This window comes from Anas platyrhynchos, chromosome Z, assembly GCF_047663525.1.
Source record: "Anas platyrhynchos isolate ZD024472 breed Pekin duck chromosome Z, IASCAAS_PekinDuck_T2T, whole genome shotgun sequence".
In the NCBI taxonomy this organism is placed as follows: Eukaryota; Metazoa; Chordata; class Aves; order Anseriformes; family Anatidae; genus Anas; species Anas platyrhynchos.
In genome coordinates this window covers 17,289,599-17,433,777 of record NC_092621.1, presented here as the reverse complement: position 1 = coordinate 17,433,777, position 144,179 = coordinate 17,289,599, and the positions used below count along the sequence as shown (strand labels likewise).

Below are 144,179 nucleotides of genomic sequence, written 5' to 3'. Positions count from 1 at the left end.
TTAATTTGTCATCTGAACATGAGGATATTTGTAACACATTCCAAAACTCTCTTCTGCTTTGTGTCTTGTATGGGGCACACAGCCCATCAAGGGTGACGTGGGTGGATTTGCATGCAGAAAACAAAACAAAACAAAACAAACAAACGACAACAACAACAACAACAAACATATATGTCTTTCATAGGAATCTAAATGAATCACTACTAGTTTAAGGAAGTTCTGTCTTAAGGAGTCTTATGAATCTAACTGCCAGAAGTTGAAGTGTTATTTTGAAAACAAACTCTTGAAATGAAAAATGACAAATACTCAACCATGAATTTTATAAAATATTGCTTATGGATTTCAGATTATTTCTTTGAATTGCTTGGATTGACAAGATAAATATTCACTGTGGTGCACATTTTGGAGAAGGAATTTAGGGCAGAGTTTAAGATATTCAGAATAGAATTTATGGATGCTATACAAGTCACATTAACAGGAATTGCATAAAAATAATGTTAATAAATGCATACACAAATTTTGTAATGTCAAGTGGGAATTCTATAATGACTATTATTGAAAGGGAAAATGAAGCTTTTGTAGAGAAAAAAAAATATCCTACACAAACCTCCTAGACTGACTAGGTCTGATTATAAAGTAAAAACAAATGAATAACTTTCTACAATGTACTGATGAACTCATGTAGTTCTTGTCTCATGATCTCAAAACAATGTGGTAAATCCAGAAAATGTCACAATGAAGGATGACTAGACTATAAGAGGTAAGTGGTAACTTCTAGATGTGGAAATGTAAGACTCTTCAAACTGGGAAAAATCAGGACTGAGTGATGATAGGACAGAGATTTATAGAATGAAAGAAGGTGATCTGAGAATAATTAAATTATATTTTCCATTCTGGGTAAACAGGGATGCCTATTGAAATTGCCATGCAAACAGGTTAAAAACAAATTAAAAGAAAATTTTTTCATACTCCGAAAATTCGAATCACAGAACTTATTGACATAGATTGCATTGCATACCAGAAGTTTCTATAAATGAATATAAAAGGTAAATGGACAAGGTAACAGATGAACGGTACATGAAAACTTGATAAATGTGATGATAGAGATTCTTTCTCTGTTGGAAGAAGCTGGGATGGTAATAAAATTCAGAATCACAGAATATCAGAATCATAGAATTGTAGGAGTTGGAAGGGACCTCGAAAGTTCATTGGGTCCAACCCCCCTGACAAAGCAGGTTCCTCAGAACAGACTGCCCAGATAGGTGTCCAGGCAGGCCTTAAATATCTCCAGAGACAGAGACTCCACAACCTCCCTAGGCAGCCTGTTCCAGTGCTCCATCACCCTCACTGCGAAGAAGTTCTTTTGTATGTTGGTGTGGAACTTCCTGTGCTCTATCTTGTGGTCATTACCCCTTGTCCTATAGCCACAAACCACTGAAAAGAGGTTGGCCAAATCCCTCTGTCTCCCACATTTCAGATATTTATAAACATTGGTAAGATCCTCTCTCTCATTCTTCCTTTCTCCAGACTGAACAGACCTAGGTCTCTCAGCCTTTCCTCATAGGAATGCTCTGGGTCCCATGTCATCTTTGTGGCCGTCAGCTGGATTCTTTCCAGGAGATCCCTGGCTTTTTTTTGTACCAGGGAGCCCAGAACTGGACACAATACTCCAGGTGAGGCCTGACCGGAGCAGAGTAGAGGGGGAGGATCACCTCCCTTGACCTGCTGGCCATGCTCCTTTTAATGCATGCCAGGATCCCATTGGCCTTCTTGGCCACCAGGGAACACTGCTGGCTCATGGTCAACATGTCATCTACCAGGACCCCCAGGTCCTTCTCCTCAGAGCTCGTCTCCAGCAGGTCGTCCCCCAGCCTGTACTGATACGTGTGGTTGTTCCTTCCCAGGTGCAGGACTCTACACATGCTCTCATTTTGTTTCTTCCTGCCCATCTCTCCAGCCAATCCAGGTCTCACTGAATGGCAGCACGGCCTTCTGGCATGTCAGCCACTCCTCCCAGCTTTGTGTCATCAGCATACTTGCTGAGGGTGGACACTATTCCCTCATCAAGGTTGTCGATGAAGATGTTGAACAGGACTGGACCCAGCAGTCGTAGAAAGAAGATTTTTGTTATTTGCTTGCCCTGTTATTATTTATTTTTTCAGTATCCTCCACTGGTCATGACCTGTAGAAGACTCAGGGAGACCAACCTTAATTTCAGGTGCTTCTGCATGTTTCTGCACATGGCTGTATAATAATACATCCTTGAATATAGCCCCAATCTTCATTTCTTTAACTAAAAAACAGCATGTCAATTTGTTCCTTCCAAATCTCTGAATTACTTTAGATATGTTTTTTGATGTTATCTGTGGTATAGGAACTTGCACTCTCCTGATGGTTACTCCTATTAATATTTTAATGTTTAGCGACACAATCATCTTATCTGTCAAATAATTCTTGCTCACTCTTATACTATTCTTTTCTTCTCTTAGTCCACCTTATGGAGTAACAGGAATAAATTACTACAAGACTAGACATTTTTAAACCCTTTTATCAGATCATGTCACTCGAGCACTTACTATGCAAACAATCTATGTCTTAAATGCATTACTTCATGAAAAATATATGTATATTTTTCTAACAATAGCATGAATTATGAAGAGTCAAAGTGGATAAAACTTTTCACTTTAACTATTTCATCATTATGTAGATATCAGTGTTAACATTAAGATGTTTTAATGTAGCACTGTAAGAAGAAAAATATCTGATGAGAACAATTTTTTCCATACAAATTGTCATAAGAATACACTTCAGGTGGAAAGGGTATTTCCCCTCTCCCTCTCCCCTTCCCGCCTCCCCCTTCTCTCCCTCCCTTTGCCCCCCCCCCCCTCCCTCCCTTCTCTTCCCTCCCCTCTTTACATAGTTGTTGTGGGATATACCCATCTTTTGAATGAAATAGGCAAGATGACAAATATTTCTTTAGAAGGCCACTCTAATGTTATCTACATAAGTGACCATAAACCATGAATTATTTTTGTATTGTCTTTCAATACAAAAGACCTTTCAAACTTTCTTTTTCCTTCCAGAGTTGTCTAAGACCAAATCAGTATATCTTCAGGACTTTATCATTTCCAAAAATGTAGCTGACATTCCAAGACCATTTAAAATACATTTTATAAACACAGATTAGTAAAAGTTAATAGAAAAATCAGCATTTGTACCACATAAAATATGTAAGCAATTCATGCAAATAACAAAAACAGTATGTTATGGATTGTAATTCAATTGTACTTTCTACTTTTGTTTTTGTTGTATATTACTTTTGCAGTATTTTCTTTACAGCTTTTAGACAAACATTTAATTGATTCAACTTGTTTTCTGATTTTTACTTGTTTATAAAAGGAGGAAATAAACCAACATGAAATGATCCCAAGACATTTATTGGAAAGAAAATGTTAACTAAACTTGATATAACCTTTATTGAAAAATAGAGATAAGAGAGAACAGTCCATATGAATGACATCTTCCAGGATACATTTGGCTATCTATAAACACTTGGTATCTTTACCTTCAATGTTTATTTCTATTAAATTGTATGTATGGCTTCCCATCATCAGTCTGTGCTCCTACAATCAAATCAAACATATTTAGTCAATGGACTTCTGAAGGAAAAACCTACACCATCTGTAGGTTAAAGCTTGAAATGAAAGAATTTATTTTAATAACATTTGAAAGATTGTTAGTTTTGCTAGGAAAGAAAAGCTTCATCCTATCTAATCCTGAATTATTACATGATTTCTCTGTCTTTCCTCAGTATTATATCAGACTTCCCAAGGCTTTGAAAGAGCTTCAGGTTTTGTTTATGTCTTCCTGACAGAACTCTCATCTTTCTTTAGATGGCCAGTACATGGACTTTGTCGAGTTAAGCTGATGACATGACCTCACTGGCCAGAAATCCATCACTAAAGAAAAGGAAATGTTTTCACCTTGAAATACTCTCACCTGGAGCAGATCAGGGTCCAATCTCAGAAAATTCAGTTAAATTACTGATAGCAGAATTATCAAATAATTATTCAATTATTATTCAATTATCAATTATTATAGAATTACCAAAGTAGAAATCTTCTTCATAGATGTTATAGTACCTATCCATTAAGGGAGCCTTTTGGCTCTATTTATACATTGAACAGCTATCTCCTAGCTCCAAACTCATTTGCACTTAGAAAAATGTATGCTTATTTTAATGTCTTTTTTTTTTTTTTTTTTAATTATTATTTTTTTCTTTCCCTTGGATGAATTCTAACAGCATATGTCTAGAGGAGTGGTGTTCCAAATGGTAAGGACAAAAATCAAATATCAAAATCAAAAGTAGAAAACAGAGGTTTTCTGCTTTTAAGATGATATTACTTATTGCAGTCAAATCTTTATTTTAAACCAACCAAAAATGTTGCTTGCATATCATTTAGGTGAAAGGAGTTGTGTCTCCATGTTCCCTTCTTCCTTTATTTTCCACGTGACCTTTACCTCTGCTTTTTTAAGTTGGTCCCATTACTTTGGTGACATATCACCACAGCAAATGTATGTAGCTTTTGCAGGGATTGATTTCCATCGCTGGTTTGTTATTGGTAGTCATCAGAAGATTCTTCATTTAAGCACCATCTTTGATCAGAAGTTGCATTCCACATGTTCTGAAACACAGATCTTAGGTGTAAGAAATCTTGAAATAGAAGGGATAGTGATTTTAAATGGGACCTATAAGGGATAGTGATTTTAAATGGGACCTATTTAAATGGCACCTATTTCTAAAGGTGCTATCATCTTTTCTGCTAGTATATGAGCATTTCAGTTATTTATCCAAGACACTTCAAACCTCTGAAGTGTCTTGATATAAGTAAGGGTACAAGTTTTCTCCCTGAAAGACAGACAGAAAACTTTTCTGAACACTAAGGATTCAAATCTTTTCTGACCCTGTTTTTTTTCAATATGACTTATTGTCTTTATTTCTCTACTTGATATACAAGGTGTTTTGCCCCCGGAAGTATTAGTCCATCATGATGCAAGCAAGAAAGACATTGAGGCTTTGTAAAGTAGTATTTAAAAATGTATTTATTAGAGCTAACATTGTAAGATAAGAATAACACAGATAACCGTAAACACCTTTAGATGGTGGGAGCCTCAGGTAGTGTAGCATCAAACCACATTCCAACCTATGTACAGTATAGTATGCAGATATTGTCCACAGCACGGATTCCATTTACATCTCACAACCTATTATATGATTTTCTTATGTGGAAAGAGAGGTTTGACAACAGTCAAAGAGAAATGATGGCCACATAAGAACTTTGTGTACTGTTGGATAAAGGCAAGGTGGTGTAATTGCTGTTAGCTTCTCCATTTCACGTAGCTGACTAAGATTATCCTGCAGCCAAGAGATTTCTGTAACACAAGACAGCCTGGACCTGTTCCAGTCGAGTATTTTATGGACTAGTGACTCCTTGAGGTATGGTGTTTTCCTGTCAAGATCATTGCACAAGGTCAGGGCAGCACAAACAGCCACTGATTCTCCTTGCATTCAGCAAGAAAGGGATTATCCTGGTTGTTTACCTGAATGAATATTCTTATATTTCACAGTCTGAAATATGCAGACTATAAATAATAAATCAGGAAAGGATCCCAAATGGGCATAGATTAGCATATATAAAATAATAAACATTTAATTGACTATGGAAGAGAATGAAAAACCTGAGAAGGTGCAAAAAAAAAACTTTTCTAGTTCTGATACTGAATGACTGTGAGTAAGCTGATCGTGTTTATCTTAGATTTAAAATGAGAAAGGCTAAGGCCAATAAATAGGTAGCTGAGAGGAAAAAAGTAGCAATACACATGAAAGCTTAAAGGAGATAAGTTAGTTATTCTTTCTGCATTTATTCAGGCTTTTGAGAGGTAATTATGTTATTTAAGGAATGACAGAAGATTTGGTTATGGTAATCATTTCTAGTATGAATTGCTTTGTCTAGAGTAACCTAGAGAAATTACTTTGCCTAGGAAAAAAGAGAGGGGGGGGGGGGGAGGAAGGGGAAGGAGTTGCTGCAGAATTACCCATATTCAATATTTGCAGCATTGGTTTTTATTTCTCTGTAATGTTTGGTAATACCACTGTTATACTGATCACAGTATATGAGTCAGCAGTGTGCTCAGGTGGCCAAGAAGGCCAACAGCATCCTGGCTTGTATAAGAAGCAGTGTGGCCAGCAGGGCTACGGAAGTGGTCGTCCCCCTGTACTCAGCTCTGGTGAGGCTGCACCTTGAGTACTGTGTTCAGTTTTGAGCCCCTTGCTACAAGAAGGACATGGAGGTGCTTGAGAGAGTCCAGAGAAGGATGACCAAGCTGGTGAGGGTTCTGGAGAACAAGTCTTATGAGGAGTGGCTGAAGGAGCTGGGCTTGTTCAGCCTGGAGAAGAGGAGGCTCAGGGGTGACCTTATTGCTCTTTACAGATACCTTAAAGGAGGCTGTAGTGAGGTGGGGGTTGGTCTGTTCTCCCATGTGCCTGGTGACAGGACAAGGGGGAATGGGCTAAAGTTGCGCCAGGGGAGTTTTAGGTTGGATGTTAGGAAGAACTTCTTTACCGAAAGGGTTGTTAGGCATTGGAATGGGCTGCCCAGGGAAGTGGTTGAGTCACCATCCCTGGAGGTCTTTAAAAGACGTTTAGATGTAGAGCTTAGTGACATGGTTTAGTGGAGGACTTGTTAGTGTTAGGTTAGAGGTTGGACTCGATGATCTTGAGGTCTCTTCCAACCTAGAAATTCTGTGATTCTGTTATATTACAGAATTTAAAACAGTATTACAGTTAATTAATTCTTGCTTTAGGTTCCTTTATTTATTTATTTTTTTCTTATTTAAAGAAGAAGCAAAATAACCGGAGAGAAGCCATTGGCTAATTTAATATGCTGGATTGGAAGACAGCATTTGCTTACCTATTTTTGATTACTAATTTTTGTCTTTCTTGGAAATATCTGTGTTATCAGCCTCATTTAAAATATAGGTTTATATTTTGAAAGTCTATCTGAATGACCTCAACTGAATCATAAGCTACATCTGTATCTTTTTATCTGTTAACTAAGCTTTGGTTTAAAAGTTTCATGGTAGCACACAATGAGAAATATGGGAGAGCAAGAAATCTCCAATTTAGTACTGGCTTGTTTTTCCTAGATGGTAGTCATATACAAAGAGGTATTCACCTTGGACAGGAGGCCACATTTCTCCCTCCCAGAGGGTTCTTATCTCTTTGATTACCCTTACAGAACCATCATAAACATGTTTTCCTGGGATGCTGTGTTAGTCTGCTTAAATACAGGAAGTACAAGAAAAAGATATACTTTCAATATGTTTCACTTAGATGAGTACCTATTGCATTGTGATCTCTTTTGTCTTTGAAAATAAGATGGCCTTCTTGATAAGCTTCAGATGGGAGACTGTCATGGTTTGAGAACTAAATGGTGGTGTACTACTAAATCAACTTGAATGTCAAAGCACAACAAAGCAAAGTCATGAATATATTTGATGTTAAAGAGCCACATGACCCTGCTCCATGGAAGACATGGCAAAGCCAAGGAGACAAGGTCAGGGATCAATATGGTAGTCCCAGCAAGTAGACTGCGGGGTTAGCCCCTCCACTAGCTCCCACATATCCCAACAACCCTCACAGGTCCAGAAGATACAGCACTTATGGGGCTGGGCAGAGATATCCAGTTCTGATAAACTAAAATCCTACAGTCCCTGCCACATTGCTGTTGTATGAACAAACACAACCCGGCCTTCTGGAAAATTCTCTGTAGGTGAAGACACCTGCACTAGGTCACACCAATTCAGCTACAGACAGTTTGAATGGAAAACATCAGCCATCTTCCTCTTCTTCATCTAGGCAGGGGCCTAGTATTAGTGGTACATCAGAATATACATGCAGCTTTAACATCTATAACCTTTGCTGGGAAACCTATTGAAAAGGAATAGTGGATGCTGCTGTTATGACTTATTATATCTTCCACGCTGAGCACACCACAGAGTGTTATAACTAGTCCTGAAATTAAACCACAATACACGGAGGAAAAGGTTACACTCCAAGATACAAGGTAGTTTTAAAATATTCTTGAGGAATCTACAGTCTACTGCGGATTTTTAAAATGGGAAAAACAAATTAGAGATTGATGAGGAGATAATGATTATTGGTTGTTTGTATAATCTGGTTTTGAAGATCATTGTCTTATTGATAATTGATGCCAGCAATGCAATTGAGATAATTATTAGAAAACAGTTTTGGAAGATAATCACCCTTCATAAATTTTGCTTTTTTTTTATAAGAGAGAAAAATTATAAAATGTAGCAGTTATTTTGTTGCACTTTCATGATTTCCACTCTTTTTTTTTTTTTTTTTATTTTGTGTGTGTGTGTGTGTGTGTGTCAAAGAAAAGACAGTAGAAGAAATGTTTGATTTGCTGTCTGGCCAAACTTACAGCAAATATTACTCTCATATATGTTGACAGATATTTTCTACTTTTAGGCTTACAGCTAAATTATCTATCTTTTGCGTCCCTTGGATGTTTCTCCTTTGAAGCTTCTGTCTGAAGGTGCACTAATCACACTATAGTAGGATGTCAAAGTTGCCTAAACAGAGTTAATGTTCTCCAGAATACATACACAGTGTTTTCATGTTTTGAATGCTTAGAAATGAACATTGTGCTTGTAACGGAATATATTTGAGGTGTTCTTTTCTGCCCTTTTCATGAAGAATAATCTTTACCTTCCAAAAGACGAAAGCAGATGACAAACATCGTTATCAAAGTGGCACCTAAGACAGCAGCAATACCCTAAGTCTTTGATCAATCTGGATTATTAACAAAAAGCCTTGTTACAGCAGTACCCTTGGTACTGCCAAACAGAAAGAAGGAAAAATGGTAGGATGAGCTCCTGGAAATAAATGGAGGAAAAAACAGTACAAGATGTAGTGAGATGAGACAGCATTGTTAATAGGAAGATGAATTTCAATCTCATACTTCAATGGCTCAAACACAGAAGTAGCATAAATGATGACAACAAAAAGTGTTCAAAGTTTAACAACTTTCTAGTGCACAAAAAGGATGCTATATTGGTGAATCGTTACCTGAAAATTAAGTCCTGGGTAGTTTCACTGGAAGTATCAAGACACTGTCCATAATGCATAAGACTTTTAATTCTATGTGAAACTCTTGTTCTAAAGATTTATTGTCTGTGGGACTCACCTCTCATCTGCATTTGGTTCTCCTTATGTATAAGATTACTTGTGAAACAATTGCCTAATCTATTGCAGTCAGGGATATATGGGTAGTGCAATCAATGAAGCTCAGTGGTGTCCCATTTTTCATGAAGTGAGAATGGAAGATAATTGTGTATACTACATGTGAGACATGGACTCATTATGATTGTGGAGTCTGACATGTAGGAAAATAGCTTAGGAGAACTAAAAAGGCCAGACAAAAGTAAGTTTCAGTCTGAGAGACATTGTGATACATTGTGCAGTGTTGTGCTCTTCATCCAAATCAATCAGCATGACATATTAGCTTTACTTCAGCTCGAACTACGTGGCTCCTGAAATGAAGTTTTTTAGAGTCGATCTTTGCACAACCTTCCATGTTCTTCTGCTGCTGAGCGTTGTATAGGAAAAGCAAAATAATATGTCTGCACTTTCACAAGTAGACATGGTTAAGTAGATGTTAATATTATGTTAATAGGTTATTAATCTGTTCCTCTCTCACATGATCTTTGTGTCATAAAACAAAAGTGGCTTGCTGAACTTCACAGAGCAAAGGAATTGCAAGAAAATTGTTGAGACTATAGATTATTTCCTTCTTGATGCAGCCAACAGATAGTTTCCAAGTCTTTAAATTACCGAGACATCTTAAAGCACACTCATATCAGTTGTTCAAGAGTGCTATTTGGAGAAAGGCATTAAAAGAGCCTGCATCTTTAGCTCCTTTGTGCTTCATTTCTTTCTTGTCTCCCTCTTTGTAGGAGAAAACAACATGATTAAGCAAGTGTAACTGCCTCCAAACCACTGGCTTTGTTCAATATGTTTGATTGTCCTGTAGTAGCTGGTATATTACTGCTAGGGCTCGTTTCACACAACAGATTTCTAAAACTAAGAACAGGTGGGCATCACTGAAGACTATAAAGTTATTACTCTATCACTATACTCAAAGTCTTTCAAAGAGCAAGGAAAAAAGATCAAAGGCAGAGAAGGAGAGTAATGTGAAGTATAAATGAAAAATGTTTTTTGTTTGTTTATTTCTTGGGGGGAAGAGGATGGTAGAGAGATGGAAGGGACTATCATCATTCATACTGCCCCCTAAGAAAACTGTTTAAGTGATATCATCATCAGCAGCAATGCTGATAAAACCCAGAACCTTTACATTACATGCAACTAAACATATTTCAAAATATCTAAATCTTAGAAATTACCTTCTTCTTCTTCTACATATAACAGTGTAACAGAACTGACTGTAATGATCCTGTTTCTGCAGAATGCAGATGCCCTTGATGCCCTTTTTCACTTTAAAGTAAGTTGTTCCTCCATCTTCCCCAGATATCATAAGGAATATGCAAAACAATAAATGTTTTCACTATGCAAATTTACCTCTTCATGAAAACATATAATGTGTAACCATAACACTATTTTCCATTATTATTTTCATTTATATGTAAAATCATATCAGTTTACACTTATCCTGCCTCAAGTTTCTTGGGGAAGATTTTTGGAAAAACAGATGGCAGATAAAGGATAAAAAATAAAACCAGTTGCTGAGACCTTGGGAAAAGCTTGTACCAAGTAACTTTTCCCTGAGAGATCCCTTTTATATCTTTAAAATTGTAAGTGGGCAAGAAGTACAGTCCTAAAGTACGGACAACAACTAGCGTCTTTGAGCTGGTAAGCTATGTTCAGTTTATGATTTATCGTAAATATTAATGACAGTCATTTCTCTTTCTGAATACCTTCACCATAATATCTCATTATTGGTAATATCAACATCAATTTTGTCATTATTTTCTTAGGAAATAAACCCTTTCATTTCTTTTTCATTGTAGACCCTATCAATTCTCTTCCAATATTGAAGGTTTTGTTCAAGTTATGAAAACTGTACTGGAGTACTCAGAAGAGCAATTGCTACTCAAAGTTTTGAGATCTAAAATATATTAATTGGTTTTAGAATTATGTAATTCCTGATAAGTTTGGGGAATTCATTAGAAATCATTCAATATTTCTGTGCTCAGGGATTTTTCTTAAAGTTCTGTGTTTGAGAATATCAGGTTTCATTAAAATAAAATAAAAATAAAATAAAAGAATCAGGTTTAAAGCTCTCATGTTTGCAAACAAAACTTGAAAACCAACCCTAAACATTATCAACCTCCAAAACAAATAAACAAACAAACAAAACAACAACAACAATGAAAGAATACTAAAAGACAATGAAAATCTATTTTAGAATACCCAGATTTTTACTCAATTATGTGAATTTGTGATCCAAACTCTTAGCATGTACAACCTGGGTCTAACTACATATACTGAGTCATACACAGCCTTCAGGAAGTTTGGTGGGTTAGCTCTTTTTAAGGTGGTTAAGGAAAAGATGCTTGAAACTCTCTCTCTCTCTTTATATGTATATTTAAAATATATATATATATATTTTATTTTTTTTGCACAGTAATTTTTATTTAGCAGGATTTTAAATTATTGCTCTTAGTAACATTTTTTTTCCTATTTTTAGAACTAAACTTCATTGTAAGACTGTGTGACTTCTTTGACAAATATACCCCAGTCAGCAATAAATCTACTTTTAACTCTTGCAGAATTAAATAAATTAACAATATTTGAGAAGAAAAATATTCACCCAAGATGACTATCTTTAAAGAGAAGAGTTTTTGACAGAACAATATTGTGAAAATAGAAAGAAATTTATTTATTTATTTATTTGTCCATGCCCTAAGATGTAAGAAAAGCACTATTATTCATAGTAGAAAAAATCCCAATGCATTGGGATGTTGGGCAGTGCATTACTGTGATTTTTAAAGGATATTTATCCATTACAACTTTGTCATCAAATATTGCCTGTGGCCTATGGTTATCGTCACTGTGCATTTACATTTCAATTGGAAAAAAAGCCACTTTCTTTTTGTCTTCTCTGATTAACATTTTCAAGCTCTGTAATTTTCTTGCTGCTCAGAGAAACAAAGCACCCTGGCTTACAGAGAAAACCCATTCAACAAGATATAAATATTTGCTATTCAGAAAATCTCAATGAGGGTTTAGTTATTTTAAACTAAAAAAAGAAAATTACTAATAATGATTGGTTTCAGCTAATGAAATGCTTTTATGCAAATATGTGAACCCTAAATATGACCTGGAAACAAAAGACTGCTTAACAGTTACTATTAAGCAATACATTAGGAGATCAATTAAACAGAACTCTTTCTAATGAATAAGCTTTACAAGAGTTGCTATGGAAACCTGGAAAGAGAAAGCCTTAGAATGCTAATTTGCAATTTTAAGAACATAAAGTATTAGAGATCTGTTAGTTAGAGTCATATACCAAAGTTAAAGAGAAAAAGTGTGTCACAAACATTTTCTCTCTCTCTAAAAAAAAAAAGGCGGGGTGGAAGGTGGGGGGAGGAACGGAGCAATAACATTTATAACCAAGACTGACATATGAAAAAAAATAATAATACAAGTAGAATATTGTCTCTGAATGCGAAGTTAGAATTCTATCTTTCCAATGTTTACCATCAGAGGGAGCCAGAAATTGCAGTTTCTCCTTGGAAAGTAATCAATAAGGTCCAGGGAACAGTAAGAGTTATTAGATACTTCCTCCTGAATGGAAGGTCAGAGACAAAACTGCTGAAGAAGTCTATAAATACTCAGGTTCTTCAACATACTTGTGACAATTCTCCATCTTTAAAAGATAATATTCTGGACAGTCATAAGATAATAGGTTAAGAAAGGTCATTGGTAGTATCAACTTTAAACAAAAGTGCAAAAAAGATGCTGTTGCAACAGATACAAATTCCTCAATTTAAGTCTAGACTATCCTTTCAGCATGGAGCATTTCAGCTCTAAAAAATGTATACACTATATGCTTCTCCAGCACTTCTTTTGTACCTAAATGAACAAAATCACTTAAAAGGTTGAGATGGGAGAACATGAGGTACAAGTAAATTTATTCAGAAAATAGGTTTTATTTATTTTTATTTATTTCTATTTTTTTTAAATCAATTACTTTTATTTTAAAACATGAAGAAAAAAATTCCAAATATCAGATAAAGTTTTTTTTTTTTATTATTTTCTTTTTTTTTTTCAAATTATGTCAGTTACTACAGTGTTCCCTGAGTGTATGTGCTGAGTAGAAATTAAGATTATGATTTTCTTAAGACAGACCATGCACCAGAGAAAAGAGTTTAATTTTTCCCCTTGGCCATAGTGACAAGATAATGAAACTTTTCCACACCAGATTTATGATTTGAATAATACATGTGTTTTGTGAGACAAGTACAGATTAAAATGTTAAATTTGAAACTCAGAACCTTTTATTTCTAGTCTTGTCTTGGAGGACATGGCTGCATTTTATTTCTGGAGGCAGAAGTAGTCTGTGTTGATGTCTACGTTGAGTCGGAACAGAAACGTGGGAAAAAAATGGTCCTACCATACTCTAGAACTCCAGAGCTAAAATTAGATCAGATTATATCAAATTAGATCTTATCTGCTCTTCCTACTTCACTTCAAAATCTGAATAATCACTTTGTGGTTGGGAAGGCCATGCCACATCTAACTCCAAAATACGCACCTTCCCATGTATGCACACAAAATGACTGCAAGATCATTCTAATCATGCCAATGTTTCTTTCTGCAAAAACAAAATTTATGAACGGTATCAGCATTAGAATACAAAACAGAATAAGTCACAACTACTCTGCAAACAATGATATGGATCTTGCTGAGACATGTCTGCCTACTTAGAGATAATCATAAGGCTCCTAGGTAATCTGCTCCAGGTGGTCATGATTGAGCAGGGAGCTTGAGTTTCTTCTAGACGTCTCTTCCATCTTCAACCATTCTGAGATTCTCTGGTTCTATGGTACTGGTCCAGCCAAGAGAAGAAAGAGACTGACCGCATTTCTGTTATGACCCTGATTTGTCAGTGGAAAACTGAAATACAAATATACCCATGTCTCACAAGTGATTAGATCAATTATAGTGAATTAAAGAGCTGAGGATGAATTTAGCCTCTCCTTCATTTTTCAGTACCAGACTAAGGGAGACAAAACTACAGTCCATTTCATAAAGACTTTGTGAAATGTAGAAAGTTATTTGTTCTACTACCCAAAGATTAGCAAAACTTTTCTTAACCATTTCTACGAACTACTTCAAAAGGTGCATTGCTAATCCTACTGGTCAGTGACTGCATTTTTATTATCAAAGTTTTGTAGTATCTTTAAAAGTAGACTTAAATAGTGTCTTCACCAGTTTAGCACTGCAACCTAGGTACTATAATGTCCTAGGTAATGTAATGCATCTCTAGTACAATAGCAGTAATGATTGCACATGGCGTTTTATTTAGCTCATAGGATTTGGATTATTTGCTGTTAAATATTTGCTTTTTCAAATGATTACGTCTATTTTTGTTCAGAATCCAGAAGTTTAGCATATACCATAGCCCAGTCTTCAGATATGCGAAAGTGTCATATTGACCAAAAACTTCAGATTCATATTATATTCTTCTACAGTTTACTTTTTTTTAAGGTAATTCAAGGAAATAACATAAGGTTTCTATCTAAACAATGTTTGTCTATACTTAATTTAAAAATGTATATAATGGAAAAGAAAAATATTGTTATCAGGATTTCTAAGGACTGGATGATTTATACAAAACTTTTAGGAGAGATATGTTATTCAGTAGATTATAATGGTTGCATTTATTCCTGTCCCTTCACATGTCTGAAGATCACACAATACATAATCTCAGAGAAAGCAGTGTTTACAATGACATACATTCTCTTCCTGAACTTCTTTCATACTGCACTGACAATTTATCCTTTCAACAGAATAGATTTCTTCATGTCTACAGCCACTGGAATTACTCTCTGATATTATGATAAATGTTATATTTATTGTAGTTGAGTGTTTACTAGTACAGAAGTCCCTCTACAGAGGTAGTAAAATAGATTATCAGACAGTATATGGAAAAAAAATTCATAGACAATTCAGATTTTCCCAAGTGCAGAAGGTTGAAATCAGGCATTCAAATAAGTAAAATTTGGCTAAATGTCATAGTAAATTGCAGAGGAAGCTTATAATATATTGGATACGCTTTGGCTTCTTTCTGAATAGAAATATACAAGAGTTTCTTCTGTTTGTAACTTTATGGGGAATTTTCTACTCAGATTGCAGAAGACAACTTATTATTTTTTTTTATCTTTTTTGTTTTTTTCATGAGATGATGAAGAACACCTATGGTGTTGAGTAGAAACGGAATGCAGATATGAATGTACATCTGGTCACAATACAAGTTTTAGAAAAACAAAACAAAAAAAAAGGCACAACAATAAATTAATGCTCAAGTTGAATTCCTAGTAAAGTTAGGATGTACTTTCAGCTACACCTGACATAAACTCAAATAATTGCAATGGTGTACGTGATGGTTCATGGCTGCCTGTAAAATGTAATTACTTGCCAATATTATGTTTGCTCTGTGATGTTGCTAAGAATGCCTTGGAACATGTGCCAAAAGATGTCACTAGATATTAGTAGTGGCAGGACTCAGTAATATGTGGGGAAAAAGAAGTCCCCACAAACACAGTTATGTTATGTGTTCCTAACCAATCTGTATAGCTCAGGATAAAAGTAGGGGCTTATTCTGTTCTCTTCCTTTTCAGAAGCATCATGAAGTGGGAGCAGTCCATGACAAATGCCTGCAGAGAGATACACACCTCAGGGTTTACATAGCACTTCAGTTCCTTACTGGATCCTCCCTCTGGGCTAGAAGAGAGCACAGGACATTGATCCCTAAATTTGCAGCACTGCAGAAGCAATGAGGAAATCCTGCTCTCTTAGGCACCCTTAATCCACCTTGGGCAATCTTTCTGCAATTTCTAACCTCCAGCTCAGATCTGTGATCTTGGCTTTCAAAGTAGTCACTTTTTCTTGAATTAGAAGTCTGCTTCTTTTACTACTACTGCTTTTTAAAACATACAGGAGTGAATGAAACATAACATTTGTGTTAGTAAGGCCAGGGAAGCATTGTGTGGAGAAAAGGCCACAGCTATGTACCCCAACACCTCACAAAGGCATGTCTACTTGGTGGAGCAGCTCATGCTACCCTCAGAGGATCACAGCAGGAAGCTTTATGGAGGGAACTGAATTCAGTCATTTGCAGCAGTGTCAGTGACAGAACTGACAAGGAATTTTTCAGTGAAACATCTTTAGTTAGTTAGTCAGTTTATTATTTAAAAAAAATCAACTTATCAAAACAGCAAAATAATTATTTGAGAGATTTCTGAAGTTAAAATGAAAGACAAAATCTCCTTGATATTGAATAGTGTTTTCTAAGCAATTTTTTTTTTGAAAATGTTAAAAGGAACTTTAGAATAACTAGTGACTCTCAAGTATTGATAAAAATGATTAAGAAAGACAACGACAGCAACAACAACAAAAAAAAGATTAATACATTTTTGACATATAGCCTGGTTTTCAAAAATCATAAAGATTTTACAAGGGTAGAAAAGACCTTTCAATTCCAGTTTTAGTGAATACAGTCATTTCCTAGCTGTCTCTCTGTCTCTTCTGAAGAGACTCTGAGAATTCAAAAGGTTTTGTAGACACTGTTTCTGGACACACACACACACAAAAAAAAAAAAAAATGTGGTTAGCATAATTTCTTCTCTTTTGTGGAGTTTTCATTAGTGAAGAACTTGGCCTCTAGTCCTGGCCCTACGCTATTATAAAAGGAAGAGCAGCATTCACATGTAAGCATCCAAATTTCTGAGGACTAATTTATTATTGAAATTAAACAGGGATTTAGTTGTCTAAACAAAGTTACCTGACCCTGATCAATCTAAGCTCAGATCCTGATCAACCATATAAATCATTACTTCCACTGGTATTCAACTCAAGGTTTTCTTTCCAGGTATTAATCAAACAACAATGATTTAAAAAAAAATACTAAAAGTGTCATGATTTAAAGTCCAACAGAAAGAGTTGCAATGGTTGTGAGCTAGGGACAGTACCTCTAGTAAATTCTATTATTTCCTAATTTTTTTCAAATTATTATACTCCACCTTCCCATCAGCTATATGTGCTCAAAACGTGTAATATGAATAGATCTTTAAGAATAGATTTATGATTAATATATGTTGCTTTACCTAGTAAATCTCATGTCTTTTTCACTTGAGCCAACTTGTAGTAAATGATTTATTTAAGCACTATATCTTTGGTGACTGTAGGGTGACATATACGGGTTAAAATAATAATAATAATAAAAGGTAAAAGTAAAAGAGAGAGGATTGATTAGTGGTTCATAAAACAGAAAAAAAAGGAAAAGAAAAAAAAAAGAATGCTTTGCTTTGCTTTTTTTTTTTTTTTTTTTTTTTTTTTTTTACAAATATTTTAAAGCCACTAATGAAAGTTAGGTATTTCCTATTTGCTGAAAATTATTCCTTCGGAGACCCAAGCTGTCAGTCATTAATGATTTCTGTTTAGCAGAGGCAGTACACTGCAGTAGGTGAACATTATAGCTTGACATTTTTTTCCAAATGTGGAAATGTCATATTTAATGACACAACAAAGTCAGAAATTGTGAATGAGTTGAAATAAAAATGAAGCATTCACTTGATTAATTAAAGGGTAGTCTAAATGTGTCTATACAAAATCATACCTTTTTATGGATCTGTCTTCTGTACACAGGATGTGTGCAATCCTGCACACAGGATTGCATGTGTGTGCTTTGTCTGAGAGAAGAAAATAATGAAAAGGATGTATTGTTTACTGTTATGGTAAACTCAATTTTTTTTATGGTCCATTTTTCCTATTAGTTTATTTCTTCCCAGTGTTAGCAGCTCAGAGTGCCAATTCAGTATTCACTGGTGTTTTCAAACAGCGTCTTAGTGTCATTTAATTAAAACCAGGCAATCTTTTACCCTTCTTTGCCTCTATTTACCTCAATTTATTTCTTAGACATAGCAGCCTCCTATAAGGGAAAAAAAGTATGAAATATGTTTGATGCCTATAAAAGACAGAAAGCTTGCCAAGGAGATGTTGTGTGTGCTTGCTGGAATTTTTGTTGATTTGGGAGGAAAAAATGTAACCCAACCAAGGGTAAACACAATAATGATAACAGTTTTGCTGCAGCTGTGGCACTAAGGTATCGATTCTGTAATACCAGGACTGTTTGAAGTTACCTATGAGCATTTAGGAAGGAAAGAAACAACAGTTACTGACAGCTTTCACCAAGTGTAGAATGCATGATGGCAAAGACATGAAGAAGTGGCTTTCCTGTGTTATTTGGGTGTCAGACAGTAACCTGACACAGGAGCCAGTACAGCTGCCTTCATTTAATGTCCCTTGAATTTCATGAAATGTGATAAATAATTGAGGATCTGTTTTAGCCTAGAAAAATAAATAAATAAATAAATAACCCTTTCCATGCACATTTCCATTGTCTTTTCCAATTTTAACTTCTGTCTAACTGCATTACACCAAACACTATGTTAATCAGGAGAAGTTTTACAAACAATTCTAATGTCCTCCGAGAGAAAGTATTGCTCAAAAAGATGTTGACAGGGGTATCTCTTAATGCTAAATTACATGCAAGATAACTTTCTTGTCCGGAGTTCATCATATTGAGAAGCTTAGTAGTTCTGAAGGGGATTAGGATACTTGAGTTGTTTATGTTAATAAAGGTTCTTTTTACTGCTTGTTGTATAAATTTTACTGTCAAGCATGCACCTATAATTTTACATTTCTCAGAAAATGTTTTGTCAGGAGAGCTTGAAAATTTATTTATGAACTACTTTCCACAGAGGAGTTAAATCTAACTGATATGCCCTGCCTCTCAGGATGCCATTAACTTCGTGACACTTCACAGCCTTTGTTAATCAAAATTGCTTTAGCTGACTTTTAGTTAAACAGACCCAAATATAGCTTTCTTTGTTAGTAAAAGCTTAAGGTACATAGATTTACACTTTCTTGTGTGGTAGCTGATTTAGTAACTTCTTGTCTTTAGAAATGCCATATCTTCAAATTTGCACTCAACTTAATTTTCACTGTCTTCTTGTTCTATGCTATTTCTGACATAGTAGCACTCAAAACAATAACCAATCTCTATGTAATATGAAAATATAGGAATTAATTTAAACTTCCTGCTCTGGATGTAAAAGCTGGCTACTGTGGAAAATGTTACATTACTACCATGCTTTTCCCAACTGTCAATTTTCTGCTTCTCAAAAGCCTTTTCACCATTGTCCAGACACCTAAATTGCATTCTGACAACAATCACATCTCTGTTCGAAACCAGACAAAGTCCCCAGAGAGAATATCTTTCACTAGGCAACCATATATTAGAAAGATCTTCTGTGCACTGCTTTGACATTTTATATTCCAATAACTAAACTAAAATTAAATTGTTCCCAAAATTAAAAGTCTCTATTTGTTTAATTACATGTAAATACATGTAGTTACTAAACAAGAAAGGCAATTCAATATGGTTCAAGACTAGGTTCCTCACAGAGCTTGTTCCTGACTTCAGTTGATTCTTGTGTTGGAGAATAAGCTAAGAAAGAATCAGTTAAGTACTTTGCTATTTAATTGGCAAAATTAAGTAGCAAACAACTTGACAACTTGACAACATTTACAAGTTGTCAAGAAAAGGAATTTCATTCATCCCATAAATGTTCAGATATTTTTCAAAGCTAGACTTAGTCTGACTTTTAAATCTACATTCAAATATTCACATTTTTTTTTCCAAATTGTATTTAGCCAAGGTTCTTGGACTATATAGCCTATCTATATCTGTAAACATTAAAGCTTACAAATTAGTTTACAGTCACTCTGAGTCAACACTACAGACACTAGCTAAACAAAATTAAAGGGATAAAAAAAAGTTCATAATTACTAAGGGAAAATTTTATATATTTTTTAAAAATAAAAGTAAATAAATTGCTCAAAATGCTAGTGGTCAGTCTGGGAAGGGAATGGAAAGAGGAACCTTCTACTTTTCTCTTCTGTGAGAAGTCAATTACAGGCTTTTAGATCCCACTGAGATCCCTCTTGTTATCTGTCATCTCACCTGCATCACTTTTTGTTTCCCTTCAATCCAAATGTACTGCAGTTCCAGCTGTCAGGCTCTCCTCCCTGCAACGTTATTTGTCAGGAGGCAGTCTTGTTGAGCCTCCTAACTTGGGTCTCAGATCCCTGTTTTGGAGGTCTCCTTTTCAAAGTCATAGGTAAGGAAAGAGGCATTCATTGTCTGTCAGATAAGTCCAGCAATGGACTATTTTACTCTATTGTGTAAATCAGGAATATAGGTGTGTTTTGTTTGTTTGCTTGCTTGCTTGTTTTCTCCTCCAATCTCAAACAAGGAGTAACAAACGAGATAGATAAATATTTAAATAAGTGTAAAGAAATGAGTTACTTATTCCAGTGCAAAAAACTTACTTCTAATCAGAGAAAAAAATGCATGTTTCAGCAGTTCCTGCTCCGGCAGTGTCATGTGTTGCTGGCCTTTGCTGCTGCCAGCCCTGGGTGGCTCCTTTGCACCTCACTGTCCTGAAGAGCTGTGGAGACTTTTCTCCAGTCTCCAGTCTCAATAGTCTGGGGTTCTGCCTTCCCAAGTGCAGGGCTTAGTGCTTCTTTGGACTGAACTGCATAACAGGTATTTATCCAGTTTGCCCAGCTCTGTCTGGATGGGAGCTCTGCTCTTAAGCACATTGACTACCCCCCACCCCCTCTATTTGGTGTCACCTGCTAGGCTAAGGAGAAAGTACTCCACTACCTTCTCCTAGTCATTTGGAAAGATGATAAACACCAATCATGGTATAGACCCCTATGAGCTGCAGTTTTTTAGACAGAGTACAACCCATTTACCTCAATTCCCTGAGCCCAACCAACCAGGTTTTTGCTTGCCTAGTTGGCCTTCCATCCAGATTCTTGCATCCCAGCTTGTAGAAAATATTGTGGAAAATAAATGTCACAAGCCTTGCTAAAATCAAGGTAAATGGTACCCACTACTCTCTCCTTGTCCTCAAATCTAGTCATTTCATCAGAGAAAGTAATCAGTTTATTTAGGCAAGACTTAGGTTTGTTAAATTCATGGTAACCACTCACAATCACTTCCTTCTTCCTCATGTACCCAGAAATGTGTCTATGGTGTTCCTCTTCCATGTGCCTTGTACATAGTCTGCTCTTACAGTAGGTGCTAAATTCTGTCAAGATTAGTCTCTAAGCCAGCATGACTGCATACATTCTGAATTCTTCTTGTAAAAGGAATGGTTGCACAGAGATTAATGACAACCTTTCATTGGGAGTTACAGGTTCTTGTCACTTTTTAAAATCTGAGTCATAAGTGGCTTTTTCTGTGTCCATGCATACATGAACCAGACAAGCTGGGAATGAAGCCAAGATCTCTTAAACTTTCCTATTCTCCAGTATAGGACAGTTATTTCTCTATGCAGCATAATGCAAAGTGGACTTGTGTGTTACAACTATTTGCCAAAATGCTTATGCTTCCAGGTGGAACAATGAGGGGTAAGGAACCAATGAACATGCTCAGTATCACAAATCAAACTAAAAATTATGTCAATAAACTCAAATTGGAGGACATCTATATGAATGAATTTACATAATAAAAGTATAGCCAGAGCTAACTCCCTTGACAGGATAATTAACCAAGAACCATCTATGCTGAATAGTTTGTATGGAGACTTTCCTGAGTATTCTGCCTTCTGCATGTCAGAACTGATATCCTCTGGATCATGATCTGCTATCAGTCATAGGACCCCAGTTCTTCTCACCACCATCCGGGCACCAAAAGCTTACTTACATTTGCTGCTGCCAGTATGACATCCAGAAATGTAGTTTGGCTTTCTTCCATAACGTCAACCATGATACCGGCTACCATTTATTATTGGAAGAACAGTTATGAGATATTAAGAATGCATTGCTGCCATCTCTCATTGCCCTTATGGTGAACATTATGCTATGTGGCATTTTTCTGAGAGCATCTGCTGCTGAATGCAGACCCAAAAAAAATCAAATTTTACTTCAGAGAAATATTTTAGCATTTAGAATTATGAAGAAATTAGAACATGACCTGTTAAAGGAGACATTCTCTGAAATGTCATTCAAAATTCAGATTTCTGCCATATGTAAACCTTCCAAACAGATATATAAAGTAATTCCCTAAACTGCCAGACTCTAGAAGCAGTAAAAAAAAAAAAAAGTTGGACTTTGATAATATTGGTTTTATCAGAGACAATACAGTTACCAGCACTAAATATAAATCCTTATACTTCAGAGAACAAGCTTTGCACTAACTGAAAAAAGTAAGGAAGAAATTTTTGTGAGCTTGTTGACATAATTTTACTGTAGCAAGGATTTTTTTCAAAGATGTGTGAAACATCTGCTACTAAATTGTATCAAAGATATGAGTTTATATTATTAAATTAACATCCACAGAGACAATTCTTAATTCCTGTAACAATCTCATTGTGTTGGCATATTGACTAAACATTAACTTGCCAGATAGTATTGGCATTTGTGAAACACTATGTTAAACAGTGTTGCAAAAGTAGAGAAAAACTATATATCTAGATGTAAAACATAGTTATTTTAAGACTTGCCAGTACAGTCACACACTAATTTATAAGTAAACTCTGTAAAGAAGCAGGGACATGGCTGTACAGTAAAAATAGCATTCAGTACTCTGCAGGGCAGAGCAAGAAAGGCGGCACTGCATCAAGAAAACTGTTTATCACAACATTGAATCAAGCATGCTGGGTGAGTCAGGGACTGGAAAGACAGGAGGCAAAAAAGGAGACAGGACAGTACGAGTGCTGGCTAATGAGCATCTGACAATTACTTAATGCTTCAGAATAGATATTCACAGATCTGAGAAACAAAGCAGTTTTAACAAAAGTGGTTAGAAAGAAAATAAACTGAAAATACTAATACAAAATAAACTGAAAACACAACTGCACATTGTGATGATTTCTAAAATAGACAATTAAAATGTATATACTGGACCTATGCTATTAACTTGCTGTGCTATAAAACACAACAGTAAATGGTACAGATTACAAGTGATAATCTGGAAAAACAGAACCATACAGAAATCTCCTGACTGTGATTTTTTTTTCCATTGTTTGTTTGTTTGTTTGTTTTTACACAATCTTTGGAAACAAATGCACTTTTTATGCCTGGGTTCTATACTAGCATAGTCCATATCATCAACAAAGTCAATTACTTTGGTAAATGTAGGACAAATTTATTCATAGTGGTTGCACAATTGCCTTCGTATAAGGTAGATGAGGGAGTGAAATAAAGATGTTAAGACAATAGCCAAGAGAAAAAATAAATTATAAATAAATTATGAAAAATAAATTGTATTCAGAATTTTTTTTTCCCAACTCAGGTTTCTGACTTTTCTTTGGAAACTAGCATCTACATTAGTAGTGTATTTATTGATTTATATTGATTTTTATTAGTTCTCACAGTAAACTTTTCTGATTCATGCTTCATTTCTCAGAAGCTTTCCAACTTTCAGCAACTCTCTTTATGCATGAAAAGCCTATTGATGGCTTTGTGTTTGCATGAAAATGAACAATTTACATATTTATTGCTTGTGATTTGTGTGCTAGTTGAACCATCAGCAATGTTCATAGAATGCTATGTGAGCCGGAAGGGGAATGATTCATATGGCTGCGAATGGGACCAAAAGGGCAAAGAACAAGTACAAGTATAAAGAGATTAGCAACTGAATATTTTTCTGAATAGGAAAAAATGATCATATATGTGGAAAGATTATCAGGAAAACAGTGTATTGCAAAGGCTATCTATCATATCTCTGAGGCGCTTATCACAATGTCACCTGATTACCATACATATCTGATCATTTATCTCTCTGGATTTCATCTCTTCATGATTCTAAATTTTGTCTTCATCTACAGTTCCTAAAAAGAACAGAAACTGTTTAATTTGTATAGATATTTATAATATTAACATCCTCTTTTTATCACCAGTTTTTCTTGTATTAGTTATAAAAGGAGATACAATCCCAAATAAACAGAAATAATTATCTGTTGCATTATATACATATTTTTACTTGTGTAGTCATATTTGCATAAGTAACCTATTTACTCTGATGGAAAGAATTTGAGATTACTATACTTTTATAGAACTCAATCTACAGATACAATAGAACCTAATTTTTTTGTACTCTTCAAATCATCTAATAGGATCACAGAATGGTTTGGGTTGGAAGAGACCCCAAAATCATCCAATTCCAACCCTACTACAATGGGCAGAGACACATCCCACTAGACCAGGTTGCTCAGAGCTGCATTCAGTCTGTCCTTAAACACTTCCAGGGATGGGGCATTCACAACTTCTGTGGGCAACCAGTTCCAGTGCCTCACCACCCTCATACAAAAGAATTTCTTCCAAATGTCTAAACTAAATCTACCCTCTTTTAGTTTAAATCCATATTCCTTGTTCATTGTGTAGTGTTTCACTGCAGTCCTTGAATGTAGTGAAAAATACTTTGGAACAGTCCAGTAAATGAACTTCAGTGCATGATCTAAGGTAACTTGAAGCTACTGTTGGTGTTTAACATAGTAGAGTATAAATGTGATATAATACCAGGGCTTTGAATTGAGTGTGTAAGAGGGTGTGACAATATTATTATTATTTTTTAGTTTTTTTTTTTTTTTTTCTGTATATCTTGTTTGTAAAATAGTTATTCGTAGCCTGTTTTCTGTAGCAGAATTCTTTAATTTCCTTTAGAGCATTTGCATTCCAGTCCCTGCTGGAGTCAGAAGACCGGGTTAGGTATACTTCAGATCATATACCATATGTTCTGGTTTGCAACAAAAATAATTTTTCAGTACTACAATTGAAATAATAAGAAGTAATACACTGTAAAATTATTGAAAATAAGTTTTATATAGAGTAAAATTACATAATGGAAATTATTGCTATTAAATGTTGCAGACCAACATCTACATTTCTAAATGTAGAGGATTAATGGAATCTCTTTTCTTATCCATCTCAAAGAGACTTTTTATAATGATTTTCCTATTTCTTAATGTTTGGGATATTTTTCTGAAGGTTTATTATTTTATTTTATTTTATTTTATTTTATTTTATTTTATTTTATTTTATTTTATTTTATTTTATTTTATTTTCCATTTTGTTTTCACTGCAAACAGTCTTGTGACACCAAATATAATGACAGTTGTGCCATTCATTTTGATGAAAAGGGACTGAACTTTCTTCTGAACACAAATGACCAGAGGTAGTTTAAAAGCCAACCATTCATGCAATGATCTAAGAATCATATCCAGGGCAAAGAACAAAAGCAGAAATTTCATCAGGATAAAAATGCAAGTCATCCAATGTAAAGATAGAAGATGGTGGCAGCCCAGACATCAGTCTCTCCATTTTTAAACTTCCTCAACTGCCAGCGTACACGTGGACCATAAGCACTTACATCTATGAAGCTCATTTGTCCTGTATATTACACATAATGCAATCAACACATCATAAATGTTACAACCCTGTGTGATAACTGCATTATATATTTACTGACTCCTATTCCTCCCTTACAGGAGGAAAGGAGGGATGTATTTCAGATAACTCACCTTTGTACCATGTGTAGAAATGACAAAGTGAGTACATAGTGTGCATGGTGGTTTCTTGTTGAAAGTTCATTCATTCTTCCAGATTGATAATGATTGTATTTTATCAGTTGGCACAAAAGACTTGTATTTAAAAAGCGTATTAGCTTACTGGGCACTCATTTATAAAAAATTACATTGTTAGTCATTCTGCTGGTGACGTCACTGCGACAGACTCCTTTGAAGTGCAGACTTTCTTTTAGAATGTTTGCACTTTTAAATGTTCATATCACCAAGCTATGCTTACATTTTGCTTCGCGTATCTCCAGGGGTCGGTAGTCATTGTGGTAAATGCTGGCACTAAAAAGCTGGCAGGCTCCAGATCTGTGTGTGTATCTATGTGTGTGTATGTGTTTGTGTATGTACGTTGGTGTGTGGGGAGGGCAGTACTGTTTGATAGTTTTTTTATCTGTTTTTTTGTTGGTTTTTTTTTTTTTTTTAGGGCTAAATTCTGCTATCTCTGCTGCCATGGATTAGTGATCTATAACTTGATCACTTGACCAGCACTCTAAAATTATTGAAAAACTTCACACACAGAGATAATACTCATCTGGAGTAATGACAGGTTGCAAGTTTGACTCAGACAGATGTTTTTGTTCTAGAAAATTTTTCAGTGTTGTTAAAGAATATCAGGTGTGAATTATTTATAATGGCTAAATTCTTCATACTTTTAATAGGATCTCAAAAATGTAGTAATATGTTAAGCTGCTTACCTGTCTCTCATTAACAGTGTCTGAACACATTTCAGGCATTTCTAGAAAGTATTATTAAACTGTCTTCACAAATGGAATGTCTGGGTAGCAGGAAGAAAATCACTACGTTTTTAAACATCTGGAGCATGTCTGCTTCAACCAGTGGGCCACAGTGCAGAGACCCTAAGGTACTTGAACACAAAAAAGTAGTTTCACAGGAATGAAGAAGTTTCATCTTTCCAGATCCAGAAAAAAATAAAATAAAATTAAATTAAAAAAAATCATATGAATGTTCATCTAGTAAGCTGTTCATGTTATGCCTGAACAAACATCCTTGAAGAAGAGGAGTTATTACCTTGACTGAAGCACTTCATGAGCATGCCTTCACTGCTTCTACACATGAGCTGCTCAGGGGCAGCTAAATCAGGTGTTTCTGAGACACTCTCCAGTAATTCCAATTCTAGAATTAGCCTAATGAAATTTTATCATGCATTGTAGAAATTCTGAATGTCTTTAAGCTCTGTATCTCAGACCTTAAAGAAACAAACAGACACTAACCATCTTTATGTTTAACTGTTTATATTTGAAAATGTGGTGCTATGTCACGTTCAAAAGGTCAAATAAGAGGTAGAAAGAGAAACATAAACTCAAATCTCTTAAGGATACTTACTAGGATGCTAACTACCACTATCAACTAGGATACTGCCACCACTACTCTTTGTTTGTAGATGTAATAAATTAATTAAGTGATATTCAGATATTAGCTGAACACTGAAAATATTTTCATTCATTTTCTGGGATATACTCTCATTCTGGAGAGACATATAATTATATCGTCACCCAGTACAGTTCTGTTTGGATCCTCTTTCAATCAGTTGGAAGAAGGTTAATTACTTAATAAGAATTTTATGTGGGAAGAAGTGATACACATAAAATACATAAAATAACCCTACATTCTTATTAGCTTAACATTACTTTATGATCTTTCCTTAGCAGAATATTTTTCTCCAGTCCTAGCTATGTCTTTATTACTTGTGTCATACATTTTTAATTTACAAAGATGAAGTGGTGGAGGTTTTTAAGAAAACAAAATCAAAATTTTCCAGTGGAAAAAAATAAATAAAATTGAAGCAGATGGTCAAAAATTCTGAAAATAAATTATAGGGGAATAAACATTATAGAGACAGTGGAATGCAACACTCCTTTCAAAAGTTCTCTAAGAAGACAGAATAAAATATTAAGAATAAGAGCAAGCATGACATGAAAAAAACACACTGATGTACAAAAAAACCAAAAAACATATTAGAGGTGGACACTATAATTTTCTGGAATGTTCATTTTGCTCATCCACTGTATTCTGAATGTCTGTTGAATGTGTTGGGTTTTGGTTGGTTGGTTGGTTGGTTTTACGGACAAAACTAATTGAAGGTTCCCATTAATAATGTAATAATACCTTTGTACTTCAGCTTTATCTTTCAGATTTCATAGATACTGAAGTGGTTAGGATATTTACAAATGTTGGAAACAAATGAAGCAAATATGCCCCTAGATGAGTACAAATCCATCCCATACATCTAGATTGACCATTAAGAGAAAGATGGAGATAGTCTAGTCCTATATTTTCATTACTTTGTACACCTAACATCATCCATCAACTAAATAATTTGAGCATGAAAAGTCAAATCAATAAATGAGTGATCTCAGCTTTTTTGATTCACATTCTTAGATTACATCATCTATAAAACCTCTCTTAGTACCACTTGTAGTACTGATGTCTGAATCTGAAGAAATTGAGGAGAATATCTGTTGAAGTGATAAACAGCTATTGGTCCATATATCTGCATTAAGTGATCTTGATAAGTAAGCTTTCCAAATGGACTAGTACAATCATGTAGCACCACAGAGTGAGTGCATTACCTCATCAAATCTTTTGGCTTGTCAGAATATCATGTTAACTTAGATTCAAGACCTTTCTGCATTCCATGTCTGATTTTTCTTGCATGCCTCCTCTACTCTTGTTTCGTAAAAAGGGTTATATAGGTTCTTAGAAACAAAAGTCAAGGTCAGACTGATTTCACAGCTACATTGTATGTGTGTGTATATATATATATATATATATATAAAAAAAAAAAATTCTATGGATTTATATTTGGCTTAGCCCAAAGGAAGAAGAAACTGCATGGAAGTCAGAAAAAATATAGCTGCAGTAATGTGTAAAAGGAAATAACACATTTTTCTATTTTTCTAGATTTTTAGTATAGATTTCAGAACCATATTATACTACAATATAAACCTAAAACCACAGAACCAGATGTATTACCTTGTTAATAACTGATATACATATCTAGTCTATTTTGGAGCTTAAAATGTCATCTATTTAGCAGATGTCTATGTGCTTGCAAGAAGAAGTTCCATGACAACATCTAATTGTTATGTAATTAAATCCAAACTACAATGAACAAAGAAGAGGAGCATCATCAAAGTACAATGTATTTTTGTTTGAAATTTGTTGAGAAAATGCTTTCAAAGGCTGTTACAAGTGACACTGAAAACCAGTGTAATAGCGTACAGGGAGGTGCACATACCACATAGCTATTAAGTGCTCTAACCTACTTTGTGAATAAGCAGAAGCTTGTCTGGCCAAAAGATAAAAATGATGAAGTACCTTACAAATGACAGAATTTACACTCAATCTCATAATCCTCATCTCAGGCATCTTCCAAATTACCATTGTGAAATTAGAACAACTCTTTAGTGAGATTGACATACTATTTTATATTTATTTTATTTTATTTTATTTTATTTATTTATTTTATTTTATTTTATTTTATTTTAATTATTTTATTTTATTTTATTTTATTTTATTTTATTTTATTTTATTTTATTTTATTTTATTTTATTTTATTTTATTTTATTTCTTCTAAGACAAGACTAAATAGAACAAGCCTATTTTTTGTGAACTTCATTAAAATCTAAATATACTATATTTATGTCTGAATTCTGTGCATATGTGACATCTGGAAAAGTCAGAAAGGAGTGCAGGTGTCTTTCAGATCCTATAGAGACTTTAGATGTTAAAAAAGTGCCAATGCATCCTAATAAAATACAGTATCCTGACTCACATAAAAAGTATGTGTAAAACTGGATGATAAGGAATGGATTTATTTGGCAAGGAACAGAGGAGCAAAGTCACTGAACATCCTGTATGTACTATTTGTCTGGACTTTAAGGTAACACAATTTTCTTATAGTGATCACTCTCTTGTAATGCAAATAGTATGTTCCTGAGCCTGAGCCTTTCAATAGTCTGCTGATCATGTTAGTTCAGTCTTGTTAAAAAAAAAAAAAAAAAAAAAAAAGTTAATAAGAGATAAGATGCTTTTGAAGAAGGTGTGATTACATTATTTAAAAATTATACATTTTATAAGATAAGGTTTAAACACATGTCAGGAGAAGTCAACACTGGATTATGAATGGTAGTGATTATGTTATCTGTAAACTTTGAAGCTTTACGTACTGATCTGAACAATTGACTCCGTTGTTTTGTCATTACCATCAGCATTCCCCTTTCAGAGCTGCTGAATTGACTGCTGTTTGCATAGTTAGAAGTAAGGAAAGTTTGTTTTCCCACTAATATTTCATTGCCTGTTTAGCCTGATTTGATAGTGACTTTTCACCTTCCTGTCTGCTGTATATTTTTTTCCTGGATTGTAAAATTGACTGGGTAATCCACTTCTTCACCTGAATTATTGAGAAGTTAATTTGAAAGAAAATTTTTGTCTAAAGCATCAAGATCATGTCATAAAATAACACAGTTTCCTAAGGTTTATAGACACTGGTAGTACTTTTAATCTTGTTTCTTTTTTCTATTATGTTGGATGGCAGCACAAGGCAAATATTTGGCTATCAGATCAATGTCTAGTAGCTAAAATACAAGAAGAAATATTTGTTCTTTTAATTGGTATATGGATTTTGCCTGAAAAAGATAAGTATTTTAATTATTATTCTACAAGCTGCATAATTTTAAAAGGTCTGCTACCAAAATGCTTGCTCAAAATATAAACTATATTTTATTCTCTTATGTGTTAGATTAAGTATATTAGAAATAACAAGAATAACATTTTTTTTCTTCCTACCCTGCCAGCCCTTTGCCCTTCTTGCCTCAAAGAGTAGACAGAAAATTCCATCTTCCACCATTCAATCACATTTAAAACAGAAGTGGAAAAAGAGAATGAGTGGAGAAGTAAGAAATTATTTGACTAAGTGGAACTGAGCCAACAGTAAGGTATTTCAGAGAAAGCAAGCAGCAAAGAAAGTTTTTTGCCAACTCTTTCTTCCAAACAACTCAAGCCTCAGACTTATTCTGTGCAATCTGTTTCTCAGGAGATATTTTGGATACTTTGACTTTTTTTTTTTTTTTTCTTTTTGTGTTTTCTCAAGTTTTAGATTGTTATTGTGTAGTCTGTAATATATATATCTATATACATAACTAAGTATATCACTATTTAACTACAGATTTTACATTCAGAGTGCTCATTCCCAGCACTTTGACTAGATTTAAAATCTGACAAGTAAAGATTTTTTATTTATTTTTTTATTATTATTTTTGGGGGGGAGGGGAGAAGGAATATCTAATTACACCTTGACGTTGGTGAAAGTTCCTTTATAAAAATCTTATGGATCCACCGTAGACACTGCCAGAAAAATACAGCTTGCTTGCTTTTCTTTAAAGAGAATCCTGAGACTTAATAAGACAATGAAGGCCCTCTGATGAAATCCAGTACCCTGTTATTTTGTTGTCCATAGGATTTAATAATCAGGCAAAATGCATTGTTCACTGGAGTACAACAGGGGCTTTCTTTCTGTTGAAGAGTACACAGTAAAGCGAGATAGACTTTACTCTTTCTGCCATGGGACCAGTTCAACACTTTTTCTTTCAAGAGAAATAACTTCATATGATACAGAAAAACATAAATTCAAGCTCATTAAATAAACAAACAGCATTAAAATAATTTCAGTATTTTGATGTAAATGAATGGACTAAAATGAAAGAATGTCATCATAACTCTGACATTACCAGTCTGATATTGTTCCTGTCAGTTTGAGTTGCAGTTAAGAATTTATGGGGATACATATGCACATAGAATATGCCAATCATAGAATCATAGAATCACATAATGGTTAGGGTTGGAAGGGACCTTTAAAATTACCTTGTTCCAAGTTCCCTGCCATGGGCAGGGACACCTCCCACCAGACCAGGTTGCTCAAAACCCCATCCAACCTGTCCTTAAACACTTCCATGGATGGGGCAAACACAACTTCTCTGGGCAACCTGTTCCAGTGCCTCACCACGCTCTGAGTAAATAATTTCTTCCTAATATCTAATCTAAATCTCCTGTCTTTTAGTTTAAATCCATTACTCATTGTCCTTTCACTACAATCCCTGATGAAAAGTCCCTCTCCAGTTTTCCTGTAGGCTCCCTCTAGGTACTGGAGGACGTAGTCTAGAAGATCTCCCCAGGGCCTTCTCTTCTCCAAGCTGAGCAATCCAACTTTCAGCCTGCCTTTATAAGAGAGGTGTTACAGCCCCTTGATCATCTTTGCAGCCCTCCTCTAGATGTGTGTTAATACTTCCATGTCCTTCTTGTGCTTGGGGATCCAGAGCAGAACACAGGACTCTGGGTGGGGTCTCACAAGAGCAGAGTATAAGGGAAGAATCACCTCTGTCACCTAAAAGGCGAAATTGTATAACTCTATTCCAAATATATACATATATTTGGAAAACACACATTTTTCTGTAACCATGGATATTTTCAAGTATTTTTCTGTATTTTTTTAAATGTGGTATTTAGTTTATTCATTAAAAACAAACAAACAAACAAATGAACACATAACTTTTCTTCAAAAGAAGAAGAATAGATCAAGTTAAAAGCCCATAAGAGGGTATTAATCTGATCTGACATGAAGCTTAACATATATTTAAAAGTACGAGCTGTTCCAGTGAGTTCAGGATTACCATCAAGCTTTACTTTAAGGAAGTGAATATCTCTGCAAGAATGGTACCTACCTTTGTTGTTATTGTATTTGTTTTTCTTTGATAGGAAATTCATGATAAGGCATACCAAAAGGAAAGTAGTATGTAGACAGAATTGATATACGTAACCTGCATGGCAAAATGAGTATTTATGGAGAAAGGCCCTGAGTTTTGCAAAAACCTAAAAAGAGTTTCTGCCAGCTTCAGAATTGGGGTATTCTGAAAACAAGTATTGAAAGTATGATTTTTCAGAATGAAAACAGAGAGATTTCTTGGTGTACTGGAGAGTCAAGCTGAAATATAACAATTTATTGCAGGAACAGTTTTCCTCAAAATTAAATGTCATATGATTTGATGACAAGGGCAATTTGGAAAGATCAAGAGGGAGCTATGAATGCTGATCTGGATTGATTAATACTGATATGGAAGAATGTGTCAGAGATAAAAAAATTCTTCCTTGCTTTCATCTTTCTCTCCATTAGCTCTGATAAATCCCATTCCTTAAGTACATGGGACCTGTTGTTTATGGGATCTACTGCATTGCTGCTGTAAGATTTTTTATGATAAAGGAGTTTGCATGAGTAATTCAAGTATGGCTATATTATATAAACATTCTTTCTTTCAAATATGTTGTGTGTTATTGGTTTTTTTCTTCTCCAAATCTAATATCACCAAGGGATTTCTTTCCAGCCTATGAATTCACTTTCTGCTATGCAGATGCCAAAACATTCTGCATGCATGAGAAATATCCACCTGCTGTAAGCATGTCTGCCGCTCTACCTATGTAATAGTTAGTAGAACAGATGTCTATTGATTCAGTGAAAGGATAGTTTCTTCTGGACTGAAGAGAAACTGAATAATCAGTTCTGTATGAACCTGAATGAGATTATTTAACCGAGTGTTTCTTAAACTGACAGTAGATTGTGCAGGTAGTGCATAATTAGAGGGTGCAACTTCTCTTTTATCACTGTTGTTGTTTCCAAGTTTTTAAAGTTGATGATTCAGCTCAAAGAATCCATACAAGCATGCTAGAGAGACAGAGAATCACAATAAAGATATAACACCAGAATCCCGTAGCTTGTATTTCAGGAAGTACCCATATGGCAAGTTCTAAGACCCTACACATATGTTTATGCATTGAGTCACTTTGGTACACAACTGTTACACTCAGAGCAGTTATTGCTAAGCTGTTATGGCAGAAGATTTAACATTCTCTAGAAATAGTTAGTGACCTTAAATGGAGAAAGAGCCAGAATATAGTGATTGTTGACTAAAAGTTATGATCTCAGGTTCACATATCTTTAACCATAAAAGTGGTGTAGATTCTACAATATACATTGTGGCATATTATTTTATATCCCATGATCAGAAATAACTGTATGAAGTTTATTTTCTGCATTATACCTTATAAGAATTTTCTTAAATTTTAAGTTGATCTCCGGTGATTGCTAATGAACTAAACTTTATAATTTTGAAACCCTAAATATCCTGAACTGCTATCTTGAAGTATTTATTTTTATCTAATTTTGTCAAGAGCTGAAAGTCACATTGGAGTCAGTGTTGGTAACATCAAAGTGTTAGATAAGAAATGGCTTCTTAGGCTGCTAAATCTGGTCTCCTGCATCTAGTCTTATTATCTGATCTCTTTTATACACAGATCCATGTCTGTATCTTCATATCATTTCACAGTCGTTAGTCTTACTGGAAAGGCTCATCAAGAATGTCTCCCTTCCTTATAAAAGTTTCCTTCAAATTTTGTGTAAACTAATTCCTGTGCAGTTAGAAAACACTTGTGCTAACTCTGGCCTTTAGTTTAAGCAGTTCTTTTTTCTCCCTAATGTTTTTTTTCCTGGTGTATTTATTTAGAGAAGTCATATCCCTTTTCAGCCTTTGTTTATCAGGCTAGATAATTAAGCTCTTTTGTTTTGGCTTTGTGTGCATATGTTTTAGCTTTATTTTATTTTATTTTATTTTATTTTATTTTATTTTATTTTATTTTATTTTATTTTATTTTATTTTATTTTATTTTATTATTTATTTTATTTTTTCTAATTGGAAGCCTTCACGTTTCACCGATCATTCTTGTTGCCTTTTATTGTATCCCTTCCAGACGTCATTATTTTTTCTTGAACTTGGATGAGTAGATTTTGTTTTTTTTTTGTCTTAAGGAACCTTGTCCAAGAACTTTGAGGGCGCAGTGTTTTTCCATTTCTATTCTGCAACTAGATCTTATAGTCAGCGTTGTCTTAACCAGCACAGATAAAAGATTCTCTTGTAACAGATAATATTAGTAGAACTTGTGCCTCCCCTATCCTATTCTAAAGATTACTTTTTTTTTTTTAGTTTAGAAATGTATTGTGTTTTTTTTTTGTTTTTGTTCGTTTTTCTAACACTGTATGCTATTGCATTTCATTTTCTGTAAGATATTCCCGTCCTTCCTTTAGTGATGATACCTCTCTGTCATCTCTATCATCAGCAAGTACCTACTTTTTGTGCATTTACTATTAATGAGGATATGAAGACAAAAGTCATTTTAAAATTATTTCTTGATTGAATTGAAGAATTCCACTAATGATCTCCTGCCTGTCCAAAAATTCCTTTATTGACACAAGTTGTCTCCTTTTTCACCATTATTTGTCCTTTCTCTTCAACTCAGTTGCTAACTCACATTATAATTCCTGTACTAATCCTTCTCTTCTCTGCATGAGCTCATAGTTTCCCATACAATACAATGTCAAATGGTTTATTGAAATCCAGAGTAAAATAAATATATTTCCTCTGTCTGGTGTCATTTATCTTATCACATAAGTATACCTAGCTATTCTGGCACAATCAATCTTCAGTAAATCACTTTCCATTTACTGATGAATATTTTATTATTTTTTAAATTCAGAATATGTTTGACAAGTTTTATATTGTACTTTATGATTCAGTTTTTCCTCTTATGAAATGGCAGTCATAAATACCCAACTTTCAGATATTAGAAGACAATACTTTAACATTGTCAAAATGCTTTGAGATCCTTAGTAGAAAATGGTCTGCAATGCAGTATTCTTATCATTTTTGTCATATGCTACATTCAAAGAGGTATTTCTAACAATATTTTATGTATAACTATCTCTTCAATATAAAGATTGAAGAATTCTTCTTTGAATTGATGTTTTCACTTATGAATGCTCTTTTAAAAATAAAATATTGTTTTCCTGTTCATCAAACTTTGCCACTCTCATAAGCTGTCAATCAGGATAAGATAAACTCAGACTATCTTATGTTCTATGCAAGATAACAGGCTTTGACCCAAACAATAAAAATACATCAAATATTGTCATCCACACTAGCTACTTCAGACTCTTCTCACTCTGGTATTTGTTGTTTTCTGTCTAAATTGTGAAAGTTTAATTTTTCCTGGTTTTAGATCTAAATAAAACTCCTCCTAAATATTTAGTATGCTTGTCACATATGTCCGTGTGGAAAAGAGTGAAGTAAATTTTATCTTTTCTTCATTAATGAGACATTTTTAATTAGTCCGGTATGGTTCAATGAAATGAGTGGAGCTGACATAGCTTTGTAATCGTTTCCCATAATGTTGGTTTTATATTTCAAAAATCTCAAGTCTTATCAGTAAGTGTATTATATGCAATTATCAAAGAATCATAGAATCTTAAAATGGTTTGTGTTGGAAGGGACTTTATAGATCATTAGCAATCAGCTGCATAGCATCAGGGAGGCTGAGGAGTTAGACATCTGGATCCAAGCACAGCCAGCAGGGGATCCATAGCCAATGGCCAAACAGCCTGAAACTCCCTTACCAGCATTCACAGAAGGGATGAGGGCCGATAACACTGGATAGCAGAAGCTAGCAACAAGGACCAGCAAAAAGAAGAGTCTTCCCCCCCCAAAAAGAGGTTCCCTTACAGAACTTCATGCCTCTGCAGACTGAAAAGGACAGACCCGTCATTGCAGGGGGTGTGGAGCTGAGTAAGATGGCCTGCTGCCTGCATAACAACTAGCACAACTAAGAAAAGGTAGCAGGTGACAGCAGTAGGCAACACTCTTCTGAGAGGTACAGGGACACCCATCTGCTGATCTGAGCAGCTCCTGAGAGAAGTCTGCTGCTTGACAGAGGCTTGTATCAGGGATGTCATCAAGAGACTGCCAAACCTCGTACAGGCTAGTATCTGCTACAGTTTTATGTGGGCACAAATAATGCAGCCAAGAGTAGTCTGAGGAGCTTCAAGAGGGATTACAGAAACCTAGTATTAGTAAGGGACTCAGGACTACAGGTAGTTTTTTCACCAGTTCTGATGGTTGAAGGGAAGGGGATTGAAAGGGCCAGTCAAATCTGGTAAATAACAGATAATGGAATCATAGAATCACAGAATACCCAAGTTGGAAGGGACCCACAAAGATCATCAAGTCCAACTCCTGGCACCACACAGGTCTACCCAAAAATTCAGGCCTTATGACTAATCTCCGACAGGCTTGGTGTAGTGACTACATCCTTGGGGAACCTGTTCCAGTGTGCAACAACTCTCTTGGTGAAGAACCACTTCCTTATATCCAGCCTGAACCTCCCCTGTCTCAGCTTGACCCCATTCCCATGGGTCTTATCACTGGCCACTAAAGAGAATAGATTCGTGCCTGCCCCTCCTTTCCTCCTCATGAGGAAGCTGTAGACTGCAATGAGGTTTCCACTCAGCCTCCTCTTTTCCAGGATAAACAGGCCAAATGACCTCAGCCGCTCTTCATACGTCTTCCCCTCTAGGCCCTTCACCATCTTCCCCTCTAGGCCGTTCTCTGGGCATTCTCCAATAGTTTCACATACTTTTTGTACTGTGGAGCCCAGAACTGCACACAGTACAGTTTTCTTGATATAGTTTGCATGAAGAATAACCAAATATTGAACTTTCATTTCTTTAAAAGGATTACACTTACAATAGTGAAAATAATGTACAGTAATGGAACTATAATATATATATATATATATGTTTTGACAGTTTTATAATTTTGGATCTAATTAATTTTTACTAGAGAAGGTTATGAAGAAGATCATTTTGAGTGCCTTGATTGCCATCACACCGCACACACAGGACAATTGAGTGATCAGAAGCAATCAGCATTGGTTTATGAGAGGCAGATCCTGCCTGACTAACCTGATCTCCTTCTGTGACAAGGTGGCAAACTTAGTTGATGAGGAAATGTTGTGGATACTATTTACGTGGATTTTAGTAAAGAGTTTGACACCATTTACCACCATATTCTCCTGGATAAACTTGCTGCTCATAGCTTGGACTGGAGTACTGTTCACTGGGTGAAGATCTGGCTAAGTGGCTGGGCTTGAAGCGTCATGGAGAAGTGTTCAGTCCAGTTGGTAACTGGTCACGAGCGGTGTACCTCAGGGTTGTAAATCAGTTTTGTTTAACAGAAATGCTGTGTTCAGATGGAACCTCCTGTGACACACTTACGCTCATTGCCTCTTATCCTGGCACCACTGGAGAGAGCCTGGCTCTGTTGTCTTCCCACCCTCCCTTCAGGTATTTCTACACATAGACAAGATCAATGCTGAGCTTCCTCTTTTCCAGGCTGAACAGTTTCATCTCTCTCAGCTTTTCCTCATAGGAAAAGTGCTCCTGTCCTTTAAGACGATAGGCTGCATCCAATTGTATGACATTCAACAATGATACATTTCAGGTGCTGCACTTCGGTCACAACACTCCCATACAGTGATGCCCAGCAGAAAATCTCACCCACAGTAAGCTTGTTACCCTGGACTTTGAGAGAGACAACTTTGCCATCTTCAAGGATCTGCTCAATAGAGTACCATGAGACAAAGCCCTGGAGGGAAGAGGGACCCAAGCAAGCTGGTTAGTATTCAAGGATCACCTCCTCCAAGCTCAGGAGTAATGCACCCCAACAAAGATAAAATTGGGCAAAAATGCCAGGAGGCCTGTATGGATGAACAAACAGCTCCTGGCCAAACTCAAGCAGAAAAATGGAGGCCTACCAAAGGTGTAAGAAAGGACAGATAGCTTGGGAGAAATACAGAGACATTTTTCAAGTAGCCACGGATGAGGTTAGGAAAGCAAAAGCCCTCTTAGAATTAAATTTGGCTGGGGACATCAGAGACAGTAAGAAAGGGTTCTCTATAGAACTTCAGTGATAAAAGGAAAACTAGGGAAATTGTGATCTCACTCCAGAAGGAAGCAGGAGAACCTGGTAATCAGGGATAAGGAGAAGGCTGAGGTACATAATGACTATTTTGCCTCAGCCTTCACCAACAAGAGCTCCAGCCACATGGCCTGGGCCCTAAAAGGCAAAGGCAAGGACCGGAAGAATGTAGAACCACCCACCACAGGAGAATCGTAGAATCATTAGGTTTGGAAAAGACCTCCAAGATCATCTGGTTCAACCATCACCCTACCACCAATATCACCCAATAAACCATGTCCCTAAGCACCACATCCAACCTTTCCTTAAACATCCCCAGGGACAGTGACTCCACCACCTCCCTGCGCAACCTGTTCCAATGCCTGACTACTCTTTCTGAGAAGAAATGTCTTCTAGTTTCCAACCTAAACCTCCCCTGGCACAACTTGAAGCCATTCCCTCTATTTCTTTTGTTGGTTATCAGCAAGAAGAGGCTGACCCCCAGCTCCCCACAACTTCCGCTCAGGTAGCTGTAGAGAGCAATAAAGCTCCCCTGAGCCTCTTCTTCTCCAGACTAAGCAGCCCCAGTTCCCTCAGCTGCTCCTAATAGGACTTGTGTTCTAGACCCTCCACCAGCTTTGTAGCCCTTCTCTGGACATGTCTCAATGTCTTCTTGACCCAAAACTGAACACAGCCTCACCAGAGCAGAATACAAGGGAATGAACACCTCTCTTGTCCTGCTGTCTACACTTTTTTCCTGAAAAAAGCCAGGATGCCATTGGCCTTCTTGGCCACCTGGGCACACTGTTGACTCACGTTCAGATGAGCATCAACCAACAGCCCAGTTCCTTTTCCTCTGCACTTCTTAAAAGAATATACATTAAAAATATAATAGCATACATTAACACTGACAAGGAATGAACTTAGAATGATTTTCTGAAAGGTGCTCATTACAGGACGGGTTACTAGAATTATTTCTAGGATGAACAGCTATTCAAGGATAGGGTGGCAAAATAGAATCTAAGTGTACTTAAACCCAGAAAAATGATGAGCATTCTCCACCCACAGTTTTTTTTTTTTTGTTTGTTTGTTTGTCATCATCCTTATTCTTTTTGTCTTGATTTTTCAGATCATAAAGTCATATCTATGTTTCCATAATCTTTATAACAGACAAATCAGAAAGCCATGACATAGGTAGGTTCAAGGCAAATTAACTACCCACATATTTTCCAGTTTTCTCTAGCTGTTCATCATGATGACCTGTAAAAATGAAGTTAGAGCAAACATTTCACTTTTACTCTGGGAAGACTTGAAAACATAGAATCATAGAATCATAGAATCATAGAATATCCTGAGTTGGAAGGGACCCTTAAGGATCATCAAGTCCAACTCTTGACACCGCACAGGTCTACCCAAAAGTTCAGACCATGTGACTAAGTGCACAGTCCAATCTCTTCTTAAATTCAGTCAGGCTCGGTGCAGTGACCACTTCCCTGGGGAGCCTGTTCCAGTGTGCAACCACTCTCTCTGTGAAGAACCCCTTCCTGATGTCCAGCCTAAACTTCCCCTGCCTCAGCTTAACTCCATTCCCGCGGGTCCTGTCGCTGGTGTTAATGGAGAAAAGGTCTCCTGCCTCTCGACACCCCCTTACGAGGAAGTTGTAGACTGCGATGAGGTCTCCCCTTAGCCTCCTCTTCTCCAGGCTGAACAGGCCCAGTGCCCTCAGCCGTTCCTCGTACGTCTTCCCCTCCAGGCCTTTCACCATCTTCGTAGCCCTCCTCTGGACACTCTCCAACAGTTTCATGTCCTTTTTATACTGTGGTGCCCAGAACTGCACACAGTACTCGAGGTGAGGCCGCACCAGCGCAGAGTAGAGCGGGACAATCACCTCCCTTGACCTACTAGCGATGCCGTGCTTGATGCACCCCAGGACACGGTTGGCCCTCCTGGCTGCCAGGGCACACTGCTGGCTCATATTCAACTTGTTGTCTACCACGACCCCCAGATCCCTCTCTTCTAGGCTGCTCTCCAGCGTCTCATCGCCCAGTCTGTACGTGCAGCCAGGGTTTCCCCGTCCCAGGTGCAGGACCCGGCACTTGCTCTTATTGAACTTCATGCGGTTGGCGATCGCCCAGCTCTCCAACCTATCCAGATCCCTCTGCAAGGCCTTTCCACCCTCATTCGAGTCCACAACTCCTCCAAGTTTGGTGTCATCAGCAAACTTGCTCAAAATGCCTTCTATTCCTACATCCAGATCGTTTATAAAAATATTGAAAAGTACCGGCCCTAAAATGGAGCCTTGAGGGACCCCACTGGTGACCGCCCGCCAGCCTGACGCAGCCCCATTCACCATAACCCTTTGGGCCCTGCCCGTTAGCCAATTGCTCACCCATCGTATGATGTTTTTATTTAGCAGTATGGTGGACATTTTGTCCAGTAGGATCCTATGGGAAACTGTGTCAAAAGCCTTGCTGAAGTCCAAAAAAATCACATCAGCTGGTTTCCCTTGGTCTACCATACGGGTGATCTTATCATAAAAGGAAATCAGGTTAGTTAGGCAGGACCTACCCTTCACAAACCCATGCTGGCTGGGACCAATGACTGCTTTGTCCCCCAGGTGCGCCTCAATACGTTCGAGAACCATCTTCTCCATGATTTTACCAGGCACTGATGTGAGACTGACAGGCCTGTAATTGCTAGGGTCTTCTTTCTGACCCTTCTTGAAAATCGGCACAACATTTGCCAGCTTCCAGTCTACCGGGACCTCTCCAGACTCCCAGGATCGTTGAAAAATAATTGAGAGAGGTTCCGCGATGACGTCTGCCAGCTCCTTCAGCACCCGGGGATGAATCCCATCCGGACCCATGGACTTGTAGGGATCCAGGTGGAGTAGCAGATCCCGCACACGTTCAGGGTCGGTTGGGAGTTTGTCATCCCCACCGTCCCGGTCCTCCAGCTCGGGGCACCCTGGGTCCCGAAGCCCATCATCGGCATTGAAGACAGAGGCAAAGAAGGCGTTAAGCGTCTCTGCTTTGCCTATGTCATCGTCTGTGAGAAGACCTTCCCTGTCAAGGAGCGGCCCTATGTATTCTTTAGTTCTCCTTTTTCCATTCACATATCTAAAAAAACCCTTTTTATTTTCTCTCACAGACACAGCCAGCTTCAACTCTAGGTGTGCTTTAGCCACACGAATTTTCTTCCTACAGACACGAGCAGCATCCCTGTATTCTTTCCATGTCACCTGGCCCTCCTTCCAGTAGCGAAACACTCTCTGTTTCCGCCTAATCTCCATAAGAATGTTCCTGGTCAGCCACGACGGCCTCCTGCCCCGCCTGCCTGACTTGCGATATTTAGGAATTGCCTGATCTTGTGCTTCTAGGAGGCATCGCTTAAAGAGTGACCAGCACTGGTGGACATCAAGGCCTTCAAGAGCAGCTTCCCAGGGGACCTTGCTGACTAGTTCCCCGAGCAGCCTGAAGTCCGCCTTCCCCATATCTAGGGATGAGGTTTTGGTGGCACTTTTCCTTCTGTCACCGTAAATTTTGAACTCAACCACTTCATGGTCGCTATGACCGAGGCGGCCACCAATCACCACATCTCCCACCAGACCCTCTCTGTTTTCTAGCAACAGGTCTAGGAGGACACCTTTCCTAGTTGGCTCCGTTAGCACCTGCACCAAGAAGTTATCATCTAGGTGCTTCATGAACCTCCTGGACTTGCTCGTGTCAAAAAAAACATAGCTTTAAACGACCCACTGAATCCATCTTGAATTAACACTTCTCCCAGAGAAGCTAAGATAGAAATGTGAACTTCACTAGGACTATGGTGAAACTGTTGATGAAACTGCTGATGTTGACATTTAGAAGTTGTCATACTTGCCCTGTGTTCAGTAGGAGTCATTCCCAGATGCTTCAGAGGAAGGTATAGGTCCATAACATAAAAATATCAAAGGTTCTGTTATAGAATATCAAAGATTTGGGGGCAGGAAAAAGTTGTCATTTTACTTTTTTTTTTTTTATTTCTGAAAATCTATTTTTGGAACATCTCAAATTCAGATATTATTACTGTGCAACAGAATGATATTTTAATATTCTGGTGTTCACAACTTTGCATTTGTTCCTCAAATATATCAAGGACAGGATAAATGTTGATCTGGCTTTCAAATAAGAGCACATGTCACACTGTTTCTGAGTTCATTTAAGATTTATCCCACTCAGAAAAAGCTACAGAAAAGAGATCAAATACTCTTCATTAAGGAATGTGACCTAAATGTAGAAATGGGCCTTCAGTGTAATGAAGGTCTCAGAAGATAAAGGTTAGTTGACCAACTCTTCCTAACTTAACACACCTAATTTTTCTCTGTACTTCATACAGACAGGCTTTTAGATGCAGTTGCATCACACTCCTTAGACATATCTAAGATATGTAGTTTTCTGATGCAGTTCTAGTCCAGAAAAAGTACAGATACAAGATATCATAATATATGACACTATAGATGTTTCTATAGCTTCTTAGATTCCAAAGTTTCAACATTGTGTCCACTTCCTCTTGTTTCTTATTTCTTTGTCCATTTTGTCCTTTTGTTTTTCACTTTTGAAAAACAGCTTCTATATGTGTATAGCAAATACTTTTTTTTTTTTTTTTTTTTTTTTTGACTTCTATTATAGCTACCAGCTGGGTTACTCCTGGCTAGAAAATGTGCTGGTAAGTCTAGAGGCAAGGAAGACAAGGAAGAAACCTAGAATAAGAAGGGGGTTATGTCACAGATGACTGTGGTCTGTGGCATAAAGTTCTGGTTCATGTTCAAGAATGTAGATTGGAAATACTGGAAAGAAAAGGCTTAACTAGTCAAAGTAAGAAGTATATATGAAAAAAATGTATGAAAGAAAGGGAGATGAAGCCTAAGTAGAACGTAGAAAGGCATGCATAGAAAAGATCAAGACATAGTTTTCTGTGTATAAACTCAAATATTTCAGCTTTTTAATAACGCCTGAATTTCTTGTCACTGTTCTCCATCTCACCTATAAAGTAAACGGAGGACTTTTTGTTATCTAAAGTCAAAACAAACAAACAAAAAAAAAAAACAAAAAACAAAGGAAGCTAACTCTGAAGGGTTGTTGTACTGCTGTATTCTTCTTTATATGCCTAGTCATTAAAACTTCCCCAGTATGAGAAACTGGAGGTGTCAGATACAATTATTTGGTGTGTTATTGTTGCTTTAGTGGAAAATTTATATATATATATACCTGTATTTTTATGTATTGAAAAGTTCATTGAAATATATTTGGTTAAACAAATGCTATTACTTTTAAATATTAACTATATCTTACTTACAGGGAAAATAATAATAATAATAATTTAAAATTAAAATTAAAAAAATATTATAAATCATTTATCTTTGGGGAAATTCATACTTTTTTTTTTCTTTTTTTTTTTCCTGGAATATATGTATATATATATATATTTTCAGCCCAGCTAATTTTAAGATAATACAAATACACAGAGTGAAATTCTCTCTTTTTCTATGAAAATCAGGTATTACTTAGTCATTCTTAATTTAGAGTAAATAAAACCTCAGATTTGAAAATAATAATCTTATTTTTAACAATGGAGAATAGCTCTGACAATGTTGAATTGTTTAATTTATAGTTAAATTGTCACTTTAAGAAACAACAGGGAAATACTTGTGAACTGTCCCAAAGCAATCAGGAAGGGTTCTGGAAAAAGTGATGTCACAGTTGAAGGGCCCGCACATGGAAAACAAGCAAGAGGAGTTGGAAACCATGGTACAATTCGACAAATATGACCTGACTGCTATCACAGAAACATGGTGGGATGGATCACACAACTGGAACATTGGAATAGAGGGCTACAAGCTCTTCAGAAGAGATAGGCTTGGAAGAATATGCAGAGGTATTGCCCTCTGTGTTAGGAAAGGGATTGATTGTGAAGAGCTGCCTCTGGGAAACATGCATGGACGTCTTGAGAACTAGTGGTTGAAAGTTAAAGACCAAACCAATAAAGGATACCTTATGGTTGGAATCTACTACTGACCAAGGGGATCAAGGGGAGCCTGTTGATGAGGCCTTCTTGTTTCAACTACAAGAAGCATTATGTTCATACACTCTCATCTTGATGAGAGACTTCAACCTTCAACCAGACTTTCAAGCTGGAAAAGTTTCACAGCAGGGTGTAAACCATCCAGGACACTCCTTAAGTGCACCAAAGATAAAACTTCCTGATACAGGTATTAGACAAACCAACCAGAGGAGAAATGTAACTGGACCTGGTGTTCACCTATGCAGACAAACTCATTAAAAAGGTTTAGATTGGAGGTGGTCTGGTCTGCACTGACCACATCCTGGTTGAGTTTGTGATCTCATGGAACAAGGGCCTAAGGAAGAGCAAAGTCAGCACCCTGAACTTCTGGAAAGTGAAGTTCAAGCTATTTAAAGACCTAGTGGATGAGATCCTCTGGAACATTGTCCTTAGGGACAAAGGAACTGAACAGAACTGGCAACTCTTTAAGGATGTTTTTCTTACAATGTTTTTCTCTCCACCCCCCTGTTTAAGAAAGCAGTCAGGAGGGTGAATGTCCTCCTCTACTCTGCCCTTCTGAGAGCCTCTCTTAGTGAACTACATCCAAGTCTGGGGACCCCAGCAGAAGAAGGATGTTGATATGTTAGTATGGGTCCAGAGAAGGGTCCCAAATTTGATCAAGAGTCTGGAGCACCTCTCCTATGGAGAAAGGCTGATAGAACTGGGGCTAATCATCCTGAAGAAGAGAAGGATCCAGGGTGACCTTATTGCAACTTTTCAGTAATTAGAGGGGTCTTATTAAAAAGATGGAGAGCAACTTTTTTGCTTAGGCAGATAATGGCAGGACAAGGGGGAGTGTTTTTAAACTAAAAGAGGGGAGATTTAGATTAGAGGTTAAGAAGGAATCCTTCACTCAGAGGGTGGTGAGGCACTGCAACAGCTCCCTGGAGGTGTTCAAGACCAGGTTGAGACCGAGTGGGTGGTATCCCAGTCCATGTCAGGGGGGTAGGAACTAGGATTTTTAGGTGGGAATTAAGTGATCTTTAAGGTCCTTTCCAACCCAGTCCATTCTATGATTCTACAATAAATTAAACTTCTATATATTTTATAATATTAAATATAATTATTTATATATAAATAAATAAAACATATATACCATATATATATATATTTATATATAAATATATATGTATCAAATATATCAAATAATTATAATATTAATTAAACATCTGCCTCGAATAGCAGCTGAGACTCTGGCTGAGGAACAATACAAAGGCAATTAAGTGTAGAAAATCATCTCAATTTTTCAAGGAAGCCCTACATATGGTTCCCTAAAATATAGCTCATACACACACACACACACACACACATATTATTTATTTTTCTTCCCTGTGTTTCTTAAAGGAAAACCATACCAACACAACAAAGTCTTGTTTGGAGAAAGGTGAACAAATTTGGAGTGAAGGGAAAATGAAAGAATAGTCCAGAATAGATTTTGTTTTTATCAGAGTATATGAAGTTCATTATATTTGGTATCCCTTGATGTCTACTTGAACATGAATAAAAACCAAATGTTGCTGAATAGCTTTTTAAAATATGTCCATGACTCAAAACAGCAATTTTGGCAGCCACTCATTTTGTAGCAATTATCTATTTCCTATGACTATTTCAGAAACTTAAAATGTGTTGCCACTCCTTTGTTCCTGCCTATGATTTTGGAAAGGCAGAGTCTTAAAGATCAACATGATGAGTCTAGGTTTTTTTTTAATACAACTGATCAAATGAAAAATATCTTACAGAATCATCATCATGTGAGAACTGTTTATTTTGTCAGAAAATATAAATTCTTACATAAAGGATATTGATACTGTTTTATAAATCACTCATTCCTTTAGCTCTCTTTAACACTAAAATATATGAATTAAGATAAATATTGAACTACTGGATCATCAGAGGTAGTCTTATAATTGCTAGCCTGATTTATAAAACTGAAGCAAGCAATCCAAATGTTAAAGGCTAACTTGCTATCTATTGATTTAGGATGACACACTCCCATAGAATACTATAGTTAAGGCTGTCCCTGTAGAGTTACATAAAACAGGAGAGCAGTGTGACTTCTCATTTTTTGCCATCCCCAGAGAAGAGCAGGATCATTAGCCAATAATAACATCAGAGAAAAACCTCTTAAACCTATTATAGGTGTCAAACCAACACGATGACATAAAAGTAAGAGTGAACAGAGACACTGGCCCACAGGGGATGAAATAATAGTTTTGTCTGCTGCTTTTTAGTGTCTGAAGTGGAGTCCATTTTGGTTTACACTTTTCAACAGCATCTGTCAAAAGTGCCAAAACACTCTCAAGTTTGGATTTCATAACAACTTTCTCCCCTTTGTAACTGATCTTATTCATTAATATCTAAGAAATAAAAGGTGGTGAACAACAGATATTGGCAAAAGCTAATTTTGAAACAGTTATCCTACAAAAACAATTTGTTGCATAGTGTTGAAACAGAAATAAGTACACAACAGTTTTAGCTGTAGTATATAATGTATTAATTACTTTTAAAACCAGTTCATTAAGCACACTATATTGATGTACAATTCCAAAAAGTGATGGGTGAAATACAAGCATACTTAAAAATATATTTCTATTAAAATAAAATTCCTTAAAATATTCATATTTTTTTAGACTCACTTGTATGCAGTATGAATGGTACTTGAGAGTAGGTAACAACTATGATGATTGTTTATTAGAGAGCACTTAAAGGAAAAGAATATTCTTAATTATTTGGAGATAGGGAAAACTGTCATGTGCATTCATAAATCTAAACTTCTGCACATGCAAGAAGCATGAAATGAAAGTGAAAACAAAACACTTCAGCCCATTCAAAACCACAAAAGTTCATTTTAAAAATGTAAAACAATAATTTTAAATTTAAAAATAAACTTTCACTCAGAAGAGCCCCTCTATGAAAGACACTTTGGTGGGTGATAGGTCTAGCACAGGAATATGTCACCTAGAGTAGGTCACCAATACATAGCAAATTTACAAGTGCTCCTCTTGTTATGTGTCACCCACAGGGATCTTTTCAGATCAGTAGGAACCTATCCAGATATCCAACATAGAAAACACCATTTGATTCTCAAAAGAAAAGGTGACCTACACAAACAGAAAGTTAAAACTGAGATATTAAAAAGTTCTACAATCTGGACCCGTCTTTTATTACCAATTTTTAATTCAGAGAATAACTGTTATATTCCTTTAAAATCATAGTCTAATTTTATATAAGATTTAAAATATTATATTATTTAATTATTACTATATTTTCACACTACTCGTGAACACCTACAAATATATGGAAAGTTTTTAAGGATTGAGACATAACTTTGGATCCTGCGTAAATAACTATGACAGAGTAAGAACAAATAGATATTCTCAGATTAGTTTTGTATTATGAAAGACAGGATGTGTTTAATGCCATATTTTACTTATGAATATTAAGTTTGTTAACTTTCCTACCAAGTTTCATTACATTATGAAGTTGACTTAATTTATAAGGGATTTTTATAAAGGAAATTTTGCTTTATTCCTTTTATTCAGTGATGCTACACTGCTTTCTTTATCATGCCAGGACTAGGCTTAAAATACACAAGGAGAAAAGACTTCAGCCGTTTTAAAGAGCACAACTGACATGTGTGCTGACCTCTTGACTGCATATGTTACAGCTATAGGTAGTTCAGATGGTTCCAGGTGGGGTTACACAGGGCACAGCAATGTCTGCTTTACTATCACAAGTATAAATGATAGTCATTTTATACCATAAACAGCCTGAGGTTTGTAGAGTTCCCATCAGAAATTAAGTCCTTGCCAGGAGGTAGGATTCCAGTCCATTTGTCCATGAGAGCATCTCAAACAGAATAAAAAAGCTTTATAAAATATTATTCAGAGAGATAAAAGGCAAATAATACAATTTATTTATGGTCTGGGGCCAGAAATGAGAACAAAAGATGTTTGTTTTCTATGATGAATGAAAAGTGCTGTTACATAATCTATTTCCAGAGCTAGGGGTTAGATTTTCTAAAATGCATTTTTTCTATAAGCTTTATTTACTCATAGACAGACACACATACACACAAAACATTTATCATATTTATAATATTTATCATTTGTACATATGCAGCTCATAGCTCTCAAAACTGTATCCCAAAGGTTCACTTGGTCACCACTTCCTTTTTTTTTTTTTTTGTCCATACTTTAGGTTATTAGTAAAATATAAGATGGTGGACAACCTTGTGGTTATCAAGACCAAAGATGACTTTATGAAAAAACAAAACAAAACAACAGCAACAAAAAAGTGAAATATTTAATACTCAGTTGACTCCTTAAGAATTTGAACACCTAAGAAAGAAATGTTAATCTCAAGGGGCACTTGGATATCAGACAGCCACCATGAAGGAGTAAGCCACATCCTATGGGCTAAGTAGTCAACTACGTGCTACACAGTCACTCTTCTATATACATGAATGAGTTGCTGTTCTGGGTCTAGCTGAGATGTAGTTACTTTTCCCTGAAGCAGCCCATACAATGTTGTGCCCTGCACTTGTAGCTAGAAGAGCATTGGTATCACAACAGTGTTTTGTCTATTGCTGAGCTGTGCTGGCATAGCACCAAGACTACCTCCAACCACCCCAAGAGCCAGCAGGCTGAAAATAGGCACAAGATGGGAAGGGGTCATCACTCGGGCAGCTGACCTAAACCAACCAAAAGGATATTCCATACCATATGCAATACAGTCAGCAATAAAAGATGGGAGGTGGGGCTCTTGTTATGAAAACGTCTGTCCTCCTGAACAACCACTATGCATTTTGGGGCCGTTTCCTGGGACATGGCCAAACATTGGCCACTGATGGAAGTAGAGTGATTTATTTTTCATCTTTCTGTGCTCCCATGCAGCATTTTTTCCCTCTACCTTTCTTCTTCCTTTCCCGTTTAATTAGGTTATCCTTAACTCATGAGTTTTTGTTGTTTTTGTTGTTGTTGTTTTTTCCCCAATGTACTTTCTTCTTCCCCTCTTCTTCTAGGAGGGAGAGTGGAATTGTTGTGGTGGAGTTCAGCTGCCCAGCAAGGTAAAAAAAGACAGCACAGCTGCTTGAGTTGTTCTTAAGAGAAACTCAATTTGTGCAAGGGCCAAACACATTGATTGAGTAGAGCTGAGTTATCCAACTCAAAGTTATTTAAGTTCCAAGAAGCTAACTGTCCTCAGTTCCATTATCACTGTCAGTTGTGTTGCCTTTATAATGTAAGGAAAACACACACTTTTGTAACGAAGGGGAAATGCATATTGATAATAATTTTGTTCCACATCGATTATTTTATTGTGCAACACGGAAAAAATAAAATAATAATGATAATAATAATAATTAAAAACAAACAAACAAACAAAAAAACAATAAAACCTTTGTCCTAGAAAACAAAGTGTTTTTTCCTTAATACATTAAGAATCAAAATGTTCTGGAACTGCAACAGTATGATCATTGAGCAAAAAACATTAAGTATCTTAGAAGCAGTTTTGAAAACACCTTAGGCTCTTCATTTCTTAAGCTTTACTAAAAGCAGAAAGAACTTTTAAAAAGATTGGTAGAACTGAGTTTTTAAGGTATTTATATTCCTAAGGTTGTGAATGAGTACCTAAAGAAAGTTTCAATAACATTGTTATATCTTACTCAAACAATGATGTCAAAATAGTTCAAAATATTCTAATATCTAAAGAATTATTTTAAAATCAGACATTAAGCATCTGAATCACTAAATTGCTTTGGAAAATATTTCCCTTTATTTCTCACCGTGGTGATTGACTTCAAGACAGACATGTTCTGCAGTGGAGCCGAGGATCGAGGCATGCAAGGGGTTCCCTTCATCGAGACCACTTGAGGCAGCTGACGCCAGGGTGGCTGATGAACATTGGGCAGAGCCGGGAGTGCCCCGCCTCTGTTGTAGAATGGGAGTGTGTGTGGTCAGGAGCACACTGAACAGGGTGGGCAAACAGACTGCGGCATGTCAGTCAGAGCATGGTGCGACAGTTTCCGTGGCAGTGTGCACAAACAAGGAGGTTTGGAGGCAGACCATTCTCTACCCTCTATGTTTGGAGCAGCATAAAGTGCCCACCCACCTTACCTGCTGGACTGAGACTGCCAGGGGCCACAACCTCCCCTAGCAGACACATCTACCCAGACAGTTTTCTTAGGGACTGGAAGAGCCACCCAAACTATCCATTGCAGAGAGCTCCAAAATCTGGAGGTGTCTCTAGGGCCCAAAGGCAGAGTTAGGTGTCATGGGTGCAAGTGTGACCAGATAGACACCCTCTCTGAGCAAGCTGCCAGGTTGTGAGAGGAGCTCAGGAGGCTGCAATTCAGGAATCCAAGCAAGAATTCGATGCATAGTATCATACACTGGCATGGGCTGAGCAACAGCTTTGCCTTAAATCCTTGCAATGGGGTGGTAAAATGCTTTCCAAACAGAAACCAGCAGAATTGACTGACTCGCAAGACAAGGGTGGCTGGACCCTCATATCTGCTCATAGCAGAATGAGGAATCTCCCCTTTGCCCCTGAAGTGCCCCTATGCAACAGGTATGATACTCTGGGGCTCAAAAAAAAAAAAAAAAAAAAAAAGAGAGTATGTCAACAGCAACAATGGTAATGCTTAAGACCCAGGAAACAACTGTAAAAAGGTAGACCAGCACACCACTTATTTGAGAATCAGTTCCACAAAATAAGCACGGAAGGTGTTGATAATTGGAGATTCCTCTCTGAGAGGCACTGAGGTGGTCATTTGCCATCCAGACAATCTCTTGAGAGAGGTTTGCTGCCTTCCTGGAGCCCGTATCTGTGACATCATTAAGAGGCTATTGAGCTTGGTCAAGCCAGAGGACTATCACCCATTTCTGCTATTTCATAGATAACTGAGACCATGACAAAGAGACTCAGAAACATCAAAAGGGACTTAATGGAAAGTTGCTGAAGGGGTAAGGAACACAAGTAGTGTTCTCCTCAATCCTCCCAGTCAGAGTCTGGGACCCGCAGAGGAGGTGATATATGGGTCAGGTAAATGGTTGACTGCGTAGCTGGTGTCATGATCAAGGTTTCAGGTTCTATGATCTCAGGTGTGCTTTAGCGAGACTGGGCATGTTGACATGGGATAGGACACACCTGACCAAGTGGGGCAATAATATTTTGGGCAGCAAACTGGCCACTCATTAGCAGGGCTTTAAAATAGATTCAGCGGCGGAAGGGGATGTACCTATAAGTGACACAAAAGAACCCTTGAATGCCAATGCTTTAAAAAACAGCAGGAAAACACCTGTGAATTGTCCCATAGGAGTTAGGAAGGACTATTCAAAAAAGGTGACGCTCCCATAGCCCAGCTGAAGTACCTTTACACCAATGCACACAGCATGGGAAACAAGCAGGAGGAGATGGAAGCCACAGTGCAATTAGAAAACTATGATCTAATTGCTATCATGGAAAAACCTGGTGGGATGAATCACACAGTTGCAACATTGGAATAGAGGGCTACAAGCTTTAAAGGAGAGAGAGGTAGGGAAGTAAGAGTGGGGGTGTTGCCCTCTATGTTAAGAAATGGATAGATTGTGAAGAGTTCTCTCCAAGATAAAGCCAAGAGCAGGTTGAGAGCCTGTGGGTGAAAATTAATGATCAGACCAACAAAGGACGTCTCGTGGTTGGGGTCTACTACAGGCCACCCAATCATCAGGAGTCTGTTTATGAGGCATTCTTGCTCCAATTACAGCAAGCATCGCACTCACAGGCTCTCATCCTAATAAAGGATTTCAACCACACAGATATTTGCTGGGAAAGCCATGTGGCAGGCAGTAAGCAATCCAGAAGAATCCTGGAGTCCATTGAGGACAATTTCCTTGTCCACATATTAGACAAACCAACCAGAGAAGGGTTACTGGACCTGATGTTCACCAACTCAGAAGAGCTCATTAAAGAAGTTAAGATTGGAGAAATCTTAGGGTGCAGTGATCATGCCCTGTTTGAGTTTGTGGTTGCAAGGGATATGGGACTGGCTAAGAGCAAAGTCAGGCCACTGAACTTGTGAATAGAAAAATTTAAGTTATTTAAAAACCTAGTAGATGAGATCATCTGGAAAACTCTCCTTAGGGACAAAGGATCTGATGATAGTTGGCAACTCTTTACGTTTTTTGTTGTTTTTTTTTTTTTAAGAAAGAAAGAAAGAAAGAAAGAAAGAAAGAAAGAAAGAAAGAAAGAAAGAAAGAAAGAAAGAAAGAAAGAAAGAAAGAAAGAAAGAAAGAAAGAAAGAAAGAAAGAAAGAAAGAAAGAAAGAAAGAAAGAAAGAAAGAAAGAAAGAAAGAGCTCTCCGTTCCCCTGTGTAATAAATAGCAAATAGGGAAGGTAGGAAACCAGCATGGTTAAATAAGGATCTGCTGGTCAAATGAGGCAAAAGAAAGAAATACAAAGATGATGGAAACAGGGCCATGTGCCCTGGAAAGACTACAGAAATGCTGTCTAGATGTGCAGGGATGGTATCAGGTAAGCCAAGGAACTGACAGAACTAAACTTGGCAGGGATGCAAAGAAAAATGCAAAGGGTTCTACAGGTACATTGGCCACAAAAGACAGACTAGGGAGAGTGTAGCACCTCTGACAAATGAAGACAGAGAAATGGTAATGACAGATGTGGAGAAGGCAGAGATACTACAAAGGTAAATCATACCTGAACAATCTGGTGGATTTCTATGATGCATTAGTTAATAAAGGAAGACCAACTGATGTCATCTACTTGGACTTCTGTGAGGCCTTTGACACAGTCCCACATGACATCTTAATTTCTTTATTGGAAAGATATGGATTTGAAGGGTGGAATGCCCAGTGAATAAGAAATTACCTTTATGGTCGCTCCCAGAGAATACTGATCAATGTCTGTATAACCAGGAGGAGAGCAGCGATGAGCAGTGTCCCTCAGGGATCAGTCTTTGGACTATTGTTTCTCAATATCTTCACTGATAACATAGACGATGGGATTGAACACGCCCTCAGCAAGTTTACAGATGACAACAAGCTGAGTGGTGTGGTGGGTACAAAAGAAGGAAGAGAGGCCATACAAGGGGACTTGGACACGTTGGAGAAGTGGGTGCCTAATGAGTTTCAACAAGTCCAAGTACAAGATGCTGCACCTGGGTCAGGGCAATGCCAGTCAGGAGTACAGTCTGGGAGAAGAAATCATTGAGAGTAGCCCTGTGGAGAAGGACTTGGGGGCTCTGGTGGACTAAAGACTTGACATGAGCCAGCAGTACATGCTTGCAGCCCAGAAGTCCAGCTGTGTCCTGGGCTGCACGAAAAGAAGTGTGACCAGCAGGTTGAGAGACATGATTGTCACCCTCTACTCTGCCCTTGTGAGACCCCACCTGGAGTACTGCATCCAGATTTTGGGGCCCCAGCACAAGAAAGATGTGGACCTGTTAGAGGGAGTCCAGAGGAGGGCTACAAGTATGATCAGAGGGCTGAAGCACCTCTCTTATGAAGAGACATTGAGAGAACTGGGGATGTCCCGGGTCCTGCACCTGGGATGGGGAAACCCTGGCTGCACGTACAGACTGGGCGATGAGACGCTGGAGAGCAGCCTAGAAGAGAGGGATCTGGGGGTCGTGGTAGACAGCAAGTTGAATATGAGCCAGCAGTGTGCCCTGGCACCCAGGAGGGCCAACCGTGTCCTGGGGTGCGTCAAGCACGGCATCGCTAGTAGGTCAAGGGAGGTGATTGTCCCGCTCTACTCTGCGCTGGTGAGGCCTCACCTCGAGTACTGTGTGCAGTTCTGGGCACCACAGTATAAAAAGGACATGAAACTGTTGGAGAGTGTCCAGAGGAGGGCTACGAAGATGGTGAAAGGCCTGGAGGGGAAGACGTACGAGGAACGGCTGAGGGCACTGGGCCTGTTCAGCCTGGAGAAGAGGAGGCTGAGGGGAGACCTCATCGCAGTCTACAGCTTCCTCGTAAGGGGGTGTCGAGAGGCAGGAGACCTTTTCTCCATTAACACCAGTGACAGGACCCACGGGAACGGGGTTAAGCTGAGGCAGGGGAAATTTAGGCTTGACATGAGGAGGGGGTTCTTCACAGAGAGGGTGGTTGCACACTGGAACAGGCTCCCCAGGGAAGTGGTCACTGCACCGAGCCTGTCTGAATTTAAGAAGAGATTGGACTGTGCACTTAGTCACATGGTCTGAACTTTTGGGTAGACCTGTGCGGTGTCAAGAGTTGGACTTGATGATCCTTAAGGGTCCCTTCCAACTCAGGATATTCTATGATTCTATGATCCTGTGTTCAGCTGGGAGAAAAGAAGAGAAGGCTCCGTGGAGATCTCATTGAGGCCTTTTAATACTTAAAATATTTTTATAAAAAGATTGGAGAAGGATTGCTTACTCGTGTAGATAAGGATAGGACAAGGTGGAATGGTCTTAAACTAAAAGAGGATAGATTTTGTTTAGACGTTAGGAGGAAATTCTTCACTATAAGGGTAGTAAGAACTGGAACAAGTAGCCCAGAGAAGCTATGGATGCTCCATCCCTGGTGGTGTTCAAGGCCAGACTGGATGGGGCCTTGGGCAAGCTGATCTAGTGGGTAGCATCCCTGCCTGCAGCAGGGGGTGGAGTTAGATGATTTTTAAGGTCCCTTCCAACCTGGGCCATTCTATGATTCGGCGCAATCATAAGATATAATTAAGGTTTTTGTGAGTCTGTCAGGTTTTAAATAATAGAATCATGGAATGGTTTAGAGGTGTAGATTAGAAGGGAACTTAAAGACCAACTTGTTCTAATCCCCTTGCCATGGGTAGAGGCACCTTCCACTAGACCAGCTTACACAAAGCCATATCAAACCTGTCCTTAAAGATTTCCAGAGATAGGGCATCCACAACTTCTCTGGGCAACCAGTTCCAGTGCCTCACCAGCCTCACAGGAAAGGATTTCTTCATAATGTCTAACCTAAACCTATCCTCTATTAGTTTAAAGCCATTCTGCCTTGTCCTATCACTACGTTCCCTGATGAAAAGTCCCTCTCCAGCTTTCCTATAGGCTCCCTTTAGGTACTGTAAGGCCACTTCAAGGTCTCCCTAGAGTCTTCTCTTCCCCAGGCTGGACAACCATAACTGTCTCAGCCTGTCTTTTTAGGAGAGGTGCTCTAGCCCTTCGATCATCTTTGTGGCCTTCCTGTAGACTTCTGCTAATACTTCCATGTCCTTCTTTGTGTTGGGGGACCTAGAGTTGAATGCAGGACTCTAGGTGGGGTCTTATGAGAGCATAATAGAGGGGAAAAATCACCTCCATCACCCTGTTGGCCATGCTGTTTTTGATGCAGCACAGGATATGGTTAGCTTTCTGGCCTGCAAGTGTACATTGCTGGCTCACGTTGAACTTCTCATCAAGCAACACTTCCAGGTACTTCTCCTCAGGGCTGCTTTCAATCCATTCTCCACCCAGCTTGTATTTGTGTTTAGGACTGCTCTGAGCCAGGTGTAGGACCTTGCAATTTTGCACAGGCTCACCTCTCAAGCCTGTCTAGGTCCCTTTGGATGGCATCCCTTCCCTCCAGTGTGCTGACTGCACAAGGCAGCTTTGCATTATTGTCAGACTTGCTGAGTGTACACTCAATTTTACTCTCCGTGTCACCAACAAAGATGCTGAAGTGCTTTTTCCAATGCTGACCCCTGAGGAAAACCACTCCTTTCTAATCTCTGTCTAGAGACAAAGATATCATGGGGGACAGTGAGGAAATCATGGGAGACATAAGATTTATGACAACTCTCCTAGAGAAATATATTTGACTATAATTAATATACTTTCAGAGATATTTTAAAATTTTGTAAGTCATCATTTCTCACCATATATTCTTAAATTACTTTCTTGTCGTGGTTTAACCCGGCCGGCAGCTAGACACCACGTAGCCGTTCGCTCACCCTCCCCCCTCCCTCTCTGGGACGGGGGAGAGAAATGGAAAGTGAAGCCCGTGAGTTGAGATAAAGACAGTTTAATAAGACAGGAAAATAATAATAACAAAAATAATAATAACAATAATAATAATGATGATACAATAGTGATAATATGAAAGTAATAATAGTATGTACAAACAAGTGATGCACAATGCAATTGCTCACCACTCGCTGACCAATGCCCAGCCTAACCCCGAGCAGTCCGGCCCCCTCCCCCCGGCTAGCCACCCCTATATATTGTTTAGCATGATGTCAGATGGTATGGAATACCCCTTTGGCTAGTTTGGATCACCTGTCCTGGGTCTGTCCCCTCCCAGCTCTTACTGCACCCCCAGCCTGCCCATTGGCAGGACAGAGCAAAAGGCTGAAATGTCCTTGGCTTAGTATAAGCACTGCTCTGCAACAATTAAAGCATTGGGGTGTTATCAGCACTCTTCTCATCCTAAGCCAAAACACAGCATTCCACCAGCTACTAGGAAGAAAATTAATTCTGTTCTAACTGAAACCAGGACATTTCTGAAACAAGATGCTATTTTTCTTAATCTCCTCTTAAAACATTACACTAGAACAGCTGACTAGAATATTTCTTATGTGCTTTTAAATTAATCATGAATTAAGAATCTTCTACCTGACTGGGAAGAAGCACTAGATATTCTAATTCATTGAAGAATAATCTTCTGTGCATAATCACTTTTTACTAGAACAAGCCAATCCAGAACTCACATTCTAACACAATATTAAGAATCAATATCGATGTTCAGACTAAAATATCACAAAATACTGTAGAAATTTTGCCTGGAGTCTTAATTTATGTTGTCACTATAGGTATACGGGAGATTTTAGATGAAAGGTAATATTGGAAAGGTTTTACTCAGGTGAAAGTGGAATCCAGTGGAACAGAAGGAACCAGAAATAACTTGGAATTTAGAGTCTGATCATTTTTTGTTAGGATGGTCACAAGTCAGGAACACTTTAAACAGAACCAAATGTAAGATGGAGGGAGTGATATTTTGGAAGATAATGCCAAAAGACAAAGATCAAGGAAAAAAGATAACTTATTCAAAACTGAAATAAAACCTAACACTCACTATACTTTCTGTACTGCAACCTCCAAGAATATATAATAATTTTAATGAAAATTGATTTTCTCTTGGAAACATTAATTATATTGCTATTAGAATGAACAAGAAACTTTCATAACAACCCACTACTGCCATAGAAGCCTGCTATTGATCCATCACTGCCTTCATAATGCAATGATAATGGTTATTGTAGGATAACACCTAAGATGACTTACGGCAGTATATCATCTCAGTTTCAGGGTGTTAAAAAACACATATGTTTTTATTGCTGGGTTACTGCTCTCAAAGCAAAGGAGGAAGAGAATGAAAGAACTTTAGAATTTTAAAATTAATTTCTGAAATAGCGCATCTGTCTATGCAAGGGAGACAAGAGAAACTCAAGCAGTATTTGTAAACAAGAAACTACCAGAATAATTTGATTCAGAAAGACTTTTGAATGTGACTGCCTAGTAAAATCCTAGCAATGTGCAGTAAAGTAATAATTAGATCTCCTGACACGTTCACTGATTTCAAAAGTAGTACAAGTTTCTACTTTTATATTAAAAAAAAAAAAAAAAAAAAAAGTTTATTTTGGTGTCAAGAGAAAGTATAGATTTTTAGTGATAAATATGTCTAGAAAGAGTCACCAATAGCAGATTTCCAAGCAGAGGGAGTGAAATCCACTAAGAAGCAGAGAGACAAAGTAGCATGCCAGTAATGACTGCAGGGTCATATAAAAAGACTGCATACAGTACTCAGCTGGATGGAGCTTCAGGTTCTGTCTCATGATCAAATGAATAGGAACTGCCAGCCTTCATCTCATTTCTGGTTAACGGGTGTTTTGAGGTCTGTCCTTGTGGAGAAAAAAATAAAAAAATTGCTTTACTTGGTTAGGATGTCTAACTCCAAAAGACAAATTTTGTTGGAGGATATCAAGGAATCAAAACCACCCATTTTCAACCTGGTTAATTTCAACAATATATTGTTTCATTTGATCATCTGTAAAGTAGCAGACCTTTATCCTTTTGCTTAAGAAACATTTTGCTTGACTGTTCAGTTGTCACCAACTGGTATTGCCTTAGGGCTACAAGAGACAAAAATTATTCTGATATACATCTTATATCCAACTTAACAAGTATTATTTTATTACTCCAATATGCAAATTAAACATGTTAACTGTAAAAAAAATAATAATTAAACAAATTCAGCTACTAGTTAATGACTAGATTTGTACTTGCATTCTACTATTAGACACTAATTGGGCTTTTCAGCTATAGGTAGGTGGCTACCAGGAAGGAAACATCCCCCTTCTTTCCATTCATGCATGTCTCCAGTGAGCTCTCAGGTCCAGGCCGGCTCCTCTGTACACTGGTCTGCTCCCTCATTACTCCTGGACTCTGTTTTCACATTCACCATCCATTTGAACAGCAGTTCTTATTTTAAGAAGGCCTTACATATAGGGGTTATTCTCAGAGGACAATCTAAACATACTGCATTGTATATAGTCCGTCTCTTTTGTATACGAGACAGAAAGAGCTCAATGAATCTTTTTTCCTAATCATTAGGGGGAAAAAAAATCATAATCCCCAGTTAACATCCTGCCAGGGACCATGCCAGGGAAGCAAGACTATTTCCATTTTACACAGTAATGGAGCATGCAGTGATGCAGCGATTACTCCTATATCTCCACTATCCAACTTGTGTTTATATCATTCCCATTCTCTGTGGTCAGTTCTTCCCATGGCCTCAAGATCCAACTCCCTTGAAAATCCAATACTGCTTTTCAGTACACTACAGATTTCATTAGAAAATAAAGTTAATTCTCTTCTGCATCCAATATGATTAGTAAGCAGAAGGTACTGCATATAGAGTAAGTACTCTATAGAGAAAAGTAAAACTAAGAACCTGACCTCTTATGCTTATAAAACATGACAAATAATGTTTTCTAGGAAACCGTTAACTCTCAGCCACATTCAAGTGTAAGAAATCATATTTTGTCTGTCTAGTCTACTTGTAAATGCTTACGTTGATATATAGAGAGGTTGCTACATACTTTTACTGAGCTGTTGCAGAGAGCTGCTATGCATTATAAAGTAGTTGTCACATCTTACAAACGGATGTCTACATTTCCAAGAGGAGAGTCACTTGAGGTAAGTTTGTGTAACAGCTGGGGATTAGAAAGAATTTTGTTAGGAAAGCTTCTTTCTAAATATATTTTTGTGGTCAAAAAGATAACATAAATGTAAATCATTGTCACCACTGTGGAGAAAAGATGGACATACACTACTAGTAAGTAGTACACTGGAAAAAGGAAGAGTTCTAGTTACTAAGATAGATGAGTAGAAAGATACAAATTCTAATGACATAATTATATCTACATGTACATCCATTTTTATCTAAAATCTGTATGCAATCCCCCACTAAAAATATTTCTTCTTTATTCTTAAGAATCTGAAAAACATTTTTAGATGAAATTTCATCTTTAATTAAATTTTGAAAGATAAATTCTCAGGTAAAACAGTTATAGGTCCTTCTTTCATTGCTACTTGATTGTTGTGTGTGAAAGTAATATATGCTAGACAATGCAAATTTTACTTTGAGAAGCAATTAGTGTCTTCTGCAAGGTATTTCCAAGTGATTGACATTTATGTATGTATTGTCTATTTAGAATTTTCAGTGAAGCAAAATACTAACTAATCTTCTTGAGCTCAGTCTACAATTACCCTTTAACTGTGAAACCTTCTTAGGAAAACACAATATCAATTAGAAAAAATGATAGCAAGATGGCAAAGTATACAATGTTCATAGCTCTCTAAGCCTAGGAAACAATCTGAAATTCATGATCAAAGGATGAATAGATCACTTACTTGATTCCGCATTCACCAATCCATACTTTAAGTAGCTTGGTGACTTTTTTTTTTTTCCCCCTATTTAGGTGCTCCTAACCTTTCAATATAAGAGCAGCCCCAATATACAATAATAAGTTACCCCATGACAAAAAGGACTGCACATGAAATCTATAAATACTGAAGACTCATAGCTAAGATGTACTAAATAGACAGTGTTCCATTTACTTTAAGATGTAAGCTTGATTTTGCAATATTAGCTTTTAAGAAAAAGAACCAATCAAAACTTTGCAGTAGTTCAAAACTGAGCAAATACAGTATCAGAGCAAGACCTGTAAAATTTGAATCCTTTTGACTCCATTTGGGACCTTAGTCTGTTCAGCTTCCATTTAAATTTTATAACATATAAATTCCCAATACATTTAAGATTCTGCAAGTAAAATTTCATTCTCAGCTCAAACATCTACATCTACATCTTCTGGAAATCTGTGCAACCATTTAAGTCTTGATGATAACAGGCAACTTGACACTTGAATTTTGAGATCCTTGAAATAGGTACCCATCCAACTACTTACAGTATTCTCAAATGTAGTTCAACAATTGATCTAGAACTACTTTATGGAATCAAACATCACAGAAAGCAGTAAGATGGAGTCAATTTCTATTTCTGTCCAATGCATTTACCTCAGAGGTATAGATGAGTCTCTTTTCTCTTCTGTTGGCTGATGTACATTCAAGCTTTGAAGTTAGTAATTTTCCTTGCTCTCAAAACTGAGATATAAGATATTTTGAGGTGAACCTGTTCCAGAATATTGCTCTTAGAATATTCAATGAATTTTCTAAGACAGGTGTCTCAATCTCCCCTGACTTAAACTTCACTTCATAGAAAACCTTCAAATTTTTAGAACCTTTTTTCTGAGCCCAGAAAAAGGTTCTAAACATTTGGCCCCCCAGATATACGGCCAGGCACAAGGAACAGATGTTCCCATTTTTTTCTTTTGACTGCTGAATGTTAATTGTTTAATAAAGTTTGGCTCAAAGGCAGCAAGAGCAGAGCTTATATACCTGGTGTGTCTACCCTGTCTCATGGTTACAGTTTTCTTGCGGTAAATGTCTCCAGTATAGGAAAGGTAAGACATACTCATTTGTGTTTGAAATTTCATGGCGGATATTTTGTCTTTGACGTTGAGGAAAAACAAAAGGAAAGGGGGAGAAGGAGAGGAAGGGAAGGAAATGCAAAACATAAATCTCACTGGCTTGCCTTAAACAGCTGACTTCGGATTAGAGGATTCAGCTGTGAATCTCCCCTGCCTTCTTAATTAACAAAAAATGTTTCTATTGGGTTTCCTAATGTAAACATGACATGGATTTCTAATTTTATAGTAAATTCTTGTACCAATGATCTTTAGTGTGTTTGTTGTTGTTGTTTTCTTTTTGAACTTAACCATTCTGATTTTGTTAGACAGTAACTGAATACTTTTGATTCAGCGTGATTTCATTGTTCTTTTAGTCATATTATGAACCTCTGAATGCTCAGTTTCCCAGGCTGGAACCAAAGGGCTTACAATGACGTTAAAAGTTTTTATTTTGAATAGATGAAAAAGATATTTTTTAAAATAGGGGATCACTTTCAATCCTGTGGGAGTTTCTTTTTGAAACTCATATGAGAAGGAGAAAAAAATGTTAATTGAATCTTCTCATTTACACCTTCCATCTGTTTTCCTTCCAGCTGCATCTGCTTAGATACTTGAGATGCAGGTCAAGCTAACAGTTAATGGGTCTCAGCTGATTACTGTTGTAATTTAATAAAATTGCTACAAGTAGAACTGGAAATACTTTATACCTTTATATCATATAGAAAGTTTTACAGCTATTTTCCTTGGTTTTCTATTTATCAGAGTAAGAGGAGAGAAATTTGATGATTTTTTTCCACAGAGAATTTATTCTCTTTCTTTGAAGCTATATAGCACTGTGGTCATTTTATTCAATAATGTTTTTTATAGAGTTTTTAGTATTTTTCATGTTTTATTGTTTAATTTTCTTCCCTGTCTGACATTTCTTTTTCTTCTTTTTCAAATCTCAAAATATATGTTTATCTTTTACATGAACTTTTTTTTTTTTTTTTTTTTCAATCTTACGGTCCATCTAAAGATATATGATGGAATTAATTTTTTTTAACATCTGCCTTTTCAAAACTAGCTTTCTTTTCAATGCTTTGGTTTAATGTTGTAACTGCAATATTTTAATGATGTAAGGGAAACATTTTTTATACTTAGCATAGAATATTTCTTCCCTTTTAAATCCTCCTCTTCTTTAAAACAAACAAAACAAAAAAAAAACTTTCTGCTTTGTACCCCCGGCATTATACTGCTATCATTTATAAGAATTAGAAATAACTTATAGTTTCTTAAAGAAGAAAATTCGGAGGTAAGTTTGACTTTATCCAACTTCAGCCACTTAGCTGCTAGTTTGGTTAATTCCCTCTTTAACAGATAGTAAGAGAAAGATACCTCTGGACAGTAACTCTTTCCACCTACGCTGGATGATAATACTAGGATAAAATGTTTGTTTATGCATCTGTATGTAATTATATTATATCAACTAATTCAGTCTGGGAATATTAGCATTGTGTTTTCCAACATGAAGTTGACATGGTTTGCTCTCCAACTCTTGCTTGCTGTGTTGAGACTTACGTTGATGAAAATTTTATTACCTTTGTTGGAAGGAATTTTGCTCCACAAAGCAATGGGGAGTTCTTTCAGACCACAAAGAAAATCTGGTGTTAGCAACAAAAGCAGAAACTGAGAGACAGAGGCCATAGAGAAGTCAACAGAGAGGCCAGTGAGGTAAGTGCTACCAGGTGTATGCATAATGAAAAATAATGATGGCTGGGTTTAGTACATGTATCAAATTAGGTATGTAGGTGTGCAAAAATGCTAGTGTGCATGTCTCAAACAGCTTAGTATGTGGATAGAGCATCCTTAATCACTAGGACTCTGATTTTTTAAAAGTGAAGACCATAGAGAATCCAGGTATGGAATTACACTAAAGTTAATAAACTAGTCAATTTAACATATATATGTATATATGTACGTGCATATATATATATATGTTGGTAAAATGGGGAAAAAAAAAGTGGTGTGGTGAAATCCTAGATTAAGGTTGAAGTCAAGATTACAGGGAGTAGGCAAATGAGGCTTTTGATAGAATTGCAAATGAGGATACTTCTCTTGCAGCAATGTTGCAGTCATATAGCTGAATTGTTTGGAAATTACAAGCCCTGACTAAGATAGAAAAAACATAATGATGTAGAATTATTAAAAATGTCAAATGAGATGTAGTGTTGAGTATCATCAGCAGTGGAATAAAAGCTAAGGTTAACAGTGTAATAGCATAGAAAATACCAGTAATGAGTGCCACTGAATCTCTGTGTAATAATTCAGTTCCTTTCCTCCACATAGATTTCTTTGAAACCAAATTCTCGAGCTTCACCTGGCAATAATGACTATCTATATATTTAATATCGTCAGACCACATCCTTTAGTTGTCTGTATTGTAGTATTCCTTATTATTCTAAGTGTTTTAGGCAGATGCCCATCTAAACAAATGAATTTTGAAATTTCTTTGCATCACTATGATGTTTAGTTCATTGTGCTTAAGTAATTACAATGTTAAACACATGATTTAAAGCCATAGGGAAGAGTTTGATACTGACTTAATATAAAAGATTAGAATGATGACTAGGGAGAACCAACGAGTCATGCTTTATAGGAAAATAACTCTTTGAAATGATTTGGTATTTTGCTTCAGAAACATTTTGAAAGCTAGTAGTTGAACTACCAGCACAGCACAAAACCCCAAATTTGAAAAGGAGATATACTCTGGTCACAGATCAAAGACTGGATGTTCTTAACATTATTTATATAAATGAAAAAGACTTCAAAATGCTAAAACCTCTGTGAAAGTGAATCTGTGACATTCCTTAAATGCTTCTGTTTTCTGATACTGTGCAGTTTGATTTGCTGCATCTCCCAAAGAGGGAAGTGAGTAATGAAGGGAAGTTAGGTTGAAAATATGAGGACACACTTAGTACAGAGTATTTTTGGAAAGGACAAGGACAGGGGAAGAATAGAAACAGAAACCAAGAGTTATTCTTTCTGATTGCTAACAATTGCTTCCTTTGCCTTTAGGCTAGCATGAGAAGTGCCAGCCTCCAGGGTTTACATACTGGCTTCAGAGTGCCTATCTTTCTATATAGATGAAACTTTTCTCTAGTTTATTGAAACATAGTTTTTGACTGACTGATGGAGAAAGAACTAAGGACTGACAAGACTTGGCAGAAGTGTCCTGCTACAGTAATCCTGAGATTACTTATATTAGGTCACTCTCAGAAATTTTTGTTCTTCTCACAAGGTATATCAGTGCTGAATGCAAAGTGCCTCTTAAACTAGCTGTTTGTTTTTTTTTTTCTGTCTTTTTATTTTTCTTTTCCCCTTTATAACTGCTTTCTTTAAAAGGTGCCAAAGAACAGAGAAAAAATAGGGGGTTAAAATAATTCAAAGTGGAATTCTGAGATTCACAGACATGCTCATATTTAATGTGATGTATGTTTTATATTTTGAGATTTTATCAATTTCTATGCTGAATGAGAGTCACAAAGATATTCAAAGGATTACTTAAAACATGCTACCAAAACAGCACTCCATTAATATCTTGTAGAGACTTTGAAACAATTTTCTCATTATTTTAATTTTTCATTATTTTAATTTATTTGCATTTTTGTACACATTCATACAACTTCTTTCAAATGTATTTGTTATCTGAAAAAGCTAAATGTGTCTTTTAAATATCTATTGTTCCTGATAGAAATAATCAGAGCTATCAACATTTTGAAATTGAAACTGTTAGCTTCTTACTAAGCATCAGCTTCTTGCACCTTCAAAATAAATATAGAATTTGATCATTGATGATTTGCACAGGTGGAAGTTATTCCTAACAGCTTTCATAACCAGGACATATTTAGTGTATATATAGTTATACATATATATATTAGTGTATGTGTGTGTGTATATATATAGTTAGAAGAAAAGGAAACCAGCCATTCCAGAGCTGACATTCTGAAATCAAGGTAAAATTGAATGTTTATTAACAAAAAAATATGAAATATACTTTTGTGGCTGATTTTTATCTTCAACTTCCATGCAGATGTACGAGAACAACACAAAAAAGCTACTTGTATCTGAGTTTTTGTCAGGTAAGGGCTGGTCTTTACCACCTTCCTACTTGTTTTCATTGACTAATGAGTCAATGGTGCTGAATCTAGCTGGAGACCTGCAAGTAGTGGTGTCTCTCAGGGTCAATAATGGGTCCAGTGTTATTTCACTTATTCATCAATGACATGGATGAATGGACAGCATCTCAGCAACTTTGTGGATCATACAAAGCTTGGCAGGGTCGATGACACACCAGAGGCCCCTGCAGCCATTCAGAGGGACCTGGACAGGCTTGGAGAGTTAGGTAAAGAAGAACCTCATGAGGTTCAAAAAAGGCAAGAGCAGGGTCCTGCACCTGGAAAGGAACAACCACCATGCATCAGTACAGTTTGGGGGCTGACCTGCTGGAGAGCAGCTCTGCGGAGAGGGACCTGGAGGTCATGCTGGACAACATGTTAACCATGAGACAACACTGTGCCCTTGTGGCCAAGAAGACCAATGGGATCCTAGACCGCACCAGGGGGAGTGTGGGCAACAGGTGGAGAAAGGTGATCCTCCCCCTTCCAGATGAGGCCATAGCTAGAATATTGTGTGCAGTTCTGGGCTTCTCAGTGAAAAAGGTCTGTAGAACTTCTAGAGAGAGTCCAGCATAGAGCCATGGAGATGATTAAGGGATTGGAGCATCTGCCTTATGAGGAAAGACTAAGCAAGATGCGCCTGTTTAGCCTTGAGGAGGTTGAGAGGGGTTCTCACAAATCTCTATAAATACATGAACAATAGTGTCAAACTCTTCTCAGTGGTGGCCAGTGATAGAACAACAGGTAACGGGTATAAACTGAACCACAGAAGGTTTCGTTGCCATGTGAGGAAGAACTTTACAGCTTGGATTACAGAACACTGGAATGGGCTGCCCAGAGGGGTTGTGGAGTCTCCTTTGGAGATACTCACAACCTGCCTGGATACTATCCTGTGTAACAAGTTCTAGGTGACCCTGCTTGAACAGAGGCACTGGACTAGATGATCTCTGGAGGTCCCTTCCAACCTCAACCATTCTGTGATTCTGTGGTATTCAGAAGGGGATTGTCTATGTAGATATGCAATGTCTATGTAGGTAACTACATCAAATTTGATGGTTAATTAGTTTAATTTCATAATTGTTTTCATCAATCTTTTCATTTGTCTTACATTTTTTCAGCATCCTGTGGCTTATGAATATCAAACATCTGCAACTTTAACTGGTAAACTAAATTTACTGATATGATGGTGTATATGTACTGTTTGCCAAAATCAAATGAACTCTTCATTTTGAAATCTCCCTGCCATAAAACCCATTTATTTGTCTTGAAATAAAATCATTTTATCATACTACTTCATTACTGTCATATATTCTTTATATTTATTTTTTTTTGGGGGGGGGGGTGAGGGAAGTGGGGAGGGGAAGGGGGACTGAACTTCATCTGACAAAGAATTAATATGGTTAACATTGCAGAAGTCCCTCCTAACACTTTGACTCGTGTAGGTGGGGGTGCCACTCTCCCAAGAAGATCTGCTAGACCTTAATACAGTCAGAAAATTATACTCATAATTTGATTGTTACATTGGTGTGGTGTGGAAAACAGTCTTGTTGTACTGCTTGGATTTTAGAATTATTTGAGGAAACTACTTTTGCAGTACTGTCAGTGGCTTAGTTTTGCAGTTTGAAAAGAAGCCTTTCCTGTTCCCTGTCTTTTAACACAAATAAACAGGAATAAAGAAATAGTCTTTGAAACCCAAAATAAGGTACAAGAACCAATGTTCTTTGAATACCCTCTGCTTGCAGTGAACCAAATAAATTCTCAAGGGGAATAATCAACTAGAAAACATGTTTTTAATTTCTGTCTACACCTTTTGAAAACCATATGCAGTTATTGGAGGTACCTTTATATATAAATACATGAAGCACAGATTTTATACATTTTATATAGAGACAGTACAGATATCGCCTAAAAACAAATATAGCTGATTGCTCTACTGGAGTGTTCCCCCCCTTCCCCCCCCCCCCCTTTTTTTTTTTTTTTTTTTTTTTTTTTTTAAGATAAACTGGGAAGAAAAGTGAATGCAAAATCACATGTAGGAGAATGATGTCTGAGGCATTTTTATTGACAAAAAATTAAGATTGGATATTGCTTGAAAACATAACTTTCTACTCATTTTTGATTACATGACTTTCCTTTTTTTTTTTTTTTTTTTATACTGTTCTGCAAGTATTATTTAAAAAATTACATGGAAAAAAATAACTTGGGAACCCTGAAAGACTTTGAGGTTTTGCTTTTCCTTGATATGTTTAACCTGTTGCAAAGAACCTGCATGGAATTAATCCTTGCTCTTTTATTCCCAATTTTTCCTAAGTTTTTAACTTTTTCTCTTGCAACTGCTGGCTACCAAAATGCTGAGCACAGCACTTGCTGAGAACCAATAAAAAGTCAAATACTTGATGTCAGGCTCTCTTAGACTTATTTAATCACTATGAGTGGAAAAGAAGACGGATTTTGATTAAGACCAGCTAAACCGATCAATAAAGTCCTTGAACTTGCATAAGTCACTACTGGCTACTTTCAATAATGATGATGGTTTATACTCAGGAAGAAATATCCTTACATTAGTACCTTACCATATGAGACATACATGTAGATGACCACTGAACATATGTATATGCTCCTGTAAGGAAGTGTATTATAATTAATGTTTTACTTTTGTTATCATTCAGAGGTATAACTCCAGCTAATTTCTTTTCCTTTGAATCTGTGAGAAAGCTGAATTCTGAAGTTATGTTCTGGTAGCTATAAATAAACAGAAAAGGGCACTATATTTATAGAGAGCAGTGTGACAACTTTGCAATGTACAATTTTCACTAATTCTGTTCTTGATATACTAGGCCAAGTTCAAAAAGAGGAGAAGGTCATGGTGGACGTGCACTACTTCAGGATCCTGAAGATCCATTGGATATGAGACTTAAACAAACAAGAAATTACTTTCATTGATTAAATGTAGATTGAATTAGTAGGAAAAAATGACAAGCCCTGCTAAGGTTGTGTCCCCTAGTCGTTGTTTAACTCAGTGTGACAGATTCAATCTGCTCAGCCCAAAGGAAGGCCAAAGATGTCACTCATGGACTCTGCACAATACTAGAGCTGTAGAAGAGCAAAATCGAAAAGTTGCACTTTATCAACTCACAGCCTGGAGCCACTGTTCTCATTTGGGCTGTGTTAGCAGAACAATGAGCTACAGCAGGCACAAGACCGCTCCGCATAATAATTATAGGTATCCCACAGGCAAAGCTCTTGTTGCTTTTAAGACTTGACAGAATGTGTCTTGTAGGCATGACCTAGCAGATGGGGGACTTTTTCTTTCATCTTTTCCAAAAAGCCACCTAGGAGAAACATATAAAGAATCCTGATAAGGGATATATTTTCTCCTAAAGGGGTAGGTTGATTACTATAAGCTGCTCTTCTTTTTCATTCACCTTAAAAATAATTGCTGGTTACCTTAGTTGAAAGAAGTCAAGTATAGCAACAGAAGCAGGGATAGACCTTTTGCTCTATCCTGCTAATTTGTGTCACCTACTGCACTGCCTTATGTATTGATGGTAGAAAAAATGAAGCAGAAAATTAAGTCTGAAAGGCGTTTTTGTCCTGCTGTCACTTTGTACAACATTTAGTTCAGTTGACATGACACTGTGCCTTTTGTTACATAAAACTGTCACATTGTCCCCTTCTGGTTAGCCACAGTTGCTGGCCAAATCAATAATGTCTGTCAAAACTGTCAAATAATGAAGACAGCCTAAAAATATCTGTTATAATAAATAATATTTTTTAATAGCCATTAAAAAATAAAACTTTTTTTCAATAGCAATATAAGCAAAGAAATTAGATAAATTTAACTATTAGCTCAGGAAAACTGAACAAGGATGTTCATAGATATATGGTCACTACTGGACATTTTAATTATTTCAAAACAGGTTTTGAAAGCTATCTTTGTTGGTTTGACATGCTACTAGCCTGTAAAAACAGACTACTGAGGTAAAAAAAACAAAACAAAACAAATTTTTTGTGTTTTAATGTGTTTTATTAGATTTGTTAGTTGCAATTGTACTGTTTTGTTTGTTTGCTTGTTTTGTTTTTTTCTAGGCAAAACATAAAATACAGGCAGCCTTAAAGAGAAAAAAAATGTGGAAAAAAAAATTGATTATGTTTTCCTCTAATGCTTGAACACCTCAGTGTGATACAGAAACTTAAAACAAAGGGTATTTAGATTTTAAAATCATGCCTAATGTCTTACAATGAGATATCTTTTTTAATTCCATCATTTCAGACTGAAATTCTCCAGATACTTTTCTCTTTATAGTTTCTTACTAGAAGCTCTGGTAAACAAGCAATTTACAGAGAACATTGAAGAAAGTATTAGTGTCCCAAAAGGACAGTGTCTGCACAAAAGCTACTGCAGTGCTGGCCTGTGAAACTGGCCTCCTGACTGGAGGCCTTCCCCTCCCCTCCCCTCCCCTCCCCTCCCCTCCCCTCCCCTCCCCTCCCCTCCCCTCCCCTCCCCTCTTTCTTCCAAGAGAGTCTCCTCCATAGTTTGAGCAGTCCAAGAGACTGAGGTGAAAATGAAAAACCTGTAGTACCATGGATTAATCTTCCTGCCTTTTTAGTAAAGAAATCAATGTTTATTCAGGTGATAAATCTAAGCTAACTAATGAGAAAAAAAAAAAATCTCACTAACTTTTTTTTTTTTTGAATTAGCAATTTAGACTGGTGGTGTTTTGATGGCAAAAAGATGGTATTTAAACCCTTGCAAGTGGCTATACTCTCACTAGAGACACAATAAAGGAACTCAATAAATAGATACATAGTTTTAAAGTGGCCTTATAGTTTATTTTAAAACACATTTTTTTGAAACATCTTCATTTGTACAAGTTGTAAATGATTCTTAGTCAGATACATAATATAAACAAAAGACTAGAACAGGAACCTGTAATGGATTTTAATGTAAGAAAAAACCATTCATATACAATTACTGTTTTCTGAAAGGTTAAATCAGAATTAAACTGGTTATGAATATTTTTCTGTAATTATTTCCTATGAAGTTGTTTGCAGATTCTTGAACAGACTGCTTTGTTCAAACAATAATGATAAAAAATAAAGCTAAACTTTTGTGATGAGTAACCTGTAAAGTTCAATGCCATGAATACCATGATCTTCTATGACATTAATGAAATGCAATGGAGGAGACAACCATCTGAATTCTAGATGCAAAAACCACATGATGACATTTAATGATTTTTTTTTATATCTTCCTGTAGTCTCAAGCCCAGAATTGTACAAGCTCCCTTCAGTGTTACACTCCTATGCACTTCCCCTTCCCCTTTCCCTTCCCTGCCCTGTTCCTCTCCCGTAGCCCCTCCCCTTCCCTTCCCTTTCCCCCTTTGCCTTTCCCCCTTGCCTCACCTCACCTCGCCTTTTTTTGTCCATGTCTTTTTCTTCTTTGTACACTCAAAGTCTAGAAATATGTAAATACATTTGATATTTATGAAATAAAAGAATTCTGGTCAACTTTTAAGAATTACTTTAGTTTTCAGATTTAACTTGTCTTTTAGATGAAAAACACAGAATTTATTCATATTTTCTCAAGGCAGTGAAAAGTCAGAGTTCAAATTCTTGTGCATTATTTTCTGCTATTTTCCTGTGCAACAACTAAACAACTATTTAATTATTTTAAAGCATTTTGCATTTTATATATATTTTGAAAAAGACAGTTTATACTAGCACAGTTGATAACTACCATGAAAAATTCCACAAGAAAGTGACAATTTTTTTTTTTTTTTTGATTTGGTGTAGAATTTCATTCTGTAGTGTTATAGCGTATTTGCAAACATATTCCCAGTAATGTGGTTTAGAAAAAAATAAATAAAAATAAAAGCATATATTTTAGCATGTATCAGAGAATTCAAAATGTAAAAGGTTAGCAAGCTTCCAATACAACTGAAGTACATTCAGACAAGTGAAGGTTGCTCTCTTCTAGATGAGACAATTTGTAACATCTGTTAGTGGTTTGGAATACTAACCCATGAAGTTTTTCTATTTTTTTTTTCTTACTTCTATTTCACTGCAAACAAACAAGCAAACAAACAAACAAAACCCACTGTGTATGTTGCCAATCCAGTTTTCCACAATGTTGAAAGAAAAAGCTTTGGCAATCTCACAGAAGATATTTTTTCCTGGATCATTTTGTATTGCCTGATCTTTAAAAAGATAGGCAAAAAATTTGGCCTACAAATTTCCCAGTGCTCATACATAATTTTTGGAGATCTATTCTCTGCAGATATTGCATTTAGGTCTCTGACAGTCTTCATTGTCATTATTACTTTTCAAGTGCCTCAAACTTTGTCACTGACACCAATTCTAGGAAAAATGAATTTTACCCATGTATGAAAAGTTTTGGGGGAATCCCTGTAGAATTTGTGTGTGGTAAAGTACTTCTATTTGCTTCACTTTTTTTTTTTTTTTTTACCTTTTTTTTTTTTTTTTCCCAAACTCTCTCAGAAAAAGATACGTTTATACATAGTTTCTTAAGTGACCTCAGGAGAAAGACACATTTTCTCAGTTCATAGATACGGGATAATTTTCTAAGCATTTAAAAAATAATAATTAAAAAAAAAAATAATAAAAAAGGATAGAAAACTGAGTCCCTTTCACCCTCATGTAACTGAGTCCCTTTCACCCTCAAATGTAAATGAGTAGAATGACTCTTCATTTATATGAGTTGAATTTCAGCCAAGAAATTCAAAAAAGTTTCCAAATTCAAAATTTAAATTCAAAAGCCTCCAAAAAAGTCTCCAATCCTGATTAGTGTACTTGTGATAATTCCTCTTGTGCTGAGAGTTGTCTAAACTGGGAGTCTTCATTCAGTTCTAATTATTGATGACCACGTACTAATTTTTGATAACATAGGGGTACATCGGCTCTTTGACTATCAAAGCTGCCTTTAAAAGACATCATCAAGTACCCAGGAATCCTCTACATTGAAAACACACATTTGCATTGATTAGATACTTTTTTATGGCCCTTGTAAGGAAGTCTAAATAGGATATGTGGCCAAAAGATCTATAGTTCACGCACAAGGTGCTAACAAAGAGTTGGTTTGTCGCTAGTACTGACACAGATGTGCTCATGAGAAAGAAGAAATGATGTTTCATCTATCCTTTAAGAAAATTGTGACTCTGGATATCAGTGAAGAATTAATCAAAGTCTTAATGAACAACATTCTTTCCCCAGCAGCAGTGGTTCTAAGTATCAGGACTTTCCAGGTAAAATTCGAGGAATAATTTAAAACATCCAAAGGGTTTGAACAATCCTCTTTCCTGCATATCTGCCAGATCTAAGGAGGAGGGTTAGGGATAATGTTCTGAAGATTGAATTATGTTTCTTTTTGAATTATGAAAATCTTTAGACCTTTTCTCCTCAAAAGAAAAAAAAATCATAAAAATACATTGGAAAATTATTGATGATTTTTGATTTACTAGATTAACTTTGGTTTCTTACTGTCTCATTTAGTTCCCCAATAGGGGAACTAAATCTTCACATGTGAGTAATTTTTATTTTGCTTTTTCTGTTCTCTCCCTGTCTCACTATGGGGGTAGTTTGCCTGTTTACTTGCTGGCCTGGGTCAACCCACTACACTGCTTTAGTACAGCAGCTGGCCCCAAAAATCTATTAGATCCAGCTGCCTGGCATGCATCAATGTGGATTTGACTTCAAAAAACTTGGAGGTCTGGTGTCTCTGAGCTTGGGTATAGCAGACTGATACCCATGGTATAACTGTTCCTTTCCACAGGTGGTTAGAAAGTAGTGAATTCAGACAAGTATTTACTTAAGTGTATACCTTAATTTGAGCTACGTATAACATGACTTTAAGTTACATAAACATGGAGTCTTTTGTGTTCATGTCAGGTAATATGAATACTTTCTTTTCTCATTGCCTGGTAAAGACATCTTCACTGATACACTTTTGATATTTTGACTATTGACTTCAAATTGCTTTGTGCAGCTACATCAAGAACTATACACGTATTTCACCTTATTCAAAAGTTGGATCTTACATTAAGCCTCATAACACCTACCTGAATCTTTGCAATTTGGCTTGTTTCATTGCTCATTATACACTTGTCATTTGCCCTTATGTTTGTAGCTTCTCTGTATCTTCTTTACTTTGTAAGAAAAAAATGTCTTCTAATTCTAGTCCTATCCTACTCATTGATGCTTTGGACATTGGTTAGCCTCTGAAGAAATAATTCCCTCCATAAGGTTAGTAAGCCTTCAAACTCTGAAGTCTTGAACTGCTATACTGATCTACTCTAACCTATGGTTTATAGTTCTTCCTTAGCAACTGAAAATTCCTACACTACTATTTTCATGCTTATTTGCTCAACTTGATGATAATGTAAAGAAGAAAACCTATGCAGAGGAGGAATTATAAAGGCAGGTGGCCAGAAGAAATTATAGACAGATTACCTTTATTCAGATTCAGAACTGAATCTTTCCTATAAAAAGCAGAAGTCTTAAACCTTTTAGCTATATTCTATCTAATTACTAATACAGAGTTGTTTTGTTGTTGTTGTTTTTTGTTTGTTTGTTTGTTTTTGTTGTTTTTTCCTTCTTCTCTAGAAGAGTGAACAGATGGCACTTGAATCTAGTCTAAGTTTGTTTAACTAATTCCTGCCAACTGGGAGTGCCCATTTCCTTTATTTTTGATGAGCAGTAATGATAAGAATGTACCTTTCTAATTGACTGTGACATGCAGACATCCTAATACTTTTATCTCTCAAAAGCTCAGAAGCTTTTTCAAAAACACATTTCTCCTAAATTTTATGCAGCACAGCAAGAACAATGAATTCACTTTAATTTGTTGTATTAACTATTTATGGTGAATCTGAAAAATAACTATTTTTTCAAAAGAGACTTTTGTTTCTATGTTTAGAGTTTAAGCTGTTCAAAAGCTCTGGAAGGGAAGTGGGTGTATGAATTTACATTGCCCAGTGATTATGGCATTCATGTTAGCATGGAGATCTCCTGGGACTAACTTCTGCTCCCACTACCATTTGTTTTTGGGGGTGGTTGTTATCCACTTGGTGGTTTGTCACTTATCCACCTTGGTGGCTATGTCACTTAAAACACACAAGGAATCCCTGAGGGAAGGGCTGCTTTCCTCTAACCATAGTAAAACCCTCCAGTCTGAAATATAACACTCACTGGAGTCTACCTTCTTGCCTGATAAATCCTGAAGATTGGTATACAGTGCTATAAATACAAGACGGGTGGTGGAATGATCATCCAAACAGAACTGCTATTAATGGTGGTTAACTTTCTGTCTTAACAAATGGAAAATGGGTAAACACTATTCAGATATTGTCTCCTACATGATAAACAGACAGTTCATACATTATGTACATATATTATGTGAGATAAATAAGGTGTACATATATTTTGTGCAATGAAGAGTTTCTTTATCTTTATGCTCTAAAAAGCAGTCTGTGACTGTACCTCCCTGCTGGTGGTATAATACACCAAGGGCATATGCAAGGTGAATTTTCAGAACACTGACAGGTGGAGCCTTTCAGGCAATATCAGTGGAAAGGTGTCTACAGTTTTTCTTCTGATCAATTTTAGGTTATGACAAAGGTGCTGAGCTGCTCAGTCCTGTTGAAAGTGAAGAAATGATAGAAGCACAAAACTTCAAATCCAGAGCATCAACAAATGTTAGGTCTGCAGGCTTAAGTAATGGCTGAGTGGAAGCTTTTCGTGATTATATTTTGGACACAGGCACTTGGATCCTTTCTTACATCTGGTCCTCACTGTGCATGAAATACATGGATGAATTTTCACAGAATTCATCTTTAATTAAGAGAAATGTGACTGAGTGGTTTCCCGTGTGTAAAATTGCCAATAACTTAGAGACCTAGAGTTTTTACAGAGCTGTAAAGGTGCATGAAGCTCACTGCTATTCAATACTATCCTTTGAAAGACCCAGCTTTTTCTGATGTTATTTGGTATTTGAACACTGATGCAAATGATATTGTAAGAAAGTTAATCTTAATCTGTTCCTTGCAAAGGCACTTTTTTTTTTTTTTTTTTTTTTGTTAATGTATATTGCTGAGTTTACTATTTCTGTGGTCTTTGAATTATCTCCTACAACTTATTACTACCTGATGAACCTTTCATTATGGTAATTCTCACCCCCAACATTTGTTTTTATCTGCTTTCAAAAATTGTCTCTGCCAACCTGTATATATCATTTAATTGCCTCTCTTTGTTCTACTTGTTCTGTGTTACTCTAAATTTTCTACATTAAAAATAAAAGACTCTTTTGAACTACAGCTTCAGTTATCAATAACATAACACATACAAAGTCAATTTTAGGTGTATTTGTTTTGTGCATTCTTCCTTTTTAGAATGGATATAATAAGAAATATCTTATCTGTATTATTGTATCCATGCAGTGATGGATTTTGTGACTTCCTCACATCAAATTAAGTCCTTATGAGCATTCTGATCTTAAAACAAGATGAATACTCAGAGATCCCAGGGGAATCAAAAGGAAATGCTCGGCATCTCTCAGAACTGGTCCCTCCAACCAGTTGCTTTATCTGCAAGAAATTATTGGTACTGTAAGAATTAATTCCAATTTGCATATATGTTCCTGTCTTTATTTCCTTAATACACATACAAACACACACACACAGCTTTCCTGCAAGCCCTTAAGACTTTTCCAGTATAAAAATACCTCACTATACTAAATGTCTTTCAGATGTTTTAGGTCATTTCTTGCATTTGTTCAAGTACTAAATCCTGATATTTTGTATTTTTTCTGGTTCATCCTTATTCCTATTACGTTGCACATAGACCTGTCTTGCACATTTTTTATTCAGTATTAAGTATCTTAATGTTATTCTAGCATGGTCACTTTTTTGAAAGCCTAATAGTGTCTTAGTAAAGAAAGAGTACAAGTGTACAATGCACACATACACAAGAAAGAAAACTAATTGATTTAACAAATCAGCTACACATTGCTTGTATGCAGTTCCATACTGCCCTACCATGTGAAGAAAAAAAAATAATTTAAAACCCTGTTGTATTGGATCACATGTACTCTCTCCATTTATAAAGGCAGACAGGCAAGTATTTTGTGAAATGATGTGTTTGTCACAAGGTCCAGGTGTTTTTTCATGGTCTTTTTTTATTTATATGGATATGTGTGTCTGTGTGTACACATTAATATGTATCAACATACATATACATATATCAACATGTACATATACACACCTGCATAATAAAACATATAAATCACAGACCACATGGGTATTGTTATGAGAACACATATTATATAGGTACTGCACTGCTTCCAAATAATATTTGTCATGTTCCAGATGCTTGAAATGACAGTCTTTGTGTAAAATATGTCTCCGGTACAATTTAGACCACCATACGCTCATTTGCCCTCAAGTAGGCCTATTTAAAGTATAATTGACTGCCCTGGCAATTATTGTGAATAGCAGCTGTTTGCTGGTAAAAAAAAAAAAAAAAAAAAAAAAAAAAAAAAAAAAAAAAAAAGCATATATATAATGAAAGAGAAAGGATCAAATACAAGCAACAGAAAAAAAAGAAAAAGAAAAAAAAAGACATAAAGAAAATATCTATATAGGGTATTTTACACCAGATTTTATAGTGGATAGCCACAAGGCCTATTAGCCATTTCCAATTAGGGGCTATCAAAAAATGAATGAAAGTACTCATCTATTTATGAAAAGCAGCTGGGTCTACCCTAAATATAAAACTGGCAAAAGTTTATTTGTTCTAAAATTGTTACAGCTTACATCACTTCATTTATTTTCATTAACTACATTAGGTTTTGTTGAAACCTTTGTTGTATCATGTACCTTCTGTATCAGACAAAAACACCTTGCTTTGTTTTTCTCCTAAATAGCTACATAATTAGATGGATTATTTCATGTGTCTGTGCGTGTGTTTGCTGAAGAGAACAAGCCAGATAAATTAGCACTTAGCAGAACACACAATAGCACATAATATGCCCTTGTGTTTCATATAAAGCTTTATTTGTCATTCACGGCTGGTTGGCAAAACTGACTTTGCTTTTGAAAATGACAGGTGGTACTCTGGTGCTTTCTGTATGAAAAAGAGAAACAACCTTCACCAAGACAGCTTCTGTCAATAGCTCCCATGATTTAGTATTCAACCCTGGGCTTGTGTTTCCTCAAAAGTTTTGTTTCATTTGCATCTCTTAGGTCTGACATCACCTAGCCAGTTTAATAGTTGAGATTCTATGCCACAAGTTACATTCAATCCCAAAAAGACCTTCCTCTTTCCTCGAGGCCTGATTATAAGACAGGTGAAGTTCAGTATATTTCAATAAGCTCCGCATTCCATGTCAGGAATCAATAGCCCTCCTCCTTTCTTTAGAGGTTATTAAATTGCAGCTGTAACATTAGCCTTCTTTATCTAATTGATTGTCTTTTCACAGGGCTAAGAAAATCAATAGCAGTCAATGGGACTGCCCTGTTTTTCCTTAATAGATGTTTTCTCCTAATTGGCTGCCTGGGTGGCTTCAGTGAGCTCAGTATGTTTTCAGAAGTCCACAGTATGTTGCAGCTCTTGTAAACTATTTTACCATGTGCAACAGTTATTGATTTTATAATGAAATCTAGAAAATTCAATAGCAATCAGGAATATAGATCAGGATTCCTAGGTACGTTAAGGCAAAGGGCAAACTCACTTTGCTACCACTTCAAGCTGTGATCAAATTAAATAAGTCCTTAAAGTATTATGGTAACTAAAGACTTTCTACAAAGACAGTTATCAACTCTCCTTAATTTCATATAAAGGAAAAAAAATCAAAATGATACTAAGTTAATGACTACAATGGCCAAACTACAGTTGACTTTAAACAATGGATGAAACTGAGAATGAACATTTTCAAAAATGTGCTAGTCATTGAATTTTGTCCACCCTGACCTCTTGAAATTTTCATTCAAATAACATGCCTATTAGAAAATCAGGTTACAGAGAGAGAGAGAAAGAAAAAAAAAAAAAAAAAAGGAGTGAAGCAGGTGGGGAGAAACATTCAACACTTCCAAAATGATGCATTTGACCTTTGACGAAAAGGTCAGCATGTCAAATGGCTTATTCTCAGAGTCCACTCAACACTTAGAAGATCAGTTTTGTCTATGGAGAAGCTTTAGAGGTGGTCAAATCTCATGAGCACTTATCTAATACTATTTCCCTCTACACAGTGTTGCTGCCCCAATTCTGTTCTTTACCTTGATGGGATGACTTGCATGAGTGTCAGGCAGAACAGCAGCATCAGCAGCATATCAATCAAAATCTGCAGGGATCAGCAGTCAGTGATGTAGACAGTAGACAGTAAGATAAAGCCTACATTATATAAATTTGTTACTGACTTAAGACTTGCTTTACATTAGGGTACTGCAGCTGCATTAAATCTCTTTCTTAATTATATACCATAATAGAGTGACAGCAGCTCAAATTTCTCTGAAAGTGACAAGACCTCAAATTTCTCCAGTGAGGAGAAACAGACAAAAATTTCTCACTGTCTCACTGCAGCTACTCTAGATAAAGAAACCAAGGTCTGTTTCTATCATTTAAAGGACAAGAAATGTTTTGTGTGTCTTTAATTCCTTTTTGGTAAAGGGAACAAAAACAAAGTGATAAAGAAAATTCTATGTCATTTAAATAACACAAACAATCAAAAAAGAGATATTCTTTAATTTTCTTCATTTTTGTCATCTTTGTTGTTATTGTTCTAATGAACAAACCAATCTCTTTGTTCTCCTTTTTCACTGGAGGACTCTAATGGATTCTTCTGCCAGATATCCCTCTGGAAATGACATCCATGACCCTGACTCCCCCGCACAGGCTCTCCATGGCTCTTTCTCTACCTGGAGACCAGTCAAATGAGGGCATAGAGTTTGCTCCCATATAGATATTTACCATGCAATATAACAGATATGGTCAAGACATGACCACTTTCTTTTTAAAATAAGCATGGGATTATTGTTGGCATGAAACACAATGAGATTTGTATATGTAAATGATAACCACTTATATGCAAAGGTATGGTAATGAAACAAGTTTATTATCTAAATGCAAAATGGTAATCAAATAGTGTAGTGTTAAAAGGAATTATTTTTAACACACATCAGAATTATAAACATAAATTGCCAGCCAGAGAATGTTTTCTTATTAACATGTATTTTGTCTGAAACATTAGGGAAATCTATAATTAGAAGTACTGAGTTCCCTTTAAATATTCACATTTTTATGAAAATGTTAACCTTAATAAAAAATGGGGAATATGAAAAAACAACAACAGCAACAAACAAAACAAACCATAAACACATAATTTTGTCAGAAGGAAAATGTTTGTACACACATGCAATAAAATATCTTTGATTTTATTCCAGGTTTCTTCTGTTTTGTATACAGTCCAATTAAATAATTGACAGACCATCTGTCTATATGAAATAGCATTCTCTCTGTGTCTTCTCTGCACTGCTAATTACTTCTTACCAGTGTAGTACACACACTATTTGTGTATCTCTTCCAATCATTGAGAAAGAGTGTAGGACTCAGATGCCTCATCCTCAATTTTTGGGGTGCAATTTTTTTTTTTTCTTTTTTAACCCCAGTCAGATTCAATTGTATTCAATTATTATTATTATTATTATTATTATTATTATTATTATTATTATTATAGTTCCCTATTCCCTGCAAACTGAAATCTGCCTGTAGTTAATGAGGTCAAAGCAGCAATATATATGATCCAGATTTGTTCTGTAACTCATAATCTAAGTTACTGAACATAGACCAGAATGCATCTAGGTTGTTTCTGGTGCTGAGCAGTACTTTAAGCCCATTTGAAATATGAAAAAAAAAAAAAAAGACTCTTGCTTTGTTCAGTACTTTTTATATGGATTTTTATATTTATAATCCATATTTTTATACGTATTATTATATTTTCAATCTCAGGGATGTGACTGATCACAAGTTACATACATGTCTATTTAGTCTGGATGAAGTTGTTTCTTGGATTGCTGTGATATTTGAACATTTAAGATATTATAGCCTACTCTTTTTGATTTTTTAAGTCATTATCTTTCCACATAAGTTCTTGGAATCAATATCTGAAGATATATTTTAAGTAAATACACATTTCCAGTGATTTCAGCAATTGTCTTTAAATTTTTCCCAAATCTCTGACTCCTGAACTCCTGGTAAGAAAAGTAAAAAACATCATAGGAATGGAAAGGAGAAATATGTAAAATGATACTCACAAGCTGTTTTTGTTTGTTTGTTTAACACTAGAAGAACACAACCAAACAGTTAAGCATATACCAAAAAAAAGCAATTTTTTTTTTTCCCCATGGCATTTCAAATTCATTTTTAAATTTATTTTTCAGATGGTTTTGACCTTTTCTTCTTCCTCCCTCTCTCTCTATCTCTCTCTTGTTTGTTTGTTTGTTTTTCAAGAATAAAACAGTTATAAAAATAAATCTCTTTTACATGTATAGTAAAAATGAGAGGTGGAGGCCAAATACATTTCATTAACTAAAATTTCCAAGAATTTAAAATATAAGGCCTGTGAGTTATTTACAACCTTACAGCAAGAGTATCATTTTCCTTCCAGTGATACCTGCTGAGTTTCAGCAAAAGTGTTTATTCAGTAACAGTAGGTGTGATAACATCTTTGTTGGTGACAGGGACAGTGGGATCAAGAGCACCCTCAGGAAGACTGGCAATGACACCAAGCTGTGTGGTGCAGTTGCTATGCTGGAGGGAAGGGATGCCATCCAGAGGGACCTGGACGGGCTTGTGAGATGGGCCTGTGCAAACCTCACAGAGTTTAACGAGGCCAAGTTCAAGGTCCTGCATCTGGGCTCAGACATTCCAAAACACAAATATAGGCTGGGTGAAGAATTGACTGAAAGTAGCCCTGATGAGAAGGACATGGGGGTTCTGGTGGATGAAAGGCTTGACATGAGCCAGCAGTGTGTGTTTGCAGGCCAGGGAACCAACTGTATCCTGGGCTGCATGAAAAGAGGTGGTGTAATCAGCAGGTCGAGAGAGGTGATTGTTCCCCTCTGTGTGCCCTTGTGAGGCCCCACCTACAGTACTGCATTCAGGTTTTGGGTCCTCAGCACAAGAAAGATGTGGACCTGTTAGAGGGAGTCCAGAGGAGAGCTACAAAGACGATCTGGAGCATCCCTCCTGTGAAGAAAGGCTGAGAGAACTGGGGATGTTCAGCTGAGTGAAAAGAAGGCTCTGGGGTGACCTCAGGCCTTTCAATACTTAAAGGGGTCTTTTAAAAAGGATGGAGAAGGACTCACTTGCAATTTGGTTTTTGGACAGTTCTGTGTGGAGAAGCTGGGCTTGGTGATCCTTGCAGGTTCTTTCCAGCTCAGGATAGATTATGATTCTGTGTCCAGATGGCTTTTGACTCTCTCTCTTTAGTTCTGCAACAGTCACTCAGGAGAGGTTCTCTTCACCTTTGAAAAGCAGAGGAGAGAAGGGGAGAGGAGAGGGATTGCTGTGATGCATCTGTGGTGCCTGTTACAACATAGAGGATGAGTCACATTGGAGGTGCTGTCATCAGGGCCATCAGCAGGCAGTGCCAGCATGGCCTAGGCTGTCAGTGAGTGCAGCTTGCACCTACTGCAGGCCATGGCTCGGGTGATCTTCCTCGCCCTAGCTGTGCGGGGCATTGCCCAGAAGCTGTAGTTGTTGGACGGTCACATGGATGTGGATAAGCATAACCAAATGCAGCAGCATGCAGAGCAGCTGATTAAGGACATGGCTCAGCTGCTGTACAACTTGGAGGACAGAAGCCAGGAGCAGAGCAGGGTGGCCCCAGGAGTCCTACTCTTCACTGTCTTGCAGAAATGGCAGCTCCAGGCCCTTGCTGAACTCCTTGGCAGGGGAGGTTGGAGTTAGATGATCTCTAAAGTCCCTTTCCAGTTCAAGACATTCTATAATTCTATGATTCTATGAGGACAGCTATGCCAGTGGGATTGCTCAATTTTCTCAATACTTAAGAGTTGTGATGATGCAACAATAAGTAACTAAAATAGTTAGTGAAACATGTGAGATAGATGTTTAAAATAATATAAATTTGCATGTGAAATTAAGGCCTCCCTAGAACACAGCAGATGTATACGTCCAGTATTTTAGCACTGTGACTACACTTGACTTGAAACCTATTCTGTCTGCAAAATGGGTAAACATACAATAGGTTACAATACAAGGTCTAAAGTTATCATGATAACAATAATAATGTTTACAGCAATCTAACCTGAACAGATAAAATACCCTTTTATTGCAGCTCAGTGAAAGAGAATCCTTGGTTTAAGAAAAAATGTCATGTAGGATCTTGTAATATTGGAGGTAGTGAAGCTAATTGTTTTTCCTCACTTGACTCATATTGTTCTTCACATTCCCCTGATAGAAACGGCTATTTCAACAAGGTGCCAGAGCATATCTTGATAGCATGCCTTTCTATGCATAAATATATGTTTTTGTTGTTGTTGTTGTTGTTTTTGTTTTCTTCTCACAAACTTTATGAAAGTACTTATGGAAGCAGAATGAGATACCACTGAAACAATCTTCTTTTCACTTTTCAGTAAAATTAGATGAAATGGTGTGAGAAAACTATAAATTAATATTCGAGGGGAAATGTAACGGAATGAAATGCTGTTGAAATGATATTTTTAAATACCTTTTTTCATTTTTATTCTAAACACTTGGTTAAAAAATAATTATTAAGCAGTTACTAACCACTTACAGTGACAGAATAATCTTTTATTATTGTTATTATTTTTATTATTTATTTTTTCCCCATCAAATAGTAGAAACTAATCAATAATTGGTACATATTATACTCAAGTAGGTTTACAATTGCAGTTTACAGATAACAGTCAGTGTCCTAATGTTCTGTTTCTGTCTCAGAGACATCTATGCTATCTAGTAGACTTTCTCATGCAAATCTGCAATTTATATGATATGTCAGAGTGAATATCTGTTTTCAGTCACAATTATTAATCTATCTGATTCTAATGCTTATGAATACATTTATGTATCAGGAACATTTTTTTCTAAAATGAAGATAAGAATTCAAACATCATATAATTTAAACCAGAGACCTTGTTACATTCAACCATGTTTTTCATTTAAGTTGCATGGTATATTTAACCCATAGCAGAACATGATTCATTCAATCTCTGTCATTCTATTGCTAGAGTTGTCTATAGAAGAAAATTATAATCAGATTGCAGATTTAATAAGAAAGGATTGTTCCAATTAGCTATTTTCATCTGGAGGGAATATTAGTTTAAGTATCTGCCAATTTGCTATATTTCTACTGCAAAATCATAGCTGTCTTAAAGGAAGCCCACACTATGTTAGGGCCAAAGCCAATAAATAATTTAAAGTAAGCAAGGCTTGAGCAGAAGTTAAACAATTAAATCCTAAATTATGACTCTCCTTTCCATTGCCAGTTAATCTGGGGGGTGTCTGAACCTAATAAACTACTCCGTGACTTTGAAGTTTCCCAGACATCTAGCTTGCCCTTAGAGAGGCTCAAACCTGTGCGCACCTTTAGCAAGCAAGCCCACCAGCAGAATTTGCACCTTTGCTATGTACTGTTGCATCAGGTACTTACATTTAAACTACAGCCAAAGCAGAAGCTGGTTACATTGCTCCATGGATTGAATTATTTAAAAAAAAAAAAAAAAAAAAAAAAAAAAAAATTCATTCCCATCTCCCACCACAGGTATTCAGTTTTCTAATAAAGTCATCAGGTTACAGCTGTGCTGGGAGGCAAGGCAGGCATACCCCTCCTGTTGAAGTTGTACTACTGTGCAGAAGGAATTCAAGATTTATTCAGCCAGAAAGAGCTCACAAATGCGAGTGTAGTGCTCTAGACTAATGATTAGGGCATTCACTTGTGAGGTAAGGGACCACAGCTCTGCTCCCAGTACTGCTTCTGTATTTTATCCAATGACTACTTAATGGATGTACATACCCAAGAGAACAGGTAAAGAAGCAGATCTTGTGCTTACCAGGGATAGGGATGGCTTTTGTTTTATCTCTGTAAGGATAATGAAGTGTTTTTCTACCCCTTACCTTCCCACGTGGAGTGCTGATGGTCAATACAGAATATGGGGAACAATAATTGCACCCAGTACCACATCTTTTAGACTACACCAGTTCAGACTCAAGATTGAATCACATTATAAATAATAGAACCTAATAAAGCAAAACAATAGTAGTACCTATATACATGCTGCATAAAATAACCTGGGCCTCTCTAGAATGATTGTATGAATCAGAACCTGGAAAATACATGCTGTTTCCTGTGATTCCCGTGAATTTGATTTATTGTTTCTTTGATATAGAATAAGGAAAAAAAAAGAACTGCTAAAATTATATATATATATACATACATATATATGTATATATATGTATATATAAATGTTTACATCCATATATATGTATGTATACACATTTACCATGAATCCATGCCAGAAGAGGAGAATGCCATTTAAAAATGACTAGGACATAGTTGAAATGTGCGTTTATGTGCACTTATGTGCATTAGACTCAGATCCACAAGAGATTCAGAAGAGGATAACTTCGTGCCTCTGCATTACCTTGTACAGTTATCCAGCCAGCATTGCACAGTGGCCTCTTCTCTGTTTTCTTTGTGTAGTGTTGAATGCCTGTCTACCACTCTGGAGTAGCAGAGAACTAAAGCTAGTTATGTGTACCATGTGAATAAGCCTCGTCTATCAATGAGTTATCATATGTGCCTCTCTTTATTCCTTTATGTCTGTCTTGGTTTTGCTTTGCTTTCTTAGGGTGCATTTATTCAGGCTTAAACTTTCAAAAATCCCTGAAATTCATCTAGTCATATTGCTGGTAAATTCCAATAGCCAATGCCTGAATATTTTCAATTTCTTCATAAAGTAGAAAAGAAAAAAAAGTTCTAGGAACTGCACTGTAGAGGCTATCAAGGGAATTCCATGGAATTACCAATCCATACCTTAGAATCATAGAATCATGGAATCATAGAATATCCTGGGACCCATAAGGATCATCAAGTCCAACTCCTGGCACCACACAGGTCTACCTAAAATTTAGACCATGTGACTAAGTGCACAGTCCAAACACTTCTTAAACTCCAACAGGCTTGGTGCAGTGACTACTTCCCTGGGGAGCCTGTTCCAGTGTGCGACAACCCTCTCGGTGAAGAACCTCCTCCTGATGTATAGCCTAAACCTACCCTGCCTCAGCTTGTCACCATTCCTGGGGGGTCCTAGCACTGGTTACTAAAGAGAATAGATCCGCACCTGCCCCTCCACTGCCCCTCATGAGGAAGCTGTAGACCATGATAAGGTCTCCCCTCAGCCTCCTCTTTTGCAGGCTGAACAGGCCAAATTACCTCAGCCGCTCCCCATACTTCTTCCCCTCTAGTCTCTTGACCATTTTCATAGCCCTCCTTTGGACACTCTCTAACAGTTTTACATCTTTTGTGTACCGTGGTGCCCAGAACTGCACACAATACTCAAGGTGAGGCCACACCAGCACAGAGTAGAGCAGGACAATCACTTCCCTCAACAGAATAGTAATGCCATGCTTGGTGCACCCCAGGATACGGTTGGCCCTCCTGGCTGCCAGGGCACACTGCTGGCACATATTCAACTTGCTGTCAACAACAACCTCCATATCCTTCTCTGCAGGGCTTCTCTCCAGTGTCACATTGCCCAGTCTTTATGTATAGCCAGGGTTGTCCCATCCCAGGTGCAGGACCCAGCACTTGCTCTTGTTAAACTTCATGTGATTGGTGATCGCCCAGCTCTCCAGTTGGTCCAGATCTCTCTGCAAGGCCTTTGCACTTTCAACAGAGTCAATAACTCCTCCCAGTTTAGTATCATCAGCAAATTTGCTCAAAACACATTCTAGTCTTACATCCAAATTGTTTATAAAAACACTGAAGAGGACTGGCCCTAAAATGGAGCCTTGAGGGACCTCAGTAATGACCATTTGTCAGCCTGATATGACATCATTTACCATAACCCTTTGAGCCCTGCCCATCAGCCAATTGCTCATCCATCATATGATGTTTTTGTTTAGGTGTATGTTGGACATTTTGCCCAGTAGGATCCTATGGGAAAATGTGTCAAAAGCTTTACTGAAGTCCAAAAAGATCACATCAGCTGGTTTCCCTTGATCAACTAGATGGGTGATCTTATCATAAGAGGAAATCGGATTTGTTAAACAGGATCTACCCCTCGTGAACCCATGTTGACTGGGACCAATGACTGCATTGTCACCCAGGTGCACTTCAATAACTTCAAGGATTATCTTCTCCATAATTTTACCAGGCACTGACATGAGACTGACAAGCCTGTAATTGCTAGTGTCTCGTTTCTTGCCTTTCTTGAAAATTGGTACAACATTTGGCAGCTTCCAGCCTACTGAGACCTCTCCAGATTCCCAAGACTGTTGAAAAATAATTGAGAGAGTTCCTGCGATAATGTCAGCCAGCTCTTTAAGCACCCTGCGACGAATCCCGTCCAGACCTATGGACTTGTATGGATCCAGGTAGAGCAGCAAATCCTGCACACGTTCAGGGTCAGTTGGGAGTTTATCATTCCCACCGTCATGGTCCTCCAGCTCAAGGCACCCTTGGTCCCAAAGCCCATCATCAGTGTTGAAGATGAAGGCAAAAGGCATTAAACGTCTCTACCTTCCTATGCCACAACAAGTCAGCACCCATTTCAAGCTTTCTCAGGTCCATGTAACTCAGAAAGGTAGACATGCCACAAGTCTGAATGACATCTATATCTCTGTCCACAGATAACTTCCATCGTGGTCTGCAGTATGTGGAGTGAAGAAGGTATTTCAGTGCTAGAACCTTGCTGTGCTGTGGGATCCCATTACTCCTGTTGCTAACTACTCTTGCTGCCACATTCTTATTAGTTCACTGTGTCTCCTGTCTTGGCAAAGAGACTTCTGAGTTTAGACTTGATTCAGTGTAAGCTAACTATAAGTGCATAGATTATAAAACCAGAAGGAACTTTCCAACTGATTCATCTGAGCCACTCAATATAAGCCACAAGCTCTTCCTACATTATATAGTTGTATAGACTGGAATCAGTCCAGTTACTTAGGTGGACAGGTGGTCTTTTATTCTGAGAAATGTTAGACAAGATGAGTGCTCTGAGACACAGAATATCAGACAGTAATTTGAGACAGTGTAGGGAACTAAGACATGCCCAGGAAGACATGGCCTCTTTTTAGAAGTCCATAAAAAACTTCCACACCTAATGACAAAAGAATATTTGCACATATTGAAAGGATGTGACACCAGAAAACTCAAGTCAAAATGTGTCAATACATCTGAAACGATGATTTTTTTAAAAGAAAAATATCCTGACCTCAAACAAGGGTAAAGCATATCTGTTCATGAGAATATTTAACTTGCTTACTTTCTCTGGCCTGAATGGTGAAATGCAAGTCCTGAGATTTTGGTATAGTCTTGTTACAACTCAGCTGTAACAGAAATAAATCTATAAAGCAAATTAATCTCATAAAAAATAATTTCTTTCACTGACCTGACTCTGAGATCATCCTTTTTGCCTACACATTGGTTTCCCATAATACTACATGCTGCACAGTGTGGTGTGTTAGCTGCTACCGTTTCCAAGTGTTAAAAGCAGTATGCATTTCAGATACTTGATTTATAGAGTGGTCAAACTTTCCAAGTTATGTACTTTCCATTGTTCATTGTAGTGCTGCCTGCAAGCACCTGGCAGAATACGACCTGTGGGAGGGGTGGAGGAAGGATCTGGACTGCACAGCTTGAATGTGAATATTAGAATTACAATAGAAACTGAAGAAAATTGTTCCAAGTGAATTTACTTCTGCAGGTCTGGAAGTTCTGTGTGTGTGTGTAGGGGGTCTTTGTCACTGAAGGAACAGTTGGGGGGTTTTGAAGACCAGTTTAAAACGCTGTTGAAGGAAAAAACTTAAGAAGTAAAAAAAATGTTGAAGAAAAACTTGAAGAAAATCTAACTCTATAAATATTGTGATTTAAAACTAGGCTTAGTAGGTATATATATTAACAGTAAAGTGTGTACATCTTAAACAAAGGACCTAAAACAGTCACCTGTTGTTGCAGAATACTGAGTGAATGGGGATCTCAAAGGAACTGAGGGTAAATGCAAGCTCTCTTCTGGGTCCTTTCTCCACATACCATAAATATAGCTGAGTTCTGGATTCTCATTAGCAGATATGCTAATATAATTTGTCATTGCCTGCAAGAAAATGGAGGTATTACTCTCTCACCCTTTTTAAAGCCCTGATGACTTGTATCAGCAGCTAAGCCCCTGATGTAATGGCTGGAGGTCACCAGCAAAAGGTTGGAGGTGGCCAGCAAAAACTTCCCAAAGCTGGGAAGTACTGTGGTGAATTTGGGGTCAGCAGTTTCAAGGTGCTGCCCTGCTCTGTTCCTGCTCAGTTCTTGCCTCAGTGGCAACTTTGTGCTTGGCACAGCAGTGGAAACTCCGTTTGAAAAAGCCATGAAAACCGGATCAATAAAATAGAAAATTTACAGCAACCTTATCTAGCAAGTCACATGGCTAGTGTAGACATTTCCTTCTCTTGTTTAGGAAAGTACTGCAAAATATGACAAAACTGAGCTCCATCCCTTTTAGGATTTAATATTCTAGAGAATCAAATAGCTATTTGTTATATAATGTAATTTTCTTTCATTGTGAAGCACAGGATGTAAGTAGAACAACATTAATATTAATGTACATGTACTTAGAAATAAAAACATATACTGAATGATTATCAACAACATTAGGCATCCAGTAATTTCCTTGTTGAGCAAGAATGATAATGAGGCTTTTAGTAAATATCAGATAACACTAGAAAGATTTGTGTTGTGTATCCTTCATGACCACTGAAGAGCTGGCAGCCTACCTGAGTCTCACCTCCCATATATGCTTTCTGCAGTAAGGTCAGCCATAACAGAGCATTGCATTGCTGCCAAGTTTTAATTGAAATGTTGTGATAAATTTCACTGCCAAGGTCAGATGTTATTCTCTGGTTAAGGAGGGTTCAAGTCGGTCTCTTAAAAAAACACTCCTGATTTTTATAGTGTCCAGTGATCTGTTCCTAGGAGTTGATTTACCACAGATATGACCTGCTTACTCTAGGCTGACCTCTTCCAAAATTATCAAGACTCAGGTTCATTTATAGACATTGTCTAAAAGTGTATTTTAGTAAAATAGGTTCCATTTTATTAGTGTGAAAATAGGCCTCACCAAATCAATAAGACAGGAAGCCTTCACTTTATTGCTTTAGACTAGAGACTTAAAGGTCACTTTGTATAAACAAAGTTGGACAGATAGGAAAGACAGCAGTAAATACTAGAAACCTCAACACAGATAATCTTGGTGGCCTTTCATGGAAGAAAAAAATCAAAGGCATCTTTTTCTCTTCACAAAAATATACACTTTCAACAATCCAATATCAGCTCGATTAGAAAACATTTACAGAGCTAGTGCTTTTTTAAGAACATATGAATTAAATGGAATATTTCCATTACTGTGTTATTTGAGGCAGTTTATTAAGTGTGAGTTTCATTAAAAAAAACATAACAAAAAAAACCAACAACAACAACAACAAAAAACAACACATGTATTAGTAGAATTAAAATAGAAGCAGTAAAATTATAAAATACATTTGTGAAGTAGCTGTAGTCATAAGAATTCAGTCCATTAAAGAATTTTCTAATACATGGTTTGGATATATTTTTATATATGCTTACAATAGAATTGTTAAATATCTGTAGTATTGTACATGTGCTCAACAGCATAATTATTTCAAATTATAGGAGTTTCCATGTAATAAAATCAGATCTCACTAAAACTGCACTGCATTTGGTAAATTAAGGTTATTTCTAAATGTTAACTTTTTGCCAGCTAAAGAAATGAAATATGCAATTGAAATCATTTGATAACAAAGCTAAAGTAGAAAGAAATATGCCAAACTAATCATCTAGAATTGTTACCAGTCACACAAAATAAACTGGAAACAAAATTATATTTATTATCCAGTGCTGCTGTCTGTTTACTTGAGAACACTTTGGAAAAGTAAACAGGTAGGTTTATAAGAAAAAGCTCCTGAAGGGAGAACTTAAATTAAATTATTCCTGCTGATATTCAAAATAAATGGAATTATGGCTTTATATAGCTAACAAATAAAAAATAAATTTATCATTCAATTCTCATAAGCTATAATCAGAGGCTTGACATTTAAGGCAAATTTAATTTTTATTTATTTATTTATTTATTTATTTATTTTTAACAGAAATCAAGCCAATGCTAAAGGTTGCAAACAGAAATTGCAACTACTTTTAAGAGATTTTTTTTCTTTCCCCAAATACAATTTGTAAATGTAATGTTCTGTGGGCATAAAGATCCTACTTCTTCAGAAAGCACGTAAAACTAAGTAAAACACAGATATACAATATTGTGTATATGTGTGTCTGATAAAGCAACCTAGGAATTTCACTTCTGAAATTTGTTTCACGGGATATGATTGCTTATATAATAGGGGGTGCAATTATTGCATATCCAAATGCTAACATTTACCATTCAGGGTAAACTTGCTGTCTCAGCTGCATTCATGCTTTTACAGCCCTCCTAGTCTGTGTTTTATCCAATTTACTCAGACTAGGCACATTCCATGCCCCTGTGGTGTACTCTGTGTAAGAAACTTCTTTACCATGGTCCCAAAACATCCAAACTTGCCTGAATGTTTAAGCATGATGTCTTCTGCTGCTGGCAAATCTCCTCTGGTGCATTTGCATTTTAATCTCCACTCCATATACAAGAAGATGCTCCTGTCTGGGAGACTGGACACTCTTTTGTATCATAATTCTTGCTGTCACAGCCTTTGGTCTCACAGGAAAATGCGAACAATCACAAGGCCTAGAACAGGATCTTGGCACTTGCAGGGTACTAAGGACTGTGCTCTGAGGTTGCTAATGGCCAGGCAGAGGTCTCTAAGTATTTCACAGTGCTCAAGCAAAAAGACTGGGCTGAATAACAAAGAATGATCATTTATACCAACCCTCCAGAAGCCAACCCTACCCTACTATGGAAAGAAACATTATAAGGAGCCAGATAGAATAAATCATAGAATCGTAAAATGGCTTGGGCTGGAAGGGACCTTAAAGATAGAATCATAGAATATCCTGAGTTGGAAGGGACCCTTAAGGATCATCAAGTCCAACTCTTGACACCGCACAGGTCTACCCAAAAGTTCAGACCATGTGACTAAGTGCACAGTCCAATCTCTTCTTAAATTCAGACAGGCTCGGTGCAGTGACCACTTCCCTGGGGAGCCTGTTCCAGTGTGCAACCACCCTCTCTGTGAAGAACCCCCTCCTCATGTCAAGCCTAAATTTCCCCTGTCTCAGCTTAACCCTGTTCCCATGGGTCCTGTCACTGGTGTTAATGGAGAAAAGGTCTCCTGCCTCTCGAAGATCATCTAACTCCAACCCCCCTGCCATAGGCAAGGACACCTCCCACTAGATCAAGTTGCTCAGGGTCTTATCTAACCTAGCTTTGAACACCTCAATGGATGGGGCATCTACAACTTCTCTGGGCAACCTGTTCCAGTGCCTCACCACATGCTGAGTGAAGAATTCCCTCCTAACCTCTAATCTAACTCTCCCCTCTTCTAGTTTAAAATTATTCACCCTTGTCCTATCATTATGTGACTGAGCAAAGAGTTGCTCTCCATCTTTGTAAAAAGATGTATAAGCCCTCTTTAAGTACTGAAAGGCTGCAATGAGGTCACCCTGAAGCCTTCTCTTCTCCAGCTGAAAACCCCATCTCTCTCGGCATTTCTTCATAGGACAGGTGCTCCAGCCCTCTGATCTTCTTAGCCCTATATCACATACATTGTAATATGTTCACAGCTTCAAACCTTTCTATCCACAATCTCATCATTCATTCACCCATACATCCCTCCCTCCGTACCTTCCTCTGTCTTTCCCTTCCTCCCTCCCTCCCTCCTTCCCTCCCTCTCTGCTTCCCTCCCTCCCTATTCAACATTTAACAGTTCATCCTCTTCCTCAGTCCTTGAAACTGCCTTCCTTACTACCAGCCATGAGCTTGTAATGTGCTCTGGCTTCTTCATGGTGGTTCTCTATTGATCTTTCAATAAAATATGCATCCCATTCTTCTGTTTTTTACACATCTCCTACAAACTTTCTGCATTCAAACTGCTTCTGCAAAGAGGTCTTCCCTTCTCTCTGCCCCTCTGTGTGGCCTCAAGGTTTACGTAGGGAGGAGGCCTCTTATGCAGTAGTTATACTTGTATGATCTGTCCTTGGAAATGTGCCTGGTATGTCACCTGTCCTTAATGCCACAGCCATAGGGTATTCCACCTGTTCTTTTAATGTAATCATTGTGTCTCTCTGTCCTATGGAGAAGTTAACACAACACCAGTCAGGCTTCTGGGCTATGGCTGGGACACAGAAGGGGACTGCCTATCAGCCCAGGAAAAGTCCAGGGAAATGCATTTTCCAATGCCTTGACTTTTTTTTTTCCTTATTGTTTTTCCTTTTTTTTTTTTTTTTAATTATTATTATTCCTCAAAATTTCATTATAATGAACCAGCAGGATTCTGTGGCATTCTGACAGACTTTTAATAGAAAGAATAATATAGTCGTTCATTTTAGAGCAGATAATTTTCAAAATCTTACTGTGATATTGCACAGTTAAACTATTCTGCAAATGCCAATGTTATTTGTGAGGACTTAATACAGGGGTGTCCCTTGAGGAACCCAAATGTTCCTCCTTCCTAACAAATTCCAAGTCATGTTGTTTATCCTATAATCATCCTCCTGATAGGCATGGAGAACTGACATAGCAATCAGATAATGTAGATTTTAGACTGCATTTATTTTTGTAGACCATAGCAGGGGCATCATGGCAGAATGCAATGCAGTGGCAAATAAGCTTGTGTGGTCACCCACTGAGGACTGGGAGAGAGCTAGCCAGCACTGCACCCATTATTCCCAGAGGTGACAGGCTCAAGACACTGTTCCAGCTGTGGGTGTGTTTCTCTAGATGAGCCAGAAATGGCTTGTCCCAGCCTTTGGACACAATACAAGTCAATATATTTGTAGTGGGTGCTATCTAAGAATCAGAGATTGGGAGCAGGTTCATATTTAAGCAAACTGCATCATTTAGACGTACCTACTGTAGCTGTAACTTGTTAACAATTTAAAGCTAACTGGACCTTCAACAAAAACTTTCTGGTCTCAGGATGTGAAGTGTAGATCTGCTTATAGTCAAATTTATTCCAAAACATTTGAAAAGGGAACTTTACCACAGCAAGAAGGGGCAGCATATACTACCCTGTCTTTAGGTTTGATCTGGCATTGCCTGCCTTCCTGCAACAAGGATACATCCAGTATTAAATGAGCAATCCCATATAACCTTCACCTTATGTTCTCTTTATTTTGACAGTGATGTGATTATGTATCCATGTTTAATCCAGATCAAACATGTGCTACTGCCTGATCCAGCAGATCACTAATTTACATTATCAGTCATCAGAATTCCAAGATCATAGAATCATACAATTACAGAATACCCTGATTTGGAAGGGATCACTGAATCAGAAGGGTGGGATTGTTAAAGGAGGAAGAAGTAGCAGACAAGGGCAGAGATGCAGTCCAGACAGATTTGGTGAAAGGACAGAATGGAAGTTATCCTGGAAATAAAACCAAGAAATTCAAACTTAATTTGATGGGAAGCAATAAAGCTTTAATACAGTTGCAGTGCTGTGAGAATAACATTTAAAATATTTTTTTCTAGATGTGGATGATGAGACAGTAGAACAGGTTGCCCAAATAAATTGTGCATACCCCATTCCTGGAAGTGTTCAAAGTCAGGTTGGATGCAGTTTTAGACAACCTGATGCAGTGAAAGATACACTGGGGAGGGAAGGGGGAGGGTTGGATAGAAGAGGTGCTGGGCAGGGGGAGGAACTAGGTGACTAGGTGATCTTTAAAGGTTTCTTCCAACTCAAACCATTCTGTGATTGAGTCCAGCAACTGGGTCTGCACAGGACCACCCAAAATCAGATGTCTGAGAGTGTTGTCCAAATGCTTCTTGAACTCCAGCAGGTCAGTGCTTTTCCCAGTGCCTGACAACCCTCTCAGTGAAAAACTTTTCCCTAATATCCAGTATGAACCTCCCCTGACACAGATTTGTGCCATTCCCCCAGGTCAAGTTCTATATCTGTTCTATGAAAACTTATTAATCCAGGCTTGTATGTGGAAAGTTTGACTAATTCCAGCAAGGCTTCTGGAAAAAAAGTAATATTCAGCAAAGAAAAGCTGACAGAACCTAGTCCTTGTGACAACAAAATTAAATTAATTTAGAAAACTGGTTATTATTAAATAACTTTTTGCTCTCCAAAGCTAGTTCCAGCTGGTAACTGAAAACAAAAAAAAATGAACTCCCTTTTGCACAAAGTTCACATATAATCCTGTAAGTAAGCTAGAGATTTAGATGTTCTTTTACAAAGGATTTTCAGCATAGTACTAAACTGAAACTATTCACTAGTCATTTAGCTCTTTTATTTATTTATTTATTTACTTATTTATTTTTATTCCTTGAATATTAGTTTTGAATGCGATGAGAGTAGACCCTGCATCCATGTGATCCTGAGCAGATGTCAGCTGTTTACAAGACACAGGTTGTTTGTTGCAAACACATATAAACAGTTCTTTAGAGTATGTTTGCTTTAGATCTTTATGGGGGGTTGATTGACAAGACGGTAATCAAAGTACAACCAACTGTTCTTTGCTGCATCAGCTGCTCTCCTAGAACTGGTGTTTTGCCATTGAAACTATTCTCTTTTCCTTTCTTTTTACTGGGCAATAAATGGCAATGATGTCTTACATGTTGGCCCTGCTTCAAGGAATAGGTTCCTTTCTGGAAGCTTTGCATGGACTTGAAGAGCTAATTACTTATTCTGTACCGCTTAAGTGGTGGTCTGCTTGTCATATGGACTTGTAGGTTGCTCAGTTCTTTACTGCTAGGCAGTGAACATGGAGGTACAACTTCATTCTCTCTCTCAGAGAAAAACTTACAATGAAATCTTAGATTGACAGGTAAAGAACTTTGGCCTTGAGAAATTCAGATTTCATTCTAACACTAGATTTTTAAAGTTTATTCAAACGAATAATCATCCAACAGATGACTCATTTAAATGTGATGTATGCAGGAACAATTATCTTGTGTTATACAGACAACTAGCTTTTTCCTCTCTTTGTCCAGTCAGAGTTGTTAATTTTATTTCTTATAAAAAACATATACTGTTAAACAACAACATCAAAATACATGGAAGCCTACATCTAATGGCAAGATTTTCACAAATGCTAGTTCCTGGAATGTTTTTAGCAACTGTATGCTGTCATTTTTAAAATGTTCTTTTACTAACCTTTGAAACCAGCATGTATATTTAGATAAAAATAGTAGTATTACAGACCTTTGTCTGTGTGTAAGCACAGAGCTACCTCTATAAGAAAGGCAAAGAAGAGAGAGAGGAAATAAAAGGGAAGAGTCACAGATTTAAAGAGATACATTCTGAGAATATAATTTAGGCAGAAAATCTTTCAACAAACGACAATATGTTTGACCATCAATATTAACATCATAGTTGGCTTGCATACATTTGCCAACATAAATGTTTCCTTTAATTAAGTCTCTTCACATGCGATTCATGGCAAGGGATATGTTGAAAGGCTGTTTTCCTCATGCAGGTTTTGGTTCTTCCTCTTCCAGTGCCCAGTGCTCTGCAGAGTATAGCCACTGCCTTTCAGGAAATATATAAAATATATACAGATATATACAGATGGATTCAAATATACAATATATACAAATATATACAGATGGATTCAAATATACAATTCATCTTTCTTTGAAGTTGTAAATTCTGCACGTATTCATGTACTAGCTAATGTGTATTATTGGTTATTTGTCTCAGTCCTTAAAACTTTTCTCCATAACATAGATAAAAACTATGAAGCATTGTTTTATGGAAAATCCTGCTTTTCCCCCAGACACTTCTTTTGTCTTTGGACAACGAGCTACAGAAAACCTCAAAAATATCAGTCAAGCAGTAATCATTTCTATAATATGCTAAAGAATATTTTATTAGTGCCCTTATAAGAAAGCCTGCAAAATCCCATTTTCATCTCTATAACATAACAGGAAAGCAAACCTATAGCTCAATGAATATCTGATACTGTAGAAAGACAGGTATTGAGGTTCTCTGGATTAACTGAAGATGGGGAGGTTAGATTTACAATTAGAATATTAAGAGATCAAGTCTATGAATTTGGAGGGGAATATTGCCTTCCAAAGACTTATGTGCAAAACGTCTGAAACACAAATCTGTAGCTACCAACATTTAAAAGTGAGTAAATGCTCTGTAAAAGGTCTCTTAAGGGCTCTGTATTTTTTAATGATGCAGATCTTACATTAACATATTTAATTGTATTCTTGGAGATTGCTCCCACTAAAATTCATGATGAAATATTTCATAGTACAATTGCTAAGTGCCTTGTAGAAAAGTATCAAGCAAGATATTGACAGCAAACCTGGTGACTAAGATACTGGGCACACGTCTACAGTAAAAAGCATCTAGGGATGAAGATTCAATCACAGAAGAGATTTGTAAGATTCATTCACAGAAGACATTTGTCATCAGAGGTGTTGGTAAGTTACTGTAACTTTGATAACTTACTGTGGATAAAGACAGAAAAGAGTGAAAAAGAGATACTGAGTAATAAAGATTAATTTTAAGCCATTACCAGTGGGGAACTACAGCACTGACTTTTTTATCACAATACAACTGCAAAGTCTTACATGCCTTCATAATCTCTAGATATAGTTGCAGTTATGGATTTCAGTAATTACAGAAATTATTTAATGATTTTATGAATTAGTTTTAACACTTTATATTTATTGAAAACCTACATTCCAGTATTTGCAAAGAATGAATAAGTGATTCCAACTGAACTACACTGCTTATTGCATTTATACACTTTCATTTTATAAATTTTAATTCCATATAATACAGATATCTAACATATTATATACAATATATATCTTTAAATTTCCTAAGTAATATATGAAATATGTAGTATAAATAGTATAACCATTGTCGTGCTTGTATAAATGAAAATTATCACAATTCTAATTGCAAATATATTTTCATGTCTTTATATAGAGAGAGATAATGTATGTATGTATATTATTTACTGTTTATTAGAAGCCATATGCAGATCTCAATATCTTTATACACACATGCTATTTAAATATTGTGTATGTTTACAAATATCAGTGACATTACTGAACTGCAAAGTAGTTGTACTAGTTATTTTGGGGAGGGAATGTTTCTTTATTTTGTATTTTCTTATGCATGGGTCTCAGCTGCTTCCTTCCACAATTTTATTCTGAGGCAATAAATAATTCAGTGTGCTAATTTGACAGATGACTCTCCCGGAGCCTCCTACCATTACTAACACCATTACACCATAATATGCATGATGGGCATAGACCATTCAGCAAATGTCCTTCACTTGTTTACCCCTAAAGAGCTGTACTCTGCGCAATTAACTAATGAAGCATTATGGGTTTTTTTCCCCCTTCCCTGCTATTTCAATATATCAATGGACATTTTCTAAAGGAAAAATATATATATATACATATATATATAATTTATTATTTTTTTTGGCAAGCGATCAGTTATGGGAAATCTGTGGACTTCTCTCACATTCTGCCTCTATGAATAAAGAGAAAATAATAAGATACTTTAAAAGGAAAATATTATTTATTTTTTCTTTAATTATTTGTGCAGCATGAGAGTAAGAAATACATTCCATATAGGTGACAGAAAAAAATGTATAGTTAGGTGCAGTATCACGTCAATTTAGAAATACTGAATGCATAGTTCAGGGATTGATGGTACCTTTACTGTGTTTAGACTCTAGGAAGCTGCAGAAATCTAAAGGGGACAGTGTTAAAACTGGAAAAGCAAGTATTTATTAAATAATTTATGGAGAAATATTATCTTTACAGTGTGCATGTGAGATGAATACCAGTAGTACACAGCATAGTTTGATCTAAAATACTAAAATATAGATCAGAGTGACAAAACTGTGCCAAATATATTTGTTAGGAAGAGTATTAAAAAAAATAATAATAATAATTCTAAAGAAAGAGACATGAGCACCTAATTTTGCAGCCATCTTAAACAATGAATTTTTTATTCCATGTCACCTATTATTAGAGCTACTTTCAGTATGTAGGTATACACAAATAAATCCATAAGAGAATGTTCCATATTGTTGCTGGAATTTCCCATATGACATGTGGTTAAATGGATCATGAAGACAATCTTAAACTGGATTTTTCCTAGGATATAACTTAGGTCTCTGTCTGAATTTCTTTCTTTCATCTCCATGGTCAATTTTGACCAATTCTCTCTGGTCAATTCTCTCTTTTCTTTTTAACTTTTCTCACTCTTTCTTTGATCTTCCCTCCCCTTCTCTTCTCTTTGTTCTTTGTTCTAGCCCTTAGTTAGCTCTTAGTTTCTGAACATGTCTCTCTTATTTTCTCACATTCTTATTCCATTTCTCTGAAATGTACAGAATTAATGCAGCTGCCACTGGGCTGCTTTGCCTAGGCATAGTATAGCACTGTCTATGAAATCCTTGCAGATGATTGTAGATTATGCACAGCACAGGTAAAAATTTTCACAGAAAGGGAAAAAACATAGTTCCAAACCTGAACTTAATCCTGGCATTGGAATTTATTAGTATTTTCAAATCTTTTCTTTCTACATTTCAAAAGAACTGCTTTCCTTAGAGGCACATTTTTGCAATATTTTCTGAACTTTTATGGGCTCTATATATTTCAAAAAAATTAAATGTATCAAAATTCCTATTATTTGTTCTGTTCAATAGTTTTAATTTGCTTGCACAAATGAATTTATTCCTGTGAGGGACACCAGCTCTTCTGAGATTACCTGAAAGCAAAAAACTTCTTGTGGTTCTTTATAAGCCACTTTTTTTTTGGTCCTATTTTCTAGGTCGGTTTCTCCATTTTGCATTAAATTGACACTGGATAGGAAAATGTCCTACCTTGGCCAATACACTTTCAGAGTGGAACAGTTTGTCATTCCAATGGCAAACTACTTTCCCAGTAGAAGAATCAAAGATGCCTGCGTAGGAGGATCCAGTCCTCAGTTACAGCCTCCCTTCTGTTTCCCACGAAAATGTCATATATCCTTCCCTGTATCCAGGTTTGTCTGCCTATTGTTAGCATAAAAATTATCCAAACAAACTCTGTAGTGTCCCATTTATATCCACTCTCCATTTCTTTTGACTTACTGCATCTGATCAATGAAAAGTCATGTAGTTTGAAGAAAGCAGATGAGATGGAATGAAGGAACAGGAGGAAAGAAGGGAGTTCATCTTGCTTCTGGGAATGATCTAGCACCCAAGTCATACACTTTTCAGGCTAACAAAGGAGGATTAGCATAATTCTTGATGTACTCAAATGTTCTGCTAATGAGAACTGTTAAAAGGTAGAAATATATCCCAGTTTTTCCTTTTCTTTGAATGCATATCTGCACTGATCTTGCACTTAACCTACTTAATCTTTAGAATTGACCAGATTTCACAAAATATTTGTTCATTTATAGTATTCATCACTATAAATAAAATTTGTTTCATATAAAAACATTGCACTAGAGAAACTTATTCTCAGAAAAAACAGAGAGTTTTTCTCCATGGTTGCAAGGTGGGAGAAATAGATAAATGTTTGTAAGTGCTAGGTATTAATAATATAAGTGTTTCATATTCATCCAATATGAAATGTTTCTCAAAAGCATGAGTCCTTGAGTAACACTTTTGAAAACCTGATTAAGGTGTTAATGCATAATTAATTTTAAAATTAATTAATGTGTAATTAAAAAAAAAAGTATAAAAAACATTTTCCTCATTTTTTATGAATAAAGTTTGCTTCAATTAAACTTTCCTGCCTTCCACTAAATAAGCTGTAAGTTCGAAATGCAGCATACCATGGCAGGCAAATAGTAATAAAAAGACATGGGACACTGGAGATTAAGAACAAAAACCAAACAATTTTCATTGAAAACAAGGTTTATATGGTTGTAGTGAGTGGTGTATTGTGCATAACAATGGTATTAACACCCCCTTAGGCCTCATAGTAAGCACTGGACATGTGGCTTTAGAAATAAGAAACTTCTCTCATCCCACTTTCTCCCAGTGGTGCTTTGTTGGTTCACAGCAAGGGGCTGACTTCATGTCCTGATCCCACTTTAAGAGGAAGTCCAGCTCAATTCAATTTACCTCTCTGCCTTTTAGTAATGAGACAACATGCATGTGAGCAAGCCCCATGATAATGCAGAACAGATGGGCAGATTTTTGTCTAATTAGATTCTGGACAGCTTGTTTGCTTGTAGTAGATGTGTGTATATTTAGAGATTTCACACTTGTTATAGTGACAACAGATTAGTCCAAGACAAGGACAGAAGGTTGTTTTTTTTTTTTTCTTTTTTTCTTTTTTTCTTTTTTTCTGCTTAGCAGAGGTGTAGGTCTTCTAAAGAAAGCTACTTGATAAAATCTGCCAGCTGTAACTGAATTGTTCTCCGCTATCACACTCTCCATGGATCGAATGTCATGTTCCTTGATCCTGGAAGATAATGACCCACACACAAACTTCTTTTTGAGCAGACCACTGTAAAAATAAGGGTTTCAGATTTTTTGTCTTAACCATATTTTGCAATATTTTGTCTTCTGTTTTAATAACAATACAACAGGAATGAATCCAAAGAACATCTCTTTAGTAATTTATTCTCTTAATACATATTTATCAGCAAGTGCTAATGTTTCAATTAATATCCCTAAAGAAAAAAAAAAATTAGTTGCTACTTCTCAGTGTACTGTGAGTTTACACATAGTATGTATAAGCCTGTTTTTCATTCCTTATGGTTTTTTTTTTTTTTTTTTATTTTTTTATTTATTTTTTTTTTTTAACTGAATTTGGTTTTAAATAAAGCTGACTGCAGGAAAAGTGAAAGTATTTCAAACATATATATTTCAAGTATTAATAACATATTATAAAGATTTACTTATAGAGCAGCAATGTATAAATATCTGTCATCCTTATGAGTTAAATCTATGAACATCTTAAAGGGACTCATCATGTTTTCGCTTCACTTCATGATCTAGACTTGGAGAGGTAATGAGACCATCCCTGTTGACACGAGTGTACTGATGACATTTATCTGTGCGCTGTGTTTTCCACAGATGTCAGTAACTGTTCTACAGGGATCTCGGTGTCCTAGAAAGGGAGGTACCTAAAGTCAGGGTCTGCAATATTTAGCCACAGTTTTCACTATAAGTATGAGCCAACTTTTCAAACTCTTAAAGGAGCAGATTGTTTTACACTGATCAAATAGTCTGCATCTGTGACTCACCTGGACTACTGCACCCCCTGCACTACTGCACTACTGTGGGAGACAGTTTGAAAACAAAACAAAACGAAACAAAAAAAGATGGAATGAAAAGAATACTGAAAAAACAAAGCATTTGATTCACACAGATTGTAACCATTGATCTAGAGTTGCTCCTAGACCTCTGATAAACTTTCTTGTTGTTAATGACATCAAAATGAAAAAGAAAAAAAAAAGAAAAAAATCAAAAGAAAAAAAAAGAAAAAAAAAAAAGAGAAAAAATACAGCAAGATTTATTGACTGTTTTTCACAGAGGTTTCCACCAGGGATACACGTCATTTAGAAAAATGTAATTAGTTTATGTCACTGCTTTATGGAATTAAATACTCATTTGTTTTTTGTTGTTGTTATTGTTTGTTTGTTTGTTTTCCCCATAATAAGGTGATAGTCCCTTTTATTTCATTTTCAGTGATGAAAACCTGAATTCTATCCTCTTCTTTTGGTATCCAAAACTTGTAGTGTTACAATTTCAGAATTTTGTAAAGTATTGCCTCCAGACAAGATCTTCTGTCTATCAGAGAATATATCCTATAGAAAGTAGAAAAGTATCACTCCTCTTTCTGTAGCTTAAGATGGTTCCAGATATGTGACTGTATCCCTACCCTATTATATATCAATAGTAAAGTCTCACAGGAAGAGCTGCTTTCTCATATTAAGTGAGAAATGGAGTTTAAAGAAATATTGATTTTGATGGTAGTCTTGCTGTGCCTATCTTTTCTTGCCTTTATTTATTACTGTAGAACTTCTTCCTGTAAGTGTTCACTTCCTGCTGTAGCTCACAGAAAAAAAAAAATACTTTCCCATGTGGTTTTCTGGCTGCCTTCTAGCTCTGTAGTTCTGTTTTCATATGTCTTGCATGGGAAATTCTTTAAGTGTCTCAACAGAAAGGGAATAAAAAAGTAAGAGTAACAATAGAAGTCAGTGACTGTATAACACACCACTTTTGATAAGACTAGCAAACACACTTTATTAGGAATAGTTTATTTAAAAACAAAACAAAACAAACAAACAAAAAAGAAAAAACACAACTAGATGAAAATATCAGTTTTGTGGTTTTGGTGCAAGTCAGGTGGATAGGCTGATTCTTGCTAGTTCATCTCTTAGTTGGATTCTGCCTTCCTATGGATATTCCATCTCCCTGTCTCCTCTAGACAGCGTGTCCATCTTTTTTTTTAGCTTGCCCATGGCCTAGACCACGCATTTGGTGGATAGGCGATGGAGAGAGGGTGCTGGCTTGCTCTTTCATCCTGGTCCCTCTCCCTGGATTTCCTCAGTGAAGGAATTTCACAGACCAAGTGGGCAGGATGCTCACTCGTTCTGCCCTAAATGTTGTGACCACCTTTAGAGCTAACCAGAGTGTCTGTGCATCATTTCCAGAATGTTTTACATCTAGCTGTTAGTTCTTTCACAATTACACAAATGTTCTTTATCATCCCAAAGGAGTTAGTTTTACAAAGGTGCTGAAAGAAAAGATATTCTTCATATCTGAAATCATATTTTAAATGTATCACAGACCTGGAAGCTACACTCAGAAGCAAGAGACTCATGAACCATGAAACTGTAAGAGAAGAAAATTGCAAAACTACAGTATTGTGTGACAGTACCATTAAAAATATAGAAACATTTACTAAATGGTAAAACGTTATTGTCTTCCAGATAGGCATTGTTCTAGATTATCTTATGGAGTTGTGTTTCACTCAAAACAGACCATTTGGACTTTCTCTGAATTCCTTTTTTTTTTTTTTTTTTTTTTTTTTTTTTTTTTTTTTCTGGTGAACCCCCAGCTGTGTGCAGTATTTCGGATGTAGTCTAATGAGTACCAAGTGAAAAGGGACAATCACTTTCCTATCTACTGACTGGTCTTGTTAAAACATTCCAGGCTGCTATTAGTCTTCCAGGGCTCACTGTTGGCTCAGGCTCAGATCACTCCCTGTCCACCAGGACCCCCAGGGCCTCTTCAGCAGAGCTGCTCCAAGGTCTGCCCCAGCCTCTACTACTGCCAGGAGCTCTTCCTTCCCAAATACAGGATCTGGTATTTGTCCTCATTCATGAGGTTCCTATTAGCCTATTCATCCCTCCAGGCTGTTCCCTCTAACCAGCAGAGCTGCCCTTGGATGTTTTGAATGCAAAGTCCAAAATGGAGGTATCAGCAAGCTTGAGTATTCTAATGCCTTCTCCAGGTCACTGATAAATCAGATCAATGATTCAGTGAAAGCTCTGTGTTTTCCATGCTCAGAGTAATAATGACTGTGATTTATCTCCTTGTATGAATTATCTAACTTGAAAAAAATCACTTGTGTGTCATGATTGAACTGTATTTCTGAATCACTTTTTTTTTTTTTTTTCACTTTTATTTATTTATTTATATATTTCAGCTTTGATAATTTTCTCCTAGTGCATTTTATACTTAATACTAGTTGATTGGGATAGGTCACATGGGAAAACTCTTATTGTACTTTGCATAAATCCCAATTTTCTGCTTTATCCCATGTGACAAAACAGGTTTGAATAACTGGCTTTCCAGAACCTAGAAAATTAATTCCATGCAACCTTTTCACTCCTCTGGGAGGACATTATTAATGCTTGGGTGACCTGAACGTACTGCTGCTGCCTGACTTCCAAATTTTAGATAAATTGTCTTTATAAGTTGCTAAATGTTTATATTATTAAATATTTCAGTGTAAAGCAGGAGCTCTCCCAAGGAGTCAGGGCATGTCCCTTTCTTCTCTGATCATTTTGAATGTAATGCAACACTGGCTGCAACTTTGTGCTGCAACATTGGATATAATTTTGTGCTGCTACAGTCACAATACCACCTGCAATACCACTTTTGCATAAGATAAGTGTAATTCAGGAATGAACACAGTCCATCTCAGAGCTTGAGAAAAATTCAGATGGTAAAGAACCAAAGCAGACTTATGATCATGAGCTAAAGGAATCCAATAGTGCTGGAGAGAAGGAAAAGTAATCAGGAGCTGAAGTATGAGATCCTTAATGGGGCAATCTTACAGCTAATTTTGTATGTGGGAAGGTGCTAAAACTTTTAATGTTTGGGAACCTCCTTACAAACATCATAGTCAACTAATTAACACCAAACAAAAACAGGTTATGACAAACTATGAATGATTCCATGTTGTTCCATCAGAGAATTAGCCTGGCACTGAATAGAATATGAATAAACCCTGGCCTTAATGTAAGAAAGCCTGATATAAAATAAACTAATTAACAATGGGAGTCTCTGGGGTTCCTTTACAAAACAAGCACCCTCATTTTTACAGCCAACACAGTATTTGTCCTCTGCACTATATGAGAACTGAAGCCTTGGGAAATACTATGGATTTAAGGGAGCAGAGACAAAAGAAAAAGTACAGTATTTGTTGACTATTCCCCAACTGAACAGTCAAACACAAAGGGATGGAAATTGTTTCTGAATAGTTAAGCTTTATATAATTGTATCCCACATTAATCTTATTTTATTTTACTGTTCACATTTAGGAATTTTGCAGCCTTAAATATGTGAAATTAAAACCATGGATGATTTCTTAATTGTGCAACTTCTCAGTACTCAATTAGCATTGCTCTCCCTTCCCCTAACAACTGTGTAATACTGTACTAATGAAAAACAGGGCTTCTTTATTTTCTATGGCCTTGGGGTCAATTATCAATTTATCATTGTGTCCTGCAGGTTTAAAATAAAATACTCTGTGCAGTGTAACCATTGTACGAAATTGACATTAAGTAGATTCTGCAAGTATGGACTTAATAAAAAATACAAAGAGTGCTGCCTAAAAGGGTTCTACTACTATAAATTCTATTAGGCTGCCTTTAATATAGGACAGTAGGAAACTGCAAAACTAATTTAAAGGGATTTTTTGTTCTTTTACTATCTTCTCCGTATATTCTGTATAATAACAGTCAAGAGGAGAGGTAGATTAAAAATGGCTCCAGTTGTATTTTATAGATTTCTTATGATTTCAAGCAGCTTTGGCAATAAAAATATTGCTGTTCCTTTTAGCGAATGAAGAATTTAGAGTCTGTCTGTCAAATACTGCTATATATTAATGTAGTCATGAGACAATGAAAAATTACTTGGATATGCAAAGAATTAAAAACATCTTCTTTAAATTAGACATGCAGAAAGTAAGTAATTAGAAATAAAATTCCTTATTAGAGTAATCACTTGGTTAGGAAGTTCATTTGTAGTTCACTTACAGTAAAAACCCCGTCCCTATAAACTCCAGATTTTTTTTTCTTTGCTGGTCTCTAGTATAAAAAGGTGGACTGATGCATTCCTACAGTAAACTTGGAAAAAGCAAACAACAAATTCAGCACATTTCTCATTCCCATCATTTGGATGTTTCTTCCACAATGTGGTGTTCCCACAGCTGTCTGAATCTTGTTGTTCAGTGATGAATCTGTGTGGGACTTTTCTGTTAGGTGTGACATTAAGTCCAAGGCCCCATATTTCAGAACCTAACTTGTTCTTCCTTATCTTCATGCAGAGTTTTCCTCATCATTGCTTGTTCTAGAAAGAAAAATTTAATTTCAGTCTTCTTATATGAAGATGAATGTGGGACAACCCACATTTCATGTTTATTTCACATGACGGCAGCAAAACCTGATTGTCACCTTACAGACGTACCTGAGAGTATTATTAGCAGATTCCCTCATCTCTTTGTTTTTATCGATCGGCCCCTATTGTACACTACAGACTGTCTTTGCCCATTTCCCCAGAATACCCACATACCCATAATTAGATGTCTGTTGACTCTGGTACCCATAACTAGATAGCTAGTGAAGTATCAGCACAGTTTTGCCACAGGTATAAGTGTCACTACCTCTTTCCACTACATGCTATATGCTACATACTACGTACTACATACTGAGCCTTTCCCTGGTGATGATGCGTAGTGGCTGCTCTCCAGGTCAGAGTTGAAAAACAGGAAGTACCAATGAAATAATAGTTTTGTTTGTTTGTTTGTTTGTTTGTTTGTTTTGTCAGGCCTTTCTTTCCCCTTTCTATTTCTTAGTCCTGACATCACCTCTAGTTAATCTTGTTTTCCTCTTGGTCTCCTGAGATGCTTTTCTGCCTCTCCACAATGCTATAGTTACATCTCAATAAACTCAACAGCAGTTACACATTCAAGAAGAGATGGTGGAAGAGAGATGGTGGAAGAGTATTTTTTCACACCAGACAGTTTTTTCCTTCACACTTTCATAGATCTAATCCAAGAACTATATTGACAAAAAAAGTTTGCAGTGTATATCAATATTTTCATTCCTGAAACTAAATCAGTAAATATCACAAGAGGAGAACAATCTTTCAACTGGTGCCTTCTTCAGTGGAACCACATGGGGTGGCATGACTGAGATATTGCCTGTTTAATTGATTAGTGCACTTGAGAGAGGGCTGGGTATGGTCCAGTACAGATCATTCTAAACATTGATAAATTACCACCTTTGTGTGAAATGGTTGAGGTGGGACCACTGCCCTTTGACAAACCAGAAAATGAAATGATTACTATTGGATTCTATTGACTTGTCTGGTTAGAGCAGTTGTGCTTCTTCCCAAAGGTTAATTGGACTTGAACTCAAGAAATTAAGAGGTCAGCTAGGGTAACAGTGACAGCAGGCAAACTTTTAATTTATCACTAATAATATTTGTCAGGAAAAGGACATACTGGAGATCTTTAGCTACTGCTCTGCTGAAGAATTTTCTATTTTCTCCAGTATAATATAAGCAGTAAGTGTATATGCTAAATATGCTCATTAACATTTTTGTTTTCATCAGATATTATAGGTAAAGGATCAAGAGTTTCTATCTTCTGTAGGATCAAAACAGTTTCTTGTCATATCTTGCATGAATATGTCAATGTGGATGTCAATCTTTATCATTTGAAAAAGTTAAGAAATTCAATGTAAAATAACCTTTAAAAAATTCATTGAATACATGATCTGTGGAATAATTTTAAAACTCTTTACATTAGGAATTCTTAAATTAACTGTATTCTGGCCTTGATTTTGTGGGTTTGATTCTTTCTGACTTTGTAAGTGCAGATTAAGAATATTTTTAGGAATTTCCTAATGAGTTTTGTTTGTCTACTTTGTGGAAAAAAAATCAGAATTAGTTATGACAGGAAGAAACTCTATATTACATAAACTCTCTACACAGTATTAAATTACAGTATAAACTTTCTGTAGATTATTACTCTATATTATGTAAAGAGGAAATAAATCCAAAATATACTATTGGATTTCTCCCTTCTGTTTACTGCAAAGATTGGCTATACATTCTTGTCTCACTTACATATTTTCTCAGTTTTAAAATAATATATATTCTCATATATATTCATACATCTACCTCTTCATATCTCTTTATCTGTGTGTACATACATGTATGAGATATGTATATAGATAGATACTCTCTTTTTCAAAAGACGTTATATATTGCTCATGATAAATGAGGATTAATGCTATTTAGTGAAAGGTCAGAGATATATTCTGATATGTTATACATTTATTTCAGTTTATCAGATTGATGGGCCAGATTTTTTACTTCATTTGATTTATCCTTAGTATGAGAAGTGTACAAGTCAGTTTTGTGACCTCCATATCCCCAAATTTACTATATATACAGTAAATATATCTATAATATAGGTATTAATATATTAATATACTGTATAGGTAATAAATTATGTAGATCCAGTATTTACTAATATTTCATTGTTTAACTTTCCTAGATAAAAATGCTGCACAGTCAATGAAATGAGTTGAAACTGGTGTAATCTGAAATTATTCCACTGAGAATATTGTCCCAGAATTTTTTAAGATAAATCTCTGAAGTGTCATCAGATTAAGTTAATTAAGGAAGAGTATGACGCTCACCTGGAGAGAATGCTTCATTGTGTATACATTCAAGGAGTCACCTGTATTTTGGGGGTTAATTGATTTTTGTATAACGAGCCTTTTTCTCCAAGACTAATTAGGCAGACATTACAAAAAAAAAAAAAAGCGCTGGGGACAAAACAGGTGGAGACATTAAGGATACACTCTAAATCTCTTTCTTTTGAATTGAATATAAAATCATATCCACAATTTTCCATTTTACATACCTTCGGAAATGTTATATAATAAGGCAGCTGAAGAAGGGAAAAAAAAAAAAAAAAAAAAGAGAGAGATTAGGAAAAAATAGACCGACAGATTTATTTACAGCTGAATTTGGAACTAGTGGTAGTGATTATAATAAACTATTCTGGAAAACTATTAGCATCTAACTTTTATTTATTTAATGCAAAACCTTAAAAAATTGTTTTCAATTAATGATCTTTATACTGTTTTCAGAAAAGATTTTTTAAATGTTGGAAGATAAGGAGCTGCAAAACAAGTAGAGACATACTAGAGACAGTCTGAATATAGTTAGAGAAGCAGCTGCAGGACCATCCCTTGCAGATCTGAGTGTCTTAAGTGCAGTCTGAATGGAATCAGCTGATTTGTTAAAAAAGTCTTCATCTCAAAATAAGAAGTGTGTATCTCTTTCTTCAAGTACATACATGTTAAAAAGCATGCCAAAAACAAGAACTACAAAAACAGAGACATCAGGAACAAGAGGAAAAAAAATAAAGAAAAATAATAAAGAAAAATAAAACAAAAATGAAGTGCTGTGTTCATAGACCAGAAAGGATTGTCTTCAGCATGGAAAACAAGAGCCATACTGAATCATTTATAAAGATAGATTTTTTATATTATTTTCTTCACGGACACAAAGATAATAACTGATCATGCAATAATGATAATATAGCCAATATTGCTAGCCAGTGAGAAGATGGGTTAATCCTTCATTTTTTTAACCTAAAATTTCTTCTGACATTAGTTATGAATTACAAAACTTGAATTAGAAAATAAAAAGGAAACATGAAATACTACTTCTGAAGAATTTCTTCTGTAACCACAGATAAATAATGTCCTGAATTTTGCTCTTCATATCTTTGCATCTCTTATTCCATAAAGTTTTTTTGAGTATATTAAACATTTTTAGACTTTCAGCACTCTGTTTCTATTATAATGTCAGGGAAGTAGTTGATTTCTTCAAATAATTATATAAAGCCTCTAACCCAGCACCTGTCTTAGTTGCTCTGATTCAAACATTAAAGTCTTTTTTTTTCCCCACCACATTTATGATAAGATTTCCTATGGTATTTAGTTTCATTTCTAAAGTAGGAAATAAGAATATTTCTCCTTTTATTTTTTCCCAATTAGATTATTCACTGAAGACAGTGCCAAACTTAAGAGACAATGTAGGCAATACACAGCTTTTTGCTAGCTCTATGTAGTGTTGTATTTGAAGAAAAAGTAAAAAAAAAGTTAAAAAAAAAAAAAAAAGTCTGTTAAAAGGGTTACTACTTCAGTTTCTGAGTTATAACCTTAGTTTCTCTGTGTTTAGAGAAAAATCAGGTTATGGCTACATCGGGAAAAAGTTACAGAAGTATTCTTATTATATCAAATTGTCTCTAGGTCAGCACTTAATGTAATTTACCTTGGGAAAGAAGTAGAGTTCCTCTAACCTAATTTTCTATTTGGGAAGTGCAGTAAAACAGCCCTGCTGGAACTGGTACATTAAAGAGCAGAAGAAAATAGTGGAGCAGCAATGAAAATGAGTAAAAAAAATAGAATTCTTCAACTCAGGCAGCACAAAAAATTTTACTGTACTTGCTGTTGGCATTGCTGAGTCTTAGGAGGAATTCAGCATGATCAAATAAAAAAAAAAAATATGGCACAGTTAGTTGTATTTTATCCACTTTGCAAGTCTTGATATTAATAAAAACAAAACATTTTTGGCTCATTTTCTAAAATATGTACTAAGATTAGAAAGCTCCAATCTTCACTTAGGAGAAATGCATTGTGTTTCTTAAATTAAATTCAAAGTTATATTCTCAGGTTTTTCTGAGTAACATTTCTTTACAGAAATTTGGCTCAAATTGTAACTTCAAGTCTGTCAACATAAAACATAGCATTTCACATCATATAAATGTAAGCTGGTGAACAAATCATGTCTTCTCATGGCAATCTAGGAGATAAAATCAGTTTGCAGGCCCACAAAATATATATATATATAATATATATATATATATTATATTATATATATTATACATATACTACATATAATACATATTAATTAATTAATATAATACATATAATACATATATATTATATTATATGTATTATATGTATAATATATATAATATATAATATATAATATATAATATATAATATATAATATATAATATATAATATATAATATATAATATAATGTAATGTAATGTAATGTAATGTAATGTAATGTAATGTAATATAATATAATATAATATAATATAATATAATATAATATAATATAATATAATATAATATAGATAGATATATATAAAATATATATATGTATATAGTGTGCCTATCAGAAAATATTCTGCTGTATCTTGGAACTGTTTGCATATAGTTTAATTACTTTTGCAAATTTGTAAACAGTAAAATTATTGGCTTTAAGTTTTGTACATTTCAGTTATGAAAGCAGGCTTGAATTTAAAAAGGTGAGATATTCAGAGCAGATTATGTCTTCTGTTCTCATATAATAATTTCTCTGTGACAGAGAAAACTTTACTGGCAATGAATAGTAATAACCTATTTATGTATGTATTTAATGTGACTGTGCAACTGTCATTTTTTGATGAAACATGTCCTCGGTGTAAAAGAATTTTTCTTAGTGATTTTTTTTTCTTTTTAAATGACTTTTCCCCATTTTCTCTTTTAACATCCTCTCTTCTCTACTCTATTCCTGTTAACTCAGACTTCCCTGAGACTTGGTACTGTTCTGACTCTGGTCTAGACACATGTAAACTGGGCTGTTTTTCCTACTTTCAGACTATCTATTCTGAATGAACAACTCTAACTGCATTTAAACTAAATGAAACTGTTAGTCATTGATTGTGCTGTGATGGTGGAACTGTAGTCAAAAAAGGTAAGCCAAATCAAGATCTTAATTCTGCTGCTGTTGCCTTATTTCTTTGGACATCTTTTACAAAATTAACATTGCAAATTGGACTTCACAGTTGTATCTTAAGGATTGCTTCATAGTCAAATTCCACTAAGAATCCAGGATGTAATAGTGAAGTTACACAACAAAAATAAATATTAATAAATATAGCAATAACAACAGACTTACTTGCAGCCTAGAATTGTAGGTTTAGAAATATGTGTGTAATCTGTTTACATCTATTATAAATGTTCCATTAAATATTTTTAAATCTAAAGTAGGTTTAATTGTACTATGTATAGTTACAATACATATATTCAGGTAGATAATGATAAGACAAGGAAGAAATGTTTTAAACTAAAAGAGGGGAGATTTAGATTAAATATTAGGAGGAAACTCTTCAGTCAGAGGGTGATGAGGTGCTAGAACACATTGCCCAGAGAAGTTGTGGATCCCTGGAGGTGTTCAAGACCAGGCTGGATAAGGCCCTGAGCAACCTGATCTAGAGGAAGGTGTCCCTACCCACGGCAGGCGTTTGGAACTAGATGGTTTTTAAGGTCCCTTCTACCTAAAGCCATTCTATGATATGGAAGTTAAAATACAGCTGAATTGTACAAAAAGCATAATGAGAGTCTAGATCTGTGTCCCCATGTTCAGTGCCCCCTGCATGCTGGTCATAACCTCTCCACATGTGCTGGAACCTTCTTTAGCCATTTTAATTTGATGTAAACAGCAAATATAACTTCAGTGATATCATAAACATATGGTTATGAAATGAGTGAAATAAGACTCGTAACTGAGTCCATTCTGATAATAATGGAGAGCTATCTTTTTATATTTTTCAAGAACAGATTTACCTGGTGGTCTTACAATACAGAAAAAGGGGAAAAAATAATACATATATATATATATATATATATATATATATATGCTTTTCTTTAAGCGCATATAAAAACACATTGGCTCTCATAGTTTACTCGAGCATAAAAATAAGCCCTTGCTTAAATGCCTTATTGTAGTCAAGATCTTAGTGATGTTTTATAAGGAATCTTAAAAAGATTAAAAATATTCTTACTGATGCATTTCACTCAGCCTGATAGAGCATACATAATTGTATAGTTTGTCTTATTCTTTTAATAGTTTCTTTAGTGGCTTATTTGGATATATTCCCTCACTACCTACCATTAAAATTCTGTATTTGGAGCAGTTATTTTTATACAAAGGAGTAAATATTTTAGTGCCCTTGCATAGCATCCATCTGAATGAGTTATTTCTAATCAGGTTTAAAATGTAAAAGCATTTGGGACTGAATTTTCTAAAAGTCTCTGAATGTTGGATAGATGTGTAATGCAGCTGAGTTCCAGTCTGTAACAGGGCTTCCTATGAACTTGTTAAATGCTAATTTTAAAGACAAAAACACAAGTATGGCTATACCAATTCAGAATGCCAGTCCATTTAGGCTAATACTCTCCAAAATTCGATGAACAGACCTTTGGAAGAGACTAAATGGATCATTATCTCTTGGATGTTTTTCTACACTGCTTTGGCTTGTCCTGGTCTTTAGTGGTGTCTTCATCTATTTGCCTGCTGGAACTAAATATTGGTGGCTATTTCTCTCTTTTTCATTCATTCCTAGTCCTGGCTATGGGGCTCGTTCAGAGGTAGACAGAGTCAAGTCCTTATTGGTGCTGAAACTTTCATGTTCCTCACAACAAAAATCTCCAGTGCTGTAAATCCTTTGGTACTTGCTCCTTTTACCTTTGTTAAGAGTCAGAGATAAGGAATATGGTTTTGTGTGTAACTTCTCAAATAATGGATTCTGTTGATACTGGAAATAAATTTTACATAATTGAGAACAAACATATTTTAAATAAAATATGTTCATATTTCTATTTTTCATCATCAGACTCACTTTTGAAAATTACTTTCAAAATTTGTTTATTTTTGTTGACTTTCAAAATTTGTTTATTTTTGTTGACGGTGGTTTTTGGAGCACTTTTACGCACTCTTGTGTTGTTGAATATTATTTTCAACTTGGATACTTTGAAGTATGGGTGACAGAGCCCATATATAGATTCATAAACAGCTGAGTAAAACACTAATTAAGTTGTTAGGAAGCAATAAAAAGTAGATATCATCACTATTAAAAATACTGTTCTAGAGGCTGAACACTCAGTAAGCCCAACCAAAAATCAGTGGATAACACTGCAGCCAAAACTTTTCTGAATATTTGAACACTTATTATGATATCAGTGTGAACTTTGGAAATTTTGGCTTAGAAAGGACATACAGAGTTTACCGACTCAGTGATGAAACCTCCTTCAGCCTTTTATCTTTGGAATCACAGATTTTTAGGGCTATACATCTCCCTTTCATGTGGCAACACAACTTGTCATAAGACATATATAAAACTCACTGGCATAATCATAGAAACATAGAAGGACTTAGGTTGGAAGGGATCTTAAAGATCATCCAGCTCCAACCCTCCCTGCTATAGACAGGGATGCCTCCCACTAGATCAGCTTGCCCAGGTCATCATCCAACCTGGTCTTGAACACCTCCAGGGATGGGGCATTCACAGCTTTTCTGTGGAACCTGTTCCAGTGCCTCAACACCCTCTGAGTGAAGAATTTTCTCCTAACCACTAATATAAATCTCCTCCTTTTTATTGTCCTATTATTTACTCAGTCCTATCTGACTGAGAAAAAAGTTGTTCTCCATTTTTTTACAATCCCCATTTAAGTACTGAAAGGCTGCAGTAAGGTCTCCCCAAAGCCTTCTTTTCTTCAAGCTGAACAACCCTAGCTCTCTCAGTCTGTCTTCATATGAGAGGTGCTTCAGCCCCCTGATCATCCTCAAGGCCTTTCTTTGGATCTTCTTTAACAAGTCTATGTCCCTCTGCTGGGGGCCCCAGACCTGGATGCAGTACTCCAAGTGGGGCCTTACAATGGTTATTCTTCCTGATAAAAGACATCTAAGTCTGGATATCATGTGTATGCCTGACTGGTTAATCTATTATTGTTCTAAGCAGAGGTTTAATGCCTTTTCCAATTGCATATAATATATATACATATGTAATAATATAGTTATATTAAAAATTACTGTCTTTCTTTTCCTTTTTTTTTTTTTTTTTTTTTCAAATGACACTTCAGTACCTCTATATCCAAGCATGTCTTGCAGTGCCACCTGTCCTGGTGTTAGCCAAGACTGTCACCTTCTCAGGACAGTACAGGGAGAAGAGGAGAGAGCTGGCAAGAGGGTTGGGGGATGCTTCTTTTTTGTTCTGAGTGTTTCTCCAGTGCCATGGTCAATCAGATTGGTAGCATGTCATTTCAATCTGTCAGCATCCCCTGAGTGTGACTCAGTCAGCCATAAGGAAATACCTTGTCTGTCGGCAGAGGATGTCCTTTCACAACACCCAGTCGCTCAGTCATGCAGCCTAAATGGGGCAGCAGACAGCACCTTCACACCAGTGTGTGTTAACTGAGCTCTCTATCAATGTGTCTTGACCTCATAAGAAGACACAGCAAAAAGGCCAGGGTGAAGAGCAGAGAAAGGCTAACCTTGCCTTGTCTGCTAAAAATGGCAGCTCCCTTTATTCCACTCAGTCAGAAACAAACATAGTTTGTGTGTGTGTGTGTGTTTAAACAAATAAGTCCACCCACAATTTTCTTTTTGCAGTATGGGAACGTAACCACTAGATGACACCAAGAGATAGTTCCTATAGATCTGATTTCTTTTATTCTTTATTCAAAGAACATTCTGCCTGTACAAGAGGTGATATTCTTCCTCAGATTGTAATTAAGATTACAGAAGTACACAAATTAAGTGATCTGGCAAGTATTAATAGTTACTTTAATATTAACAATTACTGTCCTAGAGTGCAAAGAGCTTGGAATTTATTATCATTTGGAGAGTGGATCTCAAATATTACCTCTCCTTCCCTGCTGCGTGTTCCTTTAATTTGCTATTACAGGAGCATCATCTATATTGCCATAGCCCTGAGCCTGCCAGTACTCCTACAGCAAACTTTGCAGTTGTGGTTTACAGTTAATCTCTGCAAATCCACCCAAGGTGAACACTTGGTATTGTCAAACCTCATTGCAGGATCCTATATTTATTCCAGTTTTGCTTTTCTCTGTTACTTCCATTTTTCTTTCAAAATGAGCTAAAGCTACAGGTTTTGATACTAAGAAATAAGAAATGTTTCTCCTCACTGAAAGAACTGTCACTATTGATATTTCTTACTGTGAATTTCTGAGATTTAGGTTTTGGTAATGGAAAAGCGGAAGTAAGTTAGAGATTATGCTGTTATGGAATTTTAATAATTGACAGTTACACTTAATTTTTAATATTATTTTATATATATATATAAATATCCAAGGCTGGCATGTCAGCATGGATGTTGCATTAACATAAAGTGACCCACATTTCTAAGTGCTTGGTAGAAATTTTGTTTCATGTGTCTATGTATAAATCCATAAAAGCAACATAATTTGACTAATGTTACTTATTAATGTCAATTAGAGATGCAGAGCCTGTTTGATGAAACAGAGAGTTATTTTGGTCATAGAAAAAATATGCAAGTCATAGGGCAACAACTTTCTTCAAATCTTTTTTGGTAATTCTTTCTACTTCTTCCCCTATATTCTCCAATGTAACTAAGTAATAAACATTCACCAAAAGCAATCATTCATAAACATTCATTGGTAACAACAGTAACAATTGTTAACAATAACAACAACAACACATGTGAGGTAAAGTATGTTTTTAACATATATGAGCATGTTTTAGGTATGCCCATATGCTTCATACACCTCAATATTATTACTGAGGAAATTTAACTAAAGATGGTTATCCTTAAAAACTTTTGCAGTACTCTGTGTCTACCGTGTTCTTTATGGTAGTGATATTAACAGGAAAGCAGTACTTATGAGGATCTCACTGTAGAACTCTGCATATAACAACAGAGGATAAAACATAAACACACATTGAGCATATTCATAGCAAAATCAGTAATTTGGATTTTCAAGTGCATTTGCTATTAAAATTTACTGATGTGACCTCTCATTCACAGCCTGCCTGACCAGCATGGCACAATTGTCATCCCTGCTTCATAGCTGAGTCTGAGTTACGAGCTGGATGAACTCCTGCCTGGTTCCTCCCCACGTGGGAGGCATCTGTGATCACTGTTTCTTCTAATATCACCTACTGCCTGGTCCAGGAGACACTTGCTGCCTAGGTGCATGGCTCTATAGAAAACCTGGTGCTGACCATGCGATGGCTACAGGTGCTGGTAGGAAGTAGACAGCGTGCTCCAGCTTTGGAGGAATCACCAGCCCAAGGCTAAAGCAAGGGTGTGTGGATATAGTAAATAAGCGAGTATATGAAAAGGAGAGAAAGAACACCATCATCTCACAAGGAAATTGTAAGGCTTATAAACAGGGGTCATATGACACTTAAGTAAACTGGAAGAAGTAAAGTCCTCTTCCTCTGCATGACCTCTTCCTGTAAGACATGGAGGTATCTTTGTGACTATGATTTTGGAGAACACATGAAGCACAGCATCATCTTTGATGTCACACTTAAGAAAGTGTAACTTATTTCCTGTTTTTCAAATTTTCAATTATTTGTGTGTGTGTGTGTGTGTGTGTATGTGTGTGTGTGTGTGGTTTGTAAAATATCTTAAGATTCTTCAGAATAAAATTGAATAAAATTGAGAATGTATGTGAGATATCATTTCTATACAATCACTATAGTTATGATTGCAGGGACTCTACACTGACTGATTTGTGTGTACTTGGACAAAAAAAAAGTCATGGAGGTCAGTTTTCATACAGGTAGAGTAAAATTATATGTGTTTGACGGTTGATTTTGTTTTCACTTGTGTAAATCAGGTTCCATTTTTACACAGAACAATGACAACTGTCAGTGAAAGCAACAAATATTCTTCTTGACTCAGAGTTGTTAAAAATCTAACCGTTTTTGCCCCCATCAGTTTTACAGGCAGTTCAAATTGCCTCATAAAAATGATGGTTTTCCTCACACATGAAATGCATTGTGCTAAAGCACTGAAAACAAAGTTTCTACTAGGTAAAATGTATACCTAATTGGAACAGTGTTCCTTCACGACTTTTTATTATTAAAAAAAAAAAATGTGAGTAGTAATCATAGTAATCAAGTAAGATCCACTTTAAATTGTTGCTTTTTTTTTTTTTCAGACTAAACTACATAAATTATTTAGCTTTAAAGCTTTACATTTTTTTGTTGTTGTTTGTTTTTTTGTTTGTTTTGTGTTTTTTTTTTTTGCTTGTTTTGTTTTGCTTTTACTTCTATAATATTGTTAAATGTAAAAACACCCTGAGAATGTTAACTGATTTTATTTAATTTTCATATATCTCATTTCGGTAGAATATCAAAGACTGTTACTTTAGGGGAGATTTACACATAAGCACCAGCCTTAATGATTTCTTATGGTACACTCTTGCTTATATTCAGGAGGCATACATAGACTGTGACATATTCTAATGCCTTGCCCCATAGATGTAGGAGAGATGCATAGATAAAACTTTCCAGAGTTCCTTTTTTTTTTTTTTTTTTTTTTTTTTTTCATTCTACTTGTGGTAAATAAATGGTATGATCAAAACTATAAAATGCTTAAAATCTGAAAGTTAATTCTTGGTTATCAGGAGATCTGTTTAGAAAGTATGAATTTCTGGTTAATAGTGTTTAAATTACCATATTTGCCAGGTTCTTCTCATTTGCTGTCTCCATCCATTTCAAAGGACACTCATTTTACAGTTTTCATAATTTTGCAATGCTGTGAGGTTTAAATATCTACATTTTTTTAAACCTTAACTGTTTTATTAAATCTCATCAGTCCAGTAGTTATGACTTAAATATATAATTTCAAATATAAATTCCTGACATAAATCCAAGAGTTAGCTCACCAGAGTGAAAAACATTTTTAGAAGTTGGTGTGTTAGTTGAGACATTGGAGTAGGATTAATATGTCCTGTAGAGATGAGATTTTTTTTTTCTTTTTTTTCTTTTTTTTTAATTATTATTTCAATTCCCTTAAAATGCCTTGGTGTGCTGCTCAGTCCTGACAGTTCTCCTCTCCATGGCTTCTTTCTTTCCATAACTACAATTATGAACATGCAATTGCTCATACAAAGTATGTAGCTCCAAAACTAACACTTGACACTCACTCCAACCACACATATTTAACAAGGGTCAAATCCTTAAAATTGTGTCATATCCATTTTTGCATTCATTTTACTGTTATTAAGAGTAGTATTAGCATTAATGGACTCAGGGTTTATTATTAATAATTATTATTATCACAATAGCTGTTCGTAGTCTACGAATGCAAGATTCATGGGGACAAATTTTATATTTTTTATGAGCTAACTAATACAGTTGTGAAAAATCAACCAGAACCCACAAGGTTTTCTTAGACCTGAAACAGAAGCAACAAACGTCAAAGTCAACCTGAGTTAACCTTGACTGTGTTTTGTACCAGTACCTTCATCCAGGCATAATGGAGGTCCATTGCGCGAAGCACTGAACAAACTGAAAACATCTCTGAAGCACCATCTCTGGTGAGTTTAGAAGACAAACATGGAGCAGAGGAAGAGCAGGAGGGCAAACAGACACACACAGGTGAAATATACACAGCTCTGTAACAGAACCAGCGTGGAACTCAAACCCTCTCAAACATTTGAAACTCAAATGGCAATTCCTCCCTCATAACCCTCAGGACAAGAGACTTGCATGTATGGAGGTCAAGGTGGAACCTATGTATGTCATTATATTATATATTGTTCTGCAATTGCAAATACTCAAAATTACTCTCTGCAAAGTCAAGGAAACAGAACAAGTCCTATACAAAATAAAGAACTGATGGGATGAAGTCCTTAATCTGGAACTCCTCATTTTTACTTCCTTTGTAAGCACATATCATAGTTCTGAAAGATACTCTGACAGCATTTTTACTTGTTGATTATTAATAGATCATTTAAAATTAGCAATTGGCTTGACTTGATATATCAGAAAGTAAGTTAAAAAATAATGTAATCATCTAATTTCCTTTTTCCCCATTTTCTGATAGAGATATTACTTTTTTTTTTTTTTTTTTTTTTTTTTTTCTCCATTTACAGGTGCAGAATTAAAGAACGTGTTCACTCACTATATTATTGATGCACTTAAGTGGAGTGTTCCAAAGCATATAATTACTGTGTAGGCTTATGGCCCTGAAGTAGATTGGGATAGTGGTGCTGCATATCCATGATTTGAAGGACATACAGTGATGATTATAGAGGCAGTACTCTACATCCATTCCAGCCCTTTTGTGTTTAGCTGGTTGCCATGGCAAATAATTGGATAGAATTTAAGCCACTTTCTTCCAAGTGGGAAATTCATAATTTTACCCTTCACCTAATTTTGAACACACTTTTAAAGAATCTTAAAGTTTCTGCAGGAATGGTATACAGACTTGTTGGGGAAAAAAAAAAAAAAGATTTTTACAGAAATAAAAATACTTCACTTGGGTTTTTTTTGTATGTTTGTTGTTTTTAATACTAAAGAATCAGACTTTTAAACAAATGATAGAGCAAAATGTACACCTAAGGAAAGTTCAGAAATATTTGACTCCAGGGATAGGAAATCTGAAAGTCAGTGATCACATTTAGTTTGCTCTAGCAGTTGATATCAATTATAAACAGAGATTTTAACTTACCTAGTCCAATTTTCCAAATTTATGTAGCCCAACTCTTTTAAACTTTGAAAACACACCCTGTTGTGTTTTGTTTGTTTGTTTGTTTGTTTGTTTGTTTTTCCTGGAGACATGGATAAAATTTAAAAAAGAGACTATGATTTAAGTATGTATTTCACAACAGTTCCCCTTATATGTAGTCCTACCTCACTTAGGGTTTTATTGTATTGCAGACTGAGCTTCTCAACCATAAAACCTCAGCAAACATTGCAGAACACATAGCACATGGCAATCCATGAAAATTTGAAGTTCCTCTACTCCATTTAAAAGAAATGGTGATCCCTGGAGGAACACGGAATACAAGAAAAAAGGTCTTGTCCTGGAAAATTACTTCTGAGACCAGCAGGAGCTGTCGTTGTCTTCTTGTTTGTTTTTGTTTGTTTTGTTTTGTTTTGTTTTTAAAAAAGGCAGGGTTTTGACAGGGCAAGGGTATATTCATTTCACTGTAACACAAACAGAGAGGAAGAATATGGAAGAAATAGATTCATTCCATCTTCCTTAAGCACTTAATTTGTGCCTACTTTTAAAGTTTTAAAGAAGAAACATTCCTAAAAGTGGTGCATATAGTGCTTATAAAGACAAAGATTTCTTAGATTCACTTAGAGAGTGTCATATCTGCCTACATTTTTGATGCTGAAAATAGATGGACAGAATAGGTCCATAAGGCTTCAGAAAGACAATCAAATCTTCATGGGTTAGATAGGAAACTTCATCTCTTCTTTGCTTCACTGTATGCTTAAACTTTAAGCACAAGTGTTTTCCTTAGTGAGCATTAAGTGAGTTGGACTGTGATTGTGCTTGTGATGTGTGAGCCAGGACAGCATGTCTGACCTTTTGGTCTTATTATTTTGCATCACCTTTCATAATAATAACTTTATGATTTGTCTTCATAAAAATTTGAAAACTGATTTCATGCTTTTGATTTGTACTGGTACATTTCATATTTCCTAACAAACTACATGGTTTTGTTACTGCTTCAACAGCGGTATTAAATCCAAGAGCAAACTTTGATACAGACACTAAGTATGGTCAATTTAGGAATCAAGTTAATTGAACCATTGAGAGACTTTTTCTTACTCTATATTTTCTCAGTTTACATGCAGCACAGTCAATGTTTTAAACTCATTCCCAGCTTTTTTTTTTTTTTTTTGGTTGGTTGGTTGGTTGGTTGTGTTTGGTTTTTTTTTGGCTCTCCAATACTGAGTCGCAAAATTACAGAATATACTGAGCTGGAAGGACCCACAAGGACCATGAAGTTCCACTCTGGCTGCACACAGGACCACCCAAAAATTAGGCCATGTGTCTGAGTGCCATCCAAACACTCCAACAGACTTGGGGCTATGAGTACTTATATCCTTGGGGAGGCTGTCCCAGTGCCCAACCATGCTCTGGGTGCAGAACCTTTGCCTAACACCCAGCTTAACCCTCCCCTGTCCCATCCCTATGTTATTCCCTTGGGTCTTGTTGCTGTCCCCAGAGAGCAGAGCTCAGCACCTGCCCCTCCGCTCCCCTCATGAAGGAGTTGCAGGCTGCCATGAAGCCTCCCCTCAGACTGCTCTGCATGGGCTGAACCCTTCATGATTTGAACACCTACATCAGGTCAGAAAAGAGATATTTCTATATCAATAATGATTCCAAATGTGTTTTCAATTACTTTTTTTTTTTTCCTTTTTTTTTTTTTCAGACTTTTGTAATATATATATATATATATATATATATATATATATATATTTCTGACGGGCTTTATCCTCTATGGAAAGATTCAACATTAAATCACTGAGTTATTGTTACTAGTGTTTTACTATTTACAAGTAGTAAAGATCAAGCATAATTTGGAACTCAATAATCTGGGCATAATACGTATTTTACTAATAAATTATGTATCTTTCAGTTATGACGTCCCTTGAATATAAACTAAGGAGTTAGTTCTCCATCTGACTTGTGAAGTAGTCAGCTCTGAAACATCTTCTATAAGTCTCAGGTGTTTACTAGAGTCAACTCACATTTTTCCTTTCATTTAATTAGCCTAGAGTACACAGCAACAACTCTTTTGCACTTTGTCATTGATCAGGCCACTTCATTGTTTTTATATTTGGTATATGGAGAAACCAAGACAAAAAAGGGATTTTCCTTCGGCCTCTGAGTAAAACAATTTCAGAACATTTTTTTACTATGTTTGTATTAGAAAATACATCACTGCCTTTCTAAAGCTGTATTAAAATTCCAGTGGTGCAGAGACCATTAGCAGCCACTTTTTGTTGAGCAGGAGAACCATATCTTGTAATGAGATGTTGTGTCATCTTTAACCATGTATTGAAACAGGTGGAAAATAAATTAAAGTTAACCATAGTTTTATTACTCAGAGACAATGGTAGCAGATGGATATTACCTTAGATGAACAAGGTCACAGATATTCTTCCTGAAGAAATGTGGAAACAACAGAAAGTGCATTATTCTAGTATAACTAACTAAATAAATAATCTTCAAGGAGTTGATGTGTACTTGGAAAAACATTCTTTATATCAGATTTTAGATACTGTAAAAGAGAGAAGACTGAACAGGAAGACTGACTAGTGAAAACTGAAAGCACACACAGGATGAGAGAAAAAAAGAAAAATTAAAAAAGAAAATATAAATACCATTGCTAGTAACATGCCAGGCTTTTCTGTGAATGAGAAGAAACAAGTCACGGGATGGATAAGACAACTAAACCAGCAGTGCCTCATAATATTATGCATCTATCTCTTTCTCTTGAATGGGTTAGGAAAGGTCATTTAATTTCTTACCTCTTGAGCCAGCCTCTGCACTGAGTACTGCCACAGATTGAGACAAAATGGCAAAAGAGGGCAGCTGTGTCCATGCCACAGAAAAACAATCTAAATGTTCCCACTATTTTCAGTTCAGGCATAAAAAGCAAATAGTTGCAATTAGCAATTTGCAGGACAAGGGAAAAATCTGGCACAACAAGAACAAGGGGCTCACCTTGGTAAATAGATATATGTACATGGAAGAGAAAATGGAAAAAAAAAAATAAAAGAGCTACTGATACATGGCACATACGTAAATTCTACCTAATGGACAGCTTCAGAATTAAATGGTAAACTGGATGTAGACAGGAAAAGGAATTGCTGAGGGAGTCACTGAGCTTCCCCTGTCAAAGAGTAGGAAAAAAAAATGATGACATCTGGTCAAACTGACATCTTAGGTCAGCAAAGTGTTTTATTCCACATGCCCAGCAAACAATGGCTTCACTGATTGGAAACAGTTCTCATTCCTCCCCACCCACACCCACTTCAGTACTGGCCGAATAGCTTCTCTTGCTGCAGCTCTCTGGCTTCCTTTCTATTTTAGGGCCAGATAGACCTCACCTACATCATCAGGTGTTTATTAAAGAACATAAGAATTGGTGTGATATTCCAATCCTTTAGTACCCAAATCCCCAAATCAATTACAGATTACCTGAATTTCTAGGTATCTTGTTTTTAAATTGTGTTCACCAGGATTGTTGTGTTAGAGCTTGTGAGAGTGGGAAATACCGACCACAGTATCTGCTTTTCAGTGAAGAGAAAAGACACTCAGGTACATGTACTATTTATTTGGCATGAACACAGCCGCTCTCTTTTGCCACTTTGTCTTAATCTATGGCAGTGCTCAATGCAGAGGCTGACACAGGAGGTGTCAGGAGAAATTAGATGACTATTCCCACCCTGTTCAAGAGAAAGAGAGAAATGTATAATATGATGAGGAACCAGTGGTTTAGTTGACTTAACCAACTTTAGTATGGACTTAAAATTTCAACCTTACAAGTTTGAAATGACCAGTTTGACATCATTTACTTTCCCTATTTTAATCAAGATTTCTTCAAAGTAGATGTATTACCTAATTAACAGTTGCATTATAAATTAGTCCCCCAGGATCACAGACAACCATTACAAACTCTTCCTTTTCTTCAGAAGTAATTTTGAACATGTGTGAGTTGTAAGTTCTAAGTAGCCTCAGTAGTACTTAGTATACTTGGTTTACCATTAGATCTTCTGATTTTATTTATTTATTTTTTTAAATAAAATCACGTTTCACCGTAAGAAGATACATAACTTTACACAGTAAAATGAGGTTTTATGACGTTTAGTTGTTTTAAAAATCTTTCTGTTATGTTAGGCCATAGTTAGTTGATCAGGGACCTTATGACAAAATCCTAGGTAGGCACCGCACAACAAAGCAAGTATCTCAGGGCTCAGCATAGAAGCGTGGGAAATGGCCCTGCTTGGACTGGGCTCTACAGCAAGAAAAAGATACAATCTAGGAGTCACAAATGATATTACCAGCTTTGCTGAAATATGAGCTGGAAGTCCTTGTGCAATTTGTTAATCTGAATTAATCCAAGGAGCATGTTTTGCTTTAGAAATGTTTTGTTTCTGTGGCTTTGGATTTTACTTTTTCACAAATTCACATAGATCGAGAACTCTGCTATTTAGCTCCTGCAAATGTAAGGGAGATATTTTTATTAGTCTTAGGAAGTGCTCACAGAGGTAGTCCCTGAGAAATATTGTCTCCTGAGCTTCCTCCTGGGTAGTATAATGTCCATCATCTCTTGCTTCAGCCTCTGTTCATAGGCAAAATATACACAGCAAATTTGTGCCTTGCTGCCTGCTAGTAAATACTGAGAAATCATTGCTAAAAGGGATTATATTGGTATTGAGCCAGTTGTTTATACTGTCTTTTTAGCATGAAGTAGGCTGAGAAAAGTGAATATATAATTTTTAAATTACAAATTGCAAATTTGCAAAGTACTTAAGGATCCTTTAAATTATTCCATAATGTACTAGAAAATATGCAAATGAACTTACTGCAGTCTGATGCTAAACAAAACACAATATACATGTACATGAATGAAGTGACATAATTTTGAAGATAGAAAATCTATTTCAGTTAGGTTCAGACAAATATTATTAATTCACATATTCCAAAAGACAAATAATTAGGCCTGTTTCATAAAATTAAAAATATTCCTTTTTTGTTCTTGTTGTTTTGCTAGGGAAGTTTTCCTCCTTCGCAAATCATTAAACATTTAATTTAAAGTGCTGATACCTGTGCTAATTAGCCAGCAATAGTGTATCATGAATAGGGAAATTAGTGACCAAAACCAACTATCAACTTCAAATAGCTATGAATACTTTGCTGGATTCCTTTTTTTTTTTTTTTTTTTTTTTTTTTTTTTGATAAATGCAAAGAAGCAGGATCATAAATTCTGTATAAATTCTGTACACAGTTTCTGCACATTATATTAGTCATGTTTTATTGTGGTGATTCACAGGTTTCAAGTTAATTACTTTGAAAACACCATTACTTATGGAGTTCCTAACCAATTAAGTTCAAAGTTAGAAATGATTAAGAAGTCGCAAGGTTGTTGAAGTTTGCAATCTGATAACATAGCAAGAAAACAAGAGTGTTTTCAGTCTAATAGAGTTGCCAACGAAACATGTATGTATCAACTAGCATACACAATTAACATATAGCGTAAGTATACTGGACTGTGAATCTTCAAGACAAGTGAGGGAATATTTTTTTGGCCATGTTGTATTTCTTATACCAAGATGGTATAAATAGAATATAAAGCGCTTGTCATACAGTGAAGGGGATTGCTCCTTCACGTGGAAAATGCCTAGATATGCATATAGTCTGAACAGCTTCACTGCTTGTTCTCTGCATCCCATCTACCCATTCCTACCACTGCACTCAGAGGTGGCCCATGAGGAGAAATACAGGGTAAGGGTACATTGCACATTATATCAGTCTTAGTGCAAATTCAGACTGCAGCCTGCTCTAAACAGCACATTCTGGTGGTTGTGGGCTAGAAGAATGGAGAGCTGGAGTTATGTCCTGGATGGGTTCCCTTGTACACTGTGCTCAGGTACTGAAAAATAGAGGAATACCCCATTGCAGGCTGTTATCTCTATTTTCTTTCTTTTGGATGATAATAATGTAACAAGGCTTTCAGGAATTCTAGCTGCCATCTGCCCATTTCTTCTATTATTGGATTAGATCAATTATGTCATGTACTCTTGCCAGGGGACAGCATGTGATGACAATCCTGAGGCAATCTTTGGGACAGGACATCCTGCCTTGCCTGTGTACGCTGGAACGTGTTGCATGAAATCAGGGAGCAGATTAGGAGACCAAAAAGCAATGTCATAAGCAACAGGTCATAAATACATTTTCACAGCCACATTAATTTCTCCACCTTGCTACTGATACCCTAACTATACTTGAAATTCCATTCAATATCCAGAGGTGTTATCCTATCAGTGGCCTCAAATGAGAAGGAAATAATATTTTTTTGACCCAGAAGCTTTTATCCAGAGACTTTATTGTCATTTTATTCATTAAAAACAGATCTCATTTGTTCGGGGTGTAGACTTTGGTAATATGACCAGTATCAGTATTAATCTGCATCCCGGTAATATGTAGCATGTTCTTACTGCCTAACTGTGTAATTTCTTCGTTTAGAACATAAATGTAGATATAGCAGAGCTCTCTGCCAGGTTAATTTTCTTTCAGTTGGGCTCTCTTTCTGTGTATGAATTGCAGTAAAAGTTACCCTTGGCATCGTGGGTGTGCTAGCTGCCCTTGCACATTACAGGGTGCAGGACTCATCCCTTCCCTAAGGAGGCAGATGCTTACTGTGTCTGCACTGCTGAGGCCTGGAAACTCACTCCTTTCACGAAATCCAATCTTGATCCAGCTGGCAGCTTCTTTTCAACAATAAAGGTTAGTGTGGGCCCCTTGCTAGTTTGAGGAGCATGCGCTGCTCCTTCAGGCTCCATATGTTTGGCCTTTAACCCTCCTCAGATGTCTCCTTCTGTTCCTTGCCTTGTCCCATCGCGAGCAAGTGCAGAATGAGGCTATTGTTCATGACCGTTTGACACCACTGTCACTATCACAGCGACAAATGTTGGAGAATGGAGCCCAACACAGTTATTATAACCTGAATACAGACCTCTGATTTCTGAAGAAAAATAAATAAATATAAGAAAAATGTTTTGTTTTGTTTTATATCAAATATCAGAGGTGCAAGACATAGTGAGGTAAGCTCAAAAGGGGAATCAAACTTTCCTCATGCCATGAAGTAATGACATTTGTACATCCTTAGGCATATCTACCATGATTGAAGCTGAGAATTTGATACTTACATTACCTCTCCTTCTCCTTACGTTGCTTTTCTTTAACACAGCACTTTGGATGAAGCTGGGAGACCCATGGACATCATTTCAAAAGCATTTTGCTTGCAGAAATTTGGGTGCAATGAGGTCTTAGTTGGGCTGAGGGTGGAAAAATGATACATATGCAAATAAGAAGATAATCACAGAGCTTGCTTTAGCTTTAGGGGGTTCTAGGTTGAATTTCTTCTCACCTGGCAGAGAAAATATATTGACCAAATACATTGACAACTTCTGGAGGCACTGTGAGATGGTAAAATCAGTTTTGTTTCATCCCTTTCACAGGTGCACCCAGCCCACTGTGTTGGATATGTTTTTATTCTATTTTTATTTCTTTTTAAGACCTCTGTAGTTGAATTATAGTTTATACGGATAATACGGATGTAATTTTTACATGTTGCTTCATACATGCCACCTTAACTTCAGTTAGCAATGTGTAGAAGTCAGAGTGCATGAACATTAACAGGAACAGGGAGCAATATAACTTGGTCTAAAAATCTTTCTTTTTGTTAAGCACTGATGTTCTGTAGGTGCTGTTTAATACATGTCTAATTGGTTAGGATTTACCTACAATATTTTTAATCTGTTCTTATAAATACAACCAACTCCAGACCTTAAAATGAGGAATAAATGCAGACCACTAGGGAAAATAAAAAATGTTGTAGAAATGTCATGTGCACAATAGGATTTATTTAATTTCTTGTCTATAACAGTAGAACTCTTAGAGGTACTGCAGTCCTTGTTTTATAATCTTGTCTGAAAAGGTCTCATTTTGTTTTATGTTATTTCATTTAGTACTGTAGTCAGCTAAGTAACACTTTAATTTTACACCATTTAAAACACCGTGGATTTTTATATTTTAATATATGAACCCATTGCATTTAAATGCTTGGATTGTTCTCTCCATCTGAAAAGAGGAAAGAATACATACACCTTAGATTTTTCTATCAGCTTTTCTGCAGTAAATGTGAAAATAGTGTTAATTGGTATGTATAAACCCTTTAAGTGAATATAGAACCTGGTGTGCAGTTATGGTGTAATTTATACAAGCCTCAAGTACAGTAGGAGTATGAGGCTGACAATGTACACCCTGGAGCGTATTACTGCTTTTATAAAAATCATATTTCTTTCAATTACTTGGGTAATGGACTCCAACCTGGGCAGATGTGGTTGCGCAATTACATATCTAAGAATCCTCATTAACCAAGCGGGGTTGTCTCTGCTTGGCATGTTGGACATCTCAGGCAATTAATCCTATCAGGAAAAGCTCTCCTTAGGCAGCCCATAGGATCTGCAAAAGTGTATTATCAAAATTATTCTAAAATATGAAGAAAAACACAAAAAATGAAATCATGAAGAGTGTATTTACATTTGTCTTCTCTGCTCCTTCTTTCCATGCAGTTCATTGCCTTAATAATAAGAGATGGTCTCAATGAAAGCAACACAATGCTCAGTAGCAGCTGACAAATTAGCCACTAATAGTCTCTTCAAACCTTGTAAAATAAGGGCAGAAGAGCTTTGATTCAAAGAAGTTATAAAGGCATTAGTTTTTATTTCATTTTCTGTCTCCATTTGATATTTGTTTCCCAAGCACAAGCTGTAATAATATTTTCTCATCATTTGCATTCCTACACCAAAGTACTTTATGTTCCAACTGGTGATGGAAAAAAATAATAAAAAGTGTGGTTAAAGCAGGTGCTGTTTGTAGTGTTTATATAAACACATTAGCACTCTTTTGACACAGCATGACCTGAACAAGTAGTACATCCTACTAGTAGCAGGGAAACAATAACTGAGCATGCCAGAGCCGAGTTCATTCAGACACTGCAAAATTAACACCAGATTATGAATACGCTTGCCACTGGTAATTAATCGTGAAAATTGCTGGAGGACTTCCCCTACTGTGAGGGATATTGGCAGAAGTATTTACTGCTAATAGGCCTTGTTTAAGCTTTTTTTTTTTTTTTCCTTCCACCCTCTTAGAGATAAAACTTACAATAGTGCACAGGAACTGGTAGATTATTATTATTCTTTTGGCCTGTTTTCTTATTAGCATTTCTGAGTATCCCCAGTGTTCTCTATTATTAGAAATGCGTATTGTGTGTTCACATTCAGACCATTAAACTGTCCCTTACAGAGGAGGATAATTTAACAATCTGGATACTACTTTTTTCTATGTTCCACAGTGATCTAACATTATCCCATATTTTGCAGCAGTAATTTGGAGACATCATAAGGAGAGTTTTGTGTATTTCAAATAATATACAAGCTTTTATAACCTTAGGTAGTGGTTACATGATCTACAAAATCTTTGATGTGCCTATCATTTTAACCAATTTTCCTTATATATGCCTTTTATTATGTGCTTTTAAAGTGTAAAAAAAAAAAAAATGGCCAAGATGTTTTCAATCTACTATGTTTTTAAATAAAGTAAAAATATATGAACATGAATATATTAGCTACTTAAAAATAAAAGCAGAAAAAAACTTATGGCAGGTCACATGGTACCCGGTACATTTTCCTAGAATAGATTATGCAATATAGTACGATTTTGGTCTCTCCTTTAAAAAAAAAAAAAATCAGTATGTGACTGTTTTTTTCACAGGTGTGTTATTGATTATAAACATTTAAACAAAGGCCCCTGGCAACATCTTATGTTTCTTTATAAAATTTGGCATTTTTAATTTTTTTGTCCTTTCAAAACCACGTGGAATCTAGAATCCATCTCTATTTATTTATTTATTCATGTGTGTTTGTATACTCACACTTCATTATTTCCCTTTCTCTGAGAAAAACAGAGTACTGCCAGCCTAAAAATCACAGCCTTATTTTTTCCTGTGGATTTGGTGTATGTTTTATAACCCATATGTAAGCCTAGTGCAGACAATGGAAACAATGGAGACAATGGGTGCATCATTGAATTCAAACATTCGATTTAAGGATGTTGTTACATAACTAATATTTGAAAATCTACTATCTTTGTCAAATTTTTAGACTTAGTGTCTTTGATGCTGACAAATAAATGGAGGGACTCTTGTTAGCATTACTTTTATATTTTGTTCATCTGAACAGAAGGCTTTTTGTCTAGGTGGCATAATTTAGAGTGAAAGATCACAGAGTCAAAAGTAGTCTACATTGCTCTAAACAACTATGCTTTATAGTGAAGATGCCTTGCAAATATTTATTCATGATAGCATACTGTGTAACCTTCCCTCTGTCTTTCCCTCAAATTCTCTGAAGCTTTTTTTCTTTAGCTGATCCCTCAGGCAACAAAAAACAACAGCTAACAATTAGTAGCTGTCACACTGTTCTGACACAGAATAATAAAATATTGCAGAGGTTAAACTGTCTCTGGTTTATGTTAAGAATAATGATTCTGGTCATTTATTTGCCTCTAACCTAAAAGTTTTATATTATATATACATATATATATATATATATATATAATTAGTTGTAGTACCAAAGCATGCATGTTATAGTTCACTTATGAAAAGAATACAAGCCACCACTCAATAAATTAGTTTTGTTTTGAGTGAGATTGCAATGTAGTTTTAGGTATCTGAAAGCTGTCCAGTATTAACATTTTGTTGCTCAGAGTAAGGAAATGTTGAAGACTCTACGCACTGTCTATGTAGGAGCAGTCATAAGCTAAATTATTCAGGGTGTCCTTTGTATCTTTCCAATTTCATTATCCATTTAATGTAGCATTTATTTGTTGTTTTAATGAATGCTTGCAATATACATTCTATATAATTCAATTCATAATGGTTTTTTGTTTGTTTGTTTGTTTGTTTGTTTGTTTGTTTGTTTTTAAGAGACCTCATGTTACAAAGGACATCGGAGGTTAGGTATCCTTATTCACAATGAATAATAGTTTATCCATTACTTTGTGTTCTACATAGCATGAAAAAACATATCTGAATCTGTTGTTAATATAAAAGTATAAACAGTTATTGAGTTAATAGATATTAACTATTTATATTCCTTTAATAATTCCTAATACCTTTCTTTCTCAAACATCTTATAACCTTTATAAAGAGGCATCCCCAATAACTATATTTTGGTTTCCACCTCTAAAATGTCTCTATTTATTTCGCAAACAAGCTCTGATTTTTGTTGATAGAATAATGTCATAATTTAATTCAGTAAGTGATAATCTGAATTTTCCCAACCAAACTATTTAACTTCAATGTAGTTCACTCATAATTTGTCTGTGTTTTGTAGAAACTAAGTATGAAAAAGAAAAATGGTAATAAAATACAATTTATTTATGTAATCAGAATATCATAGATTTATAAAGGAAAAAGATAATGAGCCAATTCTGCTTGTAAAGAATTATGACCAAATTCAGAGTGACTAGAATTGTGTCCACAGTGCCAGCACAAAAAACACACAGACACACAAAAGATAGTAACTGAAATTGAAATTGGTGATATATGTGTATTAAAACTGTGTACACCCAAACCCAAAACACTCACATATGTGTACCATAAAGGGTTTCCTCTTCACCAAAAACAGTGATTTGTATGTGTAAATCTCTCCTTTGCAGTGGGAAAACAAAATGTCATTCAGCCATATATTCTGTATGGACTGCATTGGATTCCAGAGACCTTCAGAGATACCTGTATCTCTCCATTGACCAATTAACAATTTATGGTATGGCAAATATTTCTACATATCTAAAATATGATTGTATCTGAGTACAAGTAAACTGCTTGCATTAATCACATTAGATCAGGATCTCAGGGCCCTTCCAGCAATGCTTTATACCAGCCATTTTGCTAACACATTGCACAAAGACATATTCCACCCCTGGATATGCAGCTGGGTTTAAATGAACAAGCCATTTGGCACTTTATCATAGACATTTTTTTTCATGCTTACTCCTCGTAACATTTGGCCACAGTGTTGTCTATTATGATCTAATCTCTTTAAAACCCAAACAAAAAACAGGTAAAAGTGGTACAAAAATGATTGATTTATCATCTAAGTACTTACTGTACATGATAGACTTAAGAAATCTGAATGATCTGTTATGAACCATCTTGACAAAAATCCATTTAAGTGTGCCTTTCTATAGGTGTATACAATAGACTGTAATTACAGCATATGGGGTAAATAGTATATGTTTTTAAGATTAGTATGCATGCCAAAACACATGTTTACCTTAAAGGCTGCAACAGCTTTGAGGTAGTTATTTTAGTCCATCAGGTAAATAGCACACATTTCCTAAATGCTGCACAAATATATGTTATTATGTACTATGTGTATTATTACATAATAGACTGCAGTGGCTTAGAAAGAGATAAACTATTCTCTTGTGTCAATACTTCTAAAAATTCATAACATCATTTTTTCACTTCCCTATGTTGAGAATTAAATGTTAAAAAGAAAAACAAAGAAATGACCAAAGGCAACTCTGAAACAATAATTCAACCCCCCACCCCCTGTACTACCCAACCTATTATCAAGGGTTTAATTTTCAACTTTTACCATTTCAGAGAATTTTCAGCTGGGACAGGCTTAGTATAGTAAGAAAGGCAGAAAGAGCTATAATTTTGCATATTGTTGATAACCTCTTTTTTTTTTTTTTTTTTTTTTTTTTTTTTTTTTTTTTTTTTGTCATAAGAGAAAAGAACTTGCTTGTCCTTGACATTCTTATGTCTTATTCTCATATTCTTTCTGAGAACATTTGCTTGCTGTTTGTGTTGGAAATATCAGAGTTACTGTGCTGGGTATGGGCTGTGCAGAACAGAAATAGGATTTGAAGGTGAATACATGAAAGGCACTAGGATAAACTGAGAAGACTTCATAAAGAGGGAAAAAATGCAAACAATTAACAAAAACAATGTGAAGATTCAAAAGAAATATCTTATGAGGAGAGATAAGAAGAGAAAAAGACAAAATTTAAAAGCTGCTTCTGAAGGCATGGGGCTGTTCATTAGGGTGTAATGGACCAAGAGAATGGAGGTCTAAGATCCTTTTCTCCACGCATCAGGACTGCCTCCATCAAGAAAGAAAGAAGGGTGATTGTTGTGGGAGACTCTATCCTTAGGGGAACAGAGGGCCCTATTTGTCGGCCTGACCCTACCCATAGGGAAGTCTGCTGCCTCCCTGGGGCCAGGGTCAGGGACGTTGCCAGGAAGCTTCCCAACCTGGTACGCCCCTCTGATTATTATCCTCTTCTGATAGTCCAGGCGGGCAGTGACGACATTGAAGACAGAAGCCTGAAGGCAATCAAAAGAGACTTTAGGGGGCTGGGACGGTTAGAGAATGGAGCGGGAGTGCAGGTAGTGTTTTCGTCCATCCCTACGTTGACAGGGAGGGGTACGGAGAGGACAAGGAAAGCCCACCTGTTAAACACGTGGCTCCGGGGCTGGTGCCAACGCAGAAATCTTGGGTTTTTCGACCAGGGGGCAGTTTACTCAGCACCTGGTCTGATGGCCGTAGACGGGTCCCTATCCTTTAGGGGAAAAAGGATCCTTGGCCAGGAGCTGGCGGGGCTCATTGATAGGGCTTTAAACTAGGTGTCCTGGTTTCAGTTAGCACAGAATTAATTTTCTTCCTAGTAGCTGGTGGAATGCTGTGTTTTGGCTTAGGGTGAGAAGAGTGCTGATAACACCCCGATGCTTTAATTGTTGCAGAGCAGTGCTTATACTAAGCCAAGGACATCTCAGCCTTTTGCTCTGTCCTGCCAACGGGCAGGCTGGGGGTGCAGTAAGAGCTGGGAGGGGACAGACCCAGGACAGGTGACCCAAACTAGCCAAAGGGGTATTCCATACCATCTGACGTCATGCTAAACAATATATAGGGGTGGCTAGCTGGGGGGAGGGGGCCGGACTGCTCGGGGTTAGGCTGGGCATCGGTCAGCGGGTGGTGAGCAATTGCATTGTGCATCACTTGTTTGTACATACTATTATTACTTTCGTATTATAACCATTGTATCATTATTATTATTATTGTTATTATTATTTTGTTATTATTATTTTCCTGTCTTATTAAACTGTCTTTGTCTCAACTCACGGGCTTCACTCTCCATTTCTCTCCCCCGTCCCAGAGAGGGAGGGGGGAGGGTGAGCGAACAGCTGCGTGGTGTTTAGCTGCCGGCCGGGTTAAACCACGACACTAGGTAAGAAGGGGGATGGGGCTGAAGTAAGGATTGTTGGGGCTGTGCCAGGGGGAGCAATGGAAAGGCCGGAGGATAAGGTAAAGGCCCAGCTGAAGTGCATCTACACCAATGCACGCAGCATGGGTAACAAACAGGAGGAGCTGGAAGCCATCGTGCAGCGGACAGGCTACGACTTGGTTGCCATCACGGAAACGTGGTGGGACCAGTCTCATGACTGGAGTGCTGCAATGACTGGCTATAAGCTCTTCAGAAGGGACAGGCAGCACAGAAGGGGTGGTGGTGTGGCTCTCTATATTAGAGAGTCTTTCGATGTTGTAGAACTCGAGGCTAGGAATGACAAGATCGAGTCCCTTTGGGTTAGGATCAGCAGGCACAACAAGGCTAGTGTCCTGGTCGGGGTCTGCTATAGACCGCCGAACCAGGATGAGGAGACGGATGAGGAGTTCTACAGGCAACTGACAGAAGTTGCAAAATCTTCAGCGCTTGTACTCGTGGGGGACTTCAACTTCCCTGACATATCCTGGAAGCACAACACAGCCCAGAGAAAGCAGTCTAGGAGGTTTCTGGAGAGCGTGGAAGATAGCTTTCTGACGCAGCTAGTTAGTGAGCCTACCAGGGGTGGCGCCCCGCTAGACCTTCTCTTCACAAACAGAGAAGGACTGGTGGAGGATGTGATTGTCGGGAGCTGTCTTGGTCAGAGTGACCACGAAATGGTGGAGTTCTCTATTCTTGGCGAGGCCAGGAAGGGAACCAGTAAAACCACTGTATTGGACTTTCGGAGGGCTGACTTTGGGCTGCTCAGGACACTAGTTGGTGGAATCCCTTGGGAGGCGGTTCTGAAGGGCAGAGGGGTCCAGGAAGGCTGGGCGCTCTTCAAGAGGGAAATCTTAATGGCACAGGAGCGGTCTGTTCCCATGTGCCCAAAGATGAGCCAGCAGGGAAGAAGACCAGCCTGGCTCAACAGAGAACTGTGGCTTGAGCTTAGGAGAAAAAAGAGGGTTTATAATCATTGGAAAAGTGGGCAGGCCACTAGGGAGGACTATAAGGATGTAGCGAGGCTGTGCAGGGACAAGATTAGGAAGGCCAAAGCTCATCTGGAGCTCAGTCTGGCTACTGCCATTAAAGATAACAAAAAACGCTTTTATAAATACATCAACACAAAAAGGAGGACTAGGGAGAATCCCCATCCTTTACTGGATGCGGGGGGAAACTTAGTTACAAGAGATGAGGAAAAGGTGGAGGTGCTTAATGCCTTCTTTGCCTCAGTCTTTAGCGGCAATACCGGTTGTTCTCTGGATACCCAGTACCCTGAGCTGGTGGAAGGGGATGGGGAGCAGGATGTGGCCCTCACTATCCACGAAGAACTGGTTGGTGACCTGCTACGGCACTTGGATGTGCACAAGTCGATGGGGCCGGATGGGATCCACCCAAGGGTACTGAAAGAACAGGCAGAGGAGCTGGCCAAGCCCCTATCCATCATTTATCAGCAGTCCTGGCTATCGGGGGAGGTCCCAGTTGACTGGCGGCTAGCAAACGTGACGCCCATCTACAAGAAGGGCCGGAGGACTGACCCGGGGAACTACAGGCCTGTCAGTTTGACCTCCGTACCAGGGAAGCTCATGGAGCAGATCCTCTTGGGAGTCATCATGCGGCACTTGAAGGGCAAGCAGGCGATCAGGCCCAGTCAGCATGGGTTTATGAAAGGCAGATCCTGCTTGACGAACCTGATCTCCTTCTATGACAAAGTGACGCGCTGGGTGGATGAGGGAAAGGCTGTGGATGTGGTCTACCTTGACTTCAGCAAGGCTTTTGACACCGTCTCCCACAGCATTCTCCTCAAGAAACTGGCTGCTCTTGGCTTGGACTGGCACACGCTTCGTTGGGTTAGAAACTGGCTGGATAGCCCGGCCCAAAGAGTTGTGGTAAATGGAGTCAAGTCCAGTTGGAAGCCAGTCACTAGTGGCGTCCCCCAGGGCTCGGTGCTGGGGCCGGTCCTCTTTAACATCTTCATCAATGATCTGGATGAGGGCTTTGAGTGCACCCTCAGTAAGTTTGCAGATGACACCAAGTTAGGTGCATGTGTCGATCTGCTCGAGGGTAGGAAGGCTCTGCAGGAGGATCTGGATAGGCTGCACAGATGGGCTGAGGTCAACTGCATGAAGTTTAACAAGGCCAAGTGCCGGGTCCTGCACCTGGGGCGCAATAACCCCAAGCAGAGCTACAGGCTGGGAGATGAGTGGTTGGAGAGCTGCCAGGCAGAGAAGGACCTGGGAGTGATGGTGGACAGTCGGCTGAATATGAGCCAGCAGTGTGCTCAGGTGGCCAAGAAGGCCAACGGCATCCTGGCTTGTATCAGAAACAGTGTGACCAGCAGGGCTAGGGAGGTGATCGTCCCCCTGTACTTGGCTCTGGTGAGGCCGCACCTCGAGTACTGTGTTCAGTTTTGGGCCCCTCGCTACAAGAAGAACATCGAGGTGCTTGAGCGGGTCCAAAGAAGGGCGACGAAGCTGGTGAGGCTCCTGGAGAACAAGTCCTACGAGGAGCGGCTGAAGGAGCTGGGCTTGTCCAGCCTGGAGAAGAGGAGGCTCAGGGGCGACCTTATCACTCTCTACAGATACCTAAAGGAGGCTGTAGTGAGGTAGGGATTGGCCTGTTCTCCCACGTGCCTGGTGACAGGACAAGGGGGAATGGGCTCAAGTTGCGCCAGGGGAGTTTTAGGTTAGATGTTAGGAAGAACTTCTTTACTGAAAGGGTTGTTAGGCACTGGAACGGGCTGCCCAGGGAGGTGGTGGAGTCACCATCCCTGGAAGTCTTCTAAAGACGTTTAGATGTAGAGCTTAGGGATATGGTTTAGTGGGGACTGTTAGTGTTAGGTTAGAGGTTGGACTCGATGATCTTGAGGTCTCTTCCAACCTAGAAGTTTTGTGATTCTGTATGATTCTGTGATTCCCCTTCACATCTATCTTCTGGCATGCAAATAGACAAAGTACTGTCAGAGTCTATGTTTAAATGGGCAGAGTGACCACGAAATGGTGGAGTTCTCTATTCTTGGCGAGGCCAGGAAGGGAACCAGTAAAACTACTGTATTGGACTTTCGGAGGGCTGACTTTGGGCTGCTCAGGACACTAGTTGGTGGAGTCCCATGGGAGGCGGTTCTGAAGGGCAGAGGAGTCCAGGAAGGCTGGGCGCTCTTCAAGAGGGAAATCCTAATGGCGCAGGAGCGGTCTATTCCCATGCGCCCAAAGATGAGCCAGCAGGGAAGAAGACCAGCCTGGCTCAACAGAGAACTGTGGCTTGAGCTTAGGAGAAAAAAGAGGGTTTATAATCTTTGGAAAATTGGGCAGGCCACTAAGGAGGACTATAAGGATGTAGCGAGGCTGTGCAGGGACAAGATTAGGAAGGCCAAAGCTCATCTGGAGCTCAATCTGGCTACTGCTGTTAAAGATAACAAAAAACGCTTTTATAAATACATCAACACAAAAAGGAGGACTAGGGAGAATCCCCATCCTTTACTGGATGCAGGGGGAAACTTAATTACAAGAGATGAGGAAAAGGTGGAGGTGCTTAATGCCTTCTTTGCCTCAGTCTTTAGTGGCAAAACCGGTTGCTCTCTGGATACCCACTACCCAGAACTGGTGGAAGGGGACGGGGAGCGGGATGTGGCCCTCACCATCCATGAAGAACTGGTTGGTGACCTGCTACGGCACTTGGATGTGCACAAATCGATGGGGCCGGATGGGATCCACCCAAGGGTACTGAGAGAACTGGCAGAGGAGCTGGCCAAGCCCCTATCCATCATTTATCAGCAGTCCTGGCTATCGGGGGAGGTCCCAGCTGACTGGCGACTAGCAAATGTGACGCCCATCTACAAGAAGGACCGGAGGGCAGACCCGGGGAACTACAGGCCTGTCAGTTTGACCTCCGTACCAGGGAAGCTCATGGAGCAGATCCTCTTGGGAGTCATCATGCGGCACTTGAAGGGCAAGCAGGCGATCAGGCCCAGTCAGCATGGGTTTATGGAAGGCAGATCCTGCTTGACGAACCTGATCTCCTTCTACGACAAAGTGACGCGCTGGGTGGATGAGGGAAAGGCTGTGGATGTGGTCTACCTTGACTTCAGCAAGGCTTTTGACACCGTCTCCCACAGCATTCTCCTCAAGAAACTGGCTGCTCTTGGCTTGGACTGGCACACGCTTCGTTGGGTTAGAAACTGGCTGGATAGCCGGGCCCAAAGAGTTGTGGTAAATGGAGTCAAGTCCAGTTGGAGGCCAGTCACTAGTGGCGTCCCCCAGGGCTCGGTGCTGGGGCCGGTCCTCTTTAATATCTTCATCGATGATCTGGATGACGGCACTGAGTGCACCCTCAGTAAGTTTGCAGATGACACCAAGCTAGGTGCGTGTGTCGATCTGCTCGAGGGTAGGAAGGCTCTGCAGGAGGATCTGGATAGGCTGCACAGATGGGCTGAGGTCAACTGCATGAAGTTTAACAAGGCCAAGTGCCGGGTCCTGCACCTGGGGCGCAATAACCCCAAGCAGAGCTACAGGCTGGGAGATGAGTGGTTGGAGAGCTGCCAGGCAGAGAAGGACCTGGGAGTGATGGTGGACAGTCGGCTGAATATGAGCCAGCAGTGTGCTCAGGTGGCCAAGAAGGCCAACGGCATCCTGGCTTGTATCAGAAACAGTGTGACCAGCAGGGCTAGGGAGGTGATCGTCCCCCTGTACTTGGCTCTGGTGAGGCTGCACCTCGACTACTGTGTTCAGTTTTGGGCCCCTCGCTACAAGAAGAACATCGAGGTGCTTGAGCGGGTCCAAAGAAGGGCGACGAAGCTGGTGAGGCTCCTGGAGAACAAGTCCTACGAGGAGCGGCTGAAGGAGCTGGGCTTGTCCAGCCTGGAGAAGAGGAGGCTCAGGGGCGACCTTATCACTCTCTACAGATACCTAAAGGAGGCTGTAGTGAGGTAGGGATTGGCCTGTTCTCCCACGTGCCTGGTGACAGGACAAGGGGGAATGGGCTCAAGTTGCGCCAGGGGAGTTTTAGGTTAGATGTTAGGAAGAACTTCTTTACTGAAAGGGTTGTTAGGCACTGGAACGGGCTGCCCAGGGAGGTGGTGGAGTCACCATCCCTGGAAGTCTTCTAAAGACGTTTAGATGTAGAGCTTAGGGATATGGTTTAGTGGGGACTGTTAGTGTTAGGTTAGAGGTTGGACTCGATCATTTTGAGGTCTCTTCCAACCTAGAAATTCTGTGTGATTCTGTGAAATCAAATCCATGGGAGTGATGGTACAAAGCCATGTATACTAGTACCAGGAGAGAAAAAATGATAGAGGCAAGACCAAGTCTGAAAATCTAAAACACAGTGATCCAATCTTGACAGCTGAGGACAAAAAACAGTTTGTGACCCTTCACAGTTCCTTGCAAATCAGATTCCTTCTCTTTCCCTATATGAAATTCATCACTTTCCTCTTATATTAGAATCATAGAATATCCTGAGTTGGAAGGGACCCATAAGGATCATCAAGTTCAACTCCTGGCACTGCACAGGTCTGCCCAAAAGTTTAGACCGTGTGACTATGTGCACAGTCCAATTACTTTTTAAATTCAGACAGGCTTAGTGCAGTGACTACGTCCCTGGGGAGCCTGCTCCAGTGTGCAACCACGCTCTTGGTGAAGAACCTCTTCCTGATGTCACAGAATCACAGAATCACAGAATTTCTAGGTTGGAAGGGACCTCAAGATCATCGAGTCCAACCTCTGACATAACACTAACAGTCCCCACTAAACCATATCCCTAAGCTCTGCATCTAAACGTCTTTAGAAGACTTCCAGGGACGGTGACTCCACCACTTCCCCAGGCAGCCTGTTCCAGTGCCTAACAACCCTTTCAGTAAAGAAGTTCTTCCTAAGATCCAACCTAAAACTCCCCTGGCGCAACTTGAGCCCATTCCCCCTTGTCCTGTCACCAGGCACGTGGGAGAACAGGCCAATCCCTACCTCACTACAGCCTCCTTTAGGTATCTGTAGAGAGTGATAAGGTCGCCCCTGAGCCTCCTCTTCTCCAGGCTGGACAAGCCCAGCTCCTTCAGCCGCTCCTCGTAGGACTTGTTCTCCAGGAGCCTCACCAGCTTCGTCGCCCTTCTTTGGACCCGCTCAAGCACCTCGATGTTCTTCTTGTAGCGAGGGGCCCAAAACTGAACACAGTACTCGAGGTGCGGCCTCACCAGAGCCAAGTACAGGGGGACGATCACCTCCCTAGCCCTGCTGGTCACACTGTTTCTGATACAAGCCAGGATGCCGTTGGCCTTCTTGGCCACCTGAGCACACTGCTGGCTCATATTCAGCCGACTGTCCACCATCACTCCCAGGTCCTTCTCTGCCTGGCAGCTCTCCAACCACTCATCTCCCAGCCTGTAGCTCTGCTTGGGGTTATTGCGCCCCAGGTGCAGGACCCGGCACTTGGCCTTGTTAAACTTCATGCAGTTGACCTCAGCCCATCTGTGCAGCCTATCCAGATCCTCCTGCAGAGCCTTCCTACCCTCGAGCAGATCGACACATGCACCTAACTTGGTGTCATCTGCAAACTTACTGAGGGTGCACTCAAAGCCCTCATCCAGATCATTGATGAAGATGTTAAAGAGGACCGGCCCCAGCACCGAGCCCTGGGGGACGCCACTAGTGACTGGCTTCCAACTGGACTTGACTCCATTTACCACAACTCTTTGGGCCGGGCTATCCAGCCAGTTTCTAACCCAACGAAGCGTGTGCCAGTCCAAGCCAAGAGCAGCCAGTTTCTTGAGGAGAATGCTGTGGGAGACGGTGTCAAAAGCCTTGCTGAAGTCAAGGTAGACCACATCCACAGCCTTTCCCTCATCCACCCAGCGCGTCACTTTGTCATAGAAGGAGATCAGGTTCGTCAAGCAGGATCTGCCTTTCATAAACCCATGCTGACTGGGCCTGATCGCCTGCTTGCCCTGCAAGTGCCGCATGATGACTCCCAAGAGGATCTGCTCCATGAGCTTCCCTGGTACGGAGGTCAAACTGACAGGCCTGTAGTTCCCCGGGTCAGTCCTCCGGCCCTTCTTGTAGATGGGCGTCACGTTTGCTAGCCGCCAGTCAACTGGGACCTCCCCCGATAGCCAGGACTGCTGATAAATGATGGATAGGGGCTTGGCCAGCTCCTCTGCCTGTTCTTTCAGTACCCTTGGGTGGATCCCATCCGGCCCCATCGACTTGTGCACATCCAAGTGCCGTAGCAGGTCACCAACCAGTTCTTCGTGGATAGTGAGGGCCACATCCTGCTCCCCATCCCCTTCCACCAGCTCAGGGTACTGGGTATCCAGAGAACAACCGGTATTGCCGCTAAAGACTGAGGCAAAGAAGGCATTAAGCACCTCCACCTTTTCCTCATCTCTTGTAACTAAGTTTCCCCCCGCATCCAGTAAAGGATGGGGATTCTCCCTAGTCCTCCTTTTTGTGTTGATGTATTTATAAAAGCGTTTTTTGTTATCTTTAACGGCAGTAGCCAGACTGAGCTCCAGATGAGCTTTGGCCTTCCTAATCTTGTCCCTGCACAGCCTCGCTACATCCTTATAGTCCTCCCTAGTGGCCTGCCCACTTTTCCAATGATTATAAACCCTCTTTTTTCTCCTAAGCTCAAGCCACAGTTCTCTGTTGAGCCAGGCTGGTCTTCTTCCCTGCTGGCTCATCTTTGGGCACATGGGAACAGACCGCTCCTGTGCCATTAAGATTTCCCTCTTGAAGAGCGCCCAGCCTTCCTGGACCCCTCTGCCCTTCAGAACCGCCTCCCAAGGGATTCCACCAACTAGTGTCCTGAGCAGCCCAAAGTCAGCCCTCCGAAAGTCCAATACAGTGGTTTTACTGGTTCCCTTCCTGGCCTCGCCAAGAATAGAGAACTCCACCATTTCGTGGTCACTCTGACCAAGACAGCTCCCGACAATCACATCCTCCACCAGTCCTTCTCTGTTTGTGAAGAGAAGGTCTAGCGGGGCGCCACCCCTGGTAGGCTCACTAACTAGCTGCGTCAGAAAGCTATCTTCCACGCTCTCCAGAAACCTCCTAGACTGCTTTCTCTGGGCTGTGTTGTGCTTCCAGGATATGTCAGGGAAGTTGAAGTCCCCCACGAGTACAAGCGCTGAAGATTTTGCAACTTCTGTCAGTTGCCTGTAGAACTCCTCATCCGTCTCCTCATCCTGGTTCGGCGGTCTATAGCAGACCCCGACCAGGACACTA

At 37.2% G+C, this 144,179-nt stretch overlaps 1 protein-coding gene across 1 annotated transcript; it reads left to right on the top strand.

Annotated features, from left to right (window-relative positions):
* Positions 1–87,674: 87,674 nt before the first annotated feature.
* Positions 87,675–141,330, top strand: LOC140000709 (uncharacterized). The gene is made up of 4 exons (XM_072031363.1): positions 87,675–87,742; positions 136,952–138,344; positions 139,278–140,663; positions 141,307–141,330. The coding sequence occupies exons 1-4, from the start codon at positions 87,675–87,677 to the stop codon at positions 141,328–141,330; spliced, it is 2,871 nt and encodes a 956-aa protein (XP_071887464.1).
* Positions 141,331–144,179: the final 2,849 nt, after the last annotated feature.

Excerpts from the sequence above, each read along its gene's own strand:
- LOC140000709 (XM_072031363.1), top strand. The coding sequence starts at position 87,675 with ATGTCAGCCAGCTCTTTAAGCACCCTGCGACGAATCCCGTCCAGACCT. Across the intron at positions 87,743-136,951 it reads ATGGACTTGTATGGATCCAG|TGGGCAGGCCACTAGGGAGG; the intron begins GTAGAGCAGCAA and ends TCATTGGAAAAG. Across the intron at positions 140,664-141,306 it reads TCCCCCTGTACTTGGCTCTG|CTGAGGACAAAAAACAGTTT; the intron begins GTGAGGCTGCAC and ends CAATCTTGACAG.